Source organism: Rhinichthys klamathensis, unplaced genomic scaffold (genome assembly GCF_029890125.1).
Source record: "Rhinichthys klamathensis goyatoka isolate OS25496 unplaced genomic scaffold, OSU_Roscu_1.1 h1tg000070l_1, whole genome shotgun sequence".
Lineage (NCBI taxonomy): Eukaryota > Metazoa > Chordata > Actinopteri > Cypriniformes > Leuciscidae > Rhinichthys > Rhinichthys klamathensis.
Window position 1 is genome coordinate 1027993 of NW_026606613.1, and position 127008 is coordinate 1155000.

The following is a 127008-nucleotide window of genomic DNA, read 5'->3' on the forward strand; positions in this document are numbered from 1 at the left end:
ATTTTGAACGGTAGAGTTTAATGTTACAAAAGCTTTATATTTCAGATAAATGCTGTTTTTTTTTTTTTTACTTACTATTCATCAAAGAATCCTGAAATAAAAATGTACACAACTGTTTTCAATATTGGTAATAATCATAAATGTTTCTTGAGCATCAAATCTGGAGTAATGATGCTGAAAATTCAGCTTTGATCACAGGAATAAATTACTATATACTATATATTAACGTAGAAAACAGCTGTTTTAAATTGTGATAATATTTCACAATATTACAGTTTTTTTAATATTACAGTTATATTTTTAATCAAATAAATGCAGCCTTGGTGAGCCGAAGAGAATTCTTCTAAAAACATTAAAAATCTTACCGATCCAAAACTTTTGACTGGTAGTGTATATATAAATATACAGTATATATATAACTCTATTTTATTTGCCTTATCGATTGACATTTTTCCCTCAATAAGCGAGAATAAGAGAATAAGAGATAAGAACTAAATAAAATAAGAAACAACACCATCAGCATTCAAATGTATTTCATTTCACATTATATTTATTGAAAAAAATATTGATAACACTTTACAATAGTGTCATTTGTTAGGATTAGTGAATGCATTATGCGCAAAATATTCTTACAGCATTAATACAAATTGTCATGTTCATGTTAGATCCCAGTGCATTAATTAATGTTAACAGATCCAACAGATCTTCAAAATGTATTAGTAAATGCTGAGGTTAACATTAACAAAGATTAATAAATGCTGTTGAAGCATTTATATATTGTTCATTGTTTTTTTTTTTTTATTGTTCATTGTTAGTTAACGTTAACTAATGTAACTAATGCTAAAAAATGAAACCTTATTGTAAAGTGTTTCTGCATAAAGACATTGTTGCAATACAGCAGCAATATACATTGAAAGCAACAAATAATCATTTACAGTGAAATGAAAAGAAAAAAGGCTTTTTGAAATGACTGTACGTTAATGGCTGTATGACTGTACATGTTGCAATATGAACAAATGTCATAAAAAACAGGTTGGTGACGCATTTTGTCTGATAAAAATGAGGAAATTGCGGCAATGTTGGCACATAAATGTGGATTCATCCAAACATTGACTGAGAGTGAAGGAGCTGGGCATGACTGTCTAGAATCTAGATCATATTTTAATAAAAAATAATAATGATAACAACAACAACAGTAAAAGTTGAATGGCTCCACAAAGGATCTGTGTCAAATAAATGCAGATATTCACATAATTCTGCACATCATCATCCTCAGTAGTAATAATTAGGGGTTGAATTCGGGTTGATTTGGGACACTTGCCATTGAGATGACTGGAAAACGTGTCCCAATCAACACTTTAGCATAATATGTTTTAATTTTGTAAAAAGAGTGCTTATTACAGAAATAGTATACTTTAAAAGAAACTTGTAAACAACATTTTTTAATTAGTTACAAATTTAAATTCATTAAAAAAGTTTAAACGTCTATTAAATGATTTTGAACTTAACCTTGAGTTAAGTGCATTTTTACATCTAACTTCATAATTATTTCTATAGTATTTGAAATATGGTAAAGTAAAATATACTTTAATGTAATTTCTATTGAAATGTGTAAAATGAATTTACAATTACACATTTGTAATGATGACATTGCAATATAGAACTTTAAATGTATTCAAAATAAAATAACACAACTTAAAATATTAATCAATACTTCACATGTGCTTTAGTATGTGTCGACACATTCAAATAAGTGTACTTCTTTAAAAAAACGGCAAAGGTTTATTAAAACATAATGATTTAATATGTACTTAGTACGCACTTCACACATTATTATGAAGTGCACTCTTTAAAAAGAGTATTAAAAAACAGTCACGAAAGTGTATGGTCTTTTATCTCATTAATATAGTTAACTAATGTTAACTAATGAACCTTATTGTAAAGTGTTACCAAAACCTCCCCGAAAGCAGAGCAGAAAATGTGAAAAATCTCTGTTTGACCCCACTAATGACTTGATCAAATGAAACGTGCTGGAGCCACTGTACGTCTACAAGATCTGACCCGAAATGATTTTTATTACCTAATGTAGTCAGGTTGATTCATACAAATAGCCAAAGAATTCAGTGTTGCATGTGTTTTTCATGTGTTGTTTGGCACTCCCTGTCTGCAGTTCCCATCTAAGCACTGCATTTAATCAAAGCGAGAAATTTGACAGACATTTTTGAAGTGGTTTGATGTGATTTCTCGTCCATCCACAATGGTGTTTGCACACAGACATAATCAAGCATCACTGAACAAGCTCCAGTTGAAAAGCACGACACAATAGCATCTGATCTCTGATGTTTCCTCAGCTGTCTCTCACTTTCCCCACTGAACACACCCTCAAATCACACTGTCATGCCTTTGTCATCATTATTCTTCAAGCTCCATCACGTACAGCTCACCATTTATTAATGAATTATTAACCGAATGCAAACACACAACCTCACCTGTGACCTACAAGAATATCAATTACTCCAAAATAAACTCTTTAATGGTCCTCAAGAAAGATCTTAAGTGGGGTTTAGTGCTTCCTTGTTAAGAACAATCAAAATGGCTTTTAAATCAATAATTAAATAATTATGAGAGTATTTGTCATTTAGCGAAGAAAACTTTTCATGTCAACAGATATACAGATCCCGTGAAATCAGGGTTTGAAGCCTCTATTTTAAGATTTACAGTCTTTCTCTTTGAACTTGACAAACAAAACAACCCAAAAATATTCATCACCATTTTTGTCTTCAATAAAATGCTCATTGAGAAAGAAAAATGTCCCTTTCCCCTATAGCAATAGCTACAACAACAACAACAACAAAAAAATGTCCCGCCCCAGATCCCTCTCTTTTAAGAGGAACTATGTCAAGAAGAATACTCGTCAAGCCATTTCATGGCTTCCTTATGATCCCAATTCAATTGAAGTTAATGAGATAATTAAGTGATTATTTAAGTGATGATTGACCATTATTGAAGAAACCTGATGATAATGGACACTTTCCTTTAGTGATTCTGCGACAAAAAGTTGCAAAACGTTTTTTAAACGGAAACGGAGGTGCGTTGAACACATGTTCTGATGGCAAGAGTTACAACTACGGCAGCTGAGAAGGCCATTCTTTGAGTTCTTTTTGAAGAATTTTCTTTTTCAAAACGCATTTTGAAATCGGTATAAATACGTGTTTAATACTGCAGAATACGTTTGATGTTACAGTCACTGCGCTTGCCGTCCAGAATAAAGGAGAACATCCCAATCGAGTGAAGGGATTCCTGTGGTTCCTAATTATTGTGATCCAACATTTGCCTCGCATTTCAGGATGAAGAGACAAACATTTCAGGTGAAGGATAATCCACTTCTTACCCCCGAGACTGTGTTGTGATCTATATGACCTTATTATTTTTATTGTGAGCATTATGCTGATCACTGTTGATATGCTATAGTTTTACTATAAAACTCTAACGACAAACAAACAATTTTTTGTCTTGTTTCCAGTCCAAATATCTCAAAATTCTTAAATCAAAATGCATTTACTAGATGAGTAAAATTACATAAGATATTATGTCCTGTTTTCCAGGGGAAGAATTAATCAAAATTAAGTGAGTTGATGCTTAAAAAAAAGCAAAGTTATCTGCCAATGGGGTAAGAAAAATAATCTAAATTCAAACAGAAACAATATTATTTTTCTTACCCCATTGGCAGATAACTGTGCTTATTTTAAGCAAAAACTCACTTAATTTTGATTAATTTCCCCAGAAAACGTATCGGTTACCTAACGTAACCTCGGTTCCCTAGAAGAGGGAACGAGTATTGCGTAAGTTAGCTTACGCTACGTGATTTATCTTTTCGAGATATTGAAGTCAAAAAATTATCCTTAATTTTTGTATTCATTGTCAACGCAGTGCAGCAGCTAGCAGACCTAGAGCAGGCTATCTAGTGTGCTCATAGGCTGCCCTGCGGGAACTGCGGGGCCCGCCAGAATGGGCGTGGCTTAGCGTATATAAGCAGGGCTTGGAGGCTGTTTCTCTGGTTTTCATCGACTGAAGCGAAAGTCTCTCGTGGCGCGAGCACGGCAGGTTACGCAATACTCGTTCCCTCTTCTAGAGAGAACCGAGGTTACGTTAGGTAACCGATAGAGAGGTTCTATCGTATTCCGTAAGTGAGCTTATGCTACGGGAGCCCTTTGTCAACGCCGTGCGCGCCAAGCATCCACTCCATGAGTCCCCGAGTCGGGGAACAAGATAAGTGGAAAAATAGGGGCCAGCATAGCGGGCCGACACATGTATAAGCACCCCATGGGAAATGCAGAGCAGCATAGCCGGTCTGACATAACGGCCCATTATAGTGCGGCTCAACCAGAAGAGCTTAGTCACGTGATAGTAGCCTGCGCGCAGAAATGCGGGCAGATCATACACACTATTAGACTGACAAAAGTTTAGCCTGCAAGGCGGGAACTTCCAGGTTATAAAACCTCACAAATGTAGACGGAGAGGCCCAGCCTGCCGCCGTACAAATGTCATGAATAGAAATTCCGCTGGACCATGCCCACGATGAGGCCATGCCTCTAGTGGAATGAGCCCTGATGCCCAAAGGGCACTGCAGATCTTTTAATAATAATAATAACTTTATTCTTATATAGCGCCTTTAAAGCAGCTTCTCAAGGCGCTTTACATAATAAAACAAGCAAAATTAAAATACAACACTCAGAGAAAAAAATAAAATAAACACAGATAAAATACAATAAAATAAAAGTCAAGTAAAAGCTAACCTAAAAAAATGTGTTTTTAATAAAGATTTGAAATTACTTAAAGACTGTGCATCTTTGATATTTGGAGGGAGTGCATTCCAAAGCCTATGAGCATAGGATGAGAAAGCCCTATCCCCTACAGTACGCAACCGAGTCTGTGGGACTGCCAATAGACCAGCTTGTGAGGAGCGTAAATGACGCTTGGGTGTGTATAAAGTTAAAAGCCAAGGCTGTCTCAGTACTATGAAATTTTCGCAAACCAGACTGAAGGGGCTCAAAAAGATTATTTACTGTAAGATGACTGTGTAGCTGCAAAGCCACAACACGTTCCAAAATTTTTGCCAGAAATGGAAGATTTGATATAGGGCGATAGTTATTTATGTTATCCAACTCTGCATCACGCTTCTTCGGAACAGGCGTTACAGCAGCAGTTTTCAATGCTGCTGGAACAACATCAGAACACAAAGATTCATTGACAATGCCAAGAACAACTGGGCACAATGAGTCAAAACAGGATTTAAACAGGCTTGTAGGGAGGGGATCAAGTAAGCAAGTGGTAACTTTCATACCTGTTACCACCCAAGTGAGCAGCTCAGAGTCAACTTCAGAAAAGTAAAGGATGTGCCAGAGAAACAAGGCAAGCGTAGTATAGAAGAGGAAACAGGTATAGCATGAATCATTTTGTAAAAATTATCAATTTTAGAGCTAAAAAAATTAAGAAAATCATTAGACACCTGATTTGAAACAGGCAGAGAGGTGCCAGCATTAGCTGTAAGAAGCCTATTTATAAAATAGATGTCTTGGATTACTTAGATTATTATCTATTATCTGGGAAAAATAAACAGATCTGGCAGACTCAATTTCAGATCTATAGTCCCCCAAGTGATCTTTCCAGGCTTGATAAAATACATTCAGGCCCGAGTCACGCCACTTGTGCTCCAATTTACGGCAAGCTGCTTTCTTAGAGCGCACGTCATCATTATACCATGGGGCAGAAAAAGAAAAAGAGACTCTGCGTGACTTCAAGGGAGCAAAATAATCTAAATTAGAGGCAAGAACAGCATTCAAATGTAAAATCTTATCTTCCTGATGAGCTGACTGAAGACCACTAAGACAGGAAACAACAGAGTCTGCAAAATCTGACGGATTAATTGATTTCCATTTATGGAAATGAACAGAGTGAGAAGAAGACGCAGAAGGAAGAGGCAGTTCCATATTAAAAAAGATTGCCAGATGATCAGAAAGACCAATATCAACTGTGCACTGCTGTGATATAATTGCTTCATTTGCAATCACAAGGTCTAATGTATGACCTTTGTTATGTGTAGGGCCACTGATAAACTGTTTAGGATTAAAACAGTCTAATAAAAATACACAGCAAAATAACCAGTGTTAAATTAACACTGCTCAGTGTTTATATAAATGAACACTGAAGCAGTGCTAAAGTTAATGAGATAATTAACTGATTAATTAAGTGATTAATTGAGCATTATGGAAGACACCTGATGTTAACAAGCAGAATCACTGAAGGAGAAAATCGTAATTGGTATGTTACCATTATGGAGATCAGTGTTTGCTTTAGTTGAGCTCTTGACCCTTAAGTCATTAACTTTAGTTCTTTGTTTGGCTGCTGTGCCTGAGTCACAACAGCCAGATGAACAAAGAGAAAAGGTAATTTGATGTTGGTTGTGTTTTAACATTATCATTACTTCACAATCATTTGACCTGAATAGAGCCCAATTTCTGAGTTACATTTACTTTATTGATTATAACAGCACTGCCCTTGAAAATCATAATATTTGTAACTTTTACAATGTAATCCAAAAAATTTCTTAAAACTTAATAACATACAAAACAGGTTTTTTTTTAAACCGACATCAAGAACCAGCCTGTGAATCTCAACAATGGTGACAATTATAAAGCATTTTGCAGTGTATTCTGGATGCCACCAATCAAATCTCATTCATGGCTCCCATCATGCATTGCTGTATGAATAAATAATGAGCTTATGTTCAGAGGTCATCTGTTTGTCACCATTGTTGAGATTCATACGCTAATTCTTGATGTCTGTATGTGCCTACCTGAAATATTTTTAAGGTGTTTTTTTTTTGTAATTGATTTGATCATTTGGATTTAATTGAAAAGGCTAAAAAATGGCATACTCTACAATGACAGTGCTGCTATAATCCATAAGGTAAACTTAACTTATTATGAGTTTATATGAAAGTTTATAATTTCATATGAAATTATGAGTTTCGCTTAACGCTCTCAATGAGTTCAGTGACTCAGGCCAACTATTGATTATGTTAAAACACAACCAACACCATCATATCACCTTTTCTCTTTGTTTATCTGGCAGGTATAACTCAGGTACAGCAGCCAAACAAAATCTAAAGTTAATGACGTGAGGGTCAAGAGCCCAACTAAAGCAAACACTGATCTCCATAATGGTAACATACCAATTACGATTTTCTCCTTCAGTGATTCTGCTTGTTAACATCAGGTGTCTTCGATAATGCTCAAATATCACTCAATTAATCACTTAATGATCTCATTAACTTTAGCACTGCTTCAGTGTTCATTTAACACTCTGAGTGTGGACTCATATAAACACTGAGCAGTGTTAATTTAACACTGGGGATTTTGCTGTGTAGGAAGTCATTTGCCATCACACAGTCATTTTCGTCAATGTGTATGTTGAAGTCCCAAAGAATGAGGATTCTCTCAAATTTATAACACAACATTGACAACAAAATCAGTCATAAAAGCTTCATTTGCCTTTGGTGGTCGATAGACAGTAGCGATGGTAATTGCCTTTGGAGCAGAAATATTTAAAACAAGGCATTCAAATGATGAGAACTGTGGTACACTCACAGCGCTGATGTTAGATTGCAGATTATGAACCACAATACGCGTAAGCAGCAGCAATAGCGTCCACTATCCATCTGGACAGGCTCTGTTTCGAGGCGGCGAGACCCTTGGTGCGCCCAACAAACGAAACAAAAAGCTGCTCCGAGCGCCTGAAAGGGGCGGAGCGCGCAATGTAAACCTTCAGCGCTCTGACAGGGCAGAGGAGGTTAGTATCGCTCTCGCTATCGGATGCTGGCAGAGCCGATAGCGAAATGACCTGCGCTCTGAAGGGAGTGCCAATCACTTTTGGGACATAGCCATGCCTAGGTTTGAGGATAACTTTAGAGTCATTTGGCCCAAACTCGAGACACGCAGCGCTGACAGAGAGCGCGTGTAAATCCCCCACACGTTTGACTGATGACTGTGCTGTCAGAAAAACGGTTTTGAGCGAGAGGTATTTCAGATCCACAGAATCTAATGGTTCAAAGGGATATGTTTTCAGGGCCTCTAAGACCAATGAAAGATCCCAGATAGGAACCGACGGGGGCCGCGGAGGGTTCATCCTTCTAGCTCCTCTAAAAGGAAACGGATGACCAGCTCGTTTCTTCCTATTGACTGGCCGCGCGTCAACTCTGCAAACGCTGCGATGGCCGCCACGTACACTTTGAGCGGGGAGGGGAACCTGCCCATGCAATGCATTCTGGGAGCCATGGATAAGTTTCGTATGATGCACCCAGAATGCATTGCACCATGAAGCATGTCACCATTGTTGAGATTCATATGCTGATTCTTGATGTATGTGTGTGAGTTTAAAGAGCAGTAGTCCAAAATGTGTAAATGGTGTTTTAAAAATCATTTGATGTTCTGATAAAAAAATGTGCTGGATCTCTTGCTGTAGAATCACAACAATAAAACAAAATGAATAACATATCACCTGTATAAAAGTCACACACAAAGTTAATGAGTTAAGCCACTATATGATGATTATATTCTTATCATCAATCAGCTTATAGTATTTGATTGCATTTTCTCTTGCTGTTCTCAACATAACAATCAGATACAGCTGCCAAAGAAAAACTAATGTTAAAAAGTCAAGAGCCCAACTAAAGGAAACATTGATCACCATTATGGTCACAACAAACCAAACTATTATTTTCAATAAACCATCAACATCTTAACCTCTGTTAATTCTCAATAAGAACTTCTGTAGACGTCTACCAGAAATAAAGTCAACCTGGTTAGTAATAAGTGAAGCTGGTAATGAACAGAAAAGAACAAAAAAAGAACATGAAAAGAACATTGGGCAGTGAGCGTTGTCTTCTGATGCAAAGAGGTCGACCTCCGCTCTGCCGAACAGTGTTTGGACTGTTTGGGGGTGCAGGGATCATTCCCCTGGGGGAACATTGTTCCTGGACAGTCTGTCTGGGCCGTCGTTCAGGTGGCCTGGCACATGCGCAGCTCTCAGCGAGCACAGATGATGCGGAGACCAAACAAGGAGGTGTTCCATCAGAGGTTTCTGGATCTGACCCAGCCCTGACAGTTCACGTTGGACACTACAGACATGTTGTCCGAGCGGACTAGAACATGGTGGTCCTGTAAAAACGTGAGGAAACGCCTCAGCGCCTTCTTGACCGCCAACATTTCCAGACAGTTTATGTGGAGGAGCTTCTCCTGGTCTGACCAAAGGCCAAAGGCCGGTCTGCTCTCGAAGAGAGCGCCCCAACCTAAGTTGGACGCATCCGTCGAGATGACTTTTCGATGTGAGACAGCTCCCATCATCACACCCCACTGATACCAGTCGGCCACTAACCAGGGCTGAAGAGCTGAGATGCAGCTCTGAGTCACTCTGATTCGTTTGCAGCCGGTGGTCCAGGCCCGGTGAGACGCATGGGCATTCAGCCAGCGTTGCAGTGGGCGCATGTGCAGTAAGCTCAGCTGAAGCACTGCCGCGGCTGAGGCCATATAGCCCAGCATCCTCTGAAATGTCTTCAGGGGAACGATGCTGCCTTTCTGGAAAGAAGCGGCTAGGTGGAAAACACGGCGCGCGCGCTGTGTCAATAAACGAGCCGTCATGGCCACAGAGTCCAGTTCTATTCCCAGAAAAGAAACTGACTGACTGGGCGTTAATGAGCTCTTGGTCCAGTTGGCTGAGAGACCCAAGCTTTCCAGGTGACTGAGAAGCACTGTTCTGTGAGACAACAGTTCCGTCTCTGACTGTGCCAGAATCAGCCAATCGTCTAAATAGTTCATAATTTGCATGCCCTGATTTCTCAAGGGCGCGAGGGCCATGCACTTCGTGAATGTGCAAGGTGCCAATGACAGGCCGAACAGGAGGACGGTGTATTGATATACCTGACCATCGAAGGCGAATCTCAAGAATGGCCTGTGACGGGGTATTATCTGAATCTGAAAATAGGCATCTTTCAGATCGAGAGATATAAACCAGTCCTTCGGGCGAACGTGCGCGAGGATTTTCCTGGTTGTAAGCATTTTGAACGGTCTTTTCACAAGCACTTTGTTCAAATGTCTCAGATCTAAAATAGGTCTGAGGGCTCCGTCCTTCTTGGGTACGAGAAAATAACGGCTGTAGAAGCCTGACTCGCTCAGAGAAGGTGGTACCAGTTCTATGGCCCAGTTCTATTACAAGAGCTTCGCTATTTCTGTGCGGAGTAGATGTGCTACTTCGACATTCACTGTCGTCGCGGCGCGCGCTTAAAGGATCGAACTGTAGCAAATAGCCCTGTCTTATTGTGCTCAGCACCCATTCTGATACCCCTGGCTGGTCACGTGAGCGGCCTGCAGCGGAACTAGAGCGTCGCGGCAGGAACAAGTTCATGGCCTGCGTGGTCTTCTGTACTTCGGAGAAGCGGTCGACGATCCCGTTCACCGCTGGGCCGAAGAGACCAGTGGGGGAAAGCGGCGCATTGAGAAACGTGGCCCGCTCAGATTCCCTCATGTCAGCAAGCGTCAGCCAGAGGTGCCTCTCTGTAACAGTTAGCGCGGCCATGCATTTTCCTATGGCCTGTGCTGTGGACTTGGTAGCGCGAAGGGAAAGGTCCGTCACGCTTCTCAGGTCCGTGATGGCGGCTGGATCCCGTCCTCTCTCGTCCCACTCACGAAGAAGATCTGCTTGGAGGATCTGAAGCACAGCCATCGAGTGCAGGGCGGACACGGCCTGTCCTGCTGCGGCGTAAGCGCGGCCGACAAAAGCAGACATGGTCCTGCAGGCCTTGGACGGGAGCGCAGAGTTTTAGCGCAATCTCGCGGAGGGCGGACAAATGTGCGCTGCAACCGCTTCCTCCACAGGGGGAATAGAAGAATATCCTTTCTCGGCATCACTGTCCACTTGGGAGAGCGACGCGGAGACTTGAGAGTGGAGCCTCGCTGAGAATGGTGCATTCCACGATTTAGCAAGCTCCGTGTGGAGTTCAGGCAGAAAGGGCGCGGACCTGGAGGCTGGCGCTTGACGGCGGCGATTCTGAAGAAAGCATCCGTCGAGTCTGTTAGGCGCGGGCTCTGGGGGCAGCGACCACTCGAGGCCGAGGCGGTCGACGGCCTGTGAGAGGAGGCGCATGAGCTCGGCGTCCACTCCAGCACAGGTCCGGCCGGATTCCTGGATCGAGGAGGAGGCGGAGTGATGAGAGCCCGACCATTCCTCGCTGTCCGATGCCAGGATAGAACAGCTGTCTTTAGTGGCGTCACCTTCCGCCTCGTCGTCCGACGTGATGACAGCGAGGGCCGTAGCCGTCGGCTGCGCGTCCGTGAAGGGGGGGCGGAGAAGGCGAGGGCAAAGCGAGGGAGGGACTCCGGCGAGCGTTTCGCTGCGGCCACAGGCTCTGGAGGCCTTTGGGAGCGGCGCTTTTTCTTTTGCGGACCAGCAAAGGGCGTCAGGCTCAGTGGTAGGCTGCTGCAGTTCCCGCAGGGCAGCCTATGAGCACGCTAGACAGCCTGATCTAGGTCTGCTAGCTGCTGCACTGCGTTGACAATGAATACAAAAATTAAGGATCATTTTTTGGCTTCAATATCTCGAAAAGATTAATCTTTCCCGTAGCGTAAGCTAACTTACGCAATACGAGAGAACCTCTCGTAAGAGAACAAGACTTATGTCATTTTACTACTTTAGTAAATGCATCTTGATTTAAGAAATGTTTGATATTTGGGCTAAAATCAAGACATTGATGATACGCTGTATGTTGCTTTATTTAACAGGCGGTGACTGTGTAGTTGCTGATCCAGTGGAAATCTCTTTATTTAAGATATATATATTTTTTGTGATCTCAAGTGAAATAAGTTCACAATAATATTCTCACATTATTAGTGCATTATACGTATTAGTTTATAAACTTAAACGGCTGTTGATCAATTTAAGGCAGATGAGTTTTGCAAATGAAATTAGTGTACAGTATTTTTACAGTAGCATACTGTAGATTACAGTAAATAACTGTACAATTAACAGTAAAATACTGGCAACAGTGTTGCAGTATTTTACCATTGATTTGGAGGACAATGTTTTACAGTGTAGATAAAACCAACAAGAATCAAGTATCAAAGACTTACACAGTCTGCATAATCTATTCATACCGCATTGCATGCTGGGCTCTGTGCTCCACTAGCTGACCTGAGTTCATTGATCTAAGAGCCCTACTTGGTTTATATTTTTGAAACATTTCAGAAATGTACTCAGGACCTAAACAATTCAGTGCTTTATAAACTAAGAGCATCACTTTAAAAACTATTCTATAACTGATTGGGAGCCAATGCAGAGTTTTAAGAACCGGAGTGATGTGCTCTATTCTCTTAGTCCTGGTTAATAATCTAGCAGCATTCTGAACAAGCTGCAGCTGCTTTACAGTCTTCTTCGGAAGTCCGGTTAATAGGCCATTACAGTAGTCAACCCTACTAGAGATAAAAGCATGGATAAGCTTCTCTAGGTCTTTTTGAGGCACCAAGCCTTTGATTCTAGATATATTTTTCAAATGATAAAATGCTGTTTTAGTGACCGCTCTAATATGACTGTTAAATGTGAGATCTGAATCTATCATAACACCAAGATTACGCACTTTATCCCTGGTTTTAAAGGCACGGGAATCTAATTCTTTAATAATACTTGTTCTTTTATTTTTGTTGCCAAACACAATAACCTCAGTTTTGTCTTGGTTTAATTGTAAAAAATTTAGATTCATCCAGGTTTTTATTTGCTCTATACAGTGGCACAAAGAGTCTATTGAACTTTTGTCGTCTGAATCAAGAGACATATATATTTGAGTATCATCGGCATAACTATGGTAGTTAATGTTATTGTTCTGTAGAATCTGGCCTAAAGGTAACATATAGAGATTGAACAGAAGCGGTCCAAGAACTGATCCCTGTGGAACTCCGCATGTCATGTGGAGTTCAGTGGACTCAAATGAAATAAAATCACAGTATAAATATGAAATGTCAATTGACCAATTTAAGATAATCGGTTTCCTCAAATAATCATACTGTAAATAATACAATAAAGAACTGTAAATTCACAGCTGCTCTTGTTTTTCTGCTTTTACAGGTGTGCTGTATTTTTTACAGTTAATTGTAGTTTATGATTTACGGTAATCTTGTAAAATTTACAGGCTTACTGGCAACCAAAATTGCCAGTAAGTTGCTGTAAATTTTACAGTAATTTTTTTACAGTGTATACATGTATACAGCTGAACGAAATTTCGTTTCATATGGACCGAGGTGCATATGCAAAAATAAACAACAACAGATCACAACATCCTACAATAGACAGTGCAACCCTGCCCTCAACCATTCACATGATACACACAATACAATACATAATAAACAGTAAACAATCCGCAGAAAAAAAAAGTGCAATAGACAGTAAAAAGTGCAATTTGACCAGAGCAAAGGCCAAGTGTCGGTGCACAGTTCTGCATTTTAATGCCCATTTGTCCATTTAAAGTGACAGTACACAGTCATTTGTGTGTTCTTTAGTCCTTTGTCATAACCAGATCAACTCGGATGATCGGATACAGACGAATCATGAGGATGAAATGTTGGGTGGCACCAGAGTATTCAGGGCTCTAACAGCTTGGGGGAAGAAGCTATTACAGAACCTTGTAGTGCGGGTCCTGATGCTGCAGAACCTCCTGCCTGATGGTAGAGGGACAAACACACTGTGTGAGGGGTGGGAGGTGCCCTTCTGCGGAAGTCAACAACCATCTCCTTTGTTTTATCTACATTCAGAGATAAGTTGTTGTTGTGGCACCAGCTTAACAGTTGTTCCACCTCCTCTCTGTATCCTGCTTCGTTTTTGCCGCTGATGAGGCCTACTACAGTTGTATTATCTGCAAACTTGACGATAAGGTTGGATTCAGACTTGGCAGTGCAGTCGTGGGTGAGCAGCGTGAACAGCAGTGGGCTGATCACACAGCCTTGGGGGGCACCTGTGCTCAGCGTGATGGCATCTGAAGTTCTGCTGCCGATGCGCACTGACTGTAGTCTCTCTGTCAGGAAGTCCAGAATCCAGTTGCAGGTTAGAGTGCTGAGGCCCAGCAGTGAGAGTTTCTTTACTAGCTGTTGAGGGATGATAGTACTGAACGCTGAGCTAAAATCAATGAACAGCATTCTGACGTATGCGCCCTTAGTCTTTAGTGTCCAGATGTGATAAAGCAGAGTGCAGGGTGTAAGAGATGGCGTCGTCAGTAGAACGGTTGGGACGATATGCAAACTGCAGGGGGCCCAATGAGGTAGGGAGGGAGGAGTGAATATGTCTCTTGACCAGTCGCTCAAAGGACTTCATCATAATGGGAGTCTGTGCTACAGGGCGGTAGTCATTGAGACATGTCACTGCTGACTTCTTCGGCACTGCAATGATGGTGGTCTTTTTGAAGCTCGCAGGGACCACGGCCTGGCTCAGGGAGATGTTATAGATGTCTGTAAGGACACCTGCTAGCTGGTCAGCACAGTCCCTGAGCACTCTCCCTAGTATGTTGTCCGGACCTGCAGCTTTGCATGGGTCGACTCTGGATAGTGTCCTCCTCACGTCAACTGGGTCCAGACGCAGCGCCTGCTCTTCAGGGGTGGGTGTGGACTTGTATGCCTGCATGTTATTCAGGGCTTCAAACCGTGCGTAGAAGTCGTTTAGCTTGTCAGGAAGATGAGCGTCGTGGTTGTTGGCCTTTGTTATAACTAAACTTTGTAGTCTGTTAGGGCCTGGATGCCCCGCCACATGCGCCTGGGGTTCTTGGCGTCACAGAAGTGGTTATGTATCTTCTGTGCCCACAGACGTTTCGCTTTCCTGATGGCCTTGGAGAGCTGAGCCCTTGCTGATTTGAGGAGCCCTTCATCTCCTGACCTGAAGGCAGCATCTCTTGCCCTGAGTAGGGAACGGATCTCAGTTGTCAGCCACGGCTTCTGATTGGAGCGTGTGATTACAGTTTTACAACAGTGACATCCTCGATGCACTTCTCAATGTACCCAGTCACAAAGTCTGTGTATTCTTCCAAGCATGTTTGCTGGTCGTAGGTGTCTGCTTCCTTAAACACTTTCCAGTCTGTGCACTCAAAGCAGTCCTGCAGTGGCTCCTTCCGGCCAGACTCTGATGGTCCTTTGTACTGGCCTGGAGCGTTTCAGCAGTGGCCTGTACGCTTGGAAAAGCATTACACAGAGGTGGTCTGAGTATCTTAGGCTTTGTATGAATCGTGGATGTTGATGTAGCATAAGTCCAACATGTTTTTTCCCCTCGTGGCAAAGTTCACATGTTGGTAAAATTTGGGGGCTACAGTTTTCAGGTTGGCATGATTGAAATCCCCAGCACCAATAAAAAAGCTGTCGGGGTGGGCCGTTTGTTGCTTACTGATAGCATCGTACAGCTCACACAGTGCCTCGTTAGTATTAGCACTGGGAGGGATATACACCGCCACTACCGTAATAGCAGTGAATTCCCTAGGTAAATAAAACGGCCGGCATTTCACCACTAAAAACTCTAAATAAATACAGAGCCCACCACCGCGGGTCTTACCGGAGGTCTCAGTGTTCCTGTCCGACTGGAACAATGTTCGCCCCTGTAGCTGGATAGCTGTGTCGGGGACGTTGTTGTGCAACCATGTTTCCGTGAAGATAAGCACACAGTTCCTTGTTTCAGAGTGGGTAGTCAGTTGAAGTCTGAGGTAGTCCAGTTTATTGTCCAGAGAGCATACATTAGCCAGTAGCACTGACGGGAGGGCTGGTCGGGAAACACAAGAACTACAACTGACTTCCAACCATTGCACATTATTGCACTTATTATTAACCAGTATGACTTTATTTCAGTCATACATCTTTTTTTGTGGTTTTGTGATTCAACAGAAGTTTAGACGGTCAACATGACATCATGACTTTGCGTAAACATACACGGCACTTTCAAGTCAAGTGGCGTGTTATCTATACGCATTTTGAGCTATCCGCGTGTATGTCCACGCCGAAACGAACCGTCATCTTTTGCATGTATGTCTACGCCATTAAATGTCCGCGTGATTCCGCGTGTATGTGTACGCCGTTAAATGTCCGAGCGAAACGAAGCAAAATCTACACTCACCGGCCACTTTATTAGGTACACCTGTCCAACTGCTCGTTAACACTTAATTTCTAAGCAGCCAATCACATGGCGGCAACTCAGTGCATTTAGGCATGTAGACATGGTCAAGACAATCTCCTGCAGTTCAAACCGAGCATCAGTATGGGGAAGAAAGTTGATTTGAGTGACTTTGAACGTGGCATGATTGTTGGTGCCAGAAGGGCTGGTCTGAGTATTTCAGAAACTGCTAATCTACTGGGATTTTCACGCACAACCATCTCTAGGGTTTACAGAGAATGGTCCGAAAAAGAAAAAACATCCAGTGAGCGGCAGTTCTGTGGGCGGAAATGCCTTGTTGATGCCAGAGGTCAGAGGAGAATGGCCAGACTGGTTCGAGCTGATAGAAGGGCAACAGTGACTGAAATAACCACTCGTTACAACCGAGGTATGCAGCAAAGCATTTGTGAAGCCACAACACGCACAACCTTGAGGCGGATGGGCTACAACAGCAGAAGACTCCACCGGGTACCACTCATCTCCACTACAAATAGGAAAAAGAGGCTACAATTTGCAAGAGCTCACGAAAATTGAACAGTTGAAGACTGGAAAAATGTTGCCTGGTCTGATGAGTCTCGATTTCTGTTGAGACATTCAGATGTTAGAGTCAGAATTTGGCGTAAACAGAATGAGAACATGGAACCATCATGCCTTGTTACCACTGTGCAGGCTGGTGGTGGTGGTGTAATGGTGTGGGGGATGTTTTCCTGGCACACTTTAGGCCCCTTAGTGCCAATTGGGCATCGTTTAAATGCCACGGCCTACCTGAGCATTGTTTCTGACCATGTCCATCCCTTTATGGCCACCATGTACCCATCCTCTGATGGCTACTTCCACCATGTCACAAAGCTCTAATCATTTCAAATTGGTTTCTTGAACATGACAATGAGTTCACTGTACTAAAATGGCCTCCACAGTCACCAGATCTCAACCCAATAGAGCATCTTTGGGATGTGGTGGAACGGGAGATTCGCATCATGGATGTGCAGCCGACAAATCTGCGGCAACTGTGTGATGCCATCATGTCAATATGGACCAAACTCCCTGAGGAATGCTTCCAGCACCTTGTTGAATCTATGCCACGAAGAATTGAGGCAGTTCTGAAGGCAAAAGGGGGTCCAACCCGTTACTAGCATGGGGTACCTAATAAAGTGGCCGGTGAGTGTATATCTACATCTGTGGAGCGATATTTTTTTTCCTAGGATGGTAGGAGAAGACTCATAAATGGTATGAACCCCAGTGACGGGTAGGTTTAGGGACGGGGTTGGGGTAGGTCATATATTTATATATACATAATACAGTAATGTAACGTTAAGTCAAAGGCGTTGATAAACACGCTGAAAAGCGATTATGCGTGTTGATAGCACGCCAAAAATGGAAATACAAATTGGCGTGCCATACATACGCCATTTCATGAGATCAGTCTGAGACGGTAATGTTTTGTGTAATTTTTCGTTTCAAGTCACCATTACGGCCAATTATGAAATAACTTTACAGAAAACAATAGTGTTGTTATTCAGCTCAATTCAGTCAAATTGATAATATTTATTATTGAGACTTTTTTTAACCCCAGCTAAGCAAACCACAGGTGACATTGGCAAGGAACCCAAACTCGGAATAGAAAATAGAGATAAAAGAGAAACCAGGCTTAGTCTTTCTTATCATTTGTCTGGTGCTATAATATCTGGAAAAAAGCCATACCAATTCATCTCAATGGCAGCTTGCATTGAAAGTAGGCACTTCACGGATTGAGCAATATCTTCAGAATAAATAAGTTGTAAATGCCATGTGACTGCTAACATTATCAGAACTCCTGTCAGCAGTCAGAGAAAAAACAAAAGTCTCATCAAGAGCCCTCGAATACGATCAGTCTCTGGAGAAAGATCCACTGTTATATGATGGTTGCAACCCAGGCTCCTTGGAAAACCTTGCCAATTCACTGCAGTTTCCAGCTGAAATGAACACTAGATGCAATGAAACGCCAACAATTTTATTCCTTTTCTCACAAATTATAATTACAGGAGCAGATTATCGATTGATAAAGACTTTTTTTTGCTTCCTTGCACAATACCCACTAGGTTTATGTTTAACGTAAAATACTGCCAGATTCACGTCCATCTGTGTGAATGCGATTTTAGTGCCACCCACTGGAAAGTGTCGCGAAATGTGCAAGAAGCATATAATTTTTGCAGGAATGTTGCAAAAGACATGTTTTTGCTATAGTTGGAATCATTGGGTTGGATTCTTTTTTTTTAAATAAATGGCTAATTTTAAGGCCGCTGTAGAGGATGGTATAATTACACAGATAGCAAGCTACCATCGAAACAATGTTAAATCAATGTTAATGTGTCAACGTTAACTGTGTGAATCAACATTACGTTTGCACCCCCAATTAATGTTAAAATGTTGAAATTTCATCCAAAAATCAATGGTAATGGCATTGAATAAATGTGATGTTAGTTCAACATCATGCTTGCACTCTCAGAGAATGAAACAACTATAACAGCCTGGAATCAACTGCAAATAAAAGAAGACAATACATCTCTCAAGATCTCAGCAGAAGGTATTTTTGAGAATGAACAGAGGTTTAGATGTTGATGGTTTATTGAACATGTTTGGTCACCATTATGGTGATCAGTGTTCCATTTCGTAGTTTGACCCTTGTCTTTTTATGTGAGTTTGTGGTCTTTATAGCACTGTTTTCCAAAACACATAATTTATTGCAAAGAAAGCCAGAAAAAAAGATAATAAGATGATAGTTTCAGCATCATAAAGTAGAATAAATCACTAATCTTATCCCTGACCAAAAGTGGTCGTTTGTTATTAATATAAAATATACACCAACAATACTGTTTTTGCCAGACGCTCCACTACTGCACTCCACCAAAAAAATAGAGGAGAGCGCAAACACATTCACCCATTGCCAAACATAATGCAATCAAGATTCCCACATTTGGAAATATATATCGGAATTGCCCCAACTGGAATGACATATACAAGGAAAATGCCTGTTATGTAATTTTGCAGATAAAAATTGTTTGCACACTTAACATTATTTTTAAAAATCATAGTAAATGCACCTGCAAATGTGTGCAAACAGTTTTACTGTTCATTAAGTGGGTTATGTCACCACGTTTACACTGTGTACACAGAGCTTAACAGAGCACACACAGTGAATGAATAGCATGCTAACAAGCCCCAGACTTCTAACGTTTCCAAAAGTCAAGGTTGTTTCATAACTAATTTCACGTCCACCTCGTAAAATTCATTTCAACTCCCCTCGCACCATCTTACCATGTGACCTCTCCAATGTCTTTGTGCAGCCCATCACAATAATGAACCCAAAGGTCCTGAAGCGGCTCAACTCAAAGATAAGGATGCGCTGCAGATAAGCACATTATCCAAATTGGACACACCCATGGAAATCTTATAAGATTGTCTGGAGATAATCCATATCATCTCTGATCTGTAAACGGGATAAGATATCAAAATCATCACATATAAATGATAACAGACCAGAAGATTGGATTGAAATTCCTATAAACCTGTGATAAGTGTGCAGTAGCCCACGATCCCTTATGTAACAAAAGTATATGGGAATATACTGCAAAATATAATATATTGCATAAAACATTTCCATATATGGGAAACTAGTGCTTACATTTTTCAATGTACTGCAATATATGAATTGACCATGTATGGCTATATATTAATACATATAAAATATATAAAAATGAAGACATAAATAGCATTACATGTAAAATTCACAAATTGTATCCTTTTTTGTGTACATATATTGCACATACATGTTCCCATATAAATGTGAATGTATGTTCACACAGATATATACAGATTTCTATTTCCCAGCATGCTTTGCTTCTGACTGTTAAAGGGGAGCAAATGTTAAAATTAAGAGTTATTTGATGTGTTTTGCTCAATATTAATATAGGGGGAGACCTGTTAGTGTTTAATTTTCTATTATTTTGGAATGTAAACGGTTTTCTGGTGTGTGTAATTTTTGTGGTAACTAATGTGCTGAAGAGGCTGTGGTTCGGTTGTCAAATGGCCATAAACCATTAAAATATAAATACTATATTTTAAAAAATAGCTTAATAACAAAATAAACGTTACAAAACCACTGCGACCAGAGAACAGAGAGCAGAGAACAGATTGAGCATCACCAAACATACATCCAACAAAGGACAACACCAGACAAAGAACGTGAGAAACACTTGGGTATAAATACACTCAAGGGGAGATTGGCAAACAAGACACACCTGGAAACAATCAGGAACTAATCAATAAGAAAAACTACAAAGGACTACAAAACTTGGCACAGAACAGGAAATAACATAAAAGTCCACACAAGACAAGGGGAAGTCAGAGCCCATCTACAGAGAGCCTGGCCACTCCCTATTAAGTCCTATTGTACCGAATTTTGGTTGTAGTTCCACCAGAGTTCCACTGGGGGAGATCGTCCGAGTGCAAAATGAATGGGAGTCTATGGAGCTAGACGGCTAAATTTGTCTCTTTCACCTGATTGGCGTTGAGAAATCTCAAATTTGATTGTAGGTTTTGCAAGTTCAACATGGGTTATAGGTTGAAAGTTGAATAAACGAGTACTTATGTCCTTTCGATTTCTTACAGGTTGAGTTGTTGTTGCCCATAACACGTTAGCATTCTGCTAATGAACGCTGGTTGGTCAGTGAAGGACTGATTACGACCAGAGATACCGCTTGATGGCATCGAAGCGGGACCAGAATGTTAAGAACTTTAGTTTAACAAAAACTCTTCTAGCACGTGTATTTACCTGTGTCAGCTGTCTCGAGAGAAAAGAAAGTGCAGAGCGCGAAAGCACCAAAGTGACTGAAGGATTGCCGTTAAGCAGTATCTCTGGCAGTATCTCTGACATTTTAAAAGACCTTTTAAAGCAAATAAGTGACTCTAAAAAATCTAACACCCAACAATGTGTAATTTCTTTGCAGCTCGTTTCGAATACAGCATTCAAATTACTAGACAAAAATTATGTCCTGAGAAAAGTGGATTTTGAGGGGTATATCTCCATAGACCTCCATTCATTCTGCAATCGCCCTGTGAGCGCCCTCATATGGAACCAGAGTGGAACTGCAACCAGTTCAGAAGCCGGCAGTTTACTGAGAGTTGAAGTTCTCCCCTTATTAGACATTCTCTGGGGTAGTCTTGCACATTTTAGAGTGGCCTTTTATTGTGGCCAGCCTAAGGCACACCTGTGCAATAATCATACTCAGCATCTTGGTATGCCACACCTGTGAGGTGGATGGATTATCTCGCCAAAGGAGAATTGCTCACTAACACAGATTTAGACAGATTTAAGATAAGATTTTTAAACTATTTGAGTGAAATAGGCCTTTAGAAAAAGTCTTAGATCTTTGAGTTCAGCTCATGAAAAATAAGGGCAAAAACAAAAGTGTTGCGTTTATAATTTGGTTCAGTGTATATCTGCAATATATTACACATGCAGCACCATATCTGATCACATATGCATCTATATATTATAAAGTGTATTACTGAATATAAAATTACATACATTATTAGTAATATATTAATACAATATATTATTCTGTATATTTATAAATGTACTGTTAAACCATTTAATATATTGATTGTTCATTTATAGGGAAATATATTTTCTTTTCATAAGGGATGGCTTGATGATTTTAAAATGTCAACAGTGATTACTTCTCAAGCCAAGTCATTTTATCTGTATATTCGCTGTCCGTGTCGATTCAAAACAGAAAATCATTGTCTTAAAGCAACTCATTTGTCAAGGGGGGGAAAAAACTGGAAGGAAAAACCTTAATAAGCATCTGTCCATAAACTCAGTAATGCCTAAATATTATCTAGTTAGCTAGTCCGTAGTCCATTTAATACAATTGCATGTTAAATCAATAAAATAAGTTGATTCTCCTTTCTAAATTTTTAACATTAACAAAATATTGTGCAAACTGTCAATGAAGAGGTAGAGATAATGATGCAACAATTGTACAATTGCAAAAATGTAAAGTCGTTAAACCAGTCCAGACTGTCAGATTAAAAGTGGATCTGTGGATCCTTTGATAAAAGAAAGTATGACTCATTTTAAGGGTTATTGCCTTCATGACGCAAGCTAGAAATTATTTTAAAAAGAAATGAGAGTTGTCTTTTATAGAGTGAAGAAAAATGGACTAGTTGTGTATTTGAAGGTCGTATAAACAACATGTGTTGTAAAAGAGTAAAGTGAGCTACCCAATGAGATAATTTCTGGGAATGTCTGTGTTTGCCAATGAGGCATTCAGAGATTGCAGAACCAATTTAATGCTCGTTTTCCAAGAACTTCGACTGACCTGAGGGTCAAAGGTGGCTTAGAAAGTTTGAGACTCCTATAAGAAGGCCTTTATTCTGTCTGGGAGTGGATTTTGACACTTGTCGGCACAAGGAAGAGTTAAGTAAGTAAGTATGTTTTCATTTTGTTGTTTCCGGTCTCCGGTAACTTAAGCCTGCTTTGAGCTAAAATGACAAATGAGTGTTTTAAAGTTTGTAGAAATGAAGACACGTTACTATTAATGCCATTACATCATTGGATGAGAGAACGCTCTCAAAGCAGCTGTTTAATATTAATGACCCAATATATACTTTTCAATGCTTTCGAAGAAAATCTGTAGTTGGTTGGTTTGGTCAGCAAAGTTAAGAATGAAATTGATTGAATACTTATTGATATGGATCACCCATCCATTTTATTGGTCAGTGTTTTTTTGTTTTTTTACTATTGTGCTTTTTATTTTATTGTAAAAAGCACATTGGTCAACCTGGGTTGTATTTAATGGTGCTGTTTGATCAAAATTGCCATTGCCAATTGCTTTCCAATGCAAGTGAAGAGTCCAGTGTTGATCAATATTGGAGTCAGCCAATGGGTCGTCATCCCTACATAACCCGTTCTGTCCTCAAACTTTTCTTTAATGCTAACAAACACACACACAAAACAGTTATGGAGTAAAGCCTGTGATTTAGGGTACATTTACACGACAACGATGTACTAAAAATGAAAAGAAAAAAAAATCCTTTCACGTACAGCTTTGTGACAGTGTTGTCAAAATTATCATGATTTTAACTGTAAAAATGCTATGGTTAAAATGTTATTTGGTTAACAGAAAGTTTCTGTACTATATACGGTGATTAACTGTGATAGACCTAACTGTACATTTAATGTAATTGTACAGAAAAATACCATTTTTGGAAGTGAAAAAGACCAAGTCATTGGATAATTTACAGTGAAAAACCGTAAATTGACATTCCCACAATTCCACTTCACATTTGATGTATTTAGTTTTTTTCTAATCAGTTATGTACAGTATGGTTTTATGTTAAATTACAATAATGTTGTTAAATTAATGTTTATCGCATTTAAAAAATGTCATGTGTGTTACCATGATGGTGTTTAGTGTTTGTGTGAATGACAGCTTAATTTTTTGCTTGTGATGAGTTTTGATTGATCATGTGACTCTCATCACAGCCGTGATTGGTGGTTGTCAGTATATTACAATAGTACAAAACAGATTTTAGTGCTTTAACAGGTGGGTAAATTAACATTATATCACATAGTGAAACATGTTCATTACTGTAAATTTAAGTTAAGGCTGAAAAACTTTTGCTATTTTATATATTAAATTTCTTTTTTTCTACAAGTACACTGCTGTTTTTTTACCGTAAATTTAAAAGAATTTTTGTTATAATGCGTTCACACGGATCAGTGAAACCGGCTAAAAACGCTGTATTATTCATGTCAGGCCAGTAGATGGCGATGTCACTTTATAAAGCAGGGGAAGTTAGGCTGAATCCGAAATCGCCCCCTAAACCCTCATTCACTATTCCCTACGTTAGTCCACTAATACTGTCCACTTTAAGGAGTGAATGAAAACGAGTTAGTGAATTTGGACAGCCGTTGAGCGTACATCGGTTGTACACTCGTTATTGCAGTGCAATGTGGGATTGAATGAGTGCACTCGATAACGCCCACTATGGTTTCGGACACCTCTACAAATGGATGTCCCCTCAAATAACGCCCTATAGGGGACGATTTGGGATTCAGCCCAAGTGTCCTGCAGACTGATACTTGTGCACTTGATAACGTCCACTATGGTTTCGGTTCCAACCCAGCACACTTGCCTGTAATTATCAAGTAACCTGAACAGCTTGATTAGCTGGTCTAGGTGTGTTTAATTGTAGTTAGAAGTCCCTGTTGTACTACTGTACTAGTGCGTACATTGTCTTTCTTTACAACAGGGAGCTCCAACTCAACAGGTAATTAAATTAAATTGATTCACTTTATTGTCCCCAGAGGGGAATTCTTTTCCACAGGACTGCACTTGTTTAACACACACAACATAACCAATATAATACAAAATACATAATGCGGAGAAAAAAATTAAATAATAATTAATGACAGCATTCATGTAAAACACACGCACATAAGGTCACTGTTTTCACAAATTCACGTTTTTGTAGTTTACACACTGAGACGGTAATGGTATATTTTCCAAAAACGTTCACCTTGATACCCGTTCTCAAAGGTTTGTGTTTTCAGGCTCCCAAAACGGCATTGTCGTGTAAATGAACAGCTACAGCACATATAAAGTTTTCTGTTTTTAGTTGAAACCGGTGTCTTGTAAATGACACCCTGTACCCAGCAGGCACAGTACGTCAATGTGACGCCAGGAAGATGTTGGACTCCAACTAATCCAACGTCAGTCAGAAGTCATATTTTGGTTGAAAATGAAAGTCAGGTTTATTTATTTATTGTTTATTTGAATAGGGACAGATACAAAAGAACATAGATTATTACATAAAGAACAATCCGATGCCTGTATCACAGTGTTTATAGCCAAGGCTAATTCAGGTTGACGTCTAAACCCAACGTTTGTTTGGTGTCAAGCTCCAACGTCAGACAGATGTTGAATTTTGATTGGAATAAGCACCGCAAAAAAATGTGACATGCATGGCAGCACATTAAATCTGTGAAGATCCCAGCAGAGGAGTAAACAACTCAAACAGCATTTCCAGCTTCACTTATTACTAACCAGATTTACTTTATTTAATTTCCGGTTTAATGAAATCAATAGTATATAAAATATAGTATTTTAAGTCAACATGATGGTGGTTAACGTTTGCTTTAGTTGCTGTTGGACTCTTGACCCTTAACTTTATAGTATAACATTTTCTCTGGCTGCTATAATTGTGTTTATAAAGCATAAATGTTGTTGCTAAAAAAGCCATGAGATCAGGTGATGTTGGCTGTTTATTGATGATAACAAGGATGATAGAGATATCATCATGTAATTGCCTGAATCCCAAAGTTTTGGTTATATAACACTTGTGTTATTAAAGTAGTTTTATAATAGAAGCTGTTTAATTTTACATCATGAGAGCAATGTTGTTTATCAAATATTATAAAGGATTGTAAAAACATTTAGTGCATTCAACTTTTTCCTCTACATTATTATTATATAAGTATCAGTGTATGACTCTCAACAATGGTGACAATAAATTATATGCTTCTTGCTGCAGTGCATGCTGGGTACCACCAATCAAAACTCACCCATATCTCCCAGCATGCATTGCGGCATTAATAAATTATGCAGCTGGATTTTTTGTAGCTTGTTTTATCCTCAGAGTTGACCTGATTATCAGGATATTTTATTTGATTTTCACCATTGTTGAGATTCATATGCTGTTTCTTGATGTCTGTGTGTGTCTAAGTTCTGCCATAGATGAAAGGTTTTTGTGCACTAAACAGTCTTTAAAAACCAAGTATATTATTTGATAAACCACATTGCTAGATATGCTGTAGAATCAAATGATAAGTCCTATATAATCAAAGCATGAGACACTGAATAGGATCAGGGATTCAGGCAATTGCATTCTGATATCATCATCATCAATAAACAGCCAGCATCACCTGATCTTAATTTCTCATGGCTTGTTAACCTTCAACAATTGTGCTTTATAAACACACAATTATAGCAGCCAGAGAAATTTTGTACATTAATGAGTCAAGGGTCAAGAGTACAACTGAAGCAAACGCTAACCACCATCATGGTGACTTTAAAATACAAAATATGATTTCATTAAAATGGAAATTAAATAAAGTAAATCTGGTTAGTTTTAAGTGAAGCTGGTAATAAGTGTACGGCCATGCATTTCATCTTTTTGTTTGGTTTATTACAACCAAAATTCAACGACTGCCCAACGTTGGAGCTTGACGTCAAACAAACATTGGATTTAGACGTCAACCTGACTTTCGTTTTCAACCAAAATCCAACGTCTGACCGCCGTTGTAGTCTATATCCTGTGCCTGCTGGGTTAGTACGGTGCAAAACTGACTGGTGGAGATTGTTACATATTTGCGTTTGCTGTTTGCTTATATTGAGCAAGTTACGTTGTGCACATATATAAAATGGACTCTTTCACATGACTGGATCATATGGGCATGAACACTCAAAAGGGTCTGAGGTTAAACACCTGATGATGCTGTTTCATGATTAGTCCAACCATCATCACTGATGTATTATCAAGCTGTTGCGTCTGTGGAAAACCAGTCTTGATTTTCCACATTTTGCTAGGAGAGTCCCTGAAAATTGGTGCTTAATTGGTGGTTGTCCCGTAACTATATAATCAGTTTATCATTGAAGTATCTCACTGTAACAGATGTTGTCTTATTTAAACAGATATGACAGATAGACATCAGCTATAATAGATCAAAGGCAATTATGTCGTTGCATGCAATGGAGCGCAAGGTGATTAAAGTGCTATTGTAATGGGATTAGACCGTGTTGATACCATGATACCAGGAGCTGTTGATATCAACAAACATTTGATTATCTTTTGGCGTCGAGTGTGGTGATGATGATGGATGAAGATGGCTTTACGTGCAGCGCATTAGTGAGCCGATCAGAGCTCAAGTGAGAATATGCCATTCACTTTCTACATCTAAACTGCGATTTAAGGAAATTAATAGGAATGCACGATATATCGGTCGCCATTTCGGTATCGATATATGTTAATTTTTAATGTTATCGTTATCGGCCCGATAAAATAATTTGGCCGATATATTAAAGCTGGTAAATAATGTATTATTTCCTAAAGCTGAGACACTTCAGATGTTCAAGATTGAATTGCTTGAAATATGATTGGAATCACTTTGAAAAAGGAAAATACGGTTCAGTGCAAGACAAGTCTGTAACATCATGGACATGGATTTTAATGGTAAGACTTTTGTTTTTTGTAATCAGGCTCTCAAAACGTATATATAAATTTGGATTTAGATTTATCTGCCAATATATCGATTATCGGCTTTCAAATATAAAGAATTATCGGTTATCGGTATCGGGCAAAATTTTCATGTCGGTGCATCCCTAGAAATGAAGGAAAGAAATTGATATAAGTATAGTTGATATTCATGTTTGCTTCTCAAAACATTTAGGATCTTTAAGATATTTTTGCTAAAATATTCTTAGTATATATGTTAGTCATCTAAAATAGCAAACACATTGTTACAATTTATTTATTTATTTTTGGTCTCAGTTGTAATATTGTCAATACTGGTTTATGTCTAGAAAACATAATCTTGTACGTGTTTGGTGTGCTCACATGAGACAAACAATACCCCGGGACAATAAGGGTTCTGGTTTACTGGAATAGAGATTACGAGAAAGCCGAAAGGCCAGAGAACCAGCATGTCAACACTTTCAAGGAAAGGTTTAAAGTCTCCCTGTAGTCAATCATTTTATCCCTTAAAACTCATCTTTGATCACCAAAACGACATATTAAAAAAAAAAATCCTTGGGAAAAAAAATTCTTCATGCCTTAAAATATCTTGGATGTAACTCTACACCCTTGCCTCTTTTAGTATGCGTGGTTCTATGAATATTCAAATGAGCCCCGCCTCCACTCACTCACTCAGCTCAGAGATCCACTGGTTGACGATCACACGTTGATCTGATTGGTTACAAGGTAGTGTGTGACGTCAGAAACACCAGCGATTTCAAACCGTGTGTTTGAGACTGTCTTTGGTTCACTGCAGTTTTAAGGAGGAAATACTCAGCAATGCTGTCGACTTATGAATTTACACATGGTTTGTCTTAAAGCACATTAAAAACACCACATAGACATATAAACAACATTAAGAGCTGTATTTTCACCACAGATGCTCTTCTTCCCTCCCGGTGCTTCTAGATGTTTTCGCTTTGGTAAAAATAGTGAGGATCAGCAAAGACGTTGTTCAGAATTAATGTCTTTTTAACGAAAAAGCCTTGTTTAGAAAGTATAATATCTACAAAATGCATTAAAATGAAAGCAACCACTTTATATATAATTCATTCTGCTTATGTTTCAGGCTCATAAATACATATTAGCTGAGATAAACTGAGTGTCTGAATTACCACGCTAAATTAAGCTGGCGTTGGTGTCTGTTAGCATTGCATATTCATTATATTCATAGATGTGACAGAATAGGTCAATTTGATTTGTAGAAATCATGGTCTAAACAATCCTTGAGCCAGTTTCACTGGGTTCACAAGACCAGCACAGCGGACTGACTTCTCAAAGTACCTTAAAATGAAACTTCCCAGCTTAAAAAGCCTTAGACTTCTGATTGATCTGTACTATTAGTTACTATAAAACCTCTTTTAAGTGGCTGCACATGATGGTTGTTTGTTCATATATTCTCTAAATTCATCAAATCGGACCTACTTCTGAATGTTATATCGCAGCTCTCTAACAAATTTTGTCATATGAGAAGTCATATTTTACTGTGCACAGATGTCATTACTCAGTTTATGGACAGTAGCGAACACAATTAAATCAGGCGAACTACTATAACAACTCAAAAAACAGTCACATGACCTAAAAGCTTTTCAAAATTGATCAGTCACAACCTTATGAGAGTCAAATTCAGCAGGTAACACACAATTTAGACTTCTATCCTAGCTATACGAAGTGACTAATCATCCAAAGTTATTCAAATGATTTGTAATGTAAATAAACATATTTATGATTATTCATAATGAAAATGATTGTAAATGTTAAGGTGCTTTACTATACGTGTCAAATCTCCCTATTCTGTGGGCAATATATGTTTAAGCACATTCTCACTTTTAGTACTTTTAGTATCTAAATATATATTTCCTCGAATATTGATTATAGAAAAAAGCAGCTTCGATCAGGTCAGATTGTCCAGAGCGAGAGAGACACCCGGAGACCAACCGAAGAAACACCACAAACTCAAGAAGACTTCGTGATGCTTTTTGATTAGAATTATTATTCAGACTTATTCTCCAGTGTTATCTGAAATTATACATTTAATTTGAATATATACAAATTATTATCCAACAAACAGTCACATACTGATAGGTCTGTATGTAAACGCAAACACAGTTTGACCATTTAAGCAAAAAAGAAAGAAAATCTTTTCAGTGGAAACATGAAGAAATAATAATTTACCATAAGAAATGACAATGATTAGATTGAAAAACAGACGCTAGTCAATAACATTCGGTCAGCCACGTCACATCAGGGTCCCTCCGGTTGGTTTAATACCTGGAAGAGAATAAAGAACGGTTAAGAAATATTTATGAATGCATTATGTATGGGATAGTAGTTCTCTTCACCTTTTTGAAGAGCTTAAAGCCGAAGTAGTTCGTTGCCATGTTCCTCAGTTTAGTTCCACCGCCTACTTTACATCTCACATATCCGTACAGGTTAGCCCACTGCAACACAACTCCCATTATCACAACCGCCTGCTCACACACACACGCACAGAGAGAGACACACAAACACACACGTCAGGAAGGTTACAGCTCACAGAGGTTTTTCACAGTAAAAAAACCCCAGCACAAAAAATAAAAATAAATAAAAATAAAACTCACCAACCACTTTATGTTGAGGGACAAAAGGGAGCTGAACACAAAGAAGCCCCAAAACACCGGACACACGATCAGACCGAACCAGAAAATGCGGGATTCAGAGTTTGAGACCACCTTTTTACTGGCTTCCTATGAGAAAATACATCAAACGAGAATTAGAGAAATAGTTCACTCAAAAATACATTCTCCCTTATGCGTTTTAAATGTGTGTTTGTTTTGATGGTCCACTTTAGACATGTTACTAACCAGAAGTAACTTTGCAACTACATGTCAACTAACTCTCATTAGAGCATTAGTAGATAATAGACTGTTTGGGTTAGGAGAATAAGTTGACATGTAGTTGTGAAGTTACTTACAGTCCAGACTGATCTCATGAAATGGCGTATGTATGACACGCCAATTCGTATTTCCATTTTTGGCGTGCTATCAACACGCATAATCGCTTTCCAGCGTGTTTATCAACGCCTTTGACTTAACGTTATATTACTGTATTATGCATATATAAATATATGACCTACCCCAACCCCGTCCCTAAACCTACCCGTCACTGGGGTTAATACCATTTATGAGTCTTCTCCTACCATCCTAGGAAAAGAAATATCGCTCCACAGATGTAGATATAGATTTTGCTTCGTTTCGCTCGGACATTTAACGGCGTAGACATACACGCGGAATCACTCGGACATTTAATGGCGTAGACATACACGCAAAAGATTTCGGCGTGGACATACACGCGGATATTTCAAAATGCGTATAGATAACACGCCACTTGAATTGAAAGTGGCGTGTATGTTTACGCAAAGTCATGATGTCATGTTGCACAGTCAGTCGAATGTCTAAAGTGGACCATCGAAATAAAGTGTTACCAAATTATTATTTTTTACGTGTTTTTTAAGAACCTTTGCACGACTTTTTTCTCTCTCCATAAAACGATGGTTCACAATGACAAGCTCCAAAAAAAAGGACAAAATTACATAAATGTATGCATGATCAGCATGTGCAGATTGGAGAATAATGTTTGAGATTTTTACTGTTTTATTGTTGGCAGTAAATATGTTTTTAAACTGTTCTTCACACAAAGCTCTTGTGTGACTTCAGAACAATTTAATGGTGTTGTTTTATTCTGTTATCCTGAACGCCCTTCCTTTAGTGTTTCATAGAACAAAGAGAGTTCAGAATTTGTTTTTCATATGAATTATCTGTTCCTTTAATATTTCAACACTGCGACTCAAGAGGAAATTCCTCTCTTTAAAATAGTTACACAACTGAAGGTGTTGTGCGCTCACTAACAGTGACGAAACATGACCATTAAACTTTGATCGAGTGGCGATAGCTATAGCTATATATTAAAGTTGTACATTACCTCAGAATTGTTAGTGAGAATCATAAACTTGATTTTTATTATATGGTTGCCTTACAGAGTTGCAAAAATGCTTAATTTCCTGCAGTATTGTAAAGTTGTGGGTGGCGAGACTCACTGATCTGGATTCAAACATCCATTGACTGCGACCGTCTTCATCAACCTGATTCCACCATCTCAAGCCCACCAACAGCCGTCCCGTCACGTTCTCAAATAAAAACAACACACACACACACACACACAGTTATAGAGAAGAACAGGTTTATTATACATTCTTGAAGTCTCATCACAACCCGTTTTTCTTCTATAAACTGGTGCGTTTCAATGGGACTTTTATTTTGACAGGCTAATTGTCTCCGCCCATTCCGACATGATGATGTCAGCAAAAATGGAAAATTGATTCAAAGACAGAGCAAGTAATTTTGATGAAAGATTAACGAAGACTAGCACTTTTTAAATTTGGAACAACATGCATAATAAGACCAGGAACATGGTGCGCTTCGGTCATTTTTGACCGGAAAATTTTACATTTGGTTTTTTTTGGAATCGGGATGGTACGAAACTTGGTAAAGGTTTTGGCACTTGCTGTGTGAACACACACACGAAAAAATCATGGACATGATTCGAACAGGTTAAATGGTCCTGAAAAAAATAGGCACATTGTGCTCTTCGTGGTCAAAAACGAGCGCATTAAAGTACCTTTGGTGCTGCAGGAAAACAAAATCTCACTGAAACCTCTTTTTTTTAGATATAAAGCTCAAATTTTGAACAACTTGTTTAGAGTTATGGCTTTGATTTCCTCACAGTTTTAGAGTAAAACATGTTTTTGAAAATATATATTTCATATAAAAATTGAAAATAGTATTTTTGCACATTTTCCATAACAATGAACGTAAAATTCTGTAACTTTTTTTTTAAGTTCACTTTTTAAAACTTGTTTCACTTCAGCAATAATCTGCCAAGCGTCGTCTTCGAAAAGAGATCAAACTTCAGTCTGTTGCTAACTTGCTATAAAGCATTCATGATTTACCACGGCTTAAGTTGGACATTTAATTTTCAGGTCTATGCTCAAAAAGTGATACATGGATTATAAGTACAGCGTAAATATAATTTAGTACCATAAAATCCCCTAAAAATACAAAATATTAAATCAAAAACATTATCAAACTATATAGTACATTGATTTCCAAATTATTTTGATGAAACATAACGTCGACTAATTTGGAACAACATGAAAAGACCACGAACAGTAAGAAAGAAATTAAGTAAGTACGTTAAGAAAGTGAACGTAAGATTTCGTGTTGATTCCACATGCTCACCTTTACTGTCCAGAAGTCACATGACAGAAGTAAAATGATGGTGACCATGTTGCCAATAAAACTTCGGCTGAGAAACTCGCAAAAGAGGTAGATCATGACTGCACTCGTGCGGAAGAAAAGGTGAAAGAAACAGGCCAGAGGGTGTCTGAGAAAAACAACATATTATTCTTTATCATTCATTCTTTACGGGGAAACTGCTCTGTGTACTATATGTACAGTTTTAAATGTCACTTAATGTCAGTTTCTCTAGTCCATTTGTTTTCCCAAACCTAAAAACTCACTTGATATTTGATTTCTTCTGCCTAAATGCAGTTTCATCCTCATGAAATAATGGCACTTCACCCAGAGAGTCCTTCAAAACAAACAGTTTTTAGCACTTTTACATCTTTTAAAGTGTCTCTTTATATTAGTGCAACGGTTATTTAGTTATATCCTTCATCCACAAGTCATGCAACTTGACAACACATGCAGAACTCGACATGTATACGACCATATTTAAGCATTGAGGGCTCTTTAATAAAAGATTTTTTTAAAGGAAATATAAGTGACAACTCACCTGTCTGATCATGTTGGCGAAGGTAGTGTTATTTCCTGCTGACGTGTATGTAAACACACGTGTCCACACACACTCTCTCTATGAGAAGCAAAAGTTAGTAATATTTAGAGTTGTGACGTTCGCGAACGAACCGATTCTTTTGAACGGCTCATAAACATGAACGATGGGAGCCGAGTCGCGGCTGGAGGGGAGCCGTTCTTTCTGTCGTTCTTTTTTCATGCGTGTTTCACACAGATGCACACAAATTAGCTCCTCAGTTATAGGGGAAGGGGCGCACCCAGCGCAGGGGTGCTACTGCCTAAAGGGGCTTTCACACAGGACGCGGAATGGGCTGCGCTGCGCTGCGCTGGCCGCTGGGTTCAGCGTTGCCCTTCAGATACAACGCGAGTTGCGCTGCGCTATGCCAGAGCAAAGTAGGCAGAGTTTTCAAAAACCTTTTAAGCGGGAGTTCTATGTATTATATATATATATACACACACACACACACACACACACACACACATATATAACATCGAAATCAACACACGAATCATGAGCTCAGTTCTTTTTTAGAATAAAACATTTATTCAAACATTAAAGCTGACACAAAGGAACAAATTATTAATATATTAAAACACACCTGACATGCCAACTTGAATGGAGATATGTCTCCATGACACCGCTTTTCTGCCGATGTCCCTATACGACCTCAAACTTGTATCATAGAGCTCAGGAAATTCCGATACACACAGTAGCCTACTAGCCGTTCATCCATTTTGATTTCCGTGTTTGTTTGGATGTCCCGTTTCTATTGGCCGCGCTGATAATCGTCACAGAGCGCAGCGGCAAAAGTTAAACTATTTTGAACTTTGACCGCGGCGTGCGCGCGAGCAAGTCAATGGTGCGCACCGCTGCGCTTGCGCTTTGCTCGACGCAGCAACAAAACGTCTTCGCGTGGCGCAAGCCATTGAAATGAATGGGTTTCATAGCGCAGCGCAGCGCTTTCCGCGTCCTGTGTGAAAGGCCCATAACAGCATGATGATAGTTGTGCACGCGCGCGCATCCTTTACGTGAGTACTCCAGTGGGAAAAAACCCTACGTGCTGTCATTGGGTAGGAGCAGAGCCAATGACTTATGCCGTCACATGGTTACTCCAGTAAAAAAAAAAAAAAAAAAAACCACTAAAGTAACACTAAGTTCCTTTGTAAATAAATACAAAGGAACTGCTTTGTATTTATTTACATTGCATTTTGTGTTCATGTTATTGTATCTACAGTATATATTTACAACTTTAAATAGTTTTTGTTTTTTATCAAAATGTTCTTGTGGTATTGTATGAATAACATAAGTCAACATAGCTTTACACATACACATACTTTGTACTAAAGGTAAATCCAAAATAGTGATATCACTTTCTAAGCAGAGGGATGTTGTGCAACCCTATGGAATATAGTCCACACATGACAAATGAGGTAATAATCAATATTTCAGAATAATTCAAACTCAGATATTGGTGTGTGATATCTGAGTTTTAATTAATTGACTACAAATCTCACCTCATCATTCCTCCCAGTGATTATTTCCAGGATAAACTGAGATGCCCCCAAGCTGGCTTCTTTAAACTGACTAAATATTTAAAAAGAGCCAAAAGAGCCGTTCTTTTGAACGGCTCTTTGAAAGGAACGGATCGCAAAGATCCGGATCTCCTCAAAGAGCCATAAATCCCATCTCTAGTAATATTTCATTTGAGCTTTACTTCCTATAGGAGGCGCTTGGTGGCTCAAATAATGATTCCTCAAATTAATCACAGGCAAATCTCACGAACCTTATTTCAGATATTTTATGGTAGCCTACAAAGTATAATTACTTAAATTGATGATAGAAAAAGATTGTTACAACATGTAATAAAAAAAATGAAAAATGAAATAATTTTAAAACATTATTTCCAGTATTCAGAAACGATTGTGATTGGTCGATTATCTGACTGGCGGTTAGAAAAACACTATACATCACGTGACAACGACGCCTGCAGTTTCAGCACCGGTCCTGAACGTAAGGTTTATTTTATTTTAACTAATACAGATACAATAAAGGTGATAAGCTGTTCTGAAACTAAAGTAAAAGGTGAACAAAGTCCAAGATGAAAAGAGTTTAGCTTATCTTGGTATCAGCTGTTTAAAATCAACATTCCCTTTTTTAATCAAGTCCAATTTATTTGCATTGTGCTTTTCACATTGTTTCAAATCAGCTTTACAGAAAATCATGATGTTAAAGTTTATAATATCTTAATATGTCGTCCATGCTTTTTGCTAAGATACAAGCAAAGCAATCAAGCATTTGAGATATGATACACTAAGCCAATTTTCACTGTATGTATGCGGATAAAGTTGGACATACTTATATAATATAATATAAATGATATACAACTTTATATAGAGTAGGGCATTTGATATTAACATTTAAAATCGCTAGTTGGTTAATTAATTTAAGGTAGCTATTAATTCATTATGTTGATGAGAATTCTGTAACCTGAGGTTTAGCCTAGTTCAATTTTGTAAACAATTTGGTGTAGTGACACTGTTAAGTAAGTGATGTATGACAGGGTTATAAAAATTCGATAGTATCGGCCATCCCTCTATTTCTGATTATGTAACAGAGGAGCTTTAGTGCCGAGTAATAAGCAATATAAGAGTGGGAGAGGAAATGTATTTTATTTAGCCGACATGTCCCTAGGGTAACTTTGAAAACTAATCGTAGTAAATAAAATACTTATCCTGCAGGGTGCTGTATGTTTTATTAAATGGCTTGGAGAAACACTACATCTCTGATGTATCCTGCACTTTTCAGCCAATCAGAAACACAAATTGCCTGTCAATCATTTGGCATGTTTGGGTTTTCTGCCATGGAATTGGCTGTCGTGTCTTTGGTGGTTGTAGTGATGGGACTAGTCTAATTCAGTGGCTAATCTGGCGAAGTTAGCAAAATGGTGGAAATGGCTCACAGCGTCTTTCAGTGCTGAAGTAGCATGGCATTGCAGTCTGGCAAACATGGCATCATTTAAGAAGAAATAAGAGAGAAAGAGGGAGGTAAGGTAACAAAGCATTTTCTCTCCTTTCCTACGTCATGTTTTTCTGCTAAAAGTACGCAATAGAGGTCCAACAGTTGGCCTATTAAATATTCCACAGTCATCCCAATGTGTGCCTTTGTCGTCATCGTAGTAGATGTTTTACTGACAAAATAGCTCTTGTGAATTTTTCACCAAGTTATAGCTTGGACTCTCATGTGACAGTCGCACCGTTAGCGTCAGACCAAAGGTCGTTCTGTGTTTTTCTTCCCTCTCATTCCTCTCACGATGGCTCTTCGACACAGCGTCCTGCTTTTCCTTTGCATTTTAAATCCATTTGCCAATGCTCTCTACAAGCAATGGATCCCAGACACCAACTTTGAGAACGCAACCAACTGGGATAAAGGCTCTGTTCCCTGCGGGAATGACCAAGTGGTGTTTCTAGCTCAGAGGAAAGTATCAGTGTACGTGGAAACGTCTCACACTCTCACTGGGATGAGTTTGCCGGTGGATGGACAGCTGATCCTGGCGTCTGGTTCTGGGTTTTCCGTGAGAGAAGGAGGAGATCCCGGATGTGGATCTGGAGTCACGGCACAGTTTAAAGACCCTGAGTCTCTGAAGTGGTTCGACCCGTCACTATGGTTAGCCGCGACTTCTATCGACGACCTTCACGGAGGAAGATATCAGTTTTCCGTCCACGAGGAGAGTGTCCCGTGCCAGTTTGACGACGTCGTGTTTCGAGAAGCAACCTCTTTCCGTGTGGACGTTTCATGTGATCATGATGTGCCGGTGAAAAGCGTGTCTGTTCTTGGGAAGAAGTTCACCAGCAGCTCTGAGTTTTCCCAGTACTTATCATCAGATTTCGGCCGGCTCCAGTTCCACGGATCCTCACCCGTTCGCGTTGGCGGATCAAGTTGCGCCGATATAACGGGATGCATCTGCGATAACTCTAAGAATCGAGAAGAGATCTGCGCGAACGTGAAATGCGATCCGTTGGAGTGCAAGAAACCCCTGCATCCAGTCGGACATTGTTGCGATGTTTGCGGCGCCGTCGTGGACGTTCGCTTCTCTTCGAGCTTCAACTTTGAGTCGTATCGTAATCGACTCCTGCATTACTTTCTCAGCCTGCCAAAATACAAGACTATAAAGATGGCCGTGTCGAAAGTTTCAAAGGAGCAAAGCCTGCTAGCGTTGATTCCTTTCGGATCCACCCAGGAGATACAGGTGCTGCTTCTGGATCGGGAAACGGGTCAAGACGCCGGGAATCTCGCGGAAAGTCTCGCTCGTGAGATAGTGAAGGATGTGCACGACCACGGATCGAACATCGGCATCACCAGTGCAGATTTCCAGGCGTCATCGGGAGCGAGTAGCGGTGAAATTGCGGGAAACAGTGCGCCGGGAGTGGTGGTGGGAGCCGTTCTGGGATCCCTGATCGGACTGGGTTTACTCGCAGGCGTTGTTCTCCTCTATCGGCGTGGCTTGGTTACGATGCCCAGAATGCCTAGCATCCCCTCTTTCAGCAAATGGAGGAACAACGGTGACGTTGGGGAGCTTGGTGGCGCATTGGACCGGGGCTACGACAACCCAATGTTCGACAAGCCGACGATGATGCCAGAAGTATCGGAGCTGTACGGGACAGAGATGATGAACTCAGTGACCCTAACCCAGTCGGGAGTGCATTTCGTAAATCCTGTTTATGATGAAACTGATTTCAATGCATGAATGGTGTGGTTTCAGCAGATCTGATTGTGGATGTGATGACAAAATAACCTGAATGTGACTTTAACAGTCACTGATGTTTAAATCTGCAGAGTTGAATCAGTAACCAAATGAAAATGTGCCCTAGTGAAAAAACATATACCAAAACGTATTTAAAATACATTTTATTTCATACTAAGTACACTACAAATCCATTCACATGTTTACTGATATAAACATTATAATTAAACTTTATTTCGAGCACTTCTTTATTGAACATTTCGTAATATCAAGCCTAAAATGTGTTTAATATCACTATTAGTAAGGATAGTATGATCTCTGTATAATGTAAATGCAAGATATGTGTACCTAATGTATACTTGCTATAGTTCACAATCAAATATACTTAAGTATATTTTTAGTTGGACTTCAGCACTATTTCCGGATAACTAAAGTGCAGGGTATTTATATTAAGTACAAAAATATGTAAATGTATTTGTAGTATACTTAGGAGAAAATAAATGTGTTTCAAATAAATACATTTAAATTCACACATGCTAAATTTTCTGTACTTTCATACCACACAATGACATTTCTCGTGATTAAAAAAACTAAATAAAAGCATGGTTATCTGACATTTTTGGCTAGAATATTGTTATATTACTCTTTTAAATCAGGTTTAAATTCTGTGGGTTTAACTCGAACCTGCATTTGAATGAATGAATAAATAAATAATACTATGGGCAACTGCCAGTGTTTATATAGTAATTCCATTTAAAGTTTGTTGCCACAACATTTACCTTCCAAGTATCAAAGAAAACTGTCCTCAGCGGAAGCCAGTAAACAAACAAGTTATTAATATTAGGTTAAACCTCCGATTTTGAAGTGACAACTTTCATGTTTGATAGATAGCAAGACTGATTCTGCTTATGACAACATGTATTATTCGCTATTATTATTACATTGCAGGCTCTTTAGTTCTGTGTTGGCGTCTAGTCCTTTAGTTGTTTTAATCCTGGTCTTGGAGAACCACTGCTGCACATTTTTATGTATGTTTTTTATCTGACATCTTGAGTTCATAAGGCTCTCTTCTAACGAGCTGATGATCTGAATCTGGTCAAATTGGTAAATAAGAAAGACATACAGATTCAACATGTTCAGTGCTGTGGGTCCCCAGGAATAGGATTAAAAATAATTTTAAATCACCAGTACAAAGATGGTTTTCTAAAGAACCAGAGAGAAAAAAATCTAAAGATTATTATAAAATAATACCCTGTTTAGCTCGTATTAGGAGTGTAGTTCTTATTGGTGATGTCTATATTATATACTGTATATTTAGCATAATTATTATCCTGTAGGGGTCATTGAGGTTATTGCTCATAACATTTAACATATTGCTCATAATAATTTTGTTCATTTTTACAGTCATCATAACATTTACAGTCTTTTCGTTCGGGAGGCAGGGGATCATTAATACTTACCAAAATGACTATTTTCCACTTAACACATTGATCATATCTTTACAAACGATCAGACAAAGAAAACCACACTTCACAAAAATTGCAAGTTTATGAATTTGTTTAATACCAGCAAATGTCATTATAAATAAAGTTGATGTAAGGGTTATAAAACATGGCTGTAAATGCGGTTATAAATATTGAAGGAAGACACGATGTAATAATTTGATCACATGGACTATAACGGACCAGCTTGTACTGCAGACCTGTGCACGAACCATAGAGTTTACTGACAATATACTTCAAAAACTGCTGTCCTCATAAAGCGAAACGACTCGTGGTAATGAGTTCTGCAAGTTAAAGCTCCTGGATCAACAAAGGGCTCTCTGTGTAAGCCAACTCAACCATGCATCACTCATCCAATTACTCGTGTTTCAAAAAACGTGTTATGGCTAAATACATGTAAACATTATGTGTAACATAATGTGAGGGTGGTGCAGACAAACGCTTTTCTCCTACATACAGTCCCCACAACAGCAACACTCACTTCAGATTGTATTATGTATTCAAATCTCCCTGTGTGTAATTAAAAAGACTAGCAAAGCTACAATTACCACCATGCACTGATCTTTGCATGTCTAACAAAGAATTATGAAACATTTGTCAAATTATATACACAAAGTTATGTCTTAAATGACATTTTGTATAGAAATGTGTAGGCACTGAGAAATATGCCCCATGGGGGCAGAAATATTATAAGACTAAGAGTGTGTGTAATGAGATGTGACCTCATTTCCACTCTCTTCATTTGCCACATAACACGTGATAACCATTAAATTTTAACGTAATTTCCATTTTTATGCATATTGCGCCATTTGTGTCAGTTACAGAGGTAATATGGTCATTCAGCTATTTCAAAACCTTTACTATAAAAGTTGTATTGCATTATTACAAGAGACTTCATCGTACCACAGGCTGTTTTTTATTTATTTCTGCCTGGTTTTGAGTTGATTTAGGCCAAGGGTGTTCAATCCTGCTCCATTTCCCTAATTAAACACACCTGAACTAGCTAAAATCAGTTGGGATCACAAGAAACTTCTGGGCGGGTGTTTTCAAGCTATCCAGATCTTTCGATTGAAACTGTGTCGTGTAAGCTAACCCCTAAGTTAATAACTAATGGTCTTTGCAACGGAAGTGAATCAATCAAAACTAACTTTATCTGGACAATAACTTTATTCTAGAGCTGCTGTAAAGCCCAAATAATCTCTGTTGCTGTAATTTCCTATTATCACTGTAAAGCTGTTTTGAAACGAGCTATATTGCGCTATATAAATGGAGGTGACTTGACTTTTGGTGTAACAGAAGCAAGCTAGTAAACCTCACTCCCCTGGTCTCAAGAGGCCAACGAGCAACTGTGGCTTTTAGCGTCCTTGTTAGCACGCCCGCCTCATGCCAGAGACGCCGGTTCGAATACCGCTTGAATTGGGTCGAGTAAGACCGGTTACACTGGCGCTAGGAAGGTGAGCGTCCAGGAGCAGGATTGACCACTCTAAGGGGCTGTTTACACGACACCGCTTTCAACTAAAAACGTTAAACCTTTTATGCGTTTTGGCCGTTCGTTTACACGTTAACCGGCGCCTGAAAACGCAAAACGGGTTTCAAAGTGCAAGTTTCAGAAAACGGTCTCCGTGTAAGCAACAAAAACGCAAATCTCTGAAGACGATGACGTCATACACATGCGTATTACGTGTTCAGTGTACAGTGTTTCATCGCCATCTACTGGCCTGGCAGCAGAAAATAGCGCTTTTAGACGTTTTCGTGGATCCGTGTGAATGGGGATCGTTTTGACAATGGTGTCGTCTGTACGCGGAAAACTCAAAGGAAAAACTTCTCCGTTTTAAGCATATCGTTGTCATGTAAACACACCCTTAGTTTAGGCTTCTCTTTCTTTAGCATCTCTGCTGCACTGTTTCTTCATTGGCCAAATGTTGACAAAGTAACTTTTCCCATCTTCAAAGAAAAAAAAAATTGGTACAATGGTTCTGTAAACTCTTACCAATTCTTCAACTTTAAACATTCATTGAGGTAAAAACAGACTGTAATGGAGGAACTTCACAACTCAGTGTCTTCTATGCAACCTGGCTCCTCGATGGCCTCCAGTCGGCGCTGGCATGCGTCTATGATCTTCTTCCGGGGTCCCAACGGGATGTGAATGCTCTTGAGGTCGGCATCGGAGCACAGCAACAAGGCATCCAGGTCGATCTTTTCTCTTTTGAAGATGGGAATGAACTCGTTCATGTTCTGTGTGGCCAGGAACACTTCCAGTGGGCTTGTTTCCGGCTCGTCATCGTCATCCAGTCCAAGCTCAACCTCGTCCCAAGGCAGCTCTTGCACGTTCCTCTCTTGCAAGCTATGGGCGCTACCAATGCTATCGTCATCTAAACTGGGTGCGCGATGCATTCGACTGCGAAGGCGCACATTATCGACCCGATCGCTGCCTGCAAGACTGCCTTCATCTCTGCTACCAATGCCAAAAAGTCCACCGCTAACGTAGTTTCTCCGGAAAACCATGGTTCCCAAACCGGGACGGTTAAAGAGCGAGTCGTGTCCTGAGTCGGTGCTGATCTCTGAGTAGTCCACATCTTGACCATGCAGGTCGGGTTCACTGATGGCACGCGAGACGGCGTCGTCGTTGTCGTTGGGGAACATGTCGCGTATGTTGCGACGAGACCGGTCCTTAGGGTTGACGTACGTGCCCTGCTTCAGAAACATGACGTCGTTGCCTAGTTGCAGGCCGGACAAAGAGCGGACACTCTTCCTGCCATCTTCGTAAATCTTGAATGTCCCGTCACCTTGCTTCTTCTTGTCAAGCTTCCTCTGGATTTTAGTTTTGCCCCTGGCTGTGGCGTGGAGAGTAGCCTAGAGCGACAAAGTTGGCAAAAGGGTTAAAAATCATCTTTTTAACCCTTAAAACTCATCTTTGATCACCAAAATGACATATTTCAATGTCTTCAAATATCTTGAATGTAACTCGACACCCTTGCCTCCTTTAGTTTGCGCGGTTCTATGAATATGCAAATGAGCCCAACTTACTGAGGTAAACGCTGCACAATGGTGTCACTCTTTACAACGTCGGACACACAACGGCAATTAATATGATTAGTCTTTTGCTTGACTATGTTATCAAACCGCTAATAATGTGTTGCAAATGTTACACAAACCATGTTCCCGATCGCATCTCAGAGTCAGAGTCTTTAGGAACGCTTTGAACAACTCAGAACGTCAGTGGAGAAAGACATAGTATATAGTTCATCATAACATATACATCATACACCCGCCATATTGCTAAATCTACCCGATTTTTCATACCAACAGAAAAACATACCGGGATAACCTGGTATCTTTCGAGACTCCTCTGCTAGTTAATGATATGCAAAAGCCCGCCGGCACATTGATGTGATTGGCTACAAGGTAGTTTGTGACGTCAGAAACGCCAGCGATTTTTTTCACTGCAGTTTTAAGGAGAAAATAGTCAGCAATGCTGTCGACTTATGAATTTACACATGGTTTGTTTTGAAACCATATTAAAAACACCACATATAAACAACATTAAAAACTTGATTTTCACCACAGGAGGACTTTAAGATCCACTTCCCTCCCGGTGCTTCTAGATCAGGGGTGCCCAACCCTGCTCCTGCCGATCGACTGTCCTGCACATTTCATCTCCAACCCTAATCAAACACACCTGCCTTTAATTTTCAAGTGATCCTGAAGACCTTAATTGGTTGCGTCAGGTGTGTTTGATTAGGGTTGGAGATAAACTGTGCAGGACAGTCGATCGGCAGGAGCAGGTTTGGGCACCCCACTGTTCTAGATGTTTTTGTTTTGGTAAAAGTAGTGAGAATCAGCAAAGATGTTGTTCAGAATGAATGTATTTTTTAGCAAAAAAGCCTTGGTTAGAAAGTATAATATCTACGAAATGCGTTAAAATGAAAGCTACGGCTTTTTACACAATTCATTCTGCTTATGTTTCAGGCTCATATTGGCTGAGATAAACTGAGTGTCTGAATTACCACGTTAAATTAAGCTGGCGTTGTTGTCTAATAGCATTGCATATTCATAGATGTGACAGAATAGGTCAATTTTATAGAAATCACATGGTCTGAAAATCCTAGAGCCAGTTTCACTGGGTTTCAGCCAATGGCACATTGGTTACAAGGTAGTTTGTGACGTCAGAAACACCAGCGATTTCAAACCGTGTTTTTGAGACTGTCTTTGGTTCACTGCAGTTTTAAGGAGAAAACACTTGTCGACTTATGAATTTACACATGGTTTGTCTTAAAGCATATTAAAAACACCACATAGATAGACATATAAACAAACATTAAAAACTTGATTTTCACCACAGTGGGACTCTTTAAGCATTGAAAATCGATAGCCTAGAGCGACAAAGTTGGCAAAAGGGTAAAAATCTGCTTCAGTGTCTGGCTTGTAACTAACATCGATAACTATTGAAGAGCGATCGGAGAGTTTCTGACCTGGGAGTATGGCACATTAGTGGCGGTGTTGAAGTGGTGTAGCTTGCGACTCAAGGTGCTGCTGGCGTAGCTGGAGAAGCTCATGGCGTCCGAGACTGATGCTTCGTTTGTCTCTCTCTGAAACTTACGCTCCATACGCCGCCGGTGCTTCTGCTGCAGTTTAACACACTCCTTGATGCGCCGTTCGGCATCACGGAAAGCCCGGTCCTTCAGTTTGCTCACCAGCTTGGGGTTGAGCGCCGTCTGCTTGGCAGCGATGGAGTCCAGATAGCGCACACTATCCATGTGGTTCTTGGTGGCGGCCATGTCCAAAGGCGTGTGGTAATCGTTGTCCAGGCACCACACATTGGCACCAAACGACACCAGGAAGGACAGGCAGTTGAGATGGCCATTGGAGGCGGCCAGGTGGAGTGGCGTGTTCCCCCATATGTCACACTTGTCTGGGTTCCCCCTGAAAGTAGAGGCGTGATAGAGATCCATATCAGGTGTGGCATTTAACGGTGACATTTATGAAACTAGTAATCCTGTTACTTGAGATCTACCTTCCTGCCAAGTTCAGCTCCAACCCTGATCAAACACAACTGAACCAGATAATTAAGATCTTCAGGAGCGCTTGATAATTACAGACTGAACTCTGCAGGTAGATAGATCTCCAGGAACAGGATTGGGCACCAATGACCCTATAATATAGGTTATGTACAGGGTTTGAAATTACCCTTTTTCAGTCACCGGCCAATTTGGCTACTTACCGGCCATTCAGAACTTCTACTTGCCAAAAAAAAAAGAAGAAATGAACCAGATTAACTACATCACAGCTTATAAATTATATATATATTTTCTAAACTATAGCGAAGAAACTGTGAGAAATGTTGATGGTATCTGAATAAATTTTGGTTTGACTGACTGTATATACAGTCAAAACTAATTTTATTCAAACACACACCTTCAACATTTCTCACATTATCACAGTTTATTCGCTATAGTTTAGAAAATGGTGGTAAAATATGAGCAGAACTCAGAGTTATCAGACCAGTGGATATTTCAGTGGTTTTGTCCGTCCTTCTGTTAGACTCTCACAGATGAATTATGTTGAATATCTGTCAGCTGTTAAATTTAACTACACAATTAGATAATACCAGTTTAGCTCAACCGATTACCAAGCAATGCTTCATGTTGTTCAGTCTGTGTGTAAAAAGAGCATTCGCAATTAAAGAAAAAACACTTCAGCAAAACACGATCAGCTCAAAGTGTCGGAATAATTATTGCTCCCAAATTTGTATAAATGTTACTGGTAGTCACTGTATGAACAGTTTCTGGGTATAATATGTCACAGTTTACTTTATGTTGCTCTCCTCACTTACATAAATGAAAAAAAAAAATCAAAAATTATATCTGGTGTCTGAATAATTTTTGGTTTGACTGTAGGTTATATAATCTAAGTTATATTTAATACATAACATGGCAACATAATTCACACTTGCATGTGTTAAGGTGAAACTGGATAAGGCTGTCATTGTCACTTGTGTTTTACCCCAAGAATAGCTGAGACCACACTGGCAATCACATGATTTTTTGATTATGTTTTCAGCACTGGCTTGTCATCCATGCAGGCCAGTAAATAATGCATTGCTCTATGAAACCGAAACCGAAGCACATTTGGTATCCAAAATCATCAAATGTCATAAAAGTGCTTACATATCGCAACACAACCTCATAAAGCAAATCTTAGTATGTTTTCTTCTATAAGCCAGTAATGTTCTCTGCTGATGTCGCCCCAGAGCACTGGATCTGTAATGCGATCTCCTGCCTGAATAAGAGTAACTCATAGGTGTCTCCTTACTAGGGGGAATGATAGTTGCTCAGGTGATGTCACACTAAATTCCTGCATAACCGCGGGCCTGATCAACACAGAAGCTGATTTCTGAATTAATGTCACCGCATGCCATAACTTGACCGCTAGAAACGACATATTATTCACTATTCATTCCAGAAAATTAATTTTTTAAGCACACAATTATTCAAATCTGGCTTGAAATATCTACAAACACAGAGTGCAACTGTATAAAAAGATCACTTTGCATTATGACTCAATACAATCGGATGCATTATGATATGATAATTGGATTGCTTGAAACTAAACTCAGATTGAAACTTTGTTTTGCTTTACTTTGGTTTATATTTGGGCAGTAAAACGACTTAAAAAATGCTGGTTTTAGAGTTTGAGTTGTTTTATTTTTTTCTTCCTTAACTGAGTTTTTGAAACTTATATGAATGAAGCACACAAATGAATGTTGAATGTATTATTTTAACAAGCATCAATGCATTATAGTGAAAACTCAAATCATGATAAAATAATATATGATTTGTGGAGCGCTAATTTTCCCAATACAGTTAAACTGCATCTCTCTACAACTAGCGCTGGCTGAGCCTAATTAATATTGAATGTGTGACAGGTGAAGCCTTGCAGTGATGCATTATGGATGAGAAAAGCTGCAAGGTTTTCACAGTTAGCAAAGGGAGCTGTGCGCTGTACTGGGTCAAGCCAGAATTCGGATTATGACCCGCTAACCTGCTTGACCTTGATTTTTTGCACGCCAATACTTCTATCACTTATTTTATCACATGCATGTGTTGTCCTATAAAATAAGAGATCCTTATCCGAAACAATCAGACATGTACTCTTATGTGAGTTATGAACTGTCATTTTTACCCCACTAACACTGTCAGATAATACGATGTATGACAGTCAGAACATTATGAACGTACTGGAACAGGACTATTATATAATCTCCTAACAAATGACTGCTATATGATCCCCGCCACCCATAAATGTCTATTTGTACTGTCATTAGTATTTTTTGCGTAATTTTACTGTCCCTATTTCTTAGCAACTTCTAATAGCATGAATGTTTATGAGTCGCACAGTGTTCTCATGTGCTGTAATGCACTAACGCCCTCTCGAAAACCTTTTTTTCTGGGCATTATCGTGGGAATTCATGCTTCATGCTTTGACTTAATCACTACAGAGAAGAAACACCCGAATGAAGGGATTAATCACTGAAGCCCTATGTGTACATGGGCATAAGTTGGCTCTAATGCAGAAATGTGACGCTTGCTTTGCTTTATGTGGAGATCACAGTGGCTTTCAACGCTCAAAGAGTCCGATTATCCATTCAGGACTGGGAGAACATCTGACAATTAAGAGCTTTTATAAAGGGCCACTAGCAAACCAGGTCAGCTCTAATGAAAGCTTTTGTGTGCTTCGCTTTTATCTGCGGCATTAACAGAGTGGCCTTCGATCAAATCATGTAGAATTGTTAATGCATCCTTAGTGGTGAAACAACTCAAATGACACAAATAAGGGCCACAAAGAAGTGGCAAGGGCAGTATATCCGTCTTAAGGTGCATTCAAGGTATACATTTTTAATCAGCCCATACATTAATAGGGAATCGAACCTATGACCTTGGTGTTGCTAATGGCATGCTCTCCAGTCGAGCTACAGGAACTCAAAAACATGAAAGAAAAACAGTAATAAATAGGCCTATCACTACAAAAACAGATCACTAGACCTACAGGAAATAAATAAAAAACATAAAAAACCGCAAAAAATACCAGTACAAAAAACGATCACTAGAACAACAGGAACTCAAAAAAAAAAACAGAAAAAATGGCAAAAAAAAAAATACCAGTACAAAAAAACACTAAATACCACTATCTGACCTTTTAAAAATGGCTTTTGTTGATGTAATTAAATGTAGAGATTCAGTTTTACATGATGTTTTAGACTTGAATAAAACCACTTAGTTTATATAACCAGAAGTACGTTTTCGGGTAACTGGTAACACTTTACAATACGGTTCATTAGTTAACATGAGTTAATGTATTAACTAACATGAACTAACCATAACCAATACATTTGTTAAAGTATTTATTATTCTCTTTTTTAACATCAGTTAATAAAAAATACAGCTGTTCATTGTTTGTTCACAGTGCATCAACTAGCCTAATGCTAACAAGATTTTAATAAAGTATTAGTAAATGTTGAAATGAACAAAGATTAAAAAATGCTGTATAAGTGCAGTTAATTATTACTAATGCAGTTAACAAATAAACCTTATTGTAAAGTGTTTCCGGGTAATTTATAAAACGTTGTACTACAGTGAATAAACCTAACCATTTATGGTGTCACTGTCATGTTAATATGACCTCAGTAATGGCCTCTGTAAACTGAAATGTTCTATAAAACTACCATAAACATCACAAGTACAGATTTAAGGAAGTAGATTGGAGATCTGAGAACTGCACACCCAATTAACTCAATGAAATCATCAAGCGTTGTGCAGATTCATCCGGTTGTGTTGATAATATTATCGTGGCCAATAATGCCCGCGCGCAAACATGCGGGTAACAGACTTCAGCTAAAGTTACGAGCAAACCCAGCTCGTACATGTATATGCGACTGTAAACGCGGGGCATTACCCTCTCGCGACGATCATCCGCAGCGCGTCGAGGTTGCCGTGGTACGCGGCCCAAAGCGTGGGCGTCATGCCATCCTCGTCCGGCGCGTTCAGGTCCTTGCGCGTCGCTTCCTTCAGCAGGTCGAGGTAGCCATCCCGAGCTGCCTTGTGGTATTTGTCATTCATGGTGATCTCGAACCTCAGCCTCCATCACTCTTCCACTCTTCCACTCCTCCACGCGCGCGTTGTGCTTCAGGACTGAACCCGTGTTGCGCGCTCGAGAGACGCGCGGAGTTTCCAAGGACACGTCGGACGCGCGCGCTGCTCGCGAGGGTGTGGCTTCGGATCAGTCCTCACAAAACATGCAATCTTTTCCCCATTATCTGACGAGAGAAAGACTTTCGGTAACACTTTATTTTGATGGTCCCTTAGTTTAGAACATTCTGTTGAGTATAAGTAACTTTGCATTTACATGTCAATTAACTCTCATTAGAGTATTAGTAGACTCTCTGCTTAATATGCTAACTCTGTATTGTGATGATCCTCCATCAGACATTATATTGACTATAAGAAACTTTGCAAGTACATGTCTTAACTTATTCTAACCCTAACCCTACCAGTCTACTAATACTCTACTAATACTCTAATGAGAGTTAGTAGACATGAAGGTGCAATGTTATTTATAGTCAACAGAATGTGTTAAAGACCATCAAACTAAAGTTAAACCAGACTTTCTTGCCCTGCTCCCAAACAAGCACACATGTTAATAAGCCGCATTAAGCAAAACTATTATGTTGTTTAATAAGATTATTAGTACAATTAAAGTGGCCCATAAAACGTAAGAAAGTGCAAACGATGCATCAAACCACGTGATATCTGCACAAATATGCTAGTTGTATCATGTTTTATCTGTGCCATTTTTTGCAATGACTAGTTTTAGTGATTTTTAGTGGACACATATTCATCACAATGTCATATTTTTGCTGCTGGCTTCGGCTCCGTCCTCGCAAAAGCAATCTTTCCACATTTCGGGATTCAAAATAAAATGTTATCTGATGAAAGAAAGACTTTCTGCTCTCAAAACATACACACATATTCATAAACAGCCTTGAGCAAAACTATTATGTTAAGTCAAGTCACCTTTATTTATACAGCGCTTTTTACACTACAGATTGTTTCAAAGCAGCTTTACAGTGATAACAGGAAAATATAATGCAACAAAGTTTGTTTCCAGCAGAAAATAGCATCACAGTCCAGCAAGTTAAAAACTGCCTTTTCTCTTCCGAGCCATTTTTGCTCATCATAATAATATCATAAAGTTCATCAAGAATATCCTAAACATGATCCACTAATGTTTGACAATCACATCAAGTTTAAATGCTTAATCAATTATATATTTAAATATATATACAGTATATATATATATATATATATATATAAACCCACTTTCAGGACACACAAACAAACAATTTTGCACACACAAAAAAAGGTTTGAAATATATATGTATTGTATATTTCAAACCTTTTTTGTGTTTAAAGTGGGTGCATGCTCTTGAATGATGAAAATATTGTTTTCATATCTTTATTTGTAGCTTTAAATATTCATGAATATTTATGTTTTAACATGAAATACTGATGCACATTAAATTAGACATGTCATTTTCTTCATATTAATGTTGTTACAGTTCAAATGTAAGGAATTATTATTATATAACCTCTGTGAGTTACTACCAGGCATTGACACCTGCATTAATAATTGCGTAATGTTATTTATGGGGGTTATGGCGTTTATTTCACGATGTCCCATTACTGTGGCATTATCATACACAGCTCCACTGATGTTTGAAGATTTATTATTTAATTGCACAGTGTATCCTAGATGTTAATTTTTTGTCTAATAATTCGTGCACTGTTTGTTGTGTCTGACAGGTTGCAGGTCCTTCAGTGTTACTACAGTAAATCATTGTGTCGGCAAGTGCGTATAAATGCAATGAAGTGGCACGCTCCTCAGAAGGCCAGCGGTTTCTACTCGTGGTAAGTGGAGGACACTAACAGTAATAACTTGTGTTATGTAAATGCTTTTTTTTAAATGCATCTGCTAATTGAATAAATGTGCCAAATAATCTTTAGCTTTTGCACTGTAAAAAAAAGTACAATCAACTTGAATGTTTAAGTCATTTCAACTTAAATTACATTAATCTGACTTAAAGAAATTGAGCTGAATCTTGTATTGTTTACAAAAGTTGAAAATTGCAAACTTCTTTTGATGAGTTAAAGCAATGTAAAAACGGTAACACTTTACAATAATGTTCATTAATGTATTAACTAACATGAACTAATAATGAGCAAAAAGCATTTGTTACAGACAGTATTTAGTAAGCTTTGTTAATGTTAGTTAATAAAAATACAGCTGTTCATTGTTTGTTCACACAGCATTAAATAATGTTTTACATATACAACCTTTGAGTTTAATAATGTATTAGTAAATGTTGAAATTAACATTAACTAAGATTAATAAATGCTGTAGAAGTATAGGTTATTCATCATTCTTAGTATATGTTAAGTTAACTAATGAACCTTATTGTAAAGTGTTACTGTAATCTCCTATTATCACTGTAAAGCTGCTTTGAAACCATCTAAATTGTTAAAAGCGCTATATAAATGAAGGTGACTTGACCGCAAAAACATATAATAAACAAACAAACATTACGTAAGTTGTTTTTTGTGTAAGGTGGAGTTTGAGGAGATTCCCCCTTCTATGTAAAGCGCTTTGAGTGCCGAGAAAAGCGCTACATAAATGTAAAGAATTATTATTATTATATGTTTTCATAACTTATTGCTCATATCATTTTTTTACACCATGTTTACTCTTGAAATGCTTATGGATCTACTAAAATTGTTACAAGTCACTTAGAATAAAAGTGCCTGTTAAAAGATTAAATGTGAATATATAAATACCAACTACTCAATAATAAAGCTGCTTTAAATATTGCTGCATGGTGTTAACAATAATAATCACCATTAATGCATAGCGCTCATAGGTCACAAAAGAAACAATGGCACAATTAATCTTAAATTGTACAACCGCACTCAAACATTTACAATGAAACTGGGTGAGGCTCAATAGCGCACGGATCCCGAAAAGCCGAGTAAATAAAGGCTTAATATTTTGAAAACAGATATGGCTGAGGTAAATGAAAGCGTAATATTTGTTGATGACTCAGAGCTGAGGGTGTCTGATCAGAACTTCACGTTTCCTCCGTCACCAAACACACCGAGAGAGTGGAGGTGGTACAGGTAGTGCTCTTGTTAAACACTGTTATCACAATAGCTGAGGGCCATTGGTTGGCCCTGGTCCAGTTCAAGTAAAGGTGAAATCCTTCTAGATTTCCAATACTGTCAGGTCAGATTTGAGGATGCAGGACTCCTTCCGATGAGGGACCGACGCAGGACTAGACGTAAGCGGAAGAGAGGGGAGGAGATTGGTTAGATGCGGGTTCAAGTATATATACAGTACAGCTTGAGGAAGCTAGACTCCTTCTAATGCAGAAGACTCTTTGCAACTCGGACTCAATTGCAACTTTACTTGTGTTTTCTTGTGGACAGCTCTTCTAACTCAATCAACATGACGACCAAGGAAGACCTTGAAGCCATCGAGAACCAGATATCCACCATCCAAGTTAGTATGATTTTTTATTTTTACGGTAAAATACTGTAAAAATGCTACGGTGGAAAAACTGTAAATTGGTTAACAGAAAGTTTCTGCACTAGATACGGTGAATAACTGCGATAGATCTAACTGTACATTTACAATTTTACGGTAAAATATCGTTAAATTTACCGTTTTTGGAAGTGAAAAAGAAAAAGTCATTGTACGATTTACAGTAAAAAAAAAACGTAAATTGACATTCTCACTATTCCCTGCGCGACACTTCACATTTTGATGTATTTTTGTTGAAATAACTGTTTTTTCATAGTTTTTTCTAATCAGTTATGGACATTAGGGTTTTATGTTACATTAAATGTTGTTAAATTAATGTTTATTCCATGATGGTGTGTGCGTGTGATTTGATTGATTACGTGATCTCCGCTGTGATTGGTGGTTGTCAGTGTATCACAATGGTACAAAACAGATATTAGTACTTCAATAGATCGATAAATTAACATTATATCAGATAATGAAATACGTTTTTTACTGTAAATTCAAGTTGAGTCTGTAAAACCTAAAATATTGCTAAATTTTACGGTAAATTTCTGGCAGTCGTTTTTTTTTTTTACCGTAAATTTAACAGATTTTTTTTTGACAGTGTTCCCATGGTGAGATGGCCGGCCCGGTTCTTGCCCATGGCAGGTTAAAAACAGTAGAGAAGGGGCGAAACTGGGGATGGCTTCTGTCGGGGTTCATCTCCCTAAATATCCTTCTCCTGGGAATCGCCATCGTGAGCGGGAGTGTCTTCAACAAGATCCAGATCTCTTCTTCTCATCTTCTGATTTTCCTCATCTTACTCGTCATCCTCACCACCGTTTGGATGGTTTACTACAAAGTCCACACTTCTCGGGTGTATCGAGCAGTGCTGTATATAGACAGTCATGCTGGACCAGTTTGGCTGAGAGGTAAGACTTAATTAGTACGATCAAATCCGGTTCTGACAAATGGCGTTGAATGGAATCAAATTCAATTCAATCAAAGATTTCAGAAAGAACATCTGGGTTGTTTTCAGATCTACAGTCAAACCACAGTTTATTCAAACGACTTCAACATTTCTCACATTATCACAGTTTATTCGCTATAGTTGGTATAGCATAAATGGTAATGAAATATGAGCAGAACTCAGAGTTATCAGATCAGTGGATATTTCAGTGGTTTTGTCCGTCCTTCTGTTAGACTCTCACAGATGAATTATGTTGAGTATCTCTCAGCTGTTTAATTTAACTACACAAATAGATAATACCAGTTTAGCTCAACCGATTACCAAGCAATGCTTAATGTTGTTCAGTCTGTTTGTAAAAGGAGCATTAGCAATTAAAGAAAAAACACTTCAGCAAAACATGCTCAGGTCAAAGTGTCGGAATAATTATTGCTCCCAAATTTGTGAAAAATGTTACTGGTAGTCACTGTATGAAGAAGTTTTGGGTATAATATGTCACAGTTTACTTTATTTTGCTCTCCTCACTTACATAAATGAACTTGTCCTGCACCCAAATATCAAAAATGATATCCGGTATCTGAATAATGTTTGGTTTACACTATATACTCAAGAGCTTATATTGTGCTTGTGTCTTCATCAGCTGGACTGGTTCTGTTTGGCGTCTGCAGTGTCATCATGGATATTTTCAAGATCATTTATTACGTGGGTCGAATCCACTGCGATTCCCCGGTGAAAGTCGTGTTCCCTGCTGTGCAAGCTCTGTTTGTCATCGTCCAGGTGTGAAGAACTTTTCCTGCTCTTTTAGGTTATTCGTTCTTGTGTTTATAGATCATTTAAATAATACTCTCTTCCATATTCCAGACATACGTCCTCTGGGTCCACGCAAAAGACTGCGTACAGATACAGCAAAACATCACACGGTGAGCCCTCGCACTGGAAAAAAAATAACTTGTAGGATTTACTTGATAAAATCCTCGTAACAATTTGCACTAACACATTTATAAACATATTTTTTTCTGTATAACCTATCATTATCAAGTAAAACATGCTTACTATTGAACTTAGCATTCATTTGACATGTAATTGAAGTTAATATAACTTAATTATATTTAATTTCACTTATAGAATTAAGTAGCGTCTACTTAACTAAGTTAAGTAAATTGAACAAAATTAACTTTTTACTCAAACAATATAACACTGAATTAAACTACACTTTTAAAGTGTATGCTTTTATAATACAATAGATATTGTATAACTTTCATACTGTATCTACATAATAGAAGTAACATGGCACCCGAACACAGAGACCTCAATACTTGGTACACGATTGTTTTTGAGTTTTTTTTTGCCCCAGTGCATGATGGGAACACCAGTATTACAAAAAGTTGAGTAGGTTTAACTTAATTTTATACCGTTGATATTTAACGTTTTAATTTCTACAAGCTTGAATTGAGTACTTATATAGATTACTCAATTAGATTAGATTTATCTTAGATTTAACTTTTTCATGTAGAAATTACATTCGTTTTTTTCCCCTGTAGCATTTACTTCACCACAGAATCCTTTTTATCAGTGTGGTTTCAAGATAAAGTTTGGGTTTGTTTACAGGTTTAGTCATTTTATTTCCTTGTCTTCTGCCATCTTGACCTCCTCATGTAGTCAGGAAGGGAAATTAATGGGGAATTCTGAGAAATGATCACACCCTGACGGAAACGATCTGTTTGTAACCCACACTTCAAGCCCATTGACTGTAGAGTTGTGTGAAGCAATGAGCACACATTTTTTTAAGTTAGCTCAAGGAAATGTTTGGTTTTGATAGGAAACCTATACTCTTGTATGCCTCTTTGGAACAGAGACGCTAGTGTTACTGTATAGTAATATTTACTCTCTCTCTATTGTTATAGATTTGGCTTGATGTTGACCTTGTCTACGAACCTCATGGTGTGGATGACGGCTGTGACTGAAGAGTCGCTCCATCAAACAGTGGCTCCAATGGACCCTTCGTCCAACGGTTCCTCAAACAACGGCCACAGCTTCAACGTCACCATAGAAGGTGCTTGACATCAGCAAATGCACAGACCTGCGTACTTATGTGGTATTAGTAGAAAGAGCATCCAAAGTACACTGTAAAAAAAAAAAAAAACGGTAAAAAAACGGCTGCCAGAAATGTACCGTAAAAAAAATACGGTAGCAACATTTTAGGTTTTACAGACTTAACTTAAATTTACAGTATTTCATTATCTATATGATGTTAATTTATCGATCTATTAAAGTACTAATATCTGTTTTGTACCATTGTAATACACTGATAACCACCAATCACAGTGGAGATGAGAGTCACATGATCAATCAAAGCTCATCACAAGCAGCGTTGCTGAGAAAGTTAATACTAATATATAGAAGCTGCTCAGTGTCATTCACACAAACACTAAACACCATCATGGAGTAAACATTCATTTAACAAGATTAAATGTAACATAAAACCATAATGTACATAACTGATTAGAAAAAAACTATGAAGAAACATAGTTATTTCAACAAAAATATTTCGAATTGTGCGAATGTCAATTTACGTTTTTTCACTGTAAATCATACAATGACTTGTTCTTTTTCACTTCCAAAAACTGTATTTTACTGTAAAATGTACGGTTAGATCTATCACAGTTATTCATCGTATATCTTACAGAAACCAATTAACAGTTTTTCACCGCAGCATTTTTACCGTTAAAATCACCGTTAAAACAGTTTTTACCGTTAAAATCGTCTTTTACCGTTAAAATCACAATCATTTCAGTTTGTCATTGGTTTGCACTGAGGCTTCAAAGCAAATTCTCAATCAAACCTCATTCGTTGCCCAGACAGCATCATAGTGTCGGCCCAGATGCGGCCCGGATCTGGGCCGACTGTCTGGTTGATGTGTTTAATTTGGCTATGCGTAGAGCATCTTTTTGACGTTTCTCTGTCCTCTTGCTTTTCCAGGCCGCGCTGAAGACAGCGAATGCAAGTGTATCCATGACATGTGTGATGTTTTCGAGAAGACCTTTTACTACCTGTACCCCTTCAACATCGAGTACAGCCTCTTCGCCTCCGCCTTGGCCTACGTCATGTGGAAGAACGTGGGCCGCAACATGGATGAACACCACAGTCACAAGCTGCGCTTCAGCCCGTGGGACGTCCTAGTCGGGCCGGTGGCGGGTCTGATCATCCTAGTGGCGGGTCTGGCGACATTCGTGGTTTACGAGGTGGACGTGGCCAAAGGAGACCCGAAAAAGACGGAGGGAGCGCTAATAATGCATTATATAATGAACATAGTCGCCATCATTCTCATGTCCATCACGTGTCTGATCGGTTGTGTGATTTTCCGCATGGATAAGAGGGAGCAAGTGTCCGGGAAGAACCCAACGAGGAGTCTGGATGTCGGGCTTCTTGTGGGAGCGTCTTTAGGACAGTTCCTCATCTGTTACTTCATTATCGTCGCGGTTCTGGCGTCAGGGGTCATGGGGAGCACGAACAGGCTCAACCTGGTCTGCGCTGTCCTGACCGTGATCCAGTTGTGTCTCCAGAACGCCTTCATCATCAAGGGCCTCCACCGGGAGCCGTTCATCGAGACGGAGACGAGCACCGTCTTCGCAAACATCATGGCCGTGAGAGAGAGAGACCCGGAGAGGAGGAGCAGCTCGATCGTCCCGGCTCACACGCTACCCATCCCGCTGGGGATCCTTCAGGGTCGCCTCTGCTGGAAGAGGAGGATGCTTAAGGAGATCTGCGCTTTCCTGTTGTTCTGCAACGTCATTGTGAGTGTCCGACCCTTGATGCTTTTTATTGAGTTATGGGGGGGGTACACATGTTTATTCTTTAAAGTCCCACTAAAGTGCCTTGAAACGCGCAGCGTAACGTAATGTGCGTTGATGTAACTTCCACTGAAACAGGAAGCTAAGGCGGGACATATTGAGTTGCTCCGCCCCCTTTTCAAACAACCAATAGGGTTTAGTTTACCTCACAGACTGTCATTTGTAAGTATCTGACCCTTGATACTTTTTAGTGAGTTAAGGTGCTTGCACAACGAGTCCGAAATTTTCGCACGTTTAAAAATAAATACGACCTTAATCGCGTGACCTTCGAAACTTCCGTCCGTCTTAAAAAAATCCGGGTCGGGTTCGATTATCTGTGTTTTTCGCATCCGTAGCAAGCGTTTTGAGAGGCGTTTTGACAATTCAGAGCCACTAAATGACGAATACAAAAAAAAAGTCCTATTACATTATTATTTTTTTGTTACACAAAGCTTAAAATTAGGCCGTTTACAGCTGGTATTAAGATGCGTTTTGATCAATCGGATCACAAGTGGACGACGCTAAATACAGGTGTTTGTATTTGAGCTTGTCCACTTTCAAGTGTTTGAGAGTGGACAAAAGAGACGGATTAAAACACCAGGTGTGAACGGGAATGTTTCCCTCGTCCACTTGTGATCCGATCGACCAAAACGCATCTTAACACCAGGTGTAGACAGAGCCTAAAAACTCAAAACAACACATTTTAGGGAGGCGGAGAAATCACCTCGATCATTTTAACGATGGTTCCACTCTCTATTTTTGCCTTTATTTCGACAAGCCTGCATTAAAATTCAGAGTTTTGTTCGTTTCTGAAAGCGTTTTTCTAAGACGTTTGTGTCTTTAAAACACCAGTTTTATATTGTAATCCTGTACGCTGCATGTGTGTTTTGTAGCTCTGGATCATGCCTGCCTTCGGAGCCCGGCCTCAGTTCGACAACACCGTCGGGTCGGACGTGTACGAGTTTCAGACGTGGGCGGTTGCGGTGAACATCGGGATGCCGTTCGGGATCTTCTACCGGCTGCACTCAGTGGCCAGTCTGTTCGAGGTGTGCATCACCTCATAAACCCACTGACCACTCATGAACTGTACGCGCTTATGCACATTGTAATTTATATATATTTTTAATAGTGTATTTTTGTTTGGTTGAATGTCACATTTTGTACTACATTTTTATTGGATAACACAACGATGTGTATGTGTATGTGTATGTGAGTGTGTGTGTGTGTGTGGAGATCTAGACCATGTTGAACTGAAATCCTTTTTTAATATGTGAATAAATATTTTCTGAAATATGGCCCCTGTTACAGGTGTTGGCAATGCAGTGAAATCCTCGGGAAATAATCCCAGAGATCTTGCCCTCTCATTCCCAGTTTCTGTTTATTCTGGTCACTATGTACCCAGATTAAAATGAGCACACATATTGCTGTACTCCCCCTGTTTTACTTATGCTCTTCTTCATTGTGAATAAATGAAGTCTGAACACAAAAACGTCACACAGTGAGAAGCGTGGGGTTTTTTTGTACTCTATATCCTCTCAATATATATTGGGACAAATTTTGCACAAATACACAAAGATTAAAACACAAGTACAAATGCAAAGTCTTGATCTGCTCCACAAGCTCTCTTATAAATACTGCCACAAATCAAGAGAAACATTCGGTTTACAGTTATCGGCACTTTAAACAATATGATGAACATATGCAGAAATTCACACACCACAAGCTAATCTTTCTATTTGATTGTTTATCATATTTGTCATATATGTAGCCAGTAGTTCCACTTCAAACATCAAGCGATATTTACACGATCTCATTAGCAAAACTGATATGCAGACAAAAATAGAGATATTGATATACCATCAAACAACTGCTATAATACTTTGGAAACAACATTTTTTTTGTACGTTTTCATGATATATATGAATACTTGTGGAATCATCTAAACTAGCGTTTGATTTTCCTCCAGTTATTCGTCATTCCTGTCTAGACTAGTGAAAATTTGGAGTAATGTATATGTTCCAACAAGTAACAAAAAAGGAGGATTCAGCAATATCGCCCTCTTGTGGTGATATTAATACAATCCAAAGGTCTTTGTCAATGCTTGATAACTTCTAAAAGCTTCCTAGAAATTATTCACAAGTTTATTTTTTCTATACTATAAATAGCATTCCTTCTTATAATAAGCACTTTATTCCTATAAAAACCACAGTGAGAGAGAGTTTCACATGTCTGGGCTGCTGCTGCTGCACACAGTATGCTTGTATTATGGGAGCGTATGGTTTATATATAGACGCGTTATCATCTGAACCGCAGCCAGAGCTGGCGGGTGGACTGGCACCTTCAGTGGAGTCTCGCAGGCGAGAGCGAGTCGCCTCTTCTCTGGGGAACGGGTTAAAGCAGAAGGACAAGGCCGGATGAGGTCTGCGGGCTCTCAGTGTGACGGGTCATCTCTACATCCTCTGGATCTCAAAGAGACGCACGTCGGTGTCGTACCAGATCGGAGGATCCACATTCCTGCAGTGAGAGGAGAAACCACGTCAAACTCACCGCTGTGTTACAGTTACTCGGCTAAAAACAACTGATTCAACCGGACGTGTTCTTACAGAAAGAAATGGACCCTCTAAAAATAAAGTAAAATAAAAATGATTTTTATTTTTTATTAAAACATATATATATATATATATATATATAGATATATATATATATATTAAAAATAAATAAATAAAAATTAAATTAAATAAAAATTAAATATATTTTTTTAATAAAATTAAAATTAAATTAAATCAAAAATAAAATGTAATAATAAATAAATATTACATATATTATGCAATGCAATATGTAATCTGCCCTGACCAAACCAAAACTGAATGGACCCTCTAATAAAATAAAATAAAATAAAAAATGTAATAAAATAAAATAAAAATAAAATATATTTTTTAATTTAAAATTAAATTAAAAATAAAATGTAATAATTAATAATAAATAAATACTACATATATTATGCAATGTATTATGTAATCTGCCCTGAGCAAACCAAAACGAAATGGACCCTCTAATAAAATAAAATGTAATAAAATAAAAAATGTAATAAAATAAAATAATAAAATAAAAAATCGTTTTAAATAAAATAAAATTAAAATGAATTTTAAAAAAAAAAATCATACAAAAAAAAAATATATATATATATATATATATATAAAATTAAATTAAATGAAAATTAAATATATTTTTTAATCAAATTAAAATAAAATAAAATGAAATAATTAAATAAAATAAAAAATGTAATAAAATACAAAAATGTAATAAAATAAAATAAAAATAAAATATATTTTTTAAAATAAATTAAAATTAAATTAAAAATAAAATGTAATAATTAATAATAAATAAATAATACATATATTATGCAATGTATTATGTAATCTGCCCTGACCAAACCAAAACAAAATGGACCCTCTAATAAAATAAAATAAAATAAAATAAAAAATGTAATAAAATAAAATAATAAAATTAAAAAATCGTTTTAAATAAAATTGAAATAAAATGAATTTAAAAAAATATATTTAATTAAAAAAATATATATATATATAAAATTAAATTAAATAAAAATTAAATATATTTTTAAATTTTATTAAAATAAATTTTAATTAAAAATGAAATGTTATAATAATAATTAATAATAAATAAATAATACATATATTATGCAATGTATTATGTATTATGTAATCTGACCTGCCCAAACCAAAACTGTGTCAAATACAGTTTTATGCTAAGAGTCAGGCAAGAACATTTTTAAGGCACAATATTTGAATGCTACCGATCCTGATCTGAATTCTGACTTATGAATCATAATCATAATCATACACTCTTCAAATATACAATATTATTTAATAACAGAGAATATTCTGTTTTGAAATAATGTAGAGTGAGATTTGATTTTATCTGTCGGGACTGTATTGGACATGTTGCATTTGATTGGATTGTGGAAAAAAGGACATTCATTCTATTATATTGTTTAATATTATTCTGTTATGCGTTATGAAACCATCTTCAAGTAAGAGGAACTGGATGAATATTTGAATGCTACCGATCCTGATCTGAATTCTGACTTATGAATCACAATCATACACTGTTCGTTCATTGGCCAGAGGAGAACTGAGTGACTTTTCTCTATTCTGTCACCTGACGGAGATCTTATGATCTTGCCACTGTCGCCTCTGGATTGCTAAATATTCATGAGTATTATTGATCTGCCTGCACTGACACTGTTGTAGGAGAACTGAACTGAGCTGGACAAAGACATCACGGTTTCTCCAGAACTGCTTTATGGATGAAATGAACTAATTTAATAATTGATGATCTTCACAGCGGAACTGAATCAACACTGAGCGACGTCAGCAGAACAATGCCACTGTTGTCTTTCAGCCGATGTACAGCGAGATGAACTCTGTTTGCATCATTGAATCATTTCCCTGTCATCACAGTAAAGCTGCTTCACCGTCAGGGTTTGAGATGAACACCCGGCAGATGCGGGAACACTCGACTGGGTTGATGACGGGTAACACTGTCAAATCACCAGCCAATTCGGCATGTTACTTATTATGTTTACTTTGCTGGGGAAGTTCGTGTGAGCAAAATCTGCATTTGTTTGATGTTCTTTCTACTGTATTGATCTGTCCATCCAAAACACACATTGGATGAGGATGAAAGAGGAAGAGAGGAGATGCTGGATGACAGGATTTAGTTTGAATAAGAAATTAATGTATGACATTACATTTTATAATATTATAAGCTGTGACGTAGTTAATCTGGTTTATTCCTTCTTTTCTTAGCTAGTAGAAGTTCTGAACGGCCGGTAACTTAAAAATCCCGTAGCCAAATTGGCCGGTGAGTGAAAAAGTTCATTTCAAACCCTGAGCCGATATATAAATAAAGGTGACTCTCGGCGTGTTTGGTAATGGATGACAGTGTTGACATGTTTGGTCTTGGCGGATAGATCTGTCCTGCAGCTGTACACTGTAGCGCACATGAATTACCCATAGCAGATCTACACAGGTGGAGCTGGGGAGGGAGGAGGGTTTCTGCACTGCTACAGCAGGTTTTGAAGGATGAGCGAGTTCATTGGCTACTGATACAGCAGGAACCAATCAGCTGTGCCCTACAGAGTATCATGACAGAACTTTGTACATTATGAAAATCATTATTTATCCACCTTATTCCTGCGCCCCCACGGATTATGGGTGTAATTCGCATTTTAAGCTGTAAACAATCAGTGAAAGGCTCACTCTATAAACGCAATAATACGTTGTTGTTGTTGTTTTTTTACAGTATAATGAGATTGTTATTCTACTCACCTACTCAACATTAAAAGGACATTTAAAAGTGTAAAAGCATCAACAAGGTATACTTGCCACAAACCATGAATAACCCCAAAAGTAGGGCTGCCCCCGACTAAAAAGATATTCCTAGTCGACTAACACTCCTGCATTTTAGCGATTAGTCGAATAATCGTTCATTTATGACATTAATATAAAAACTTGCGTATATACAAGGAAAGGTATAGTCCAAGTTGAAGTTTAACACTTCCATATGACAGAAAATGCTAAAGCGTGATATTAGCGCGTTCGAAATGAAAATTAAGCGCTTAAAACAGAATAGTAAAGCGTTTAAAGTATACAGCGCTTACGACACGTTATAGGCTAATTATAACATAAAAACAGCAATCAGACTGCCTGTGCATTTTAATAATTTATTATCAAAAATACAAACTCTAACAGTTACATGTAAAAAAAAAAAACAGTTTTGAATAAAATAAACTAAAATTCGTTCTTTAAAATAAATTAAATAAACTTATTAGTAACTTAGGCCTAGTACAAAACAAGGCAAAAAAACAAACAAATAAATACTGTAGCAAAAACGCTGTTTGGTATAAAAATACAGTGGAAAATTAAATTAATATAATTTTTATATTGTTCAAAAGGAAAATTAACAAAAACGAACAATTTAATAAATGCACATGGCACAACGCCAAAACTTAGAATAAAAAAAGAAGGCGGCAAACAAATCAACAGCCTAAGTATTTGATTAAATTGTTTAGAACAACTAGGCTATATTTAAGACAAAATGTGGAACAAATAGGCTAATTTAAAGAACACTAATACAAATCAAAAATATCAGAGCAAAGCCGCAAACCGCCATTAAGACGACGGATGAGTCTTGACCTGACACAACAAATTGCAAACATCAGACTAATTTTTCTTACAGAATAAAAAACAACTTCTGCATTATATAAAAACGAACAAATAAAAATAATATTTATTTATTTGTATAGCCTACCCGTTATAAAAATACCCGGGTTTTTTTTATATAGCCTAACGGATAGCAAACAGAAACACTACAAAAAGGAAATATGAATATGATTTAACTTAACAGCGCAAATGTGTTTATATCCTTATTGTTAAAACGAGGGGCCATGTGGTGGTTAACGTTACTACTTACATGTTTTAAATGATAAGACATATTCGATGTTGACGAGTGATAGGCAAATGTTTGCCTGCAGAGTTTGCAAACAGCCTTTTTAGGGCCGTCCTTCGACTTTTCAAAATGATCCCACACTTTGGACTTTTTTCCTGACATAATTATTAGCCTCAGCCAGACACCTCTCCCACAAGTGCGCTTTGGTATACCGCGAGGCACGAGATCTCGTTGATCTCTCGTTGCTCTGATGTCATGTCATACACTGACTGCGCAGCCCCTGATTGCGTAATTTTTTCACGTGATTTTTTTTTCGCGACTAACCGACTAATGAAAATGTATTTGTCCAAGCCCTGCTCATATCGACTTACATTTAGTCGACTATTTGGGGGCAGCCCTACCCAAAAGCACGATTCTTTTAACAGCCATAACGGACGTGTTAAATATCACTGTAGTAATATGTATATCGGTATTATGTAACATACATTGTCTTAATCAAAAATGTTCATAACTTCAGCATTGCGTGGTACTATTTCAAAGTGATACCCGTCGTTTTGACAGATAATAAATTGTATTTACGTGTGAAAACAAACCTGGAAAGAGACGCAAGGATTTGAGGAGAAAAACGAGAGATTCTTCGTGCATTCCAGTGAATTATTAATGAAATATATAATAAATTAAATTGGGAGAACAGACCACAAATGTGCAGTATATGTTGTCCTTTTTCATACTATTAACCCTCTGGGGTCTGAGGTGTTTTCAGGGTCCTTGAGATGTTTTGGCATGCTCTGACATTTCTGCTTTTTTCAGTTGCTTATAAACATATTAATGGCACAGGTTAAATTACACTGTATATAGCACACACAGGGCTACCATAATATGTGAACAACATGTTAATACATGTTTGTATTCTTGAGAGAATATTGTTTATGCGTGGTTATTGAAAAAACTAAAAACTAAAGTTTCTAATATAAGGCCACAAATAACATACTAAATATCTGTCCACAAGACTTTTGACTAGTGGATTCTGTCGCCTAGAGTTTTTGCTTCAAATTGATCTGAAAATCATTCTGCCTAATCATTCACATAAAACAATAGATTGTTTTAAATTGTGAAAAACATTTTTTTGTTTGCAAAGGCAATATGCGGATGGGCGGAACGGCCCAACCCCCTCATGAATAATTAGGCAGTTCTCACCTGAGCAGACTGCATACTAATGAGCCTTTCATTCAGTGGTGTCACACAAGAAAGAATGCAAGGACAATATATATATATAAATATATAAATAAATATGTATACACAAACACACACACACATATATATATATATATATACACTACCGTTCAAAAGTTTGGGGTCAGTGAGAATTTTATTTTTATTTTTTGGAGGAAAGAAATCAATACTTTTATTTATCAAGGAATAATTAATTTGATCGAAAGTGACAGTAAAGACATTTATAATGTTACAAAAGATTCTAACCCTAACCCTATTCATCAAAGAATCCTAAAAAAAAAAAAAAAAAAACTGTACAACTGACAGACCAACAACTGTTTCAACATTGATAATAATAATAAATGTTTCTTGAGCATCAAATCCTCATATTATACTGATTTGTGAAGGATCATTTGACACTGAAGACACTGACACTGGTGATGCTGAAAATTCAGCTTTGATCACAGGAATAAATTACACTTTACTGTATATTCACACAGAAAACAGCTGATTTACACTGGAATAATATTTAATACTATAACTGATTTTTGTTGTATTTTTAATCAAATAAGCGCAGCCATGGTTAGCAGAAGAGAATTCTTTTTAAAGTATTTAAAATCGTACCGACCCCAAACTTTTGAACGGTAGTGTGTATATATATACAAAAAATCAAAATATAAATGAAAGCCAAAAGCACATTTTTAGTCACACCTTTTAGCCATCCACATATCATTTTTAGCCATCCACCGCGGTCAAAATAAACCAGTCGCATTTCAAAGTCGTTCGCGAAACGACCGCCAGGTGGCGCAAAGGGACATTTAGCAAAACTTAAGTGGGGCTAATGTCTGTAGCCTAAGGATGAAATACTACAAGTTATGGTAATTTCCAAATAAGCCTACAACAAACATTTATAGCCTACTCCGTAATTGTTGGTCATACAGATAAGATATAATCTTTTAAAACTGTAAAAGGCTAAAGTATAGGCCTACACTCACAGGCTAAATGAAAAAATCGCTCATGTGAGAAACAAACGTTTGGGTATTTCTCAGTGAGTAAATTCATAGCCGAGCGGTAGAACTTAGGGTTCATCATCAAGATGACACGGGTTCAAATCCCGCACAAACAAGGTCTGCTGTATATTTTATATTTATTTAGATTTGTCTAGCTCTAAAACTCTGTTACACCATACAGTTTTTTTTGCTTATATTTATAAAATACAATTATCATGCATTTCCATTTTACACTAAGGAAAAAAAATAGTATCCAACAGAACGACTTTGCATCTGTATAATAATAGGCTACCAATCGTAATTTCAAAAGCAGTTATGTAAAAAAATTAATTATATATAGCCTATATATATATATATATATATATATATATATACTATATATATACTATATATATACTATATATATATATATATATTTTTTTTTTTCAGGGCTGCCAACTCTCACGCAATTGACCCAAATGTCAGGCTCTCACGCCACACCCCCGATTTCTCACGCTGAAGTGTCAACCCGGTCGGTCAAATTCCTAAAAGATATAGTTTATCTATAGATCTACCTGTTGAGCCACTCGTGATCGACTAGTTATACCGCAAATTAGTTAAAATATCCCGTAATCTATCTAGAGCGAGCGTGCATGCGAGACAGATATTGTGCTCCAAACCATGCGCGCGCATGGCAGAGAGGTCTGTTCCCTACAACCTAGAGTTTTTAAAAACATGGTTTTAAGTAAAGTGTGATTTGCCAGGGGGGACTAGGATTTCCTTCTGGTCTAAACATCCCTGCTTCTGCTGAATTATTTTAATCCCCCCCGTAATTTTTTGGTCATACAGATAAGAGTAGGCTTACATCGTTCAAAACTGTAAACTTGTATTCATATAGGCTAACGACAAAAACAGTATAGGCCTACAGAGGATCTACTCAAACATGCAATGTAAGCGCTTCCCAATGAGAAAATGACAAGACAAGGGTGAAAATCTCGCTCTATGTAGGCTAAATCGCCCTGAATTAAAATGTAAAAACAAATCAAATAATGTATTTGTCGAAATGTTGCGATATTGTTTCATTTAAGTTCATAATTATTCTATAAATGTTATTTAATTTAGCAGCATTACCACGAATCAGATTATATTTAGTTTTGCTTGGAAAAAGCTGGCCCAAACCAGTTTTATTTCATCAATTATTGAAATAATGAAATATTTAGTAATAAACTTTTGTGACAGAAATATCACTAGGCTACATGTAACTTAAATCATTTAATTCCTTCATTATCAACACTGTCTAGAATAGTGATTTAAGTGTGAATTGCGACTTCTCTTTGTGTTAAGTCAGCCTCAGACTCCGATAGCCTGTGGGGGGTTGGAGGGACAGTTGCTGGACAAAGGTGTTAATGTTCCTCTTTCATATGGAGAGTGTCGGATAGCCAGCCTGATGAGCAGGCAAAATTATTGTAAGGATAAATCTGTGTCCAAATGTAGACCCCATATCTTATTAAATTATAAATATTGTAGTTTATTTATTGTAGCCTATTTAAAGTCTTTTTTCAATTGAAGTTATTGTAAGGTGAATTCAACAAGGCATGCTGTGTCTTTGAAGCAACAATTAAAGGTTAAATAATTTTTTCGTGATTTGTATGGCTGACACGCAGCGACATATACAGTATTATCAGCTGTATGATGTGTTTTTACCCTGAAATGTTTAATTTCGAGAGAGACCCGCGCACGCAGCGAGGGAGACTAAATAAACTTGTTAAAAAGAGATCCAGCGCGAGAGAGGCAAAGAGAAACGCATGTTTTTAATTTAATTATGTTTCTTTGGACAATTTTCGTTTTGTAGGCCTACTGTTTTAATTGTTTAATTTAGCTGTAATTTCTTTGGCAATACAAATTTAAAATGTCGCAAGAATAAGATTAGCCTAGTGTTTCTTATTTTGCATCGCAAAAGAAATAAACTCTAAACAAGATGCAACCCTGTTTTACATTAAACAATTTAAACCTTGAAATGTTCGAACTTGGTTTCAAACTTAAGTAATTTTAGTGTTCTTTTACATTACACAATAATTTAGCAGACTAAAGACGAGCTTCTTCATTTTCATTTTCTGATCGGCTGACAATCTTCCTTCATCAGTTTTTGTCGTTTGTGCAGCGGCTGCGGTTCTACAGGAATGTAGCAAATTTATGTTGTAATGATAATCAAACAAAACTCTTGACTTTAAATAAGTAAACAGATATAAACAGTTACCTATTTAAGCATCAAGGTGGGAAAATATAAACGTAGGACAACATCGGTTAACAACATGTATGCTACATTGAGATTCGATCTCGGGTCGAATGAAGCTCCTCGAAGCTCGTGTCGTTGCGTTGATCACTGAGCTGTCTTCTGTATGCTGTTAAAGTTGTAAAGCCTCATTCATGTAGCCTAAATGTTTTTATTGCAATGTTTTATGTTGAAATGTTTTCATTATTTATTCAATTACATTTCAGTAGCCTAATTTCAGTATTGTGATTATGAATTATTTTAACTACGTTTCACTTGTTGAATTCTTCTGCTACCAGCTTTCAATCGCTCTGAATCAGCGCGGTGCGGCGGCAGATTACGCATTAGAGAGAATAAACCGGAATAAACGAACACTTTTCAGAGTCTATGATTGTAGCGCCTCTTAGCGGTAAAAGGCAGCAAATACACCACACATTTTACCGCCGCGGTGGAACGGCTGATGTGGGCATTGTCATGGCTTGCCTCAACATTTGCGTTTGAATAGCGCGCGTCCTCCGTGGGCGTGTCAGATTAACGCGTAATGAAGTGTAATGAGCTGGGGAAAAAAATACTGACAGCACTCTCTTTTCATACAGATTGCATAAACTGAGAATATTTGTTTTTTATATAAATTACTTCATTTAAAAGAAGAGAATTTAAGCTTCATAAAGAAAAAACTCTCGTGCCTGTGTGACAAGTATTCGCGGAGTTACAGTTAATCTTAGGACGCGTTTCAGAATGGACTTCACTGACAGAGAGAACGCAGAACTCGCATCATGTTTGTTTTTCTTTATTTGGTGAAAAGCACAACACTTTGTTTTTATTGTGAGTATCCACAAAAAAAATAGAAACTTAACAGGATCTAATGATGTACAACACTTATATGTAAGATCAAAATTAACCGAGTATTTTGAGTCTCTTTTACACTGATAAGAAAAAAAGCGAGACAATCGCGCCGGCGTGATAGCTGACCCCAGGGGGTTAAAGCAGAACGCAAAGGGAAAAAAGAAAATAATCGTGAGGAAAAGGAGTAGATATTCTTGTCGCGTTAAAATACCAAGTGTTACGTCTGAAAATAAAACATGAAGGGAAACTGACAGCTCATTCAGTCAAACTGACGGATCAGAGTTATTTGTAGGGCAACCTTATGATTTGAAACAAGCGTGCCGCACAAGCCCTGAAAAGTGAAGCCAAAGCGTCTCGATCGCCCCCTGGTGGCCGGTCCTAGTATAGCTCATAAACCCCGCCTCCCCGTGTTATTCAACGGCACGTGAGACCAACAAAACAATTAAATTACATTTCAAATATCGTTTTTCCAAAGATGGTTTCTGTCATTTTCTGTAGTTTTTATCACGCTGATGTAAGTTCAAGTGTTTGCTTTTAAAATAAGTTTGTTTTTAGTTAGTTATTTGATACGGTGGTGTGACGTCATGATTGACAGCTGTGATTGACAGGTTCTCTGAGCGAAGTAGTCACTGAAGCACCAACAGACTTTTTTTCGGGATCTTCGCAGGACTGAGGAGATTGGAGCTTTAAATTTAATATCTAAATTTCTATAATTAATTTTAAAAAGTGCCGGAGCGTGTTGCGATTGATTCTGCGAGAGTGGGGGCGGGGCCTTGATTTCGCGGCTTTACTTCCGGCTCACGACTGCGCTGGTCTGGTCCCGAGATCGCTTCTGCGCAGACTCAAGTTCAAGATGTCAGCGCCATATCGGGACACTCGCGGCTTCCTCTGACCAATGGAAGAGGGCGAAGGGGCGTCGTCCATCTTTTTTTACAGTCTATGATTTGAAATGATTGTCGTTTCAGGCTTTTTGAGCGAAAGTTCCCCCGACCCATGACTGAAAGCACAGCAAGCTCGTCAGGAATAAGGTGGATCGTATGTTTCCATGTCCAGAAAGCTAAACACAGACTGTAATGTCACACTAACCGCAAGTAAATGACTCCCCACATGTACGTGCGAAACCACATGGCGGTTCCCGCATTGGCCTGGTATTTCCGGATGAGAATGGGATGGGGAACGGGAAGCAGACCCACCAGAGTGCCATGCTGGAGAAACTTCAGGATCTCCGATTCATCCGTCAGACCCCTGATGAGAGAGAGACACGTCGTCATATTTGCACATCACACCACATGCCACTATCAACGGCTACTCTCCTCTTACTTGTCAATGCAGATTTTCTCCACCTGTGGCACCAGTACTTGCAGCAAGCGCATGATGGTTTGCAGTGGGAGCTTACTCTTCCAGGACAGGACCTGTGATTTGAGTGCAAATTAAATTAAAATGGTTCACTTAGGGTTGATCTTAAAGTCTTGATGAAACTAAAGCATTTTCTTCCATATTGTGATATGTGATATGCAACAGGTTTTCCACAAAGAAAAAAAATCGAAGGCGGTGACTGTTCCCCGGTTTTTGATTGGATGTTGAGGGTTTAGGGGCGGGGACTAAAGCGGACATAAGTTATGATATTTTGATTATAAATGACTAAAAAAATTAAATGTTTATTGTGATGTCTTATTAAAGCATGCATAATATGTTCTGTTATATAATAATGACACAACAACAAAAAAACTAAAACTGACAATAATTCCTGCAGTCAGTTTGTGTTCTGCACATCAACACTGACGTCAAACAAAAATACTAAATACTTTATTTTCCTTTTGATTTTTTTTCTAGGGGAGTGTTATGTACTTTTAGACAAACTGAACAAAACAAGTTTAAGCCAATAGACTCATAATAGACTATATTACTCTAATAGTCTATAATAGACTCATTACATGCAAAGTGAGATATTTCAAGCCTTTATTTGTTATAATTTTGATGATTATGGCTTACAGCTTATGAAAACCTTTTCACAATATTCTAATTTTGAATTTGGGGTTTTTATAAGCTGTAAGCCATAATCATCAACATTATAACAAATAAAGGCTTGAAATATCTCACTTTGCTTGTAATGACTATATAATATATTAGTTTCACCTTTTAAGTTGAGTTACTGAAATAAATGAACTTTTGCACGATATTCAAATTTTTCGAGTTTCACCTGTACTGTAAATATGAGAATATTAGACTGACTCGGAGCCATTGAATTATTAGAAACATAACGCACACCTGAGGTGGTAATGCAGTCACGATGCAAAGCATTATTTTTCTAATAATTGAGCTATTGTCTCTGCGGGACAGTGGCCTGGACTGGACACTCCGGCTCTACGGTCACCAAGACATTGCTCAGATGATTTAGTTCAGGACATTTGTCAGGTTTTTATGCTTACACCGCTCTAGTGTGTAGGACTACTTTATCTGTGCGTTTACTGGAAAATAACTCCACACCGACCTTAGTGTGTTCGTCAACCAATCAGAATCAAGCATTCAAGAGCCCTGTGGTTTAATCAATGTTGTTAACCGGTTATATATGCAAATGAGAAGATTATTCCATGACCATGAAATAAGATGATTATGTTAAAGGACTAAGATCACCCAATATGGAGAACTCTGCTATTATTATTTACTTGCTCTAGTGTTGTTCCAAACCTGTATGATGTTATTTCCCACGGGACACGAAGGGAACAACATTTGAAGAATCTTTATTTAGCCCCATCTTTCAAACTGTTCCTTTTGTGTTCACTGAAATATACAGGTTTGGAACAATGTAAAGGGCACGTACCAAAAATAAAATAATAATAATAATTTCTGGGCGAATGGTTTCTTTAAAAGGGACAGATGCACTTTTATGATGGATAGATGCACGTTTATGATGGATAGATGCACTTTAATGATGGATAGATGCACTTTTATGATGGATAGATGCACGTTTATGATGGATAGATGCACTTTAATGATGGATAGATGCACTTTTATGATGAACAGATGCACTTTTATGATGGATAGATGCACTTTTATGATGAACAGATGCACTTTTATGATGGATAGATGCACTTTTATGATGAACAGATGCAATTTTATGATGATAGATGCACTTTTATGATGGATAGATGCACTTTTATGATGGATAGATGCCCTTTTATGATGGACGGATGCACTTTTATGATGGATAGATGCACTTTTATGATGGATAGATGCCCTTTTATGATGGACGGATGCACTTTTATGACGAACAGATGCACTTTTATGATGGATAGACGCACTTTTATGATGGACGGATGCACTTTTATGATGGACGGATGCACTTTTATGATGAACGGATGCACTTTTATGATGAACAGATGCACTTTTATGATGGATAGACGCACTTTTATGATGGACGGATGCACTTTAATGATGGACGGATGCACTTTTATGATGGACGGATGCACTTTTATGATGAACAGATGCACTTTTATGATCGATAGACGCACTTTTATGATGGACGGATGCACTTTTATGATGGATAGATGCACTTTTATGATGGATAGATGCACTTTTATGATGGACGGATGCACTTTTATGATGGACGGATGCACTTTTATGATGAACGGATGCACTTTTATGATGGATAGATGCACTTTTATGATGGATAGATGCACTTTTATGATGGACGGATGCACTTTTATGATGGACGGATGCACTTTTATGATGAACGGATGCACTTTTATGATGGATAGATGTACTTTTATGATGGATAGATGCACTTTTATGATGGACAGATGCACTTTTATGATGAATAGATGCACTTTTATGATGAATAGATGCACTTTTATGATGGATAGATGCACTTTTATGATGGACGGATGCACTTTTATGGTGGATAGATGCACTTTTATGGACTTCAAAACAAACAGCCATTCACTCCTATCCCATTATAAAGCTTGTAAGAGCCAGGACATTTTTTTTTATATAACTCTGATTGTATTTGTCTGAAAGAAGAATGTCATATACACCTAGGATGGCTTGAGGGTGAGTAAATCATGGGCTAATTTTGATTTTTGGGTGAACTATCCCTTTAACTCAGGGGTTAAAAATGACACTTGCCTAACAATTTCCAGTTTAAAATCATTGGGTAGGACACTTATCCTAAAGGCAGTGATGATGAAGTCATCTTACCCAGTCGGGTTTGGGATTCCAGTGGCTGACGGATGATGAAGAGCTGGACAGACGTCTCCTCGCCATCTCTGCCTCGGTGTAGAAGACATCCTAGCAAGAGAATCACTGTTATCACCTGCATTTGAAGAGCGAGTGGTGAACGTGACTGTGCGTCGGCTCCTCTGACCTCAGTGTCTCGTCCTGAGATGGACTCCGTGTCACTGGTTCCCGCCGCAGCGCTGTGTTCAGGGGTTTCTGGGTATTCGGCCTGTGGCACTGCTATCATAGTACCGTCTTCTGAAACCTGGGACTTCTCCGTCAGTTTATCGATGTCTGAAGAGAGTTAGCCTGTCTTACATGAAGTGCCACTATCTCGTGGTCTTCACTAACACCAGTGTTGGGGATGTTACTTTTTAGGGTACGTTTACACGACAGCGATATGCTTAAAACGGAGACGTTTTTCCTTTGAGTTTTCCGCGTACAGACGACACCATTGTCAAAACGATCCCCATTCACACAGATCCGCGAAAACGTCTAAAAGCGCTGTATTCTGCTCCAGGCCAGTAGATGGCGATGAAACACTGTAGACTGAACACATAATACGCATGCGCATGATGTCATCGTCTTCAGAGATTCACGATTTTGCTGTTTACACGGATATGCTTTCAAAAACTTGCACTTTGAAACCCGTTTTCAAAAGTTTGCGTTTTCAGGGGCCCAAATCGCCGTTGTCGTGTAAACGAACGGCCAAAACGCATAAAAAGTTTTTAGTTGAAAACGGTCTCCGTGTAAACAACAAAAACGTGAATCTCTGAAGACGATGACATGCATGCACATGTGTATTACGTGTTTAACTATAGTGTTTCATCGCCATCTAGTGGCCTGGCAGCAGAATACAGCGTTTTTAGCCGTTTTCGTTGATCCGTGTGAACGTGGATAGTCTTGACAAAGGTGTCGTCTGTACACGAAAAACTCAAAGGAAAAACGGATTGTAAGCGTAAAACGTTTAAGCATATCGTTGTCGTGTAAACGTACCTTTAAAAGTAATGCGTAACAATATTGGGTTAAAAATAGCAGTAAAAAAATTAAAAATCAAACACAAATGTGATATTTAACTTCAGTTTTTGTTTATTAGTATGGTTGACTTGGATCATCGAAGGTCGCCAGCAAAGAAATTGGTTAATAAAGTGAGATTAAATACATAAAGTATATTTGTGTTATTTAACATATTTAATAACTGCAGGTTTGTGTAATATTCTGAGTTAGCATTTCACTGTTTTAATCATTTTGAGGAATAGTGAATCTGTTTTTGTGCAAGTGAGATGAGTAAATGCATGCGCACATTTAGATCTACAGTAACCGTCATGTTCACACACAACGCCTCTGCACTTACTCACGATTTCTCTCATCAGGGGGACTGAAGAAGTGTCAATCAAATCAAATTTGGGAAAACAAAGTAACTTGCGTTACTAATTTGAAAAAGTAACAGATATTTTGCTGTTAAATTAATGCATTACTTTACTAGTTACTTGGAAAAAGTCATCTGATTACGCAACTCACGTTACTTGTAATGTGTTACTCCCAACACTGGCTAATACTACTATATAATGTACAGTCAAACCAAAAATTATTCAGACACCAGATATATAATTTGTGATTTTTTTTTTTTTTACTAGTGTGTGCAGGACACTATAGTTCATTTATGTAAGTAAGGAGAGCAAAATAAAGTAAACTGTGACACATTATACCCAGAAACTCTTCATACAGTGACTACCAGTAACATTTATACAAATTTAGGAGCAATAATTATTCCGACACTTTGACCTGATCATGTTTTGCTGAAGTGTTTTTTCTTTAATTGCGAATGCTCTTTTTACACACAGACTGAACAACATGAAGCATTGCTTGGTAATCGGTTGAGCTAAACTGGTATTATCTAATTGTGTAGTTAAATTTAACAGCTGACAGATATTCAACATAATTCATCTGTGAGAGTCTAACAGAAGGACGGACAAAACCACTGAAATATCAACTGATCTGAGTCATATTTTATTACCATTTTCTAAACTACCGGGTCTGAATAAATGTTGGTTTGACTGTATATGATCCAGTAAACACAGCAATAAGCAGATCTACCTGGTATGGCCACGAGACTGGCCTTCAGTGTCCCGGGCTCCGCGGGGACAGCCGGTCTCGATCCCTCCATGGACACGGTCTCCTGGGAGCTGGTCCGGGATATAGCGTTCGGAGATTTCCTCTTCCTCTGCAAGGCCTTCTGGATGGTGGCCAGGTCGCTGGGCAGGTTGGCCAGCTGGTGGAAGACGTTGCGTTTCCGAATGATGGCGTACACCAAATTACAGTTACCTGATCAAAACAGCATCAGAGTTGGGGTCAGGGGTGGAAATCAATGGGGGCTTGGGGCAAATATGCCACCAAAATAATCAAAAACGCCCATCAAAAAAATTATTAAAAAAGATAAGGGGGCAAAAAATTCCCCTGCACAATTAAACTGAATCTATGACTGTCTCGATTGAAGTGAAATGTGAAAATGAATGAAAAGTGTCGATTGCATTACATTTAGATCTGCTCACGTTGCATCAGATTTCTATTTACACATTTTTAGCAGATTTGAGCATTATAACCAATCACACATTTCTGTTAAGCTATGAATGCAATGGCCAATCAGAGGCGTTTAGATTAGCCTCAGCTGAAAAAGCCGGCGTTTGTTTAAAAAAAGTGCCAACCTTCCCGTCTCTCTCTCTTGAATCCAACACGGAAGTGAATTAAGCTGCACTTCATCGTCTGGCCACTAGAGACCGGCTCCAGAAGAGAGTCAATCCCATAGACCCCCATGTTAAAATGCCCAACTTTACAGCAGAAAAACACGTTTACAGCCTGGTGCAAAAAGTGGTTTTGGTCTATAAAGCTAATTTTGCCCTTCATGACGACTGTGAGAGCGGTAAATTTTTTTGTAACTCATCCGTTTAAATGATAGTAAGCCTTAAAGTTGTGCATAATTAAGGGCGTGGCCACTTGAGTGACAGGTGGATTGCCGCTGATGTCACTGCTAGCCGTTTGTCTGCGGTCTGTTAGCGTCACGTCTCCTCAGCTAATCCGCCATTATGCAGTTGTATAAATATAAGTACACCACCATGAGCAGCGTTAAGCAGTCTGTGTAAATAAACATAAATGCAGTTTATTGCATAATAATATATAACATTATTTGTTATATATTAACATGATTTGTTATATATTTGTTAAGTATATATTGGTTATATATATACAAACTAGTGCTGTCAAACGATTAAAATATTTAATCGCGATTAATCACATTAATGTCATAGTTAACTCGTGATTAATCGCAATTAATCACACATTTTTATCTATTGTAAATGTCTCTTGATTTCTTTTTGTCCCATTATTTTTTCTCATTTTAATGCTCTTATTAACATGGAAAAGTGGATCGGCTTGCTTGGTGCAAATGTTTTTTATTGAAAACAACATTGACAATACTGTGTTCAATTTCACACTAAAACATTCTTACTTGGAGCAAATAATCTCTCACACAATGTAACTCTGTCCATCAATAAAAGGGTGAAAGAAATACTGACAGGTCCGGATATTGACGAGGGGGCGGAGAATTCGCATCAGCTGTGTGTGTGTGTGTGTGTGTGTGTGCTGGCCATCATCAAGTGGTGTTTCAGACTGGACGTGCTGCGATGATGATCAGTTCACAACGACAAAACACACAGATTACTTTGGTCTCGTCAATGGAACCATTTGGCAACTTTTTAAACGTAAACTTTCCATTCAGGATCTTATTGGCATCCATTTCGGCGTCTCGCGCTCGTCATCCACTCAAAACTTAACGTTAAAGACCCACTCCGATGAAAATAATGTTTTTCTAGGTGTTAACATGTTCTTGTGGCATTTTTCTGATGTTAGAGGACATATCTTGAGAAAAATAAGCTCAAAGTTCTATTTCTGAGTATTTCTACATTCAAATGTCTGTGAATCAGTAGCAGACGCTAAAATGCCGGCTAAAATAGACTGGAGTTGTGACGTAGTAACTCCACTGGGCGTCTCCACACGCGACGTCTTGGAGTGAAATAATGATCGGTGATCGGTGATAACTTTGATTAACTTCGGATAATAATAATTAACGTGTAAATACTGTTGCCCCACCGGTATTGGGGATGTAAGCTAGCGGGAGAGACAGAGCTCTCAGCAACGGGCAGGGGGAGGGTCGTCTCCGTGCCAACGGCTCCGCCCACAACGCAGAGGCGAATTGCTAATGAGCTACTGCCGCTCTGCTGAAGCGAAGTCCCAGAAAACGGCACAGGTTTTGTGATTTTGGCTAAAAATGGCATAATCATAATTTAAAGACCACTGGGAATGTTTAAAAATAGCTCAAAATATGATCGGAGTGGGACTTTAACCAACTTTTTGGCCGGCTCGCAAGCCCAAACAAGTGTGTGCGGTGCCTGTTGTTTTGTTTCCGGTCTAGCTAGATCCGCTTGCGCTTTGGTCGACGAAGCAACAAAACGTCCTCGCGCGGTGGAAGCCATTGAAATGAATGGGTTTCATAGCGCGGCGCCGCGTCCTGTTGCAGAAGCATGTGGAAAAAAACTACAAAGTTTGCTAGGCCAAAAAGACCGTTAATCGCGCGATAAAAAAATTAACGCCGTTAATAACGCGTTTAACTGACAGCCCTAATACAAACATGATTTGTTGTATATATTGACAATAAATTGAATAAATGTAAATAGTCAGATGCAGCTTCTGTTCCAGCTTTGCAGTGTAATGAAGGCTTTTGCTGATGTTGATAAATATTTTATTGGTAGCAATTGGCTAAATTTAAGTATCTGAAATAAAAGACAACACAAATGCATTAAATAAGGTCATTCTTAAAAAACAAAACAAAAGACATTTCTGACCCTGGTCATCTTTATGTAACTTTTTAGTAGAAGTAAGACCAAGAGTTTCAGAGTTGGCAGAACAGTAAGAGAATATCTAAAAGCCTCCTTTCAAAATTGGCAAAGATGACCGGGAGTGTGGACCTCACCATCAAACTGGTACTGAATGATGTTATTGAAGGCCTCCAGCAGAAAGAAGGACAGATGGTGGTTCTGAGGAGCAGAGAAGAGGAACCAGTTTGTGGAGAACGCCTCCAGGAGATGCAGGAGCTTGTTGGCCGCAACCATGGAGAGACTCTTCAGGTACGGAGACACTAAACAACCACGAATACACAAAACAAAGAAAAATTGAATGGGTTCGAGGAGTTTTGTGGTTGAAATGTGTAAAAGTAACAATCCTTCGCTCGTGGGTCAATTTGACCCCCTTATGAATTAATGTAATGGGAGGAATGCTTCAGGACACATAGAAAAACCTAAAAATGCTCAAAATTCAAACTAAAAATGCTAAAGCTTTACCAAAAAAAAATATTTGATAATGTCTACATCTGAATGCATACCGAGGATAAACTGACTTTAGGACCCAGAGGAACAGCTCATTTGCTCCATATAGAGCTATAAACCCATCTAGAGTTATGAAATATCATGTTATATTATTAATTTTCCACAAGAGGTCGGCAAAGACTCCCAATGTAAGATATTTGGAGCTGAATTAAAAGGGTTATGGATGAAATTGTGAGGTATTTTGAATTTAAAGGAGTAGTTCACTTTAAAAAATTTTTTTGCTGATAATGTACTCACCCCCATGTCATCCAAGATGTCCATGTCTTTCTTTCTTCAGTCAAAAAGAAACTAAGGTTTTTGATGAAAACATTCCAGGATTTTTCTCCATATAATGCACTTTGCTGGGCACCAAACGGTTCAAGGTCCAAAAGACAGTTTCAGTGCGAACTGCAAACTGTTCAAATGGCTTTAAACGACACCAGACGATGAATAAGGGTCTTATCAAGCGAAACGATCGCTCATTTAAAAAAGAAATAACAAAGTTTAAGTTTTATTTTTTTATTTTCGACTGAAGAAAGAAAGACATGGACATCTTGGATGACATGGGGGTGAGTAAAATATCAGCAAAAGTTTTTTTTTAAAGTGAACTAATCCTTTAAGTTGAAAGAATGTGAGGAATTTGCTTACATTACTATTTATTTATTATTTATTGATCAAATCCAGTAATTTAAAGGTAAAAAAAAAAAAAATCTTTAATAGAAAAAATATTATGAAAATTAAATAAAATTAGCTTTCTGAAAAAAAGATGTGTTACAAAGTGCGAGGGAAGGATGAAGGTTTAGATTGTTTTAGTCTCTTAAGCATATGAAAGAAAAAAGTGTCACGTTCAGTTTTTTGTGACTTAACAAATGCTGAAATCTGAATCCAGGTAAAGCCCTGTGCAAACCCAGACACTCACCGTTCACCACAATAGTGAGCAGGCAGTCGTAGAGAGGCTGTAAACGCTGATGGCCACTGGTGATTATCTTGTGGAAAACCTGCACACATAACCAGTGTTAGAGATTTAAAAACACCTCATGCGTTTCTAATCAAACCAGACGCAAAACCCACATATTAAACCTTTTGTGTGAATTGAAAGAAAGATTACGCGCCTGCGCACATGTATATTCAAACGCTCATATCTATAGACTGAACACGTAATATCAGCGTTCTCACAGATTCACGTTTACGCGGAGATGAGACGTTTTTCAACATTTTTCAAGGCTTGCACCTTTGAGCGTGTCTCTAGGTTTGCGTTCTCGAGCCCCAAACACTGCTGTTGTGCGGATGAACGGCCAGAACACAGTAAAGTGTTCAGTTAGAGCGGTGTCGTGTTAGCGGCCCCTAAGTTAATGACTAATGATCTTTGCAACGGAAGTGAATCAATCAAAACTAACTTTATCTGGACAATAACTTTATTCTAGAGCTGCTGTAAAGCCACACAATCTCTGTTACTGTAATCTCCTATTATCACTGTAAAGCTGCTTTGAAACGAGCTATATTGGTAAAGCGCTGTATAAGTGAAGGTGACTGGAGTGGCGGTGTGTGTCTCACCACTATGAGCAGGTCTGCGTGTGTGCCGGTGAACACTGGGATGTCCATGGGGACGTGAAGCGAGTACGGTTTGTTCAGACGCACACCGAAGTTCCTCTCTCCGCTCAGCAGAAGCAGAATGAAGACGCCGATGTGCATGAGACCGACCCGTGCTGAGGATCAACACACACACTCTCAACATCACGACACAAGCAGTCGTCTACATATAGAGACCTTCACGGGTACAGAAACAGCCCGTTTAAATCCAAGGGACAGAAAAAGTCAAACTAGTGGCTCAACTGTTTTCAACATTGATGATGATAATGAATGTTTCTTGAGCATCAGATCCTCATATTAGAGTGATTTCAGAAGGATCATGTGACACTGAAGACTGGAGTAATGATGAGGAAAATTGACACAGGAACAAATGACACTTTACTATATATTCACATAGAAAACAGCTGATTTAAATTGTCATAACGTTTCACAATACTACAGTTTTTACTGTATATTTGAATAAAAGCCCAAATTAAATCTGCATATCATAGAAAGCAATCGTGTCTCTTCAGAAAACTTGGATTAAACCTCACGATCCACTTTTACAATGTCATTGTATGCTTTTTAATGCGTGGATGTTTTGCTTGCGTGGACCTTTAATGGATGGGAGAATATTAAAAACATCTTCACTCGTGTGTGTTCTGAAGATGAACGAAGGTTGTATGTGTTTGGTGAGTAAATGATGAAGGAAGTGGTGAAGCAACTCTTCAAAAGCGCTCACATTGGTCGGCTCGGGCGTCGTTCAGGTAGAACAGGATAGGCACTAGTATGTCCAGCACATCGCTGCTCTTCAGCACAAAGAACAGGAATTTCTGGAAGAGAAAGCGCAGGGATTACGTGCGATGCTTCGGATCTGGAGCGTACTGAAGCGGCGCCCGATCTCTTACCTTGTTGAAGTCGCAGAGCTTCCAGAAAAGCACCAGCAGCTCCTGGTGGAACTGGATCTTCTTGGTGGAGTTGGGCAGGTACGTCTGAGTGAGCGGGTTGGTCAGCAGGCGCGCCAAACCTTTCAGCACGAAGTCGTAATCCTGCAGACGCGAGGAGAAACACGTCAACACAACAATGCTGGGCGTTTCCTTGACGTATCGCGAGAGCTTCTCCGTACCTCCTCCCGGTGGATTCTGGACAGGTAATTCACGAAGAGGTTGTTCGGGCCGGCGGACTATGAAACGAGAGAAACATTAGAAGGTGTGGCTCACATAATAATCAGCAGAACATTTTTGGTAACGCTTTATTTTACAGTGTCCTTGCTACACATGTACACTACCGGTCAAAGGTTTTGGATCGGGAAGATTTTAATGCTTTTAAAAGAAGTCTCTTCTAAGGCTGCATTTATTTGATTAAAAATACAGTGAAAACTGATATATTGTGAAATATTATTACAATTTAAATCAGCTGTTTTCTATGTGAATATATAGCTAAGTGTAATTTATTCCTGTGATCAAAGCTGAATTTCAGCATCATTACTCCAGTCTTCAGTGTCACATGATCCTTCAGAAATCACTCTAATATGATGATTTATGATAAAGAAACATTTATTATTACATGCAACTAACCCCAAACCAATCCTAACCCTATAGTGAGTACATGTAGTTGATTATTATCACTCTGTACTGAAGTGTACTCTAACACAGACACCTTAAAATAAAGTGTAAGCTCCTTTTGAAGTGTAAGTGTATGCTTTGGTGTGTGTTGTGTGCATTGTGGGGTGTGTGTTGCTCACGTCCTGCTCCTCCATGCGTGCGGGGGAGGGGGGGCGGCCCTCGTGCTCCAGGCTCACGATGAGGATCTGCATGGCCTGCTCCACCAGCTGCTCCCGGTAGTCGGAGAACAACAGGTGGTTGTAGGGGATCCCGTAGCCCACGGGGTCGTACGCGCACACCACGTTCAGCAGAGAGGTGAAGAGAGGCAGAGCGTGCCTGAGAGAGAGAGAGAGAGAGACTTTTGTATCGCTGATGCTTTAACAGCAATGCTAGGTGGTTCCTAAGGTGTTCTGGATGGTTGTTAGGGAGTCACTATGCAGTTACTAGAGATTTCTGGATGGTTGTTAAGGTGTTGCTAGGAATTGCTATGCAGTTACTAGATTGCTGGATGGTTGTTAGGGTGTTGCTAGGTAGGCATTGCTATGCAGTTACTAGAGATTACTGGATGGTTGTAAAGTTGTTGCTAGGAATTGCTATGCAGTTACTAGATTGCTGGATGGTTGTTAAGGTGTTGCTAGGTAGGCATTGCTATGCAGTTACTAGAGATTTCTGGATGGTTGTAAAGGTGTTGCTAGGAATTGCTATGCACCTACTAGAGGTTTCTGGATGGTTGTTAAGGTGTTGATAAGTAGGCATTGCTATGCAGCTAGAGATTTCTGGATGGTTGGGTGTTGCTAGGTAGGCATTGCTATGCAGTTATTAGAGATTTCTGGATGGTTGTAAAGGTGTTGCTAGGAATTGCTATGCACCTACTAGAGGTTTCTGGATGGTTGTTAAGGTGTTGCTAAGTAGGCATTGCTATGCAGTTAGAGATTTCTGGATGGTTGTTAGGGTGTTGCTAGGTAGGCATTGCTATGCAGTTATTAGAAATTTCTGGATGGTTGTAAAGGTGTTGCTAGGAATTGCTATGCACCTACTAGAGGTTTCTGGATGGTTGTTAAGGTGTTGCTAAGTTGGCATTGCTATGCAGTTAGAGATTTCTGGATGGTTGTTAGGGTGTTGCTAGGAAGGCATTGCTATGCAGTTACTAGAGATTTCTTGATGTTTGTTGGGGTGTTGCTAGGTAGGTATTGCTATGCAGTTACTAAGGTGTTCTGGATGGTTGTTAGGTTGTTGCTAGGTATTGCTGTGCAGTTACTAGAGATTTCTGGTTGCTAGTTAAATGCTAAGGTGTTCACTGCAAAAACGTGTTTTTGTGTGTCTTATTTTCCAGTACAAATATCTAAACATTGTTATATCAAGATACATTTGAGAAGCACAATAGCTTTGTTTTCATCCACCTATTTTTATGCGAATTTTGGGAAATCACATTAAAAATCACATTCCCTGGATGTGATTGGTTAACTAGATTTACCAGCGGACCAATCGCATCACAGCATCTCTGCTGTAGGTTTGGTGGTTCAGAAACGCCTGAGCCAAAGTCTGTCATCAGAATGATTTGGTTTAATTAGCGTCTTACATAATTGTTGACAAACACCGGCACCTGAACGCAAGATCACATGACAGCGTTTATTCATCTGACGCTCTGAGACGCAACTCATTTATGATGATGGAGGAAAAAAGAGCCAGAGTTTCTTCCCGATTGCAGCAACTTCCATTTTTATTACTGATATGTTGCACCAAATTCCAGGAAGTGGCAGTTTTGCTCTGTTGAACACATCGGATGGAAACACCGCTTTATTCGCAAATGTTTTATGCAATATTGCACATACGTTAAATCAGCACCTTTGGATGGAAGCATAGCTATTGAGACAAGGGGCCAGATTTGTGTCAGCAAAAACCCTCTTTTGGCCTTTAAAACTACTGTCAGGATTTACTAAAGACACACAGCGTAAAAGTAGCGATGAAACAGTTATATTTGCAGCTGCGGTAGTCAATTTACTGGCATTTGTGTCCATTATTTAACACTGAAAAAGCCATTTTGAACTTGACATGCTACGCTAATTTGATCTGGCTGTTTTTTAGCCATTTCATTACATGAACGCTGACATATTCACACCGTATGATCCTGTTTGAAGTGGAGTAAGTACGTTTAACAATGAAACATTTATGCTATGCAAAATTTTAATACCTAACTTGACATCACACCCATTTACTTCTATTTGGTGTGATTTCTAAAGGCTAGACTCAATAAGAGCATCCAACTCTGGCCCTTAAGGTCCTCTTTCTTGCAGAGTTTAACTCCAACCTTGATCAAACTCACCAGCCTGGTTTCTTACAAGCCCAGATCAAACAAACCCACAATGAAGCTTACTTGCAGTTTAATGCTTAGGATTGGAGGCTTGACTAAGCAAACACACTGGTAAGTCTGCAGGTGTTTGATTGGGGAGTGTTGTGTTTGTCTTGTGTGTGTCCCGAGGAGCCTGACCTGTTCTCGGCGGAGCAGAAGAAGGAGACCCAGGGGTTGAGGAGACTGTTTTCTGCTGTCGGCGGCAGGTACATGGCCTCTGAGAAACAGGTGAGCAGCAACCTCAGCAGCTCAGACCTATAAACACACACACACACACACACTTAGAGGCTAACATTTGTTCGGGAATCCTGCGGGTCATGGGAAACAAAATCACTATTAATCACGTGATTGGGGAAATATGTCAGCGGGAGTGGGCGGGACCGGGAATCGTAATAATACCCAACTTTATACACAAAAATGCTGTTTATATAAATAAACTATATATTTAAATTTTGAACTCAATTCTAGATGCCCTGTCTCTTTTCTGCTCTCCTGTTTGCTTTGGTGTGGCTGCCTAAGTGAATGACGTGCTCCACCCGTAACATTTGGAATGCCAATGCCAACCACCAATAATATACAGAAGAAGAAGGCTTCTCCGCGCACTTTGTAGCCGCGAAAATCATAATCAAAATGGAGTCAGACATGAAAGCCACGCTGCAACGACTACTGTAATGGACTATAAATGCAGTCCAATTACCATTTACTGTCGGAAAATGAAACCTCAGTTGTGCTCACCGACATGTCTGAAGTAACCGGAAAATGTTTACGAGTTGAGAAAGATGGCGTAATGTGTGCGTGTGTGTGTGCGTGCCTATGTTTGCATGGATGATTTAATGTATGTGCATTGTTTAAGCTGGCTTTCAGTTCAATAAAATAACAAACTACATTCGGGATTTTTATTCAACCAAGGTGGGAGGTTTGAAAATCCCTCTAACACGTGTGTAATACCAGTGTACTACCCATGTCATTATACACATTTCTGTCCTCATAAATCACAAAAACAAACACACACACACACACACTGGAGAGTATGTAGACTAATCTGATCATCCGTTTGGGTGGAAAAACAGATCCGGGCTTTTAGATGTCTTGTGTGGTTACTGATTAAAAGGCCCCCATGGAAACTCAAACACACACACACACACACACACTTGTGGGCCTGGGAAAGGACTCGGTCTCCTGACACCTGGTCACTCACTCTCACCTGTTGAGGTCGTGGATGTAGTTGAGCGGGGGGGACTGAGCGAAGCCCACGCCGGCCTCCCAGATGTACTCGCAGCTGTCCATCGCCTGCATGTCCTCCACCGACTCCTGTGCACGACACAAGCTCAATCTGAGACCTCAGTGTGGATCAAACTGACTGAACAATCATCAACTGGTGTTTTATTACATCGCTGACATGAGTAGATATGTATATCTTGCAATAGCTCTGCGATGCGCCACACATTATGTAATCACGTTGAAAGGTTAATTGCGTGTTAAGGGCAAAAAACTCAATCTCATTTTCTCCTTCAACTTCAAAATTGTCCGACATCGTTGTTTTAGCTTTTATTTATTTATTTTTGTAAATGGCTTTTGTCTTAGTCTTTGTACGTTCCCTTTGTAAACACTCGTTCGGTTCTTCCGCCTACGTCCCGCTTGACCTTTCAACCTGATTACGTAATGTGTGGCGCATCACAGCTAGTGCAAGATGAGCATTTATGGTTAAAAAGTATATAAATGTTTTTTTGTTTTTTTTTATAAAATGGCTGATGGTTTGGCTAGATCAGACTATTATCCCTCGGCTGGGATCATGAGAGGCTCAATCTGAGACTGAGTTTAATGTAGATCAAACTGCACACAGACGGACTGACTGAGACAAATCAACTACTGTAACTTCATTACACCGCTGACATATTCACACCATATGATACCGTTTGAACTGGAGTAAATACAGTCAAACCAAAAAATATTCAGACACCAGATATAATTCTTTATATTGTTTTACTAGTGTGTGCAGGACACTATAGTTCACTTATGTAAGTGAGGAGAGCAAAATAAAGTAAACTGTGACACATTATACCCAAAAACTCTTTATACAGTGACTACCAGTAACATTTATACAAATTTGGGACCAATAATTATTCCGACACTTTGAGCTGATCATGTTTTGCTGAAGTTTGAAGACTAAAAATTTACTGTTTAATGTTATTTTTTTGTATTATTTTTCTTATTTATTTTCATAATCATTTCATAATGTATGTTGTACATGTGTGCTGAGCAGAGATATGGGCTGAGCTATATTTTGCATACAAGTATGTGTGCAATGCAACGCTCAACTGATAATGATACATCAAATGTGTTCAGTTCTTTACAAGGAAAGGAATGTTTTTCAACTGATGCAATGTACCACAAATGTATACACTGAGGGAAAGTGGATTGTACCACGTGTAAGCATGAGGTATACGTTCCATTTTAAACATAAGCTACATGTTTTGCTACCTTACAAGGAAGTTGTAAGTCCCAGAGAGGTGTATATAAGCTCAATCTCACTGTACTGACTCAGAGAAACATAAAGGCATGACGGGGTGAGGGGATAGAGAAATGGGGAACAGAGAAACCTGGAATGAAGACCTCCTCTCATGTAGCCTTATTCTTCTATGCCTGTTTCCCTCGCCTGTCTGATACATGTATAAAATAATAAATAGAGATCTCTTGGCAAAATATCTGGTGTAGCGTCCGTGATTCTCTCACTCTGAGTTCTGCTCATATTTTATTATCATTTTCTAAACTATAGCGAATAGACTGTGTTAAATAATGTTAATGTTAAACTGTGTGATAATGTGAGAAATGTTGAAGGTGTCTGAATACATTTTGGTTTGACTGTATGTTCAACACTGTAACAGTTATTTTAATATCCAACTTGACACCCATTTGGTGTGATTTCTAAAGACTGGTCACGATAAGAGCATCCTCACACAACAATCTCCCTAAACCAGGGCTTTTCAACACGTAAAATCCACTTTCTTGAAGAGTTTATCTCCAACGTTGATCAAACGCACCTACTTGTGTCTTTCTAGTAATCCTGAAGACCTTGATTAACTTGTTCAAGTGTATTGATCAGAGTTGGAGCTAAACTCTGCAAGAAAAGTGTTGAGAAAGTTGAGAGACACTTGATTATTGGTAAATGCTAAAGACTGGATGAATGCTAAAGACCAGAGCTGGGTGATGATGATGATGTCATGGCAACACTGATTGGCAGAACACAGACAGAGTCTCAAGCCCTTCACTAAACACTCAAAAAATATATTTAGGTCTAAATTTAAGATTTATGTATTAGAATTTCCATCCATTTGGATTACATCGGTTAAGGAAAACTAATAAACTTAATGTGATGCATATTTGTCAGTATACATTTTACATACTTTAAAAGTCCCCCTGTGGTGAAAATCCAGTTTTTAATGTTGTTTATATGTCTATGTGGTGTTTTTAATGTGCTTTAAGACACACCATGTGTAAATTCATAAGTCGACAGCATTGCTGAGTATTTTCTGCTTAAAACTGCAGTGAACCAAAGACAGTCTTTGAAATCGCTGGTGTTTCTGACGTCACACACTACCTTGTAACCAATCAGATCAACGTGTGATCGTAAATTAAGTTATTTACACTGTTGAAGAGTTGGATTCTCATGCTAAACATGGACAAAGTTTCAAAAAAACAGTTGGACGTTTGAAGGAGTATTTTTTTTTGCCAAATGTTCGTATAGGTTTCGGAAAGTTTTTTCCGAGTATGGCCCTGTATGACGTCATAAAGTTCGGGATTCCTTGTATGGGCAATTCTCCCCAGAAGAGCGCTTGAACACACACACATCTACCAGGGCTGCGTTTCCCAAAAGCATCGTAAGCAAACTGCATCCAAAGCCTAAGCATCGTAAGTCTAAGTTGAGTGTCTAAGTTGAATAACCACCAATGGTCTCTACAATCAACTTAGGCTTACGATGCTTTTGGGAAACGCAGCCCAGAGCGAGAGCAAGAGCAACGCCCATCAATGTGTTTCGTTTGTTGCTCTTGTTTTTTAGACCACGAAATCATCAATGTCACCAAAGACGTGTGTTTGGTAACACTTTACAATAAGGTTCATTAGTTAACAATAGTTAACTACCTTAATTAACATGAACTAAGAATGACCAATACTTCAACAGCATTTATTAATCTTATTTCATTTTAATTTCAACATATACTAATACATTATTATTAGTTAAAACATTAACTCATGTTAACTAATGAACCTTATTGTAAACTTTATTGTGAGTAAAACTGCATCAAATGTCTATGTTTTTTTTAATGCAATACTACTCTATAGGTACTCAAGATTAACATGAGATTGGCAGAAACTGTGTGTGTTATGTGCCCTTTAATGTTTGTAAGTAATTATAGCAGTATTTTAAAATGTATCCGATGTTTAATATCGTACCCATAAGAGCATTACAATAATCTAGCGCATGAACTAACTGTTCCGCACATGACGTAATGTAAATATATGTTTAAGATGGAAGAATGTGGTTTTACAGATACTAGAAACATGGCTTCCAAATGAAAGATTGCAGTCAAAGAGTCTTTAGACGTTTATTCCATACATTTAGCATTATTAATCAGCATATAAAGAGCATTTCACAACAAAAAATTTTTATCATTTTGAAAATTATTTAGAGATGGCAAGGAAACTTTGAAATTACTAGTTAACTTTGTTTTGTCCTCATGATGAGAGTTGTGATTATTAGATTGTGTACATTGTTTGTTTTTAGTAGTTTATTGGTCCATACTAAAATATGTCCATACATAAAAAAAAATAGCCTGTTAAAACATGTGATCTAACCCTTTTTATATTCATATCCCGTTGGGAGAAATATTTACTTTTAAGTATATTTGCCTAAAAATTATAGTCTAGTAAAATATTCACTGTTTTGGCCCAAGATTCTCATCTTTGATGACTATTTTGAGTGTTTAGGTTTTGTATTTTTTTATTTACTAAGTACAATGGCTGCCTCGATGGAAATGTATGTGTATGATTTAATCTTCTAAGGGTAGCATGTACAGAGTGAACAGCAACGGTCCTAGTACTGAGCCTTGTGGTACTCCATGCTGAACTTGTGATCGATAAGACATCTCTGCTACAAACTGATAACGGTCAGATAAGTATGATTTAAACCGCAATTCCACTAATACCAACATAATTTTCGAGTCTATTTAAAAGAATGTTGTGGTCAATGGTGTCAAATGCAGCACTAAGATCAAGTAACACTAATAGAGAGATACAACCACGATCGGATGATAAGAGCAAATCATTTGTGACTCTGATGAGAGCTGTCTCGGTACTATGGTACGGTCTAAATCCGGACTGAAAATCCTCGCAGATATCATTTCTTTCAAAAAAGGAACATAGTTGTGAGTATACTGCCTTTTCTATTAATTTTGACAGAAAATGTAGAATCGAGATTGGCCTGTAATTGACTAATTCTCTAGGATCAAGTTGGAAATCCTCGCTGTCTGAAAACATAACTTGTACAGATGATGAGCTACAAATCTAACAGTGTTGAACTCACAGGTCTTCCTCTCTTGTGGCTTTGAACGGTGAATTCTGGACAGAAAAGCAAGTCAGCAAGAGCCAGTAAGAGAGACTCGGCCAGCGGTCGGGCCCCTTCATCCTCATCCTCCATATCATCCATCTATCCAGAGAAGAAAAGATAAAACTGTACTTCAACTGGTTTACTTTACTTATTACTTACAGCGTACTTGTGTTTTTAACTATAATCTATGACTATAATGCATCTGTTTACTATAATGTATCTGTTAATAACAGCCCTTTGGTCATAATATTTGAAATCTGATGTGTAAAATAGGTTGAAATTGATTTTTAGGAAGTCGGATTTCTCCTAGAGCAAATAACCAACCACAACTAAGACTAGGGATGCTCGATATATCGGTCGCCATATCGGTATCGGCCAATATATGTTTTTTTAATGTTATCGTTATCGGCCCGATAAGAAAATGTGTCCGATATATTAAAGCCGATAAATAATGTGTTATTTCCTTCAGCTGAGACACTTCAGATGCTCATGTTCAACATGATGGTTTTAGATTCCTTGAAATATGATTGAAATCACTTCAAAAAAGCAAAATATAGGCTAGTTAAGTCTGTAATATCGGTTACATAAAATTATCATGAGAACATCATTATAATTGTGTGTTTGGGACATGGATATTAATGATGAGACTTTTGTTTTTGTAATCAGGCTCTCAAAAATTATACTTGGATTTAGATTTATCGGCCAATATATCGGTTATCGGTTTTCAAATATAAAAAAAAAATTATCGGTTATCGGTATCGGCCAAAATGTTCATATTGATGCATCCCTAGCTAAGACACAATGTAAATGCATAAATGTGCTTGTGTGAATGTACTGTATGCTGAGGGACACTCATCTGAGAGCGTTTCATAATCCTACCCTGCTATTTCTGAATGCACTTAAATACAGGTTTGAATTTACATTCGGTTTCTGTGGTTGTTGATAGCACTAAAAGGTTATTATTCATCGTGGTCCTCCTCACCCCCGCTTAGGGTTGCCACCTTCAATACAAAAAAATAAGGGACGCCTGCCGGCGGCCGCGGGGGCCAAAGCCCTCAGGGCCACAATGACCACAGGCCCGACGGTATGCCAATGGTATCATAACTCAAAACATATTTTTCAGGAAAGTAATAAGATCATACCAATGGACACTATAATAAGCTATCTGCTATTGAAATCATTGTGAATAAATCACTCTCTATCACAAACAACGTTAACAAAGTGTGACAATGAGATTACAAAAAAAATGGCCTTTCGTCGGAGTTGTATGTGAGATGTTAACTTATTAACTTATTAAATTAACAGATCCATAACTTATTCACTATAAATTAAACAAATGTGTTGATACTCAAACAAATACTAAATTTGATTGGAAAAAACTATGACTTTAGCAAAGGATCTTGAACATCAAAAACATCAGTAGACCAGTAGTACTGTGCAGTATTGGACTATAGGCGTTAAGTGTACTTGTCACTCCATGCAGCACTGAGTAGCTGTTTCTTTCAAACATGTAACACCATCCAAACAGTGATACCACACATAAATAACCTATAATCTACAAACATTTCTAAATTTAATTATAACACTATTTTTATTATTGGTAAGAAAATCTATTTATGTATTTATTTATTTATGTATTCAGACCTATTGACCTATTCTCTAGATTTGTTAAGCATAAGTCATTTTCTTCACACATGCACATTTTTATTATTAAATATGTAGGCCTATTAAATATCTCTCTCTCTTATTTAAAAAATGCATGTGTCTGACTACCTTAACTATAATAAACAAATCATACCATAATGTATGGATATAATTCATTTACATTGAAACATTATTTCTTAGCAAATGGGCATAGGGTATGGAGCATATGAAAACGTAATCAATCAGAACATTATTGAGCTGATTAAAAAACTGTCATTACACTATGACTATCTGCTTCGGGAGATCCTTAACGTATGAAGAACTGTGAGACGGTGCTTTGATTTCTCTAAGCTAGCATTGCTATCAACTCTCTGCCAAAAGACCCGCCCTCCTCTGACTCTGATTGGCCCTGAACCTGATGTTATTAAACAAACCAATCAAACCAACAATGGCAGCGAGTATTACCCAATCAAGGGTAGAATAGGACGAGTCTTCACAGAATGCGGGTGTTATGATTTGCATGTGATGATGCATTTAAGACAACTCGGAAATACGGGACAAACCGCGTCCCGTATTGATTCAAGACGGGACGCGCTGTTTATTTCACAAATACGGGACGATTCCGTATTTTAAGGGACGGGTGGCAACCCTACCCCCGCTCTGCCAGCGCCAGGGATGGTGGACCAGAAGAAGCCTCTCCAGTCCTGGTCCTCGAAGATGTAGGGCAGGATTCGAGTGAGCATCCGACTGCAGTTCAGCACCATCTGCTTCTCCTTCTCTGAGGGACAACCGGACTCAGCGCCCTGAACCAGCTTTTCCACCGCCTGTGACCACACACACACACACAAACTCATGTCAGAGTATATAGAAAGCTAGTATGACCCGCTACACCCACACATCCACACACACACACTCATGTCAGAGTATATAGAAAGCTAGTATGACCCGCTACACCCACACATCCACACACACACACTCATGTCAGAGTATATAGAAAGCTAGTATGACCCGCTACACCCACACATCCACACACACACTCTCATGTCAGAGTATATAGAAAGCTAGTATGACCCGCTACACCCACACATCCACACACACACTCTCATGTCAGAGTATATAGAAAGCTAGTATGACCCGCTACACCCACACATCCACACACACACTCTCATGTCAGAGTATATAGAAAGCTAGTATGACCCGCTACACCCACACATCCACATACACACACTTACACACACACACTGAGGAGCCGAGTCATGCAGTCAGACTAAAGCCTTATTCGGACGGGACTAGTTTAACATGGAGAGTTGGGTGAAGTAATAATTAGCAGAGCTTCTCAGTGATTTTAGTAATCTCAGTCATCATTACGGACATATCAGTAAAGATTACGGCGACTTTTGCCTTCTGGAAAAAGGTCCGGAAAAATGATCTTAGGTAATGCTAATCTCATGCGAATAGACCCGCTGTAAATACGTAAATATTCCGTCATTTGCTGTTTTAAAGTAGTTTTCCGCGGTTTTTCACGTATGGAGGCGCTTGATGAAGCATTCAGTTGCGTTCTAGACGCTGGGAACAACTCGAGTGTTTTACACACACCACTCAGATCAAAAAAGAAGATGGAAAGCACTCGTTAGAAGCACAGCACTTCTTTTAGCGTTAGATAAGTGCCTATTACTAACATACAATGAATTTATTCAGACCTAACTGTTTTATATATAGAAATATAGGTTATATATGTGTTTGCGCACATGTTATTAGGAAGCAGCGTAATACACACATGCCGACAGGAGGGGGACGGCGCTGTGTAAATCGAGTTACCCATCAGCCATCACACTTCTGCTAGTTTTACTGAGATCTCTTATCCCGTGAGAATTGGCCATTATTATTACAGACGTCCTGTGGTAAAATTACATTACTCCACCTCTCCATGTTAAACTAGTCCCGTCCGAATAGGGCTTAAAACTACCAATTCACGTTTATTTGTATAGCGCTTTTCACAATACATATTTCACAGCAGCTTTACAGAAAGTGCATGAGTTCATATTACAATTTAGAGTGATCTGTTATCAGAGGAGACTGTCTCTAAGTTATGCATTTCAGAAATGTACATATAAAAAATCACAGTTAGATACAAATGTATTAATTTAAACAATGTAATAGTTTAATTCAGAAACAATGAGCTCATTGAAGTAATGAATACTTGTTTGTTTGTTAACAAATGATTATGGCATTTAGAAAATGTCACTGTATTAGATAACTACACATTAAAGCAATAAAGTGTTATTTAGTTTTATTAATATTTTGAATTAGCTTTTATTTTCATATTTTTAGCTTTTATGTTTATTTTAGTTGAGTTTTTAGTGATTTCATTATGTGCTTTTGTGTCTCATTTTATTAGTTATATATTGCTATTTATGTTTAATTTGTTTATATTTATTTCCAGTTAATAATTTTAGTGCTTTAGCCTTAACTTGTCTCAGTTTATTGCCAAGTTAACATTTCTAATTTTCATTTAGTTTAAGTTTTTCAACTAACATTTATATTTTATAAATATAATCAGCTTTATTTTAGTTAGCACAGATGTTTTTAATAGTTTTAGCTAATAATAGCCCTGAATCAATATCTTCAAACTGTTTTCGCACATGCTTTTTTTCTTTTCTTTTTTTTTTAAGAAATAACTTTCCAAGCACAGGTTAAGATCATCGCATTAACTGATCCATCAACATTCGACAAACACAGTACATTCGAACAGTACCACTGTGAAATATTATTACAATAAGTGTTGGTTAAGTTATCTACAAAATTACTTATTACTTAATTACTCACTTACTTATTAAATCCTTAGTTTCTATCAAGCTCAACCAGTTAAACAATACAAGGATAGACATGAAACAGCTCTTTTAATTCTTTCAAATAAATAATATAAAATTGCAGATATTACTCTTGAACTGAACTTGAAGGGAAAAGTTATTAAATTACAGTATATTAATTACTTCTGAATACATCAAACCCAACATTTTTTCAAATGTAAAACAGCTGTTTTCTATGTGAATATATAGCAAAGTGTAATTTATTGAATTTCCTCATCATTACTCCAGTCTTCAGTGTCACATGATCCTTCAGAAATCACTCTAATATGATGATTTGATGATCAAATAAACATTTATGATTATTATCAATGGTGAAAACAATTGAGCATCTTCATATTTTTGTGGAAACAATGATACTTTTTCCATGATTATTAGATGAATAGCAAGTCCAAAAGAACCGCATTTATTTGACATATAATCTTGCATTATAATAGTCTTTACTGTCACCTTTGATCAATATAATGCATATCATATTTATTGAATGTTTTATGTTTTAAATATTACTCACCCCAAGCTTTTAAAAAGCAGTGTAAACCATATTATATATAAAGCTTTTTTTTGTGAAATGTTTTGTTCAAAATGTGTGTTAGCATTATCTTCCTATAAAATAACCCCCCCTTGATGTCTTCTGTTAGACATTCACACAAGTTTAAAACTTCTTGGAGCCACTGTGAAATTAAACCGAGTACATGTGCACAATCATTTCCAAATAATGTGTCACACTAATATAACCTCTCTATGATGGCCTGATGCACTGTAAACCCTAACGCTCAAAATAATCAATTGGTTTGAGTAGGACAAACTTAAATTAAACTAATTAGTTCAGTCAAATTAACTTTTATGAGTATTTAGCACTTCCTTTTTCTTTCAAGTTCACAGAACTGATATATTTAAGTAAACTGAACTGTTTCATTGGTTTGAGTTTTATGGAATTATTTCTTTTAATTTAGACGAACTTAAGTTTAACTGAAACGGCTGGGATGTCTATTTCCCAGCATGCTTTGCCGATGGCACTCTAAAGGGAGAGTAAATGCTACAAATAAGTGTAATATAATGGAGTTTTTTATGCAAGATTAATGTTAAGTTGGAGATTTAGTAGTGATTAATTTGATGTTTTGTTATGCTAATTTTGAAGATTTTCTGTTAAAGTTGGTGTTAGGATAGTTACCATCATGGTGACGAGTGGTGCATGAGCTTGATTTGAGAGCAAATTCAGCCTTTTTATTGCTGCACTCATACAACAAGTGCTACTGTTTAACATATTATTGTTAACAAATTATTATGATAGCAAACTAGCTTGTTAAAGCTAGCTAAGTGTTCACATTGAGATTACATGAAAGTTTTAGCTGAGGAGAACAACAGACGTTAACACTTCTCTCTCTCGCCCGCCAGCATGTGAGCCTGAAGACTTTGAAGATTTCTAATCATGTTTTCCCTCTGATGGGCAGTCTCAAACAGGAAGTGCAAGGATTGAGACAGGAAGGGGAAAGTAAAGCTGTTTCCTGCACCAGCAACTCCAGATTCTCACAGTCACCGCCTAATATTGATGAGGCACACTCTCTAATGATGCTCACACTTTTTTTTGTAGTGTCCTTGTTACACTTGTTACATGTAATTACTGTAAATATCCCACTTAACATTATTCTTGCACAAAAAAAAGCTTAATTTTAGCATGTACTCTCCCTTTCGAGTGTCATGGCAAAGCATGCTGGGAGATAGAAATCTCAGCCCAGAGTCAGTTAAATTTAAGTTAAATTAATTTAAGTTAATTCAACTAAATAAAATTAAAAGAAACAAGTTCATAAAACTCAAAACAATAAAACATTTCAGATAACTTAAAATGTGTCAATTTTGTGAACTCAAAAGAAAAAAAAGTTCTAAATACTCATAAAAGTTTATTTGATTTAACTAATTTGTTTAATTTGAGTTGGCTCTACTTAAACCAGTTAATTAATTTGTAAACAGTAGTAACTATAAAGTATGTATAATTATAGGCAACTATCCTAAAAAAAAGTGTGTGTGTGTGTGTGTGTGTGTGTGTGTGTGTGTGTGTGTGTGTGTGTGTCTGGCTGTGTGTGTGTGTGTGTGTGTGTGTGTGTGTGTGTGTGTGTGTGTGTGTGTCTGTGTGCGTGTGTGTCTGTGTGCGTGTGTGTGTCTGTGTCTGTGTGTGTGTGTGTGTGTGTGTCTGTGTCTGTGTGCGTGTGTGTCTGTGTGCATGTGTGTGTGTGTGTGTGTGTGTGTGTGTGTGTCTGTGTCTGTGTGTGTGTGTGTCTGGCTGTGTGTGTGTGTCTGTGTGCGTGTGTGTCTGTGTGCGTGTGTGTGTGTCTGGCTGTGTGTGTGTGTGTGTGTGTGTGTGTCTGTGTGCGTGTGTGTCTGTGTGCGTGTGTGTGTGTGTGTGTGTCTGTGTGTGTGTGTGTCTGTGTGTGTATGTGTGTGTGTGTGTGTGTGTGTGTGTGTGTGTGTGTCTGGCTGTGTGTGTGTGTCTGTGTGCGTGTGTGTCTGTGTGCGTGTGTGTGTGTGTCTGGCTGTGTGTGTGTGTGTGTGTGTGTGTGTGTGTGTGTGTGTGTGTGTGTGTGTGTGTCTGTGTGCGTGTGTGTCTGTGTGCGTGTGTGTGTGTGTGTGTGTGTGTGTGTGTGTCTGTGTGTGTGTGTGTGTGTGTGTGTGTGTGTGTGTGTGTGTGTGTGTGCGCGTCGTGGCTTCCGTGAACTCACTCTGAGGCCCACACAGAAGAAAATTAATAGTTGAATAAAGTCGTTATTTTAGTTTTTTTGCGCACAAAAAGTATTCTCGTCGCTTGATAAACTTGAGTCACTGCAGTCACTCGGACTATTTTAACGATGTTTTTACTCACTTTTCTGGGCCGGCAGAATTAAATTACAATGGAAGCCTATGGAGGAGTGATCCAGCTCTCAGATTTAATCAAAAATATCTTAATTTGTGTTGCGAAGATGAACGAAGGTTTTACGGGGTTGGAACAACATGAGGGAGAGTCATTACTGACACAATATTAATTTTTGGGTGAACTAACCCTTTAATGTCACCGTGTAACCGGTGTGGTTTATACCTTGTAGCAGAGAGTTGCCAGATTGGAGGGCGACTCCTCTCGCACGGCTCTGATCTCAGCGGCCGGCACCAGGGCAAACACGTCCTGGACACTGGTGGCGCTGTCCGCCCAGAACTGATCCCAGAACGCATCGTCTGTGGCCTCCACGGGCTGAGGAGGAGGAACACACCGGTTGATTATGATTTCACTTTTCTAACTTTAGTTAGTGTGTGATGTTCCCGTTTGAGTGTAAACAACATCTGCAAAGTTACAGCGCTCAAAGTTCAAAGCAAAGGGAGATATTTTCTTTTACAGAAATGGCTTTATAAGGACTACAACAAACGGCTGGTAGGAACTACAATGAGCTTCTTCCCGGGTTAGTGAAATCACAAACCCTAACATTTACATAAACCCCGCCCCCGGTACACGATTTATAGATTATCATGACAGAATATGCTAATCAATGACTAAGATAACCACATCAGCTTCATAAATGCATCAACTAGCCATTCAGAAATGTTGTCTACATGTTGTCACTTCTCCTTGAGTCTCTCCATCTTTGTCCGACTTCGGTTTGAACATAAAAGACACAAGCTCTTGAAGCTCCGCCCCCTGCGCCGGGAGCAGCCGCTCATTTGCATTTAAAGGGACACACACAGAAACGGTGCGTTTTTGCTCACCCTCAAAAAGCGACAATTTTAACATGCTATATAAAAATATCTGTGTGGTATTTTGAGCTAAAACTTCACACACACTCTCTGGGGACATCAGAGACTTACATCTTGTGAAAAGGGCATTATAGGACACTTTTAACACACATGCAAATCCGTTCAGACTGAAGCAACAGCTGGGCTGAGCCAAACACACATCAATATTTGATTAACAGTTCAAAATAATGATGCAATCACTGGCAGAGAACAAGAAACCGATGGTCAGGTTATGAAAAGTAAAGTTTCGAGGCGTCTCGTGGTGTGACGTTCCCATCAAAACACTGTTTTAAACAACATTTTATGAGCTCACACACTAATTAAAAGACTAAATGGAACATTTCCTTGAACCTAACGTTTAATTTGTCACCTTTATACAAAAGATAGGGATGGAAATCAAATACTGAAGGGCAGGAATCAGATACTTGTTATAAAATTAATATTTTGATTCCTCTTATTGATTCCTTTGTGAGCGTTTGAATATGACTTTAAGCCAGTCAAGCGTGAGGCGACCGCAGGCGTGTGTATCAGTGTACTGGACCCGTGCAGCTCTTAAAGTGACAGTGTATATTTTATTTATAAAGTGCAGTGTTATTTACACTTGATTACAGTTTCTGTGCCTGAATACCTGAAAATCTTAAAACACTGTTTATTTCAGTCGTATCTATGAGTGTTTACTTGTCTTTAATAATGCTTGACATGTGAATCATAACATTACGAACTTTGATTTGAAGCAAAAAAGTATTTGGAAATCGAACAAAAGTACAAAGGTACAAGACTGTGAACTTAACGGCTTTAGTGAGGGAAAAGAACTACAATCCCATGAAGCTTTGCCAACACCATAGAAAACAATGGAGAAATATAAAACTAGCCTACTCATTTATAAATACATTATATTTAAATTGTATATATAAGTATATTGAGAATGAAGGAAGATCGACTTGATTACGTCATTCACAGTGAATCATGGGGGTGGGCGGAGCTTGTTTTCGACTCTCTGATTGGTGGAATTTTCTGTGCAGCATCATGGGTAATGTAGTTTTCACCATGAATTCTGCAGTTGAAGTTGATAGTTGAAATAATGCAGGCTGACAGCTTTAACGGAAGCAAATACTATCGCTTAACAAGCTCACAGTAGATCTGTCATTAAAGGTTTATAAGTTCTCATTAAAAATCAATTTCTCTGTGGAGAAAAGTTTTACTTTTAGTTTTTAACTTTAAAAACACTGCTTTTGTATGCACTGGTCAGTTTTGAGATTTTGGGCTATTTGGCTCTTCATAACATGTAGTTTCAGATTAATGGAAAAAACATCCAAAATACACTTTTACCTGTTTGTTTTATTGCATTTGATTCTGTAGATTTCCATACAAAGGTCGTTTTCTCAAATTAAGTTTTCAGAAATCTTTGATCAATCACTAAACTTCACAGTTTTATTCCTATCAATATTCAGAGGGGTTTGTTCATATTGAACATGTTCTTAATTTGCCTGATTTTAATCAACATTTTATTCCAAATCATAGTGATTTTTTTTTTTTTTTTTTTTTTTTTGGCTGTTTACAGTACTTTCTGAATTATTTCCAAAACATCCCCTTTGTTAAAACCTTTGAGACTGGTTTCATCAGACGTTCAGATTTCTGTTCTGGAAATGTATGCAAATCAGTGCCTATGTAATTAGATAATGCCTCATTTGCATATTTAAACATAATTTCAGAAAACTTGTAATACAAAAAATCTTTGCGATCTTAATGTAATCAATCAACTAGGGAAGTATGGTGATAACTATTAGTTACATTATTTTTATCCTATTCCCCTGGGGTATTTTGCCTTAATATTAAAATATCTTTGGATGACTGACAGTTAAAAACTTAAGACGTCACGACAGTATTGGGGCGGGTCTAACATACGTCATCTATTTTTCCCCAACATAAAACAAAACTTATATTTAAAAAAAACAACAATCTAAAATAGACGAAATACATCTTAAGCATTCATTTATTTAGCAAGGTTTATGCTTAAAACTGGAAAAAAAATATAAACGACACAAAAAAAACAGTTATGCAGTTTAGCGCAACGCTGTTTTATCTTCGAAAAATATCTAGCGGTTAGATTTTTTTTTTTCATAATATTATAATACAGCTTTGCAATACAATTAAATATTTTACAAAGTTCAATATGAATGAGCGACAGAATGCAGATTGACATATTAACACGTACATGACACCTGTCACAAGAACCATTCTTCTGAATGAAACACCAGTGCACCACTACAACATATAAATATATAAATGCTACATTAAGGTTGTAAGTTATATGTAAATAATAATTTTCTGTGAGGTCTCACGGTCCATCTGGAAACAAACACGCACGCGCGCGCGCGCTCCTAATAACCGCCTCGAATAATAACAGCAGCATCGACACAAACCTGTGTTTTTGTGGTCAGCTGTATCACCGCCTTCCTGAAATTTAGCTTCGAGTCCGTATTTCCCATTTTCTCCTGATATGTAGGTTTAATGATGAGGCGCAGCTCTAATCCCCGTCACCTCCTCCTCTCTCTCTGTGTGTGTGTGTGTGTCATTTGCGGAGGCGGCGGGGCTGCGCTAAACACACACATTTCCGGCACGAGCATTTAATATTCCTACTATGGGAAGGATTTTCTCATGAATATTAATTAGAAGGAGGTTCCGTAACTCATTCGGCTTAACTGATTGGTTAAACGGCAGGCCCTGAGTCAGCTGACTCCTGAATATTACCATTAGTTTGGTTACGTAACTGGACGCCCCAGAAAGGTTACTAAGCAACGTCAGTCGGCTCTAATTCATATTCATAAGCCAGGCCTCTGCCTACATAGCCATAGTAGGATTAATAAATTCCAAACGCACCAGGCAGTTGCTAGGAAAACACTGTTTAGCAAATTTCCCTTTGAATCTTTTACTTTTTCTCAGCATCGCAACCCATTTTCCAAATACAGTATATAACGTTATCGAAGTAACACAATCGTTTGTATAAAAAAAATCTGTACAGAAAACATCATTTAAAAAAAACTAGCCTTCCGATAAAGCAGATTCTAAAAAAAATCAGTTTATTTTCGTGGAAAAAGAACGCATGTTTACATTTGAATACACGTTTGGAGTTACAAAGAAAACAGTGCATCAGCTGTTATAAATATGATCACGTGCGTCACGCGATGTACCCGACCGCAATATTTGGGAAATGTCCTTATAAATCGTTATAGCTGCATGGATAAAATCATAAAACACAAATGTGTTCTTGAATAAATTAGGATGAGGAGAGGCGCTCGTGCACATATGACGTGATGTCATCACGCGATCAGCCAATCCCGCACCGCCCTCGTGTTTTACAGGCTTGAGTTTCGCGCATGCGCAGTGGCATGTAAATAACAGCATCCGCGGTGGCGTGTTTTTGTGTCGCGCAGGCTCATTAAATAGACGAATAGCCGGTTTATACTCACAAAGAACCTTATTATATCTGCTACGTTTATAAAAGTACGACTCCAAGAAGAATACAGCGTTAAATTAGTCGAATATCCCGCGAGGTTTTGCAGCTAAGTGAGTGAAGTGTCGGTTAGCACACAGCTATGATAGAGACTAGCCGGATGAGTTTGAGTCTGACACGTTTATGAAGGCAGAATTGATCAAATACGACCTTCGCTTGTTTTCTTACATGTAATTTAGTGATTTGAACGCCATCGAGCCGCTTTGAGCCGAACATGTCGTGTGTGTGTGTGTGTTAAGCTGTTAGCAGAGGTGTGATGAAGTGTTGAGTGTAGCATGACACAGCAGGGTGTTGATCAGAGCTGATCCAAGAGCTCAATAAAACACGCAAAGATACGAGATCGTGGCATTCACAGACATGCTGACAGAAAACAGGTGAGAAGACATTATTATTACATCAAAATATCATAATACGACATGTCTAGTAGTAACGTTGATCCCAGAGGGGCAGATCTGTCTCTGTTTTCTATTATTATTCACAAACTCAGAGATAGGGAATGTGCTAGATTGTAGCATTCATATCAGAATTAAGAAACTTAATATGCAATTAAGCATTATACAGATAAATATAATCTAGAATATACAGTCAAACCAAAAATTATTCAGACGCCAGATATCATTTTTTATATTTTTTTACTAGTGTGTGCAGGACACTATAGTTCACTTATGTAAGTGAGGAGAGCAAAATAAAGTAAACTGTGACACATTATACCCAGAAACTCTTCATACAGTGACGACCAGTAACATTTATACATATTTGGGAGCAATAATGATTCCTCCACTTTGAGCTGATCGTGTTTTGCTGAAGTGTTTTTTCTTTAATTGCTAATGCTCTTCTTACACACAGACTGAACAACATGAAGCATTGCTTGGTAATCGGTTGAGCTAAACTGGTATTATCTAATTGTGTAGTTAAATTTAACAGCTGACAGATACTCAACATAATTCATCTGTGAGAGTCTAACAGAAGGACGGACAAAACCAGTGAAATATCCACTGATCTAAGTCATATTTTATTACCATTTTTCTAAACTATAGCGAATAAACCGTGATAATTTGAGAAATCTTGAAGGTGTCTGACTCTGAATACATTTTAGTTCGACTATATGTGACAAGTGTGTTTAATAAAATGGTTCAAATACTAATGTGATGCTGCTGTTGTTGATCGTCTGCACTGATGTTGTGAAGGAAACGCCAGCGCGCTGAAGGTGATGATGAAGATGCTCAGATGCCTCAGGCCAAAAGACTGAGTTCGGCCCTCCAGAGCCCTGAGACGGGCAGGGAATCATGGGAGTCTGAGGTATGAAGGGAAATCAACCACACGTCACCAGGTTTTGAGTAGATGCATCTTACGGACACTGCGACGGTCATGATATGATGTTAACATAATAACATCATGCAGATTTAAAGTTAAGGCCCGTTCACACCAAGTAACTATATAATCTTAACCAGAAAGGTATAGTTGTAGAAATTGCTCTAAATGTTAAAGAATAGCAGAGTCCACCACACCACTACAACTATAACACTAACCGCACAGAGGAATGATATCCTTGGAATCACTTTCAGAACTACTTTTTCAATGATAAAAACATTGACAGCCAATCAGAATCCATCCTGCTCCACAGACCTCCAGCATTTAAAGCGGCAGACGACACGATTATGGCACACGCTCAAAACAAGCACAACGATATTGTGCGTTGGTGTGGACGCTAATATAGTTATCGCTCCTGGGTAGGCCTTACTTCGGCAATGAGGTCGTGCCATGGCGTATCGATCTTCTGTTAGTCATACTAGCAACTGCGGGGGTTTGTGAGTGGATGAAAAGCTAATAAGGAGTTAAATCCCTACATTTAGGATGCAATATTACATATATTTTTATACCATGGTCTGCATGAATACTTGATTCTGATCTGACCTTTTAATGCACAGGTAGTTCCAGTCAGTTTGATCACCGTTCTGTATTAATGTGCTGTTTTCATTGAAACACACACACACACACACACACACAGAGAGAGATCGGAGATTGTGCTATGTACACACAGAGACATTCAGGAGCACAGAAACTTGTTATAAACACTGTGTCTTTTATTTAAATGCTATAATTCATTCATTCATTGAAATAAATGTAATCTTACGCACTACTTTATCTCGGATTCAAAGCGAGCGTAATGTTAGATCTAACTGACGAAAACATCCCTCATTTTAACCCTCCCAGTCAAATACTGCACCGCAAACGTCAATAACAGATTTAAATTGTCAAAGCTGGCAAATTACCATTATTTATTTATTTATTTATTTATTTATTTATTTATATATATAAGCGAATATTGTCACAATTGACCGTTCGCAAAGCTCCGCCCCCTTTAGTTACTGTTGCTATGTCCGACAAGCCACACCGCTCTCACACACACACACCATGTTCTCACAGACAGACCAGGTTACTTTTGATATGAAACAAAGTCTCACCTTTCAAATTTGGTCATTTTTTAACTAAATTTAAACAATAAATACCGTTTTGTGGCTCTTTAATGTGTCTGACAGATCGCTGCCTCAGTTAAAGCTGCTCGTGAACCGATCATCTCTTCCTTCTAGTTAATTTATAGCATCAATTAAACATGAGTGAACAACAGAAGGAGTGTGTTTTAACCGCGGAAAGACGTCAGTTCACAGTTTTTCAAGTTCAAATCCTCCAGCGTTAATCTACTAACTCAAAAATGGCGGATGGTGGATTATGATTGGTCAGATCGCCTGTCAATCAAACTCCCTGCGAAGGGTCAATTCCACAGTGCAAAGTGATCCAATAATGATCTAATCATAGACTGTTTAGCATTTTCCTATTTAGATCCAAACAGCGACTTCTTTCTTTGGGACAGGCAGTGTATATTGAACCCGACAGCTACCCTGCAGTTTGTGTGTGAGCGCCACAAAGCCAGAAAATGGAAAACAAAATGTATGTTTAAATATTAGATTTTAAAAAAACTGCCTTTGGCTTGTATTGTAATACAGTTGAGAAAGTGAAGTGTAGGAATGGCATCGGGACATGAAACTCCAAACTTGAACCAAAGACTGTAGAATAACACAAGACGCGTCACTCGTATGGGTTTTGAATGGGGAAAAGTGCAACGCTCCATATGGCGGAATAAGTCTCGCCTTCTCAATAAGAGCCAATCGCAGATTGGTAAAGTCATTGGAAAAAAAAAATAGTTTTTGTCATGATTCGAGCGTTTAGAAACAAAATTTATGAGACCGTTGTTGTCAGATTTAATTGGGGATTTCAAATATGAGATTTAATCGTAAGCTTGGCGAACATTTTCGGAGAATTTGATGTTTCCCCATTCAAAGAGATATGAGCTGCACTTGCGTTTCTAAGATGGCCGCCGAGTGACTCGTCTTAAAGGGACTTTGGGAATATTCTTACACCACAAGATATAGTCCCTGACGAGGTTCTTAAAGGGACCAAATTTCTCAAAGATGTTGCTGACCTGATCTTGCGGTGGTTCTTCTTCACAGTCGTCCAGTAGCGAGAGCTGGATCAGCAGTCCGGATCAGTCCGCCACCGGGAGCAACAGTGGACCGGACCTCATCGGGCCCATCAGTCCCATCAGTGCCTCCAAGCAGTCGGGACACATGGACCCGCTGTCCTACCAGCACATCAACAGAGTCCTGCGGGAAGCCCACTTCCACAGCTTACAGAGCCGAGCCCAGGCCAAGCACAGATGACTTTCAGGAAAACACAATCCCACAGTGTGGTCAGAAGTGCCGACTTCGGCACCAAGTCGCTACTGAAATTTTAAAAACGTGATGCTTTGAGCGCTGTCGAGCGTAATCATAACCGCCTCTGATTGGCCGTTGTGTTCATGAGCTCGTCGGATTTGTCTGTGATTGGCTACAATGATCAACGCACGGGAGCGTTTGAAAGTGTTTTGATCCGCTGATCGACGCCTGTTTTCAAACGCTCACGTGTGTGTCTGTGTAAGCGTTTGCTGAAGAGCGTCATTGATGTATATTCACAACATGTTTTTGAAGCGCTGATAAATTGTAGCCAATCACAGACATATTTGATGAGTGTGTGAGTACAATGTCCAATCAGAGGCGTTTATGATTGCGCTCAAAGCGTCACATGTTTAAAATGTCAGTATTGACTTTGTACCGAAGTCGGTACTTTTGACAACACTACAATCCCAGTAGCGACAGGGTAAAACCTCTTCATCTCCATCCTCATTCAAACCTGCTTTCCTTGATATCTCTCTCTCTCTCTCTCTCTCTCTCTCTCTCTCTCTCTCTCTCTCTCTCTCTCTCTCTCTGTTATGTTGAAATGTCATCGGATGGAAAACACCCCCTGGTACTGTACGCTCTCTGACTAACTAGAGCACAAAAGTGTTCATTGTAAGCAATAACGGCTTGACTATGATGCAAACTTTTGTGACTTTCACACTGTGTGTATTTTTTTTTTTTTTCAGCTGTATTGAGAATAAAGGAACATTTTAGTGGGGGTATTTGCACTTGTTGATCAAAAAATATTGATTCGGACCACTTATAGTGACTCAGCTGTGCACATTTGTAGACGGGAGGCATATGAAACATGGCAGAATATTGTGTTGGTTAGTTTGCAGTGCTGTAACGAATGCGTGGAGAAGTAAAGCTGGTTGCTCATCCAGGCGTCAGGCCTTCGAGACCCTGCCGAGGTTTTCTTGCGTGCTGTTCGAACTCAGATTGCATTTTAAAAGATTGTTGTTTATTTTTAACTATACCTTTTTGTATGGAAAGATGTACATTTACATTTTACATTCAGATCATCTACATTTCTAAATAAAGATGGATGTTCTTAAGCAAACCAGTGTGACTAACTGTTTATTTTTGCCATTAAAGGATTAGTTCACTTCAGAAGTAACATTTCCTGATAATTTGTTTCATCCAAGATGTTCATGTCTTTCTTTCTTCAGTCGAAAAAGGTTTCTGAGGAAAACGTTCCAGGATGTTTCTCCATATAGTGACTTCAATGGGGTCGAAGGTCCAAATGTGAGTTTCAGGGCAGCTTCAAAGTCTCGACACGATCCCAGCCGAGGAATGAGAGTCTGATCTAGACAATCCATCCGCCATTTTATAACAAAATAGACATTTATATACTTTTTAACCACAAATGCTCGTCTTGCACTAGCTGCGATGCGCCACACATTACGTAATCAGGTTGAAAGGTCAAGCGGGACGTAGGCGGAAGAACCGACCTAGGCTGCGTTCAAAACCGCATACTCACTGAGTAGGTACTTAATTTCAATGAGTACTTACTTAACGAGCACTGAAAGAGTTGGTACTTTATAGCCTGATCTCGTTGAGTATGAATGCGAAGCGGACATCTGCCATGTTGACATTATCATGTGACCTACTACGCGTTATCACAAGTGCAACAACTTAAAAGATATGAGCGTTAATTAATCTCTGGTAAATATCTTGATATTGATGAAACTTGCTTATTTTGTGGTCTTGTTGAAGAAACAGCCCATTTATTTTGTGATTGTAGTATAACCAATACATTTAGGGTTGATTTAAGTTCTTATATTTTTAACCCTTTTAATGTGACCCACAGTTTTATCTTTAAAGATATAATTTTTTATTACAAAAGCCCCAAATCGTCATCTCTTGAATAGGTTGTTAATTTCTTTGTTTTATATCCAAAATGTTTACCCACAAGCAAAAAGCCCTTTTGGGCCCCCAAGGGCTGTCCTTTATGTTTTCCTCTTTTTCTTGTTGAATGTTTCATCCCTCAGGCTTATAAATAACAACAACAAAAAATCAGTTATGTATTATTCAAAGATATTTAAACTTGTCATTGTTCTTTTTTCCCTGTGTATATAATCTCATATTATGATGGATGCAAACCCATATTTATGTTTTCTGTCATTATGATTGTTCATTGTTAAAGATACAACCATCGTATCTTTCCCTGGTCTTGTATCTTGATCTGTCCACCCTCTCATCACTGGGCATCACTGGAACTTCCCTCCACTGGTTCGAGTCCTATCTCAAAGGTAGGTCCTTCAGGGTCACATGGAGAGGCGAGGTATCCAAAGCACATCAACTGACCACAGGCGTTCCTCAGGGTTCAGTTCTCGGACCGCTCCTCTTCTCCATTTACATCACATCACTGGGACCCATCATACAGGCACATGGTTTCTCTTACCATTGCTATGCTGATGACACCCAGCTCTACCTCTCATTTCAACCAGATGATCCCACAGTAGCTGTACGGATCTCAAGCTGTCTGGCGGACATCTCGGCATGGATGAAGGAACATCACCTGCAGCTCAACCTGGCAAAGACTGAGCTCCTCGTCCTCCCTGCCAATCCGTCTCTACAGCACGACCTCACTATCCAGCTAGATTCATCCTCAATCACCCCATCAAGGTCGGTCAGAAATCTTGGAGTAATCTTTAATGACCAGCTGACCTTCACAGACCACACTACAAAGACAGCTCGATCATGCAGGTTTGCTATGCACAACATCAGGAAGATCAGGCCTTTCCTAACTGAGCATGCAACACAACTTCTCGTCCAGGCCCTGGTCATTTCTAGGCTTGATTACTGCAATGCTCTTCTGGCTGGACTTCCATCATGTGCAACTAAACCTCTACAAATGATCCAGAATGCTGCTGCTCGTCTTGTCTTCAACGAGCCCAAAAGGGCCCACGTCACTCCTCTGTTCATCTCCCTGCACTGGCTACCACTCGCTGCTTGCATCAAGTTCAAGGCGTTGACACTTGCTTACAGATCTACCACAGGCTCAGCTCCCTCCTACTTCCACTCACTACTACAAGTCTACATCCCTACCAGAAGCCTACGATCTGTCAATGAGTGACGGCTCGTGGTACCATTACAGAAAGCCACAAAATCACTCTCCAGAACATGGAATGATCTGCCCACCCTCATCTGGAATGCAGAATCCCTGACAGCATTCAAAAGACAACTGAAAACTCATCTCTTCCGTGAGCACTTTACATAAATATAAAAAAAAAAGTTTTTTCCTTTAAATCCTCGCTTGTCTGGCTTATGCTACTCCGAGCTATGTCTGAACTTTGTATTTTGAGCACTTCTTGCGTTGTTTTTGCCTCTTCATGATGACTCGCTTGGTTTAGTCCTCAGTTGTAAGTCGCTTTGGATAAAAGCGTCTGCTAAATGACTAAATGTATGTAACTATAAGTTCTGCAATAAAAAAATTGTATGAGTGACAGGTGCACTAACACCTCATAGCATCAGTAACTTGACTGCCGTACCTAGAACGGTTTTCCTCAGCGTTTGTAATGTCTGCACATTGCTTTACAGCAGATCTCGAGAAGATCTCGCTTTTGGAGAAGACTGTTGATTTTTATACTTGAAAAATGTAAGTATCACTTCTTAAAAAACAAGATTACCCCAGAATGAATTGCATCGCTAGCCCACCCCAAAACTTACACACAATAATAATGATAAATGCTGACCAAAACTTTTTACAAAACATTATACTTTTTAGCAAAACAAGCAAAATGTAATTTGCTTTGTCATATGACATAGATATGCATGAATACACACTAGATAAATGCGGTGAATACAGTTAAAGTCAAGCAATGAATTAAAGCATAAATATATTAAATAATTGAATTTTATTTACTGACAACAATAAGAAACATGAATAAATAAGTAAAATAATGAATAAAAGGAAACATCACAATAAACAAATGCATATACAAATCAACAACACAAGAAACAAGGCTTTATTCAAACTAGAATCATGTATTTACAGGCGATGAACCCCACATCCTACTGCCATCTCAACACAGCGGTTCCCATTCTGTGGCTTTATTCTGATGAATCAGCTGACCACCAGAGGTGAGCCGTGCCTTTGTGCCGGAGGTTGTTCTGAGGCAATAAGGGCAGGTGGAGTAATGGAGGGTCTCATAAGGGCAGGTGGAGAGATGGAGGGTATCATAAGGGCAGGTGGAGTAATGGAGGGTATCATAAGGGCAGGTGGAGTGATGGAGGGACTCATAAGGGCAGGTGGAGTGATGGAGGGACTCATAAGGGCAGGTGGAGTGATGGAGGGTCTCATAAGGGCAGGTGGAGTGATGGAGGGTCTCATAAGGGCAGGTGGAGTGATGGAGGGTCTCATAAGGGCAGGTGGAGTAATGGAGGGTATCATAAGGACAGGTGGAGTGATGGAGGGTCTCATAAGGGCAGGTGGAGTGATGGAGGGTCTCGTAAGGGCAGGTGGAGAGATGGAGGGTCTCATAAGGGCCGATGGAGTGATGGAGGGTATCATAAGGGCAGGTGGAGTGATGGAGGGTCTCGTAAGGAAAGGTGGAGAGATGGAGGGTCTCATAAGGGCAGGTGGAGTGATGGAGGGTCTCGTAAGGGCAGGTGGAGTGATGGAGGGTCTCATAAGGGCCGATGGAGTGATGGAGGGTCTCGTACGGGAAGGTGGAGTGATGGAGGGTGGGCAGGTGGAGTGATGGAGGGTCTCATAAGGGCAGGTGGAGTGATGGAGGGTCTCATAAGGGCAGGTGGAGTGATGGAGGGTCTCATAAGGGCAGATGGAGAGATGAAGGGTATCATAAGGGCAGGTGGAGTGATGGAGGGTCTCGTAAGGGCAGGTGGAGAGATGGAGGGTCTCATAAGGGTAGGTGGAGTAATGGAGGGTCTCATAAGGGCAGGTGGAGTGGTGAAGGGTCTCGTAAGGGCAGATGGAGAGATGGAGGGTCTCATAAGGGTAGGTGGAGTAATGGAGGGTCTCATAAGGGCAGGTGGAGTGGTGAAGGGTCTCATAAGGGCAGGTGGAGAGATGGAGGGTCTCATAAGGGCAGGTGGAGTGATGGAGGGTCTCATAAGGGTAGGTGGAGTAATGGAGGGTCTCATAAGGGCAGGTGGAGTGGTGAAGGGTCTCGTAAGGGCAGATGGAGAGATGGAGGGTCTCTATAGAGGTCCTGACCACTTTCTATAGGGGCACCATTGAAAGTGTTCTGACCAGCAACATCTCTCTTTGGTTTGAGAACTGTAAAGCTTCAGAGAGAAAGGCGCTGAGCAGAGTGGTGAGGATAGCTGAGCGGACTATTGGGACTACTCTGTCGACCATTCAGGAGCTGGCCCAGAAAAGATGCCTGTCAAGAGCAAAGGGCATCATCAAGGACCCCACTCATCCTGGCCACAAACTGTTTTCCCACCTCCTCTCTGGTAGGAGGTATCGCAGTCTGAGAACAAGGACTGCAAGGTTCAAAACTAGCTTCTTCACCACTGCTGTCAGACTATTGAACACAAAAACCTACTAAAACATACCAATTAATGTGAATACTTCATGTACATAATTATCTGTTCTGACCGCACCTTATGCTCAAATGCATTATTTTAAATATGGATATTTATACCTTCAATTGTATATATCTAGATATTTATATTTACCAGTTTTAAGACGTTGTATATTTATATTTATCATTCTACATGCTCCGCATACCCATACAAGCGTTTTTTATTTATTTTTATTATGTAGCTAATATTTTGTTTTTTTACGGTGTTTTTGATTGTTTCTGTGCTATTTTTTCAAGCTGTGAACTTTGCACGTAATTTCGTACTACAGTGTACTGTGGTATGACAATAAAGAAATCTTGTATCTTGAGGTGAAGTGATGGAGGGTCTCATAAGGGCAGGTGGAGTGATGGAGGGTCTCATAAGGGCCGGTGGAGAGATGGAGGGTCTCATAAGGGCAGGTGGAGAGATGGAGGGTCTCATAAGGGCAGGTGGAGTGATGGAGGGTTTCATAAGGGCAGGTGGAGTGATGGAGGGTTTCATAAGGGTAGGTTGAGTGATGGAGGGTCTCATAAGGGTAGGTTGAGTGATGGAGGGTCTCATAAGGGCAGGTGGAGTGATGGAGGGTCTCATAAGGACAGGTGGAGTGATGGAGGGTCTCATAAGGGTAGGTTGAGTGATGGAGGGTCTGATCCATGGCACCATTTCCAGGATTCAGCTCTGGGCTCCTCATCCTCAGTGCTGCAGTCATTTCAGATCCGAATCAGAAAAGTGTTGTAATAACTCTGTTTGAAATTACAATAATTAAAATAAACAACAACTTAAGATTTAAATAGATTTTGTTATTCATTTCTGTAGTATACTCATTCAAAGCCTTTGATGCAGCATTTAGCTTCATGAGCCACTCTCCTCTCCTCCAAATGTTCCTCAATTTATCAACAGTACTAATGGACAAATAAAATAGGTAACTTATGTTTAGTTACTTTATAGATCTGTTTATTTACCTTACTTACGGCACATGTTTACATCTAATGGCTAACAGTCTATTCTAAAATAGCACACATACATCAGATGTCTATTTCATGTTGTGATGTGCTCATCTGCAATACTTACAGAAGACTTTCCTGTCAGATGTAAATAGACATTTAAAATAAGAACCTTTAAGATGTACACGGTTTATGTACATCCACTTTGGAGATGTGTGCTTACTGGAGCTACCCTGATAGCAATACATAATAGAACGTGTTTTTACAGCAAAAGCACAACTATACTATACTGTCTAACATCTTTACACCTTCAACAATTCAACAGTTTACTCTAGTCTACTGTATTTCAACACATTTAATACAAGGAACCGTGTTTACTCACGTCGCTGATCTCCGCGATGTTGATAATGATGTATGCTCTCCCGTGGCCTCCTGGGATAGAAAAGTATCTGTCGATGGGTGCTTCAGAATCTGGGCAGAAGGGAACAGCTGTCGTCCGGGAACTTCTCGCCTACTCTTTTATGAATACTGATGTTTCGAACATACTACTTCTTTCACGTACTGTTTTCTCCCACTATATAGTAGGTAAGTAGGCATATTCGAACACACTATTAGTATACTCACGTCCGAATCTTGCGAGAATTAGTACGTCACCCAGGTAATTCTCGCCTACTCTTTTATGAATACTAAGGATTCGTACATACTTTTTCGCTCGCCTACTGCTCTCCCCATACTATATAGTAGGGAAGTATGCGGTTTCAAATGCTGCCCTTGTGTGTGTATTGCTGGCTACAGAGATGAGTCTTAGGCCCTGTCCCAAATGGCGGACTTCATGTGGACTTTCGGTCTCGTGGACTTAAATTGAGCGTGCTCGCGGAGTCTACCGTAGGCCGTCCCATTCATCATTTGAACACTTTGAAGTGTGCTCAGCAGCACCCCCTTTGTACCCTTGAAGCGGTCTTCCACGAAGCTCCACACACTTTAACTACCCAGGAATCCTTGCGAAAGGCCAATCAGACAACGGATGGGAGGAGATTTCGCTCACGGACAATTGTTAACATGGCTGAGAAGAAAATATTTAAGTGTATCATTACGGTTTTTATGACCTAGGTGTGCATTTTACCAGTTATTACCTACAGTTTATACAAACATTATGGTCATCGACTAGTGGTTGATGTCTCAAACATAGGCTAATATTAGCGCGCTGAATAATACGATCGCATTATGATTCATTAAATAAAAAGAACCGAATGTCAGGGCTTTACTGAGTCATATGTAAACGTAGTATAAATATTTAAACCTGTAAATTCATCTGTAACTCATGCACATTTTCATTATGTGTTAAAATTGTAATCTTAGTTCAAATGGAACATTATGTATTATTATGTACAATACATAATATAAATAAGCGTGTATCTATTGTCTAATGCCCAGGTTGTCAGAGATCAGCCAGGCTCCACCACCACACAATCACAGAGATCGCTGTCACCTGAGTTCTAATCACCCCGCACCTGCACGTCATCAGATCCTCATCACAGTCTGCACAAAAGCACCCGTCACCCACAGTCTCATTGTCTGGTCTCGTTTCTAGAGTAAAAACTCAACCCATGATCTCCTACCTGTTCCTCGAAGTCATATGAATCAATCTACCTAACTGTGTCATCCATTCCTCTCTGTCGACTCCAGCGATCTCTTCATTCCTCTCTGTCGACTCCAGCGATCTCTTCATTTCTCTCCAGCGATCGCTTCATTCCTCTCCGTCGACTCCAGCGATCTCTTCATTCCTCTCCGTCGACTCCAGCGATCTCTTCATTCCTCTCCGTCGACTCTAGCGATCTCTTCATTCCTCTCCGTCGACTCCAGCGATCTCTTCATTCCTCTCCAGCGATCGCTTCATTCCTCTCCGTCAACTCCAGCGATCTCTTCATTCCTCTCCAGCGATCTCTTCATTCCTCTCCAGCGATCTCTTCATTCCTCTCCAGCGATCTCTTCATTCCTTTCCAGCGATCTCTCCATTCCTCTCCATCGACTCCAGCGATCTCTTCATTCCTCTCCGTCGACTCCAGCGATCTCTTCATTCCTCTCCGTCGACTCCAGCGATCTCTCCATTCCTCTCCGTCGACTCCAGCGATCTCTTCATTCCTCTCCGTCGACTCCAGCGATCTCTTCATTCCTCTCCAGCGATCGCTTCATTCCTCTCCGTTGACTCCAGCGATCTCTTCATTCCTCTCCAGCGATCGCTTCATTCCTCTCCGTCAACTCCAGCGATCTCTTCATTCCTCTCCAGCGATCGCTTCATTCCTCTCCGTCAACTCCAGCGATCTCTTCATTCCTCTCCAGCGATCTCTTCATTCCTCTCCAGCGATCTCTTCATTCCTCTCCAGCGATCTCTTCATTCCTCTCCAGCGATCTCTCCATTCCTCTCCATCGACTCCAGCGATCTCTTTATTCCTCTCCATCGACTCCAGCGATCTCTTCATTCCTCTCCAGCGATCTCTTCATTCCTCTCCGTCGACTCCAGCGATCTCTTCATTCCTCTCCAGTGATCTCTTCATTCCTCTCCGTCGATTCCAACGATCTCTTTATTCCACTCCATCGACTCCAGCGATCTCTTCATTCCTCTCCAGCGATCTCTTCATTCCTCTCCGTCGACTCCAGCGATCTCTTCATTCCTCTCCAGGGATCGCTTCATTCCTCTCCGTCGACTCCAGCGATCTCTTCATTCCTCTCCAGCGATCTCTTCATTCCTCTCCAGCGATCTCTCCATTCCTCTCCAGCGATCTCTCCATTCCTCTCCATCGACTCCAGCGATCTCTTCATTCCTCTCCAGCGATCTCTCCATTCCTCTCCAGCGATCTCTTCATTCCTCTCCGTCGACTCCAGCGATCTCTTCATTCCTCTCCAGCGATCTCTCCATTCCTCTCCAGCGATCTCTCCATTCCTCTCCATCGACTCCAGCGATCTCTTCATTCCTCTCCAGCGATCTCTCCATTCCTCTCCAGCGATCGCTTCATTCCTCTCCGTCGACTCCAGCGATCTCTTCATTCCTCTCCAGCGATCTCTTCATTCCTCTCCAGCGATCTCTCCATTCCTCTCCGTCGACTTCAGTGATCTCTTCATTCCTCTCCGTCGACTCCAGCGATCTCTCCATTCCTCTCCATCGACTTCAGCGATCTCTTCATTCCTCTCCGTCAACTTCAGCGATCTCTTCATTCCTCTCCAGCGATCTCTTCATTCCTCTCCGTCAACTTTAGCGATCTCTTCACTCCTCTCCGTCGACTTCAGCGATCTCTTCATTCCTCTCCAGCGATCTCTCCAGCGATCTCTTCATTCCTCTCCGTCGACTCCAGCGATCTCTTCATTCCTCTCCAGCGATCTCTTCATTCCTCTCCGTCGACTCCAGCGATCTCTTCATTCCTCTCCGTCGACTCCAGCGATCTCTTCATTCCTCTCCGTCGACTCTAGCGATCTCTTCATTCCTCTCCGTCGACTCCAGCGATCTCTTCATTCCTCTCCAGCGATCGCTTCATTCCTCTCCGTCAACTCCAGGGATCTCTTCATTCCTCTCCAGCGATCTCTTCATTCCTCTCCAGCGATCTCTCCATTCCTCTCCAGCGATCTCTCCATTCCTCTCCATCGACTCCAGCGATCTCTTCATTCCTCTCCGTCAACTTTAGCGATCTCTTCACTCCTCTCCGTCGACTTCAGCGATCTCTTCATTCCTCTCCAGCGATCTCTCCAGCGATCTCTTCATTCCTCTCCGTCGACTCCAGCGATCTCTTCATTCCTCTCCAGCGATCTCTTCATTCCTCTCCGTCGACTCCAGCGATCTCTTCATTCCTCTCCGTCGACTCCAGTGATCTCTTCATTCCTCTCCGTCAACTTCAGCGATCTCTTCATTCCTCTCCAGCGATCTCTTCATTCCTCTCCGTCAACTTTAGCGATCTCTTCACTCCTCTCCGTCGACTTCAGCGATCTCTTCATTCCTCTCCAGCGATCTCTCCAGCGATCTCTTCATTCCTCTCCGTCGACTCCAGCGATCTCTTCATTCCTCTCCAGCGATCTCTTCATTCCTCTCCGTCGACTCCAGCGATCTCTTCATTCCTCTCCGTCGACTCCAGCGATCTCTTCATTCCTCTCCAGCAATCTCTTCATTCCTCTCCGTCGACTCCAGCGATCTCTTCATTCCTCTCCAGCGATCTCTTCATTCCTCTCCGTCGACTCCAGCGATCTCTTCATTCCTCTCCAGCGATCTCTTCATTCCTCTCCGTCGACTCCAGCGATCTCTTCATTCCTCTCCAGCGATCTCTTCATTCCTCTCCAGCGATCTCTTCATTCCTCTCCGTTGACTCCAGCGATCTCTTCATTCCTCTCCGTCGACTTCAGCGATCTCTTCATTCCTCTCCAGCGATCTCTCCATTCCTCTCCAGCGATCTCTTCATTCCTCTCCGTCGACTCCAGTGATCTCTTCATTCCTCTCCAGTGATCTCTTCATTCCTCTCCGTCGATTCCAACGATCTCTTCATTCCACTCCATCGACTCCAGCGATCTCTTCATTCCTCTCCGTCGATTCCAACGATCTCTTCATCTCAACGATCTCGACTTCAGCGATCTCTTCATTCCTCTCCAGCGATCTCTTCATTCCTCTCCGTCGACTCCAGCGATCTCTTCATTCCTCTCCAGCGATCTCTCCATTCCTCTCCATCGACTCCAGCGATCTCTTCATTCCTCTCCAGCGATCTCTTCATTCCTCTCCAGCGATCTCTCCATTCCTCTCCATCGACTCCAGCGATCTCTTTATTCCTCTCCGTCGACTTCAGTGATCTCTTCATTCCTCTCCGTCGATTGCAACAATCTCTTCATTCCACTCCATCGACTCCAGCGATCTCTTCATTCCTCTCTAGCGATCTCTTCATTGCTCTCCAGCGATCTCTTCATTCCTCTCCGTCGACTCCAGCGATCTCTCCATTCCTCTCCATCGACTTCAGCGATCTCTTCATTCCTCTCCGTCGACTCCAGCGATCTCTTCATTCCTCTCCGTCAACTTCAGCGATCTCTTCATTCCTCTCCAGCGATCTCTTCAGCGATCTCTTCATTCCTCTCTAGCGATCTCTTCATTGCTCTCCAGCGATCTCTTCATTCCTCTCCGTCGACTCCAGCGATCTCTCCATTCCTCTCCATCGACTTCAGCGATCTCTTCATTCCTCTCCGTCGACTCCAGCGATCTCTTCATTCCTCTCCGTCAACTTCAGCGATCTCTTCACTCCTCTCTGTCGACTTCAGCGATCTCTTCATTCCTCTCCAGCGATCTCTCCAGCGATCTCTTCATTCCTCTCCGTCGACTCCAGCGATCTCTTCATTCCTCTCCAGCGATCTCTTCATTCCTCTCCGTCGACTCCAGCGATCTCTTCATTCCTCTCCGTCGATCTCTTCATTCCTCTCCGTCGACTCCAGCGATCTCTTCATTCCTCTCCAGCGATCTCTTCATTCCTCTCCAGCGATCTCTTCATTCCTCTCCGTCGACTCCAGCGATCTCTTCATTCCTCTCCAGCGATCTATTCATTCCTCTCCGTTGACTCCAGCGATCTCTTCATTCCTCTCCGTCGACTTCAGCGATCTCTTCATTCCTCTCCAGCGATCTCTCCATTCCTCTCCAGCGATCTCTTCATTCCTCTCCGTCGACTCCAGCGATCTCTTCATTCCTCTCCAGCGATCTCTTCATTCCTCTCCAGCGATCTCTTCACTCCTCTCCGTCGACTTCAGCGATCTCTTCATTCCTCTCCAGCGATCTCTCCAGCGATCTCTTCATTCCTCTCCGTCGATTCCAACGATCTCTTCATTCCACTCCATCGACTCCAGCGATCTCTTCATTCCTCTCCAGCGATCTCTTCATTCCTCTCCGTCGACTTCAGCGATCTCTTCATTCCTCTCCAGCGATCTCTTCATTCCTTTCCGTCGACTCCAGCGATCTCTCCATTCCTCTCCAGCGAACTCTTCATTCCTCTCAGTTGACTTCAGCGATCTCTTCATTCCTCTCCGTCGACTCCAGCGATCTCTTCATTCCTCTCCAGCGATCTCTTCATTCCTCTCCGTCGACTCCAGCGATCTCTTCATTCCTCTCCAGCAATCGCTTCATTCCTCTCCGTCTACTCCAGCAAACTCTTCATTCCTCCCCAGCGATCTCTTCATTCCTCTCCAGCGATCGCTTCATTCCTCTCCGTCGACTCCAGCGATCTCTTCATTCCTCTCCGTCGACTTCAGCGATCTCTTCATTCCTCTCCAGCGATCTCTTCATTCCTCTCCGTCGACTCCAGCGATCTCTTCATTCCTCCCCAGCGATCTCTTCATTCCTCTCCAGCGATCACTTCATTCCTCTCCGTCGACTCCAGCGATCTCTTCATTCCTCTCCGTCGACTTCAACGATCTCTTCATTCCTCTCCGTCGACTCCAGCGATCTCTTCATTCCTCTCCGTCGACTCCAGCGATCTCTTCATTCCTCTCCAGCGATCTCTTCATTCCTCTCCAGCGATCTCTTTATTCCTCTCCATCGACTCCAGCGATCTCTCCATTCCTCTCCGTCGACTCCAGCGATCTCTTCATTCCTCTCCAGCGATCTCTTCATTCCTCTCCGTCGACTCCAGCAATCTCTTCATTCCTCTCCGTCGACTCCAGCGATTTCTTCAATCCTCTCCGTCGACTCCAGCAACCTCTCCACTGCATCCACAACCCCTCTCATCATCTTTAAGGACATTCTCCTCAGTATTATCATCATCTGCCATCCAGTCTATATATCTACTCATCTACCGTTATCACTTACCATTCATCTGTTTAAATAAATAAGTTAATTTCACCTTCACCTTCTGTCTTGAGTCTCTGTTCCATAACACAGGTGGCATGCACAGTAATATAATATATAACTTTAAAAGCAGGATGTGTAGTTGACATGGAGATAAGATTTGGGAAAAGAAATCCTGTTCTCGATCGATGCTAAAAAGTATAATATTTGTATATGAAATTTGTGATCTAATAAAGGAACTGATGAGATGACCTTTAAGTTTATTCAGCTCCGTACGGAGAGGGATAAGGCTCGATTGAGTCTGTCCCAAAAATACCTTTCAATGCGCCCTTGTGGACTCGTACCAAGGGCCCTATTGGTCTGCACTACATGACGTCCCCAAAGTGTGGACTCTGAGGAAGTCCACAAGTCCGGAGTGGGCCATTTGGGACAGGGCCTTAATAAAAAAAGACCATCCGGAAGTTTCCGTTTTCTCTGAGTTTTTTCCTTGGTATCTACGATACAACATACGGCAATGAGGATAAAAGTCAGAAGTTTGGAGCTGCTGTTGTTCCTGAGTGCAAATAAAAAGCAGGACGCCAACTGGGTGAGCTGATGGAAGTTAATAGCTACCACCTGAAGTACTGACTGAACACAACGATGGCTGGCATGGTGGGATCCCTGACACCATTTGATAATAAGTCACAATCATGGGAGGAGTATTGTGAAATATTGAATATTATGGCTTGTTTCTGCTTCTTCTTTGCCTGTTTTGATCAGGAGATTTAGTACTCTTTCAGAAAAACTGTCATAGCACCCCCTACCGTATAACAGTAGCCTGGGAAAACCCAGAAAACTTCCGGCAAATTTAGATTTGCTCTGAAAGTTAGTCTGGCAAAGAGCTCATTCAAGCCATTTCCAATCCGTCGAAATCGAGGCACCAATCAGAAACGTTGGGGCGGGCTTTACACGATCCCGACAGCGCTGGGATTTTGAAGCAGATTTTGTAGCCTACATTACAAAGATGGATGCCGCCGTCGAACATCACTCGTTCGAATCAGCTATCGCGTCTGTTTTAAGCGATTTGAACGTTTCCTTTTTGTTAAAAACCGAGCAAAGAACAACACTCGGAGATGTTTCTCCGCCGCTCTGCATACGTCATCTCCTTCATCGCTCTGATTGGGTTTAGGTCTATCCACGACGTCCGTTGGCGACGCCCCTCTGGAAATGATTTGTCTATGACGCTTTGCCAGACCATAACTCAGTTACAACTGAGAATGGTCTGGTTTTAACCAGGCTAGTATAACAGTGGAAAGCCGGAAAATTCTGTCAATGGAAGAGTAAAACAAGTCCCTGACCGCATCTTTGGTACATGTGTTGGTTTGCAGTATTTTACTGCGACTGCTTTGTAAACCAGGCCCAGTTTAATGCAGGTTGCGCTTGTTAAGGAATGAAGCAAAGACACCTGTGTTGGATCCGACGGGAACCACTTCTCAAACCGTAAGGACTCAAAGGCTCACGAGTTTGAGGCACTTTTTTGTTTTTGTTAATCTTGTGTCGTGTTTTTGTCCATTCTGGTTTCTCACAACTTGTGTGCTTTTTCTGGGCGAATCGGAGTGAACTGCGGCGCTAATACAGTCACACGAATGCAGTCGAGTAGCTGTGCACTAAAGACCAACGACCATGCTCAGGATTTTCACTAAATAATACATTCAATTTCATATCATATACACCCAAAACACTTGGAATATACATGTGTCGCATGGGATCATTCTGTGATACTTTTGTGTCTTGTTTTAAAAAGCGTAATGCTGGTCGCTATTCACTGCCATTATATGGACGAGTCTGAGCAGGACACTTTTTAAAAATGCTCCTTTTGTGGTCTATAAAAGAAAGAAGTACATGCGTCATTAGATCAACATCAGGGAGAGTCATTTATGACTTCATTTTCACTTTAGGGCGAACTATTCTTTTAATATAAAGCACGTCTCATGTTTAGGACATGGATTGTGTAGATGCCATTCTGCTTGTGTCTGCTTTCCGGACAATGTTAGGAAGACAGTTCTAAAGTTTAGGAGCTGCTAAATAGGAAAAGGATCTACCGCCAGCAGTCGATTTTGATATTCTAGGTATTATCAACTGGCCGGAGTTCGCTCAAGTACTGCGGAGCTAAACCATTTAGTGCTTTGTAAGTAGACAGCAATATTTTAAAATGTATATGATGATTACAGTTTTTCTCGATTGTTTAAACACTATAACCATGCTTTTGAACTAAAATTTCAAAACCATAATGCCATTTATCAAAAAGCACACCCATTTCACTGAACTATGAACACTATTCCCCTGTTTTGACACATTAGTCAGATTTGTTGAACTGTCACAGCAACATGACTTAACCAGTTTTGGAAATGTTGTTTTGAATTTATAGCACCATTGTGTAAGACTATGTTGTAGTGTGTGTATTTTTGAGGGCTTGTGTGTCCTGTCTGAGGGCAAAGTTTGGTTTTTCAGCAAGAGTGAATGGTTTTGAGTGTAGAGCTTCATTTTGACCTGAAAATGGGATGTTTGGGGAATTGGGTGGGACGTTATGGATTTGTGTTTGCTGTTTTGAGAATACGAGGCATAGTTTCAAGAAATGTGTTTAAGCAATCGAGAAAAACTGTAATAGGGAGCCAATGCAGTGTTGACCGAACCGGGCTAATATGGTCATACTTCCTGGTTCTGGTAAGAACTTGAATTAAAGAACAAATGAGGTTCATTCTCGTGTTACACAGCATGTTTGAGCTTCAGCAAGAACCAATGAGGTTCATTCAGGAGTGTTAATTTAACACTGGGGATTTTGCTGTGTGCTTTTCTCACTGCAACTCTGTGTCACTCTGTGTCCAATATTTTTCAGATGCGTTCACAACATCAGCGTATATCGACATAAAGCGTGTCGTCCCATCTAGTCCAGTCATTTTATGAAAAAAGGTTGAACAAATTGCAACAGAAGCAAACTCAACTGATTGTGTATCCTCAATATGTCCTGAGTAAGAAAAAAAATCCCAGAAGAATCCCATTAGGGGAACGTTTAGGAAAAGACTCAAATATATCCCATTCATACGCCTATTCATTATTTTTCTCACGTGAAAAGGGTAAAAATTTTAACCTTTAGATATCATCATGAAAATCACCGAGTCAAGACAAACAAAAAAATTATTACAAGTTTTTTTAAATTGTTTGTTAACATGGACAAACGGTGCATAATATAATTACGTATTAGCTAATTTGCATAATTACCCAAACAGATCTAAACATTGGATATAGCAGGTGAAAATGTTTTTTTGAATCTTGTTGACATATAACAGTAAAAGACTTAATGTTAAGGTCTGAATGGAACCCATTTAGGCTACCCATGAACATTAATACAGGAAGAAGTACTTATGGCGCTTTTCCACTGCATAGTACGGTACGGTTCGGTTCGGTACGGCTCACTTGTGGTGCTTTTCCACTGCATGGTCCGGTACGGTTCGGTTCGGTACGGCTCACTTGTGGTGCTTTTCCACTGCATGGTCCGGTACGGTACGGCTCGCTTCGGCTCGCTTTAAATGGTACCTGGTCTGTTGAGGTTCCAAGCGTACCGTACCGGTACTAAAATGTGACGTAAAAACACTGCAGATCACTGATTGGTCAGACAGAATCGTCACTACCAGCGTCATTGGACACTAAACCCGCTAGATTTAAATAACCAGTAGACAACAGCCAACGCGGTAGCATCTGTTTTTTAAACTTTAAAAAGAAATGGTTGAATCGTGGTCAGTGGACGAGGTGCAGACGTTCCTCTCGTTGGTTGCCGAGGAGCGGATCCAGCGAGAGCTGGATGGGGCAAAACGGAATGAAAAAGTGTTCCAAGAAGTAGCTAAGCTCTTAGCCGCACACGGCTATCACCGGACCTACAAACAGTGTAGGGACAAAATAACGATCAGTCCCACCCACTTTGAAGAGGTACTAACTGCGGTGGAAAAGCAACCGAGCTAAAGCGAACCGAACCGTGCCGTACCGAGTCGAGTCGTACCACGCAGTGGAAAAGCGAAGCGAGCCGAACCGTTCCGCGCCGAGTCGAACCGTACCGAGCCGTACCAGCAGTGGAAAAGCGCCATTAGAAACCAGCCTTTATTAATTATTATTGCAGAGATGGGGTTTGGGCATTGAGTGCATTGTGTACGTAATTAGATTTTTTGATCCAGACACTTTTTATTTCACCTACCTTTTGTCTTCTTCCATCTTCCTTACCCGTGTCTCCTGTTCTTCCCTCAGGCTCATCCCTCAGCAACAGCCCCACGGCCCCAGCCCCAAACCCCATCTCTGCCATAATAATTAATAAAGGCTGGTTTCTAAAGTACTTCTTCCTGCATTAATGTTCATGGGTAAATGGGTTCCATTCAGACCTTAATATTAAATAGTTTACTGTTATATGTCAACAAAATTATACAAGACATTTTCACCTGCTATATACCCAATGTTTAGATCTGTTTGGGGTAATTGTGCAGATTAGCACATATGTAATTAGATTATGCACCGTTTGTCCATGTTAACAAACAATTGCAAAAAACTTGTCATACATTTTTTGTTTGTCTTGATGTAAGTAATCAACTCGGTGATTTTCATGATGATATTTAAAGGTTAAAATTTTTACCCTTTTCACGTGAGAAAAAGAATGAATAGGCGTATGAATGGGATATATTTGAGTCTTTTTCTAAACGTTCCCCTAATGGGATTCTTCGGGGCTTTTTTTCCCTTACTCAGGACATATTGAGGATACAAAATCAGTTGAGTTTGCTTCTGTTGCAATTTGTTCAAGGTTGACCCCCATTTTGGCTTAAAACGACTGGACTAATTAGATCACAATTTAAATTCGGGAGATTCAAATCATGTTCTGCACAAACTGAAGTTCAGCAAGTTCAGTGGTTACAACAACTCTGCTTTCATTCGGTACATATACGTGCCGAACCAAACATTTCCAGTTCAAATATGTGTGTGCTGTTACATACTTGTGTCCCTGGGACAAAAGCATGCTCTTATTGCATTCAATTCAATTAATTTCAAAGAATTTCTCATTTTTTAATTAATAAAAAGGGGTTAAATGAAGTGATAGCATGTTACAAACGTCGTGACATTCAACACTTTAAAACTTTAGTGCATTCACTCATTAATGAGCAGTTACTGATTAGATGTAATATGGTTTAAGCTGAACAATATTAAGTTATGGGTGTTTTCTAAGCTCACGTTCCTCCGGGTCCAAACACAGTAAATGATGAAGTGAAACTCGTGATGGAGGACATGAGCCTCTGAGCTCCACTTGATTTAACTCTTTGATTCGGTCAAACTGATTTACTTGAGTTACAGGGACACAATTATGATGTTAAACTCCAATGAAAATCTGATGTTATATGTAATAATTCAAGATCCTAAAGCAAATATGCTGAAGTAAAACTGAGTTCAGTTTACAGATGATAGAGATTTAATGCTGATCTCTGATAATCTGCTGTGTTTTCTGTTTATGAAATGATAAATGACCAGAACGGTAATATTTGTAAATGAGGTGAATATGAAATAAAGGCTGAATTGATTGTTACTCTTTGTAAGTGTGTTTATTTGACTGTAATCGGTTTCGTCAGCATTGTGTTTTTGATAATTAGATGTTTATGGATGTTTAAACTGATTCACTCTTTTCATTTCAAAATCTTAATAAATAAGTGCAAAACATGAAAATAAATATATTGAGGTTATACGTGTTTATATACACATGAGATACCTCTCTTTCTCATATATATTCATAATTTTACTTTTACTACTTTAATTCACATTGTAAACTCGTTCCTGAACACTTTAACCTTTCATCTTGGTCTTTCAAATGTCAAAACTTTACAGCAATCATTTCCTGTTCAACTATTATTGTGCGATTTAGAAGAATCCACAGCGCAAATCAAACACAAATAATATTAGCATTCAGACATCAAAGAGCAATAAGAATATTGAGTTATTCACAGACAACTAGTCAAAACAGTGCTCGTCCTCTTTCTCCTCCAGCAACACATGAGATTCTCCTTCTGCTAAACTAGATGTGTGTGTGATTCCAGTAGAGAGACACACACCAGCTGAGTATTTAATTCAGTTCAGCTTTATTCACACACACCTGAGGTCTCACGACACCAGACTATTACTCAGTACTTAAATATATAATTACACACTGAAATAAAGTGTTTTTGACTTTGATCAGATTCAATCCAAACTCTCTTTTGATGAAGATTCATAAAGTGATTCAGTCAAAACTGGACATTAAAAAGCAAACGTGTAAAACAGTGAAACTCAGGGTGACAAACGCTTATTATGAATGAAAATAACAGTCAAACATCAACAACTGAAGAAACATGTTCAGACTGAACCAGGAACAAGCGTTTATTGACCATAAACTACAATAACATCATTAAACTGTAATAAAACATGTGAAGATTCATATTCACTTTACAGTTATCTCTATGATTATATAGATGATGTGTTATTCATCTCACATTATTGATTATAATAATCCTCTGAGATCCAGCAGTTTTAATCAGATCATCTGAAGGATTTTAATAACACACTGTGCACAAATAAAGTGTGTGAATATCAATAACGGTGATAATGCAGTAACACACATAATCAGTTAAACAACTGGAAAAGTATTCATTTAGTCTGAGTGTGTGTGAGTGAGAGTGTGTATAATTATGTAATTCAAAATTTTAAATTGAGAAATTGTTAAATGGTTCCACATTTTCTTTGAATCTGACACAGAGACACTGAAGAGTTAACATTATAAAGGCTAAATCCAGCATAAAGTGGTTCAGTGAATGTGTGTGTGAATGTGTGTAAGTGTGTGAGTGTGTGTGTGTCAGAGACGCTGTAGAAGGACAGAGTGCCGGCCGACTCGTCCACAAACACTCCTACTCTCTTACAGGATCCTGAACCAGCAGAAACAGCAGTGGAGTTACTATTGTGCCAGACAGAGAGTCTCTGATCAGAGCGTCTCAGACTCCAGGACTTCTCATTAAATCCAAACACAGAGTCAGAACTCCCTCCTTTCCTCTGGATTCCTTTATATGACACTGATATACCAGCCTCTCCACTCCATTCAGCCTCCCAGTAACAGCGTCCAGTCAGACTCTCTCCACACAGAACCTGAGGCCACCCATCAAATCTCTCTGGATGATCAGGATACGACTGACTCTCTCTCACACTCGTCATCTTTCTGTTCTCCTCAGACAGAGCGAGACGAGTGTGTGCTGTGTTTGGATCCAGTGTGAGATCAACGGCGTCTGAACACAAGAACACACATTACAACAGAACATTTACAACAATACACACTAAAACTGTGTTTGAGGACTTACATCTGTGTAGTCTGTATGTCATCGTGAACTCTCCTCCGTGATCCACACTAGAACACACACACACACACACACACATTAATCTTACTTGACAACAACAGTTCCTATATCAATATATTTTAACAAATATAAAATATAAATATAATAGTACAATAGTCAATAGTTATAATATAAAATAACCGTATATAATGTATAATTATGACACACGGCAAGCTTTTATGAAGTTTTTACACACGAGAAGCGAGTTCAACGCCATGGTAACGAACACCACCTGCGGTTGCCATGGTAACGAACACCACCTGCGGTTGCCGTGGTAACGAACACCAGCAGCTTGTAAAGGTAATGATCATATCCTGTATCTGAGAGTAAATCAGTAAATATTGAGAACAGAATATTGTGTTTCTCTCTTCTCCTTCTCTTCTTCTTCTGCTCTTCTTCTTCTTCTGCTCTTCTTCTTCTTCTTCTTCTCCTCTTCTTCTTCTTCTTCTGCTCTTCTTCTTCTTCTCTTCTTCTGCTCTTCTTCTGCTCTTCTTCTGCTCCTCTTCTCCTTCTCTTCTTCTTCTGCTCTTCTTCTTCTTCTTCTTCTCCTCTTCTTCTTCTTCTTCTTCTGCTCTTCTTCTTCTTCTCTTCTTCTGCTCTTCTTCTTCTTCTGCTCCTCTTCTCTCTTCTTCTTCTTCTTCTTCTGCTCTTCTTCTTCTCCTCTTCTCCTCTTCTTCTTCTTCTGCTCTTCTTCTTCTGCTCTTCTTCTTCTTCTGCTCCTCTTCTTCTCCTCTTCTCCTCTTCTTCTTCTTCTGCTCTTCTTCTTCTTCTTCTTCTTCTGCTCTTCTTCTTCTTCTCCTCTTCTTCTTCTTCTTCTTCTTCTGCTCCTCTTCTTCTGCTCTTCTTCTTCTCTTCTTCTTCTGCTCTTCTTCTGCTCCTCTTCTTCTTCTCTTCTTCTTCTTCTGCTCCTCTTCTTCTTCTGCTCTTCTTCTTCTTCTTCTGCTCTTCTTCTTCTTCTCCTCTTCTTCTTCTTCTTCTTCTGCTCTTCTTCTTCTTCTCCTCTTCTTCTTCTTCTTCTTCTGCTCTTCTTCTTCTGCTCTTCTTCTTCTTCTCCTCTTCTTCTTCTTCTTCTTCTTCTTCTTCTGCTCCTCTTCTTCTTCTTCTGCTCCTCTTCTTCTCTTCTCTCCTCTTCTTCTTCTGCTCCTCTT

General features: G+C 39.3%; 7 protein-coding genes across 14 annotated transcripts in view; 3 read left to right on the forward strand and 4 right to left on the reverse strand.

Moving 5' to 3' along the window:
- The first annotated feature begins 22535 nt into the window (after nucleotides 1–22535).
- otop2 (otopetrin 2) lies at nucleotides 22536–58266 on the forward strand. Of its 2 annotated transcripts, XM_056250538.1 has the most exons (9): nucleotides 22536–22685; nucleotides 50514–50618; nucleotides 52191–52263; nucleotides 52892–53198; nucleotides 53874–54010; nucleotides 54095–54153; nucleotides 55138–55286; nucleotides 56213–57027; nucleotides 57957–58266. In XM_056250538.1, exons 2-9 carry the CDS (start codon nucleotides 50575–50577, stop codon nucleotides 58125–58127), a joined length of 1755 nt encoding a protein of 584 aa, XP_056106513.1. In that variant the 5' UTR covers nucleotides 22536–22685; nucleotides 50514–50574; the 3' UTR covers nucleotides 58128–58266. The 2 variants fall into 2 exon arrangements, with proteins under 2 accessions (XP_056106513.1, XP_056106512.1); XM_056250537.1 differs by lacking the exon at nucleotides 22536–22685 and having other exon boundaries at nucleotides 50470–50618.
- zgc:112148 (uncharacterized protein LOC550424 homolog) lies at nucleotides 29574–33496 on the reverse strand. The gene is made up of 7 exons (XM_056250551.1): nucleotides 33391–33496; nucleotides 33116–33186; nucleotides 32835–32979; nucleotides 31634–31723; nucleotides 30159–30284; nucleotides 29901–30029; nucleotides 29574–29829 (listed from the first exon to the last, which is right to left on the reverse strand). Exons 1-7 carry the CDS (start codon nucleotides 33400–33402, stop codon nucleotides 29803–29805), a joined length of 600 nt encoding a protein of 199 aa, XP_056106526.1. The 5' UTR covers nucleotides 33403–33496; the 3' UTR covers nucleotides 29574–29802.
- Nucleotides 36665–38687, forward strand: amn (amnion associated transmembrane protein). Its single transcript, XM_056250539.1, has one exon. The coding sequence runs from the start codon at nucleotides 36722–36724 to the stop codon at nucleotides 38153–38155; it is 1434 nt and encodes a 477-aa protein (XP_056106514.1). The 5' UTR covers nucleotides 36665–36721; the 3' UTR covers nucleotides 38156–38687.
- ush1ga (Usher syndrome 1Ga (autosomal recessive)) lies at nucleotides 41376–48901 on the reverse strand. Its single transcript, XM_056250540.1, has 3 exons — nucleotides 48607–48901; nucleotides 44127–44577; nucleotides 41376–42507 (listed from the first exon to the last, which is right to left on the reverse strand). Exons 1-3 carry the CDS (start codon nucleotides 48768–48770, stop codon nucleotides 41701–41703), a joined length of 1422 nt encoding a protein of 473 aa, XP_056106515.1. The 5' UTR covers nucleotides 48771–48901; the 3' UTR covers nucleotides 41376–41700.
- A 937-nt stretch (nucleotides 58267–59203) lies between the features above and the next one.
- Nucleotides 59204–100444, reverse strand: hid1a (HID1 domain containing a). Its single transcript, XM_056250536.1, has 19 exons — nucleotides 100301–100444; nucleotides 97192–97341; nucleotides 91911–92081; nucleotides 89590–89712; nucleotides 85213–85319; nucleotides 84147–84263; nucleotides 81799–81994; nucleotides 81181–81237; nucleotides 80963–81103; nucleotides 80797–80887; nucleotides 80040–80191; nucleotides 79405–79483; nucleotides 78095–78259; nucleotides 75166–75393; nucleotides 73217–73362; nucleotides 73051–73140; nucleotides 70174–70265; nucleotides 69940–70098; nucleotides 59204–59577 (listed from the first exon to the last, which is right to left on the reverse strand). The coding sequence occupies exons 1-19, from the start codon at nucleotides 100364–100366 to the stop codon at nucleotides 59514–59516; spliced, it is 2394 nt and encodes a 797-aa protein (XP_056106511.1). The 5' UTR covers nucleotides 100367–100444; the 3' UTR covers nucleotides 59204–59513.
- Nucleotides 100445–101249: 805 nt separating this feature from the next.
- LOC130084999 (protein FAM104A) lies at nucleotides 101250–106224 on the forward strand. The gene is made up of 3 exons (XM_056250552.1): nucleotides 101250–101765; nucleotides 102579–102690; nucleotides 104901–106224. The coding sequence occupies exons 1-3, from the start codon at nucleotides 101749–101751 to the stop codon at nucleotides 105108–105110; spliced, it is 339 nt and encodes a 112-aa protein (XP_056106527.1). The 5' UTR covers nucleotides 101250–101748; the 3' UTR covers nucleotides 105111–106224.
- Nucleotides 106225–124765: 18541 nt separating this feature from the next.
- The window catches only part of LOC130084988 (NACHT, LRR and PYD domains-containing protein 3-like), a 64125-nt gene continuing 61882 nt past the window's right edge, over nucleotides 124766–127008 (reverse strand). For all 7 annotated transcript variants that reach the window (XM_056250529.1, XM_056250534.1, XM_056250535.1 and 4 more), the window contains 2 exons: nucleotides 125825–125871; nucleotides 124766–125752 (listed from right to left, as the gene is read on the reverse strand). In XM_056250529.1, coding sequence (XP_056106504.1) covers nucleotides 125196–125752; nucleotides 125825–125871 — 604 coding nt within the window. In that variant the 3' untranslated portion in view covers nucleotides 124766–125195. The remainder of the gene's footprint in view (nucleotides 125753–125824; nucleotides 125872–127008) is intronic.

Coding starts and splice junctions, on each gene's coding strand:
- zgc:112148 (XM_056250551.1), bottom strand. Junction 32,980..33,115: donor CAGAAGAAATCAAATATCAA/GTGAGTTTTTAG, acceptor TGTTTTTCTCAG/ACACCCTCTGGCCTGTTTCT. Junction 30,285..31,633: donor GGATGTTTGAATCCAGATCA/GTGAGTCTCGCC, acceptor ATTTTCTCATAG/GAAGCCAGTAAAAAGGTGGT.
- amn (XM_056250539.1), top strand. CDS start 36,722: ATGGCTCTTCGACACAGCGTCCTGCTTTTCCTTTGCATTTTAAATCCA.
- ush1ga (XM_056250540.1), bottom strand. CDS start 48,770: ATGAATGACAAATACCACAAGGCAGCTCGGGATGGCTACCTCGACCTG. Junction 44,578..48,606: donor CGGATGATCGTCGCGAGAGG/GTAATGCCCCGC, acceptor CTCTACTTTCAG/GGGGAACCCAGACAAGTGTG. Junction 42,508..44,126: donor CTAATGTGCCATACTCCCAG/GTCAGAAACTCT, acceptor TTGTCGCTCTAG/GCTACTCTCCACGCCACAGC.
- otop2 (XM_056250538.1), top strand. CDS start 50,575: ATGAAGTGGCACGCTCCTCAGAAGGCCAGCGGTTTCTACTCGTG. Junction 54,011..54,094: donor CTCTGTTTGTCATCGTCCAG/GTGTGAAGAACT, acceptor TCCATATTCCAG/ACATACGTCCTCTGGGTCCA. Junction 57,028..57,956: donor TGTTGTTCTGCAACGTCATT/GTGAGTGTCCGA, acceptor TGTGTTTTGTAG/CTCTGGATCATGCCTGCCTT.
- hid1a (XM_056250536.1), bottom strand. CDS start 100,366: ATGGGAAATACGGACTCGAAGCTAAATTTCAGGAAGGCGGTGATACAG. Junction 84,264..85,212: donor TACATCCACGACCTCAACAG/GTGAGAGTGAGT, acceptor GTGTGTTTATAG/GTCTGAGCTGCTGAGGTTGC. Junction 81,238..81,798: donor CACGCATGGAGGAGCAGGAC/GTGAGCAACACA, acceptor CTCGTTTCATAG/TCCGCCGGCCCGAACAACCT.
- LOC130084999 (XM_056250552.1), top strand. Junction 102,691..104,900: donor GGGAATCATGGGAGTCTGAG/GTATGAAGGGAA, acceptor TCTTCTTCACAG/TCGTCCAGTAGCGAGAGCTG.